This window comes from Cuculus canorus, chromosome 4 (assembly GCF_017976375.1).
Source record: "Cuculus canorus isolate bCucCan1 chromosome 4, bCucCan1.pri, whole genome shotgun sequence".
Taxonomy (NCBI): domain Eukaryota; kingdom Metazoa; phylum Chordata; class Aves; order Cuculiformes; family Cuculidae; genus Cuculus; species Cuculus canorus.
In genome coordinates this window covers 25,639,016-25,769,898 of record NC_071404.1, presented here as the reverse complement: position 1 = coordinate 25,769,898, position 130,883 = coordinate 25,639,016, and the positions used below count along the sequence as shown (strand labels likewise).

The window sequence follows — 130,883 nt, the reverse complement described above, 5'->3', positions numbered from 1 at the left end:
AGGTGCTACTCCTAAGCATTATGGACATAATCTTCCATTTTTCTCATATATCAATAATAAGAATGGTGAGTTTCACTTTTAATTTTCTATGTTGTCTCATTTTTAGAACAATGACGGAAGACAAATGTATGAGTACTTGAATGAAGCCCAGCTCCACCTCAGGCAGTCTTCATTCATAAAGGATTGGATATGCTGACAAAATATATGCTGTGATCTTCCTCATGCATTTCTTATTTGTAAGGTTTCTAGGGATGCCCTCTAAAGATACATATCTACTCTGTGCAAGGGTGTAGTTTGTACAAAGTTTGGCATCAGAGAACTGCACAGGGAGTGAAAGGTCAGGGACAGAGATAAGATTTACCGCTAAAACATGTAATGCATGCAAAGCAAAGCAATGCTCAGGAGCAATTCTGGTGGGGATTTCATGGTCCACTCCCAGGCAGGACCTAGTGCAACCCCTAGATCCTGGCTCTCTCGCTCATCCCCAGCTGCACCCTCTGGCCTGGCAGCATGATCTGACAGCTGGGGGTTTCTGAGTGGGCTAAGGGTGCTAAAAGAGTAACATCTCCAGAAGAATATGGTGGGATGATTCACAGATACACAGTTCCAGTACATCATCAGTTGTGTCAGGCGACACTCACATCTCCTACATTTAGCGTGGGAGTTTATGCTTTTTCGCCCCCTCCAAATAGGGGTCACAAAATGAATCAGCTCTTTAATTACTTCTGGAAAGCCAGAGTCCTCCTCTGACACTTTAAAATTTTAGCTCCTGATGTGTCCTGGCATATTTCCTCTGTACTCATTTGCCTAAGTCTTCTCTGAGCATGTTTTCACCATTAGCTAAAGGTTGTCCTGTGGAGGAGCTGATGCATCATGCCACCGCAGCATCCCTTGTGTGATCTCCAGCGTTGTGTTTGCAGCTCAACAACCTCCTGTCTCCCCAACATTTGCACTCTTGGTCCCTGGGATGACTCCAGCTATATTTATCTCAGGAAATCAACACAAGTCTGTTTGCCGTCTAGGAGCTTTGCTTTTCCAAAGGTTACTCCTTTGGGAGTTTGTCCCAAAACATCTCTGTTCTTGCAACTGCCTTAGCCAGCATCTCTTTGAAATGCAGGCTCCAGGTGACTGACTTCCAAGTAAGAGGAGCTGAATGGGTTTAGACAGATTAACATTCTAGCAGTAAGTGGCAGTCATTCCAAGGAGCTAAATCAAATTCTCAAGTGCTCATTAGCACCGGGAGGGGGGCAGGGAAAAGACCTACTTTGAGAACATAAAAAAGAATCAGCACATAATGGAGAGATTTGGTGGAAGCTATTTTCTTCATTAAAGTTTTTCATTGATGGCCTTCTACCTAAAACACCAGGTCATGGGGTGCCTCTGGCTGGCATTTTTTTATAACACAAAGTACGAAGGTGCAGTTGACCCAGGTTCACTTCATGTTCAGAATCTGCCTGATAACATTGTTTGGCAAGACGTGCTAAAATACCGTACTGCAGTAGCAGGGTAAGAACTTCTGCAACTGCCATTTGCTGTCCTCTCTTGGAAGGGCTACTCTGCACCCCTGAAAAACAAAACACAAGTCTGTGGTGATGATTTCACTCAGGTCATCCAGGGCACTGAGTGTGCTCAGAATAATTTGTCTGTTTGGAGTGTCCCAATAGGACATAATTGCATAAATTGCTGTGTGGGGGAGGCAAAGAGGACGTTCACCACTTAGCAATCCGGACAAGTAGTATCACTCTGTCTTGGGGCATGCAGGGACAGTGGCTTCACCACTGGTTTGGAAAGGTGCAGCTTGTGTTTCCCACCAACCATGGTCATTTCCAAACAGCATGGTGAGGAGGAGGGCACAGGGTGACCATGCTGTCTTTCCCTCCTCTGGCAGTGTGAGTCCCTGCCCTGCAGTGCTCCCCTCTCCAGGGCACCCACCGCTCCTTCCACTCCCCGCACTCTCCTAGTTGATCATCTCAGGTTTAGGAACAAGGGTGAAACCTGAATCTTACTAGTGAGTGGGGTAGTTTACATTAATTAAAAATATTTACAGTTTTTTCTTAAGCTTGTTTTCCTGGAATTCTACAAATCATGCAAACAGATTTTTGCAGTTTAGGCAACCGAGCTGCAGAACTGCAGAACTTCACCTGTTCTCACTAAAAACATAATAAAAGGCATAAATAGGAAAGACTTGAAATCATTAACAGCTAGTCCCATCAAAGTAAAATCAGCTCTAACAGGGTGAGATGCAGAGTGAAATCCCCATTTATCTCTTACATTCAGAAACACCAGAGGAAATCGTGCCCCAGGTCCCTCTTGCTGCTTGATTTACTCCTAGAAATATTTTCTCTGCCGTTTCATGCAGAGCTAATGAGTTTAAAACCCAGTCACTTCACAGCAGCTGAGCAGTGGTAAGAGCATAACTCTGAGCTCTACCCAGCTACAGGCTTGCCTGGAGGAGACGGGGAAAACCTAAAAACACCTTGAAGGTTGAAATGCTTGAAGGGACACTATTAGGGGTTTGGTTTACATCAGGCACCCACGACTGGTTTTCTGCAGGTCGATGCTCCTGCTGCCAGCCCTTCTGGGCTCTGCTTGGCTGCTGGTTTATGCTGCTTCATCCTGTGCGCTCTTCACCTGCTCTGTGCAAAGGTGCTTTGTGTAAGTGAAATTCACCCCCGGCACAGGAGCATCACTGATGGAAAGTGCCTAGGTGTTCTGGTAACAGATTCATCATGAAGCCCAGAGCCAGACAGGACCAGCATCCACATTTTTTCAATGCCTTTTCGAAAGCTGCTTTCACTGAAAGAAAAAAAAAAAAAAAAAAAAAAAAAAAACAGTGAAGAGATTAAGATATCAGGAAATGCTTTTGCTGACTTGGTGCAAAGAAAATATTTTTCTTATCCAAAGCAGCAGAAGAAGCTGAATAAGCCACTTCACCTTCCTTCCTTTCCTCTCCTCCCCCTATAGGCCTTCTGCCTCTGCAAAGGACACGTCTTCACCCATTTTATATCCCATCTAGCATTTTTATTTATTATTTATTCTTGCACATGGTGAGTCTCTGCAACTATTCAAAGCAGTGGATGCCTCTTGGTTTGTCTACTGCCTTGTACAAATGGGCATGGCAAAGCCTTCTGCTTGGATGCATCACACACACGGTGGTTATAGTTATTTTCAGTGCCACAGAAGCAGAAGCTGGAATGATAGCAAGTGAATTTCTTTCCTGGGATTCCAAATCTTTCTGTTACAGTCTTGATTGTTTACAAGCTGTAAATTTGTGGATCTAACCACATTATGCTTTAAATCACTGCATACTGCAAAAATTCTTGCAGGAATTTGAGTGCTTTCTGCTAGGAAGTGTCATGCATTGCTCCCATGATCACTATTACAAAATATGATCCTAATTAAAAAAAAAAAGACAGAAAGTGCTTTTGTGTTCTGAATTCTGGCTCTTTGCTAGCATCAATGATTATTTCCTTCCCCTCTCCTTTAGATTTCTTTGTTCATCTAAGCCACCACAGGTAAGGAACAGGCAGTTGGATCATTTTCCTACAATACTGTACATCAGCAGGAGCTTAATAAATCCTAATTCCAGTTCACCTGTACATCTTCCACTACTAGCACTGTGGGCAAAATGTGGTGAGGAGGATCATTATTAGCAGTGATGATTAATGGACAAATATCTGTCAGAAACAGCATGGGAATAACTGATTTTTCCTCCAGACAGGGGGAGGCACAGAATGACCTCTTGAAGTTTTTTCCAGCATTGTGACTCTGTGATAAGGAGAGGACCCCAGCTTGATTTTTCAAGTAGTCAGTCGTTTGCAGGGCTGCAACTACTAGCTGGGGGGGGGAGGAGAGAAGGGGGCGGAAATATCCTTCTGTCTGCAAGCAGAGTTCATTGATACTTGTGCAAAATTCTCCTGCCGTGTAAAATTTTCAGGAAAAACTGACTTTTTTCTTCGAAGTATTACCATACTTCACTTGTACTATGATGCTACCTGCTAATAGCAGGCTGCCTGTTGAAAATGATGCTTTTTGTGATACCAGTAATGTACAAGCCTGGAAGCAAAGCCTATACTGCAGTAGGTGTCCCACTGCCATGTCAGTTTAGAGAATCGAACCCAATGGTCTTTCTTAGAATTCAACAAAATGATGCATAGTAAAGCTATCATTTTCTTATCTGCTTCAGTGGGAACAGATTTATGTTATAAAAGAATGAATGAATGAAAACACCATATATTAGAGATTTAGGTTTTTGTAAAGCCATTGACAGCATTGCTTTCCTTTCTATCTTCCACAAGAAAACGGAGAACACACTTTAAAGAAAATTTCATCTTTTAACATAGATCCTCACTTGAAGGGGGGAAAATATTTCACTTTCTTTCACATTAAGAAACTTTTCTTGATGACGATGATAATGTGAACAGAATTGTGATGGCATGAAGCTAGTACCACTGCAGTAGCTCATGTGTATGATCAGGTTTGTTCCCAGGCAGTAGGTGTTCCTCAATAGCAGGGAAGGCGCTACCTTCCCTGCTGTCCCCAGTAGCACCTCACTGGTAGCTCAGAGGCTATTTATGCTGGGTTAAATTACTTGACCTGAATTACATTTGGGAGTGCTTACATGATTTTTCTTTGCTGGCCTAACTTCAACTTGTACTAAAGTAGTTTTAGCAGATTGGAGGGATTAAGTAGTTCTCAGAGCCCTCTAGGTTTTTGTGTGGTGTCTGTCTGCAAATGTTCCACGAGTGATCAAAACCTAATTCTAGTCTCCTCCACCTGCTCCTGCAGATTGCCTGTTATTCATCTCACTGGATAGGATCTATGATTTTTGCTACTAGCAAGTTAATCTCGTGAAGTTTGAGATAAATCGAGGCTGGATGGGTAAGATGGAAAGAAATTAAGTGTAATAAAGATCATGTAAGAAGAAAACAAAAGAATTAGAAGGAATTAGAGAACTACTCAGGAGTAAACAAAAAAAATAAAATAAAACCCAAAAAGCACCTTGACTATCACAGTAGAAAGTGCTGCTGGCAACACAGTTGTATCAGCGTTGGCTAGAAAGAAGGTGCTTCTGACTAATGCACTGCATTCCTCTCTGTCTCTCCTGACTAAAACAATTCTGTCTTTAATGCCAGTAGATATTTTGGCTTTGTCAAAGTTGTTATTAACAAACCACTAATTACTAAGCTAATAGTATTTTTTTCAAAAAAGGCAATTAAGGTCTATAAAATTCATATAAACTCTCTTCTTTTGTAGAAGCAGTCTACCAGGGATGGTGAAGCGCATTACACAGCACTGAAGGTAAATCCCGGCTGGCTTCCAGGCAGCGTAAGTCATCAGGTCTGCAATAACTCATACTTCTCAGCAGAGGTGGGAGGGGATCTGGAAAACTACTTATTGCAAGATAATAAAAGCTAGTTTTGAATTTGTGTTTAATTTCCTAGGTGAAGAAATGTTCGACTATTGATTAATTTGATTAGAAATAGCTCTGCAGTAATTAAGCTGAAGCAATTCCTTCTCATTTAGGTTTCTTTCCATTTAATATATTTAACAAAGACAAATGCTAACCTAGCGAATCAACAGATGAGTCAGTACTGATTTCTCTTTGAACTTCTAGGTTAATTGTAAACCCCTTGGCCTCATCATCTTCTCAATGTCTGCTTCCTGTCACCACCCTTTACTCTGTCCTGCTCCAGGTTAACTATCTCCTTTGCCTTCTCAGGTGGGCAGGATGCATCTTCACTGTCCGTTTGCACCAAGTGTTTCTTGCTTTCTTCTTTTCTACCTTCCTGTTTAAAGCTTTAGTTTCGGCAAAGAAGTACCCTCAGTGGAGGTAGCACTGAAACTCTGCTAGCATCACCTCCCATGGCTTCCAACAACTGCTGCTCTTGATGCCCTCTAGTGTGACCAGGATCTGGAGAGTAATGTATGAAACAACACTGCCATCAAAGCAGCACTGTGTTTGTAAGAGACTATTTTAGGGCACATAGATTTATCTGGCCTTCTTTTATGAAGACTAGACTAAGTTTTTCTTCTAGTGAATCCTATTAATCAACCTGTCAAATATTTCATCAGGGTTCCTGATGGGATAACCTCCAGAGGTGCTAATGTTTATTAAGATCACTAATACAGCTTGCTTTACTGTAGGGCTGGAGGGGCTTGGTCATGAGTTTGGACCTTGTTATGCGAAGTGCTGCTAAATGCAGATCACATCCCGTGTGTTTTTCCCCACAGAAATTATCATCTGAATAGACTTTGTCAACAGATTTTCCTCAGGACAGGGTACACCTGAGCTGGAAACATCATTCAAAAGAATTGTCTTTTTTGTTATTATTTATATTTATCCAAAAATCAAAATAACTCTATCCATGACCCTTTGATCCCATCCTTACTCTGTATGAATTGATATATGCGATCCTAAACATTGCTTCTAGGTTAATTTGTCAAAGAACAGTGAATTGCTTAGAAAACTTCAACTAAGTCTAGTATGATTCATGAATATTGATGTGCCATGTCTTTTATTAGTGTATATACAGTCCGCATTTTTAAAGTAGGCTGGGTGAATTTCACCTTTATACTATGTATTTTCAATAAATTTTCAGCTAGGGATTGAATTCCTCTTTCAAAACGTCATGTTTGAACGCTCAGATTAAGCTGAAAAGATGCTGTGAAATACTGAAAAAGAGAAAAAAATCCCAGAAACATGGAGATGTTCATCATTAGCTATCTGCAGGATGCTACAAGTAAGTGAATTAAGCTGATAAAGATTTTTCTGTATAAGATCAGAAATCTGTGTTGTACTGTTCATCTTGCTGCCATGAATATACATGGACTGGTAGGGGTAGGGATGCTCTTCAAATACTGGAACAAGACACGCTTGTTGCTGTTATATGTCCAGCATTGTCCCACATGCTCAGATATAAAATAATTGTCAAAACTGAACTTCAGTGCTCCTCAGAGTGTTCCTGCCTGAGCTGGTCACTCTCTCTAGGTTTCAGTCTGGTTTTACAAGCAAGCAGAGTGTTTTAAAATTTCCTCTACCTGATTTGAGACTGCATACTTATTCCGTGCAAATCCAACCCTCATAATGGCTTCTGGTGCAATCTCCTCTTCAATGTGATATGTATTCTTTTTGTGGTTCTTGGACTTCTTTTAAAAAAAATTAAAAAATAGAAGACCACATAGAGAATATCGTGACCTTGAAGACTTCCCTGTAACTTAGCCTTCTGCCCCTATTTTCTAGCAGGGTGTGTGCATATTTTGTAATGTTTAATTACTTCTTTCATCCCCATTGTCGATACTTGGTTCTCCTAGTAGTCTGCATCTTCTTTTTCCCCTGTGCATCACCAGTTATTGATTTCTGTGTCCTCTTTAGAGGGTGAGAGACACACAGCCAAACACTGGTGTTTGCCCAGCCTCTGTGTTCAGGATTTCCTCACCAGTGTGGGCGGGCAGCATCTCTCCAAGGCCTGGAATGAGGAAACATGAATTGTATTTGAGCAAAGGTGGTTGAGAATCCAATCTTACTTTTCTGTTTGCCATGTCTTGGCCCCACGGGAATATTTTAGGGAGTTACTTAAAAAATTAATTAGATCTTGTGGAAGTTGGTGTGTGACATCTGCCACCAATTATGGTAGGTAGTTGTCAGAGAACAACAAAAAAGAACAGTTTCCAAATTTGAGTATTGGCACAGAGCTTTGCTGAAAGCCAAGTCAAACAATTTCATGCTGAAATTTGGTTTTGGGCATATGTCTTTCTATGATTGGAAGGTCAAGAGCATTAATCTTGAGTGGGTGGACGAGTAGACTGGAGACAACTCAGGACTCAGAAGCTGTGAGCTAATGCACAGAACAGGGATAAAGCTGGATAGCATACAGTAATGCAGGTGGACAGTCCTACCAAAAGCCATCAGAGGGTCCCTCTGGTTTAGGGTCATCTATTGCTCCAAATAAACTATTTTATGATTATTTGTTTTCTCCTGTGTCCAAGAAATCATACACTTAAATATTTTTGTGAGTAGTCTGAATTGCAATAAATGTTCCTGGTTTTGTTGCAAGTCACTGCTTTAAAAAAAAAAAAAAAAAAAAAAAAAAAAAGTAACTTTGCACTTACCTAGCTATTTAGGTCAAAAAGAACATCAATGTTTGTTAATATAATGCTTATGTGGGACAGAGACCACTCGTATCTGGGTGATCTTCCTGTTTGATGGGTTCCTTTTTCTGCCTTACAGTCCCACAGCCGGCGTCCTGTGTCCTGCTGGAGTACTTCTGTCTACTGGAGGAAGGGGGGGCTGTTTCAGCTTTCACCATTATTGCTGAGTCATTAAGTCATTTCAGTACATTTTTTTCGGCTAACCACCCATGACTATTATGGGATATGTGTGAACAACCCCTTCCTCCCACAGACACAAGCTTTCCTAGTTGTTCCCCTGACCTCTGCACAAGCTCACACCCAGCTAAGCACGCAAGTGTCTACTTGTGCTGCAGTGGTATCTGATGTTGTCTCAGGGGCCTCTCAGACATTGCCTCTTCTGTATGTTGAGAGACAGAAATTGTGAATTTAAGCCATTTCTTTTGTTTTCTTTTCCCCTTTTACTAGGATTAATAAATAACCGAATTCTTGCTGGCTTGGGTTTTGTTCTGTTCTTAGAGTTTGTTTCAGTACATAACGATTATTTCCTGCTGAACTGCTTCTGCTGCATTTTGCCTGTTTCACTTCCCTTCCAAAAGAAGTAACTTCAGAGTAAATACCAGACCAGCACCCAGTGTGTCTTCTAGCCAGGGTTAAATCTGAACACACAGCCTTGTGATTTCACTCAGCTTCTGATTCCACCAGTGACACCTTCCAGTACAGCACTAAAGAAATGTATGTTTGCTATGAAGAGAGTGCCCAAGTTTTCACGTTTGAATTCTAACCCATCCACAAGGCAGAAAACAACTCCAAGATTCCCTGTGCAAACTAGCCACTCTTCTGAGCTGAAAAACTGAGAAAGAAGAGCAATGCTACATTCAGAAGGTTTTACCTTAGCATGTTCATGTCCTCATTTTATTATGAGGATTGGAAAATTACTTGGCATATGTGGATAACCCAGCATAATAGTAACAGAAATGACATTGTTCTTATTATTTCTGTGCTGGAGGAGTTGCTGCCTGTGGCTATGTGAAATGCGGAATGCAGAGAGTTCTTCTCTCCAGAGCTTTAATAAAATCAAGAGGGAAGAAGAGCAGCAGCTTGTTGCAGCCCTCTGCCAGTTGTGGCTTTGGTTGGAGGTGCAGCAGGTGTTGTCTAAAGGCATGTTTACATGCAGCCAAGGTGCATTGTGCAAACGCTCCTGCACTAAAGCACCCCAATGTGCTCCTCTGGCTGCAGGAGCCCCCAGAGTTTATTTTCTGGCTTAACACAGTAGGAGTACATGGCATACCAACCATGTCTGCTCCCCTGAGTAAAGAGCTTATATCAAAGGCAAAACAAAGCCACTGCTATCAAAGACAGGCATTGCTGTAACATCCCCACACCAGGGCTTGCTGAGAGGCAGAGCCCCTGGCAGCTCACAGGCCCCATGGAGCTGCTGTGGCTGCACCTCTGTGGCTCTGGGTCCTGCCCACAGTGAATGCAAACCTCAAAATCAAGACTGCTTCATACTTGGCTCTCACAGGTGTAACTGGCTACACAGGGTGTGCTGTGATGGACAACTAGGACTGAGAGGGCAAGGAGAATTATTGCAGTGAGATGAAGGGCAAAATGAGGACAGCGAGTTACAGCCCAGCCAGGCAGGCTGCACAGCTTCTGCCAGTGCCAGGTGAGGGCATGTCACCTCCTGGCATGTCATCTCCCTCCCATAACATAACATTGGGAATCTCTCACTGCTGTCACAACAGACGTCTGCCTTAATGCAAGGCTCAAGGAAAAGGCATTGGTGAGTTCACCTGCTTCTTTTAGTTTGGGAATTGTATTAGGTGTGAGGGCAGCATGGAAGAATACATGAGGTTACTCGTAGAAAAGCAAATATTAGTGCGACCTGGGCTGGCAGTGCTGGAGTCATGGCAAGGCACTGGCAAAGTGCTGAGGTGGAGAAAAGAATGAGGAGGGCGGAGATTTGAAGGATCTAAAAAGAAAATCTGAAGTTGAAAACATGTAGATGAAAATGAGGCTGTTGAGAGGGCTAGAATGGTCAAACCATCAAGTAAGAAAGCAAGATGTACAGTCTTGGAGGAAAATGTTGAGAAGGGAGTGAAGCCAGAGGGACAGATGTGGCAGTCAGCTTACAGTGAAGCATGAGACAGAAAACAGCAGAGGTGAGAAAATATGAGAGGACAAGAAGATGGGGGAAATTATGTCAGCTGATACAATTTCTTGATAATTCATATTATAATCCTTATAATTTGCATTATGGAGAATAATTTGAGCTATTCCATTAAACTTTTGCATTCAATATCATGAGATGTTTACATGACCACAGAGGAAAAGAGACAAGATCTTTTTCCTACCCATAAAATATTCCTGAGCAAATTGTTTTGTACAAGTCTGTGATGCTTTTCATGAAGATATGTGTCTGGATTTGATCTTTGAAAGGGAATTAATTCTCTTATGTTACACTCTTTTGGTCTTGGTGAAAACTGATCTCAAACCAAGCCAGTTTTGTTAGTAAAAGGCATTATATGAGTCATAGGATCTCTGTGTGCATCCCAGGTGATAGTAGCTTGTTTAATAATTCTCGATTGGTACAGGTAGCAAAAAATCTGTAAATATGTTCTGAGAAGAAGCTGAGTGTTTACGGTATGGGCATCCTTGTTGGTAAGAGGCATTCAAACCTATAGACTGAGCCAGCTCTGATACTTTCAGCTGTGCTGACAAAGGGCTGACTTTTCTGCCCTGGTGCTACACTAGCCTCAAGCAGCTCTCAGGACAGTGGATGGAACAGAAGACAGGGTGGTGCTGGAAAACCAAAGATCTGCAAAGATTTTGCTGGGCTCTCTCTTTTCTTCGGTTTACTTCCTCATTAGCTGTCCCTGTCAGTCACATCCCCTCTTCCGGAGAAATGGAGTCCCAGACCTGCTCCCTACAAGACCTCTCTGGAGGAGAAGGTGCTATGTCACAGACTAAGCATACCGAGATCTTTTACGTCAAACACAGCAAGATGACTGGCCTAATTGCAGACTGTCTTTGCTTACTGAATTATATCCAAATATTTAACCTGTACTAGGAAACATTCTGTGTTAGAAAGTTTAAACAAAAATTTAGAGTTGAAATAGAGGCCTTGTAACTTTTTCTTTTCACAGAAGTAATGAGTATTCAACTTCTCCAATTAGTTTTCTTTTATTTAGACACATTTCATTCCCAGTAACACACTTCCTGATGATTTCTCCATAATTTCCCAATTAGTAAAAAAAATAATTCATCATCTCCTGAATGAAATGCAGTCTCTAAACTTTCAACATGCAGTTTCTTGCTGCAGTAAAGTCAGCTCTTGGCAGTAGTGATAAAGTCTACAATCAGTATTACACAATTGACAACACAATAAGCTGTATTCAGAAGGAAGCATTACAAACTGGGAGACACACACCACCAAAAAAAACCCAGCTCCCCAACACTGAATGTTCACAGCCACACATTTTTTATTGCAATTTTAAGATCAGTTTTGGAGGATGCCTTCCTTAAGCAAATACTGTTGCCTTTAAACATTAGTGTTAACAGCCTAATCATGCTGCACTTAGCTTAATTTGCTTTGCTATGGACTCATTAAATTCTTTTCTTTTGGTCAGAAACCCTACCATGGCTTGGCAAAGGAACAGGAAATCTCTACTCGTGCTACAGAGTTGTGTTGCTCTTTCATTTTAACCCACAGACTGGACGGTGCTTCAGCAAATTGCAGCTGGGTCATTATTTCCTTCCTATGTAAAGAGCTTAAAACCCCTTAAAACACCTTGTTAGCTGAAGAGTTGGGACTTACAGAGGGAGAAAAATTCTTCTGATGTAAAAAATGTCTCAGATAGACATTAGATCAATTAGATCTACTGTCTCATTTTAGATAACTTGAACTCCCAATGGCAACAATCCCTACAACTGATCATGAAGTTTTGAGGATGCTTTCATCCCATCCTAGCTTGTGATAGATCTGGCATTTGGTTGTAAAGAAGAGACTTTCCTGAACTACTGATGTCGTCTAAATGGCTGCTGTACACTTTGAAAGGGAGGTGCACTTCAGGAGCAACCTGTCATCGTTTACCTGTCATTTTAACTGGAATCACGGTACAATAGTAAATACTCTATTTAGTACCACAAGCAATGAAAAGTGGAGGTTTTGCACTATTGTTTTGCTGGCAGATGTGTAGCGTAGAAATCACTGTCCACACCAAAGTCTGGAAATCCACTAAACAGCTGTCAGCAGCTGTGTCTTGGTCATCCCTGTAACTGCAGGAGTGTGCAGACAGATGTGGTACCTTGCAGTCTCACCTGGACCCATGGGAATTGTCTGTTACATAGAGACAAAAGTGAGCAGGAACAGGTATTTTAATTGTTGGAAGAGCTGTTGCCTGGTGTTCACTCTAACTAGACTCCCCGTGTGCCGTAACGCTCTTCACCTGTGGCTGAACTGCCCTAAGGAATATGTCAAACTCTTTCCTATCTTCAGTATCTTTCAAGCAAACCTATTTGAATCCTCCACCAGAATGGAAGGGATGAACTAGCTTTCAGAGAGGATGTCAAATGCAGTCTGACCTGCACTGGCAAGGATGTCTTGTGGTGGGATAAATGGTATGGTTGTTACAAATAAAAGGAAGTTTTTGGTTTTTGGAGATATGTCAGCCAGAGGTGAGACCCACAAACACGTGAGAAGAGGCAGTAAAACAGGCAGAGCTACACTTTGAGCAGCATATCTTAAAATATTTGGCGTTACCTTACTAGTGCAACCACAGGTCTTGCAAGTATAGCTGTACCTGTAGATGCAGGACAGTTTATTCATATATCTTTCCATTTTGTGTACTATTCATTGTATTACAGAGTTTTTAATTTCGAAGAAGTAATCTGTACATGTTGGCAAAGAAACACTTCTGCCAGTAATGCCTATTTTACTCCTGTAAACAGAGCAAATGGAGCATAAGCTCTCTCTACATGAGATGGATTTCCTGGGGACTTTATTGGCAAACTTATCAGATAAAGACACTATGGAAAAGTTCTGCTTTAGGACAAATGGTCCATGTTTTGAGGGAAGACAATGCTAGACTACTTAAGAGATTTTTGTACCACTAAGATCCTCATTATTTACTTTTCTGGAATGTTTTTCCTTAAAGAATTTAACCACATAAAACGTTTGCAGCTAATGTTGAATTCTCACTTTAATTCATGCATTTGCTGAAAATTTTCTCCATAATTATTTGCTCATTAATACTGCTAAGTTCTGAAAGATTTTTTTACGCTTGATGCATTTGCCAAAAACTGAAATCACACCCCTTTACCAATTTTTTAGTTAGGATAGTTTGGAAAGAACATCCTGCTAACTTGAACTTTGCAATATTTGGCTGTGTGGCATTACGTGTTATCCCAATAGCAGTTTGATTCATCAGTTTCTGCCTGAAGCAAAACTCTCTTATGAAGTCACAGTGGACTTGATAGGTAAAACCTGCAGGATTTTACTCTACTGGAAAATCCATACAATTAAATAAATGCATGTTTAGAAGGACTTCTTGCAGAAAGCACAGGTAATATAACATTAGCAAAACAGAATGGTGTGTACTGAACTTTGAATATTTGTTTAAGAAAATAAGAATTAAGAATAATTATGAATTCCTAAGAATTAATCAAGAATAAAAATAATTCCTTTTAAAATTGTGAGGAATTATGAAGAATTAATTTTTGTCACTAGATTTAAACTCCAATATTATTTATTCTTTAAAGACTAAACTTTCAGGACTCTGTTTCAGATTCATTTTGTCCAGCTGTCCTAGATGAAGATCCTCCCTCTAGTCATCAGTTAATCATGGTGGGGAACAGCTAATCAGTTAAGTATTTACATACACATGATAAAACATGGCCTATATTAAGTTTTACAACAAAAAAACCCACAAACAAACAAACAACCCCTCTCATAACTGCATTTGAACAAAAGCGACTGAAAGGATAAGCTTCTTTTTTTTTATTTTTTTTTTTTCTGTTGCATGACAATGCAAGCAGGAATTACTACTTGAAAAAAAAATCTGCTAGTGTGTGCTTCCTGTTCCAGTTTGTTTAGTCACAGGTCTGAATTAGATCTCTGTTAGTTGGTTTCATTTACTATAAACAAGCCTTGTGCTTTGTTTCAATACATCAAAGCCCATAGCCAGGCACAGGCAGGTAAGGTAAAAAAGGGTGATAAAGTTTACAGTCTTGCTTCATTGTTTCTTTAAGCCTTCCAGACAACGGTCGGGGGGAGTCACCCGAAGGTTAAAAGAAGATTTGACGTGTTTGTTTGTTGTTTGGGTTTTTTAAAATAAACTAGTTTCTCTTTTGTTCCTTTTCTAGAAACCGCATGTAACTTTAAGTCAGAAAAAGGTAAAATGTGGCACTTCTTTAACCGGCATTACCGCTGCCTCGGGGTCACTGGATCAGGCAAAGATGTAGGCTCCTCTCCCTGCTATGCTAACGCCAGCGATGCTCTCCTTCAGGTGAGTACCAGCATCTTTTCTTCTCAAATCTGCGTCCACCCGAAGGCTGTAGAAGGTATTTTCTCATGACTGACACTGTCAAAAAAATCACTGGTTTAGCCCTTTAAAGATAAAAGGAAATCACTCCTTCCCACAGCACATTTAGTAAAGCTGCTCGAAAGGCTTCCTTCCTTCCAGCCTTTACATCTCTCCAGGTTTCCGTCTCTTTTTTTTCTTCCTTTCTTTATCTTTCCTTTTTTTTTTTTTTGTTATTATTAATTTTTTTTTTTTTTAATCTGCCCTCTTAAAACAACAGGAATGCTGCACTGGCCCTCAGCCAGCCAAGGCTCAGCGAGCAGGGTAAAATTTCAGTTCAGATTTACGGGAAGGTGTTGGGAGTAAAAATCTGGTTTGGTGAGTTTAAGGCAGGGAGTAGTCAAAAGACAACCTTGCTACTGTGAGTGCGGAGAGAAAGGGGCGGGGGGGGATAAAAAAAACACATCCAGGCTGGGGATGAGAGACCAATTTTTCTTCTGTCCGAGCTCCAGTGTGTGTTTCTGAGCTCCTGCAGCCTTATCAAGTCTGTAAGCAGAAAGCCGGGGCTGGGAGTGGAAGAGCTACTCGGGGACTGCGAGGAGCTCAGCGTCCCGGTCGGCGCCCTGGAATGTGCGGCTTAGGGCAGGGGCGAGCAGGGGCTTTAGCTTAGCTGGGACTAATTGCAAGTTTTAGAGCTCAAAAACTCTGTTAAAAAAAAAAAAAAAAAAAAAGCAAAGAGCCAAGAGAGGGAGCTGAGGTTGGGAGAGCTGTTGCTCCAAGCAGCAGTGCGAGGAGTTGCTCAACTCTCTTTTAGCAGTGCGGTAGAAAGGAAAATGCATTAGGTTGCCGGCCCGAAACGTTGCTGTTGCTGTGAATGGTGCTGGGCGCTGAGAAGGGCTCCAGGTAGGTACTGTCGCTTCCCGGTTTGCTCCGCTCTTCCTCTGTCCCTCCCTGAGGGTTTGCTCTCCTGCGGTGGGGTGGATAATGGAAGAGGACAGAAGTTCGCTCAGAAAATACGTTTAAAAAATATTTTTAGGAGGGAAAGGCAAATGGAGAGGACGGCAGAGATTCTCAGAGTGAAGTTTTGGTGGCTCTTCCCAAGTGAAAGGTTTCTGGTGTTTCTGAGGAAGACAGACGAGAGGCAGAAGCGAGTGTTAAACAAGGACAGAGCGAAATGTGATCTGCAGGTCTGAGAATTTTAAGTTAAAAGATAGATGTTTCTCCACACCAAAGAAAAAACACAGCTTGACATGTCTAATGTCTTTGGAGTAGATTTTGGGAAGAATATTGTGTTTGTATGGCTGTTTGTTCTTTTTCGACTTTGAAAATACTGTAGTTTGTGCAGAACAGGGAGCGGTGGCACAAGTGACAGGGAGGTGACGAGAGGGCTCTGAGATAGGCTGCTGTCTGCCAGTTTGTTATAGACATTAGCATAAGAATGGGATCTTATCTAAGAAAAGTTTCTGATGACCGTTTAAAATAGGTGTAACGATCAGGAGGTCAAGTATCTCCTGCGCTCTGAGGTATGTGTGATTAGATGCGAAATACCAGGAACTCCTCATTCACGTTAAAAGAAACAGCTGATTTTATTTTTTTATTATTATTATTTTAAATAGGAGCTACACAGCTTATTTCTCAGGAATTTGAAATAAAACTTTGAGCTAAAGCCAAAGTGTTACGGTGGTTGAAGATGGGCTGGGACATAGCAGATCACAAAATCCCACCCGAATTTTATCAGCTCAGCTGGGCTGGCGAGAGGGCAGGAGTGTGAGACTAGGCTGAAAGGAGCTGCCGGAGGCTAACGTAGATTGAACATTGGTGCCTTTCTGTGCCTCCTAGACTTTGCAAATGATAATTTGGACAAGCCTGCAATTATTCTTTTCCAGCCGAGCCGAGTTCACATGACGTGAGAGGGGGAACTCGGCGTCTTTCGCAACAGGGGAGTGATGGGGTGCGGGCAGGCGGCCAGCGGGGTGGCCAGTGGGCTGCTCGCCCAGCCCACCGGGGCTGCCAGCCTGCGGGGTCAAGGGGTCACCCACAGTGCAAAGCAGAGGCTGGTATACTGCTGGAAAACTGGACAGCAATGCCCGCCCTTGGAAACGAAACGGAGATAACTCCGGGACTACACCACTGCTGGTGTCCAGCAGACTCGTAGCCAAGTGCTAAAGGCTAACAAACTCCTGTCTGGGAGATAAATTAAGAGACAAACATTTCTCTTGAGCATTCCCTCTACTCCCCTGCATCCCAGGGTAGGTTTTTCTCCCAACTTGTTTTAAAGCCATGGATCCCGCTGGGAGCTGAGGGCAGGTGCTCCCACCTCGGCGGACCTCAGCTCCCTCCCCTGCTTTCAGGTATCAACCTCTTTTGAAACACTGGCTCCAGGCCCTAGCTGTTGTTAGGGGAATATTTAGAGTTGGATGGCGTGTGAATACGGTTGCTAATAATTTCTGTGCACCCCTGCGGCGGCCCCCGATGAGAAATCTCTTTTTTAAGTTCTAGAAAATAAAGGAATGTGCTGCCTTCAATACACCAGACTGAAAAAACTTTGAACCTTGGAATAAAAGTATTTAATGTAAGCAGAGGAGATAGCAAAGCCTTCGGGAAATACTGTTTCAATGGCAGTTTGGTCTGAATCCTTGACCTTCTGTGGTCTGCACCCAGCTGGCTTTGGCAGGGCTCTCCCTGGTGTTGGGATCTCCTTCTGAGGCTGCCCAGGTTTTGGGGTCTTGGCTTCCTCCACATGGCTGAGTTCCCTCGCTCTGCTACTAACACACTATAAAATGCTACACATTGTTCTGCAAAAGCTGTGAAAGCAACTGACAGAAGGTAGAGGGATTTGCTTTTGCTTATTAGGATGTATTTTTTCCACTGTCAGCTATTTACTCCTGTGAAAATTAAAACTGCTTGATGCTTTTTTAGTAACTGATAAAAATATTTAATCCCAACAACACAGATAGCGATTCTTACTTGTGCCATCATAGATTTAGTGAAATTGATTTTTATGGTTTTAAGTACTTTACTGAAGTCCTCTTCGTTCGATTGGCAATGATATGTTAAATATTCATTAATGTCCTGCAGCTAGAGAAGAAGATCCAGGGATTACTCTGGAGTGGGTATGCAAGCATCTGTTGGTTTACCATTATTTACTGTTAGAGTGACAAACTCCAGAAGATATTATACTATACTTATAGGTGAAGCAATAACATAATCTTGGCTTTTTCATTCAAACCACTGGTTTGACTGATTGTCTGTGCATGATTTTCCAAATCAACATCGCTCTGATGTATTGGGAAATTTAATAGGGGAAAATATGTGCGTTTTGTGAAAAAATGTTGCCAGATGCTATTCCAGTTGAAAATAAGAAATCAGTTACCTGGACAAAGGTAAAGATCGTGTTTACTTTGTAACAAGGAAGCAAACCTGACAGACTGACTATGAAGGGAGACTATCTCCATGTGTATGGGTGTATGTAGTTGTCTCTTCTGTCAGGAAGTTAAGATCTCCAAATTATCAATGACCTAAGCCCACAAATCCTTCCTTATGTTGTAGTTTTGTCACTTTCAAATTCATTTCATATGGGAATTTTTAGGTGCAGTTTTCAAGGTTTTAAAGTGGGTCCTGTGAACAGGACATTTTTGTGTGCTGCTTTAGCAGAAGGAGGGACCCTGACCCTTATCTATCCAGTAAGAGGCCTAAAATAATATTTATTTCTGCTGTTGTAATATTTTTTTTCAATAAAATGCTTCTTGGTACACCTAGCTCTTGCCAAGATTGGGAATATCTCAGTAGCCTTGATGAGACAATGAAGGCTTTGTATGGCTATGGCTGGTAGGGTTTTGGTGACAAAATAAACTCAACAGAGCAAAGCAACTTATTAGTAACTGCAAAGCTGACTACCAGGTATTTGAGGGCATTATTGTCCTTTCCAGTCTTTCATTTGCCACGATCTCAAGCAAAATTTCATTTGAAAATAAGAGAAGTTTTTGATAATTTTTGAGTGTGTTTTACAAAATTTACCTAGAGTCTGGATGTTATCTTCTACCTAGCTGGGCCAAAAAGCCGAGACTTAATTAGCACGGATGGGTTTATTTGGCATGAGATGGAAAGAAACTATAAATACATGAGAATCCTCAACCAAGAATCATGAGACAACAGTAACTTTCAACTCTTTCCAAAGCGGGTACGGCTTAACCAACCACTAACAAACAAACTGCTCTCTGTCCTATTTGCCAATGTGAAGGCCATAGGGAGATTTATTCTGGAGAAGACCACTTCGAATGGTGTAGCTCAGGGTTTGCATTTGTGTTTTGGCCTTTTGAGTACCCAACGGATGTACTTGAGTTCTACCTTTGACATAAACTGCAATATGCCTCTGCATTTCTCTCTTTTATCAGATTAATTTAGTAAGCTCCACAAGTCAGGGTGTAGGTTCAGCTTCAGCAATTCAAGTTGTCATTAACATTGAAGATGCCGTTAATTTTTGCACTGTCATAGACCTGGGATTCCTGACCTGGGTGTTGCTGCTGCGCGTGTACCTGCTCTGCAGGCAGAGTGGAAGGATTGTCACCACCATGTGAGGTTTATGCATGAAATACCTGGTGAGAGGCAAGAGATGTGTTAGCAAGGTGGAGCACAAGGAAACAGTGAGAGGGGTCAGCTGGGTACAGAGCAGGCACAGCAGGAAGGCAGAGATTTTAGAAGGAATTCAAGAGAGATGAGCAAAGTTTCTCTGCAGTTGTGACCAGGGAGGTAATCCCAGGGAGGAATTACAAAAGAAAACAGAAAATGTACTTGATGAGAAGTATAAATGTATTCAAAAGCTGCAAAAGACACTCGTTTTTTGCTCAGCTCCTCCTGTCTGTACAAGTGCTGTGTGTAAGGATGCCTCATATTTTGTTTGTTAGGGAATGGAGAGCTAATCAACAGAAGCACAAAAATGAGTGTCACTTGAAGCATCAGGCTGTGAAAATGACCCTTGTAATAGCAATTAGAAGATGAAACAGTGGATTGAGATTGCAGTTACTAAAATAGAGAAAAAGATGTTCCCATTACTGAGATAATGCAAGGGGGAGACCTCAGAGAAGTGTTTTAGCTGTCAGGGCAGATAGAATAGGCAATATTTTGGACATGTAAGCAGAAGGCATCAGTGGATCTTTGCTGTACCTTGAGAGCAAGGCTGCCCAAATGAAAACTCTGCCCTGCCTGCAAACAGAGCAGTAATTGTCACTGAGGAGAGAAAAGAGATTTTTGGGCATCTCTTGAGTGTGGAGGTATTGAGGACTCTGTTTTATCCACATTGAGCTGGGAGCAATGGCTAGGCTTTCAGCAGACAGTCTTTCAGAAGACAGCAGAAAAAGTGAGTGTGGGGCATCATCTGGGCTGGATATTGATGGGCAAGCCAATTGAAGGAAATTGAAGTATAGAGAGAATTTGCAATTGAATTTGGTAGAAAGAAGAAGGTTAAAAGCAAAAAAGAAGTCATCAGGGTTGATGGAGTGGAAATCACAGTCAGGCTGAATGGTAGGACATAATGGGGGAGGCTAATGGACAGTGCTGAATGGGACCACTTGAAGGTTAGTGCAGGGGAAATTCGGCAGTAGAGGGCCTGAAGTCTGAGCAGTGCATGCCAAATAAGTGATCTCTTTTTTTTTTTTTTTTTTTTTTTTTTATGAGTAAAAGAAAAGGATGAGGACAGCAGAGGAAATGAATAGGTGAGATGGACACAGCATGATGAGGGGGTGATATGGGTTATCAGTATAGATCAGCAACATTGAGAAGAGGGAAATGAAGTATCAAAACTAGAAGAGGACGGTGGTGCACTTTGGTGAAGCAGAACTGTCTGCAGGGCAGAAAATGAATGAGAAGTGAGGGACCCTTGTAAAGAGCAGGAAGAGAGAGAAAGGTGGAAAACATCAGCTTGCTGAGTATAGTCTCATCCCAGTTAGGGAAAACTTGAGATGCTTCCTTAGGGTTTGAAAGCCTTGCGAGGACTGGGCAGACAGCACGCAAGGCATAACTGTGGGAGCTTTCAGGGCTGGGGAGGGAGGAAGAGCCAGAGGTGGGGAAAAAAGAGACCAAAGGCAAGGAGAGAAATAGAGTCAAACTTGAACATACTCACAGAGAGAAATGTTCTCAAGAAGTTTTTGCAGCAAAGGAGCAAGTTCAGCTCACCTTAATAAAGTATTAGCATTAATAACATGTCTTTAGGCCATGGCCATGTCGTGTGCATGCTTTCAGCAGTAGAATTTCTGTTGGCTGTGAATGCTGCAATTTCACCACAGTTCATGCACTGAAGCTCCTAATGTGAGTGCTACTCCTCACGGGCAGTATTTCACTGTCATTAGTATTTGCAGTAAAGATAATACTAATAAGGTGCCCAAAGCTCACAAGAGCATTGTCACATGTAAAGCTGCAAGCAGAGACAGACTTCAGCAATGGTTTTATTAAAACTCTTGGGACTGCAGTGCATTCTGTGGCTCTTGAAGACTGACTCTGACTTCTTGGACTCATGAAGACTGATTACATTATCTGGCTTGCTGAATGCACACGTTCAATGGATGGGTAGATGCAGGTACCTCAGGTTGGATCTGTGAGATCTGAACCTGTCTATTGTTGATGCTGTGTGTAGTGTCTTACTCAGCATTTATGAATTAAACAGGGCAAGGAGATGCTGCTAACAAGGTTGTCTGCTCACCCTAAGCACCAGACCTAGGAATGCTGCAGACATACCCAACAGTTCTTTACAACCGCAGGGTTCAGATGCAAGCTTCAACCTGGGCATAGGCCAAACAGGCCACCTTTGTCCTGCAAGGAAGTTAAAAAAAAAAAATTTCATAGAAGCTACTGAACAATAATAAACAAAAGGCATCTGCAACCTTCTTCCACGTACTGAAGCCCCAAGTCTCATTTTCCCTGTGTGAGTCACACAGGTCAAACTGAATGTGTGCAGAACAAATCTTCCCCAGCCCCACAGGGGTGTTGAGCGGTGTCTGGTATGCTGTGAGGGTGCTCTGCCTCCTGGAGCATGTGATTAATGGGAAGGTGGCCTGAGACAGGCAGCGGGTCCCGAACACATCTGTGGCTGCTCTGCTCCTCACTGCCTTGCAATATGCCATCTTGTAGCCCCTGGAGCCCTTGGTGATACTAGAAGGTCTTTTCTCTGACCTATATTTTACCACGGATGTTTGCAGGTCCTTATTTGAGGTTCTGAGAAGATCAAAGACCGTGACTTCCCATGTGCTGTTTTTATTTCTCTTGAAAATTCTGTTTTTCTGCAGGTATTCTTCTGCAGACTTACATTCCTGGTAATCATTGAGACAGACCGACAAACAATTTTAGGTTTTACTGTCTGCTGACCTTATGAGTCTTAAGAAAATTCCTGTTGAAATTCCTGTGCAAATTCCTGGCCATTCCCATGGCCACCTGCCTTAGGAAAGTTTATCAGCTTACTGTCTGGTTGATATATGGGGCACTGCATAAAACCTACAGCTCTGGAGGATGTGGAATGACCTGCCAGAAGCCCTGAGTAAGTGCAGTTAAGTATTGCTGAACTGGAGACACTGGTGGCCATGACTGGTGGCTTTCACGTCAGAATGAGAAAAGTCCAGGGCAAGCAGCTGTTTTGCTCACAGAGCAGTTCCAGGGCTTTACCCCCTCTCTATCTACAGCATTATCTGGAGTTTTAACTGTGGCCTTTTGATTCTTGTCATCTCCCAAAGATGGGTTTGTAGTGGTCTGCTAGCAGGAAGAGAGGCCCCATTGAAACACTACAGGGATTTGAGAGGTGTATTACCTGTGATCCTGTTCGACCCTGGGCTGTGGTGTTACTGTGAGCAAGCTGTTGACACTGTTGTGGTGTCCATCCCATTGGTAAAATAACACAGCTGAGCACTGAGCCTGTTCGACCAGTCATAACTTGTGGCTTTACTGAATAGGTTGAAATCTGAGCCGGATCCTGGCATTTCAATCTGTAAATCACAAAGCTTTTTTTTTTTGTTTATTTATTTATGTGAGTTTTTGGTTTTATATTGACATATACATACATAAATATATATTTACACTTTTTTTTAGATATTTATACATTATGGCTCTCCTTGTGCAAATGATGGCCTTTCTTTTACACTGGTATCAATGAACACTGATTTCAATGAAGTCAGCAAAAGTGCTTTAGTAATTTCTATAGGTGAAGAGAACAAGGCTTTAGTAAGTTTAACTTTGCAGCAGTTTGGGGAGTGTCTCACTGTTTCTACAGAGATGTATATGCTTCTATGTATATGCATAGCAAATGTCAACACACATCAGTCCCAGTGCTGGGTTTTTAATTTCCAGAGCACTGTCCTTCAGCTATCAGTGTTTAGTTACCAGCTTTGTCTCTTGTTTAGAGGAATGATCTTGATAGTATCATTTTCTCTCATTGTGCCATACTTTCCCCACCAATAGGTAGGAAATAGTTTTTTTTCTCTCCTTTTGTGAAACACTAGGAATGCACTCTTGAGAAGTATCGTAGGAGGTAGTCTGCTAAAGAACATAAGAAATGATAGGGATGCACCTGCTTCTAGCATGAAGCATGTCTCTTTATATTTTCCAACAGACACAATAGATTTTTTCTAAACAAGTAAGTTTTGTAAAAAATACAGCATTTCCAAAGAAAATGAAAGCAAAATTGCTTACTTTAAATAACCTTTCTATGGGCAATTTAATAAGCTTAGTTTTATGAAAAATGCTGCGTATCTGTAAGCCTCGAAGGTTAGACTTGCAATAAAGCTTCATATTTGTAATAGTGAAAACCAGTTAAAGACCATGTCTCTCCCTGAATGCTCTGGGTATCCAAGGCACAGACTGCACAGGGAAGTTGTGAACTGGGCTATGTAGTACCTTTGGACAGACCTTCATGTTTTAAATACGTAGGTAATCATATGTTCTTTTTTTCTTGTACTCAAGTAATCAGCAGGGATCCTGCTGTAGCTTGGGAGCTATAATTTTGCTACCACAAGGTGGAAACAAGGCTGTCTGTCCCAGTGCATGTCCTTGTGCCCTAAGAACCCACAATGGGTGGGACAAACCCTTTCCAGAGCTAAGGCTGGTGAGAAGAGGATTAGATAAGCCTGTTAATAGTTTTGCAAGTTTCTTTCTGAGTTCAAAGCAAAACTCATCCAAGACCACAGGTTCGAAACTCCTCAGTGGCCAGACTCCATCCATACGGTGCAATACAGCAGTCGACGTGCAGCACTTCCCCATCCTACAACGTCTGCCTTTGCTTCTGGCATGAGTGCCACTTTCTGAGGCCTCCATGCTCTCCACTTCCTCTCCCTGTGTCCATCAGTGAGTTTGGGTTCATGGCTGGGGATCCTAGAGCAGGATGCATGTTTGCAAGGATACAAAGTTCGGAGTGGCTAGGCAAGGGGTCTGTGAAGCACTGGGACATATACAAGCTTGTTCAGAGCACTACATAGCTGGATACAGATGTACTGGTATCTTGGAAAAACAGAAGGGATGACACCATCAACCTCAGGACCTCTTGAATGATATGCAAGGTGAAAGAACCAGGCTTTCATTTTTCACTGCATTTCTACATTGTTGAAGTCTAGTTTCCAGACACGATGCCAAAACAAGGGAAGAGCTTAGCTTCTGCCTTATCTCTGATGAGGGGGCACCACCTCTGTGTCTCTTGAAAAAAGCAGTGTAACACAAGGTGAGATGAATAGCATTTTATTGCTCTTTCTATAGATCCATACCATTTAGATCACATTTCCTCTTTGACTAATCTTATCTGATTCATGTTGCAATCCTTGTTGTACTTCCCTTTTTCCAAACCAAAGCATACTGTTTCTGGAAAAAAATCTGAAAGCTGCCTCCATTTTGAAACGCAGCCTGTTTTAAACAAAGAACATCAGTTGATTGTTAACTCATCAGTTTGTTAATCCTTACCTGGAAAGTAATAGATGCCAAAATCATTGCATTCTTAAAGCTCTTGCAAATGTCAATCTCTATCAAATAGAAGTTTCTTCTGAGTTCACCCATGCTATTGTATGTATATGCGCAATAGGGTGTAGAACAAGCTGGGCAAGAAGCAAAAAGTATACAAATGACTGGTTTTGCAGGAAAGACACCAGCAGAATTCTTAGGGAACCTGGGTTCATGTCTCTGCCTCTCCACATAGATGTGTTAACAACAGTATGGTCAAGTGGGTTGTTTCTGGTTGCTGTGGATATCCATTCTGCAGTTACTGGTTTCTGCTGGTATAGCTGAACATCCCATCAGGTTGTAGGATCCTGCAGCAGGATCTGCTGTGGCTGATCTTTGCGGAGCTATGGCAAATCTCTGGGGGGTTTCTGTGTGTTTGGTTTATAACTCCATTTCAATAGGGTTAGGCATGTGCATGAGCAGTTGTGCTGTGAGAGCCCCACGGAGCATGGAAGGTGCTGATCAGTTGGACACCTAACCCAAACCTCTGGCAGCCTCTGGGCTTTCTGCTTAGCTCCTCTTCCTACACTGTCCTCAGTAGCCCCACAGCCCTGGGGTGAGGAGGACTTTGGCAAGTGCTGCTGCTGCAATGTAGGTCTTTGTAATCACTAATGGCGCAAGCTATTGGGGGAGGGTAGGGAGCTGCCCAGCAGGTTGAGTTTCATGCTCCAGCTGTGCCCCTGTGAAGCAAGAGCAGTCTTGCTGCCAGAGAGGATGAGCAGCACCTGCTGTGAAATCCCAGGGCCAGGGGACATCCGGGAGTCCCCACATGCTGATTGTGGCAAGTCCAAGTCCCAGATTTCTACTTTAGATCACTGCTTTTGGAAAAGCAGTTTGAAATGTACTGCTAAAGGGCCTGCAGGTTTGGTATTAATAAATAGAAATAACTGTTGTAGCCCACTCCAGAAAAAGCTGTGCATGCAATATAATTCACAGAGATCTGGGAGTGTAACTACTCTAGGTGCGTCCGATTTTGTTCCCATTGTTTGAGGTGTAAAAGAAAGAAGACAGCAGATATGTTTAATACGGATGCCCTGCGTTTTCTAGTAGGAGGTTATTTTCACTTGTTCATAATTTTGCAGAGCTTTAAATCCCTGGCTTGAAAGATTGCATGGCAAAACGTCCGCCCGAGGCACGTGAGTTGTTCTGCATTTACCTGGACAGAAGCCTAAGAGTTGCTTAACCTAAAATGATCCAACTGTTTCTGAAAATATCAAAGTTTCTCAAAGTTAAAGAATTTGCTCTTTTCAAATTTTCGCAGCCCTCTTCCTTGAGCAGTGACATTTAACAGGGAAGTGGTTCTTAACAGGAAAGAGGTACTCAGGTTTAAGCAGGATATAAGCTTTTGAAAAATCAGTTTCCATTTAGTGGAACCTTCAACTTTTAACATCCATCTCCAGAAACGACTATTCACACCCGGTGTGCTTCAGTGTGAGCAAGACTTCAGTTGTAGGTTTGGTGTGAGGCTGCTAGATTCTCTGTCTCTGAGTTCAAAGCAGTGTATAGGGCACCTAAAGGTAAAGGGAGCAAAGAAACGGGCAATGGGGCTTGGGTCTGAGAAGAGCAGGATGGATCTAGGAGTAAGATAAGGAAAGAGAGAGAAGGGCAAGGGGGTAGGAGAAGGAAGACAATTATCTACCTGAAAAAGATGATGGGAAGTCAGAAGGCTGATGGAAAGAGGGATTTGAGAGGATAACCCAAATGGAAGGAACCTCCGCTAACTGGTGGCTGGGTGGGACACAGCACATTTGGGAGCAGGGTCAGCATGAAGGGCAGCAAATGTTGACAGCAAGGCAGAGGGACTGGGGAGAGAGCTAACAACTGGAGGAGGAGGTGGGGGCAGGGAGCTAGTACTGGTGTGAGCCCAGGGCACTGGTATCAGACAGGGGCGGGAGAGGGAGCTGGAGCAGGTCATCCAAGGAGCCTGGATGGACCCTGAGCTGGACTGCTTGGGGATGTGAATCCAGGGCTTTGCCTGGCGCTATCATTCCCTTGGGAATCTGGAAAGAGCACCTCACTCCTGCCTCTTCACTCTCCTGTTGCTGCTGCCAGCAAAGGCCAGCCTGGGCTGCCGCCCTGCCTCTGTGATTTATTCAGTTACTTCATGAAGCAGAAGTCTGGGTGGTAAATCTCATGTGCTACCCCTCCGGGTGACACACGCATCAGTAGGATGCCACATGATGGAATTTGGGATTGGGATTCAAAAAAAGAAAAACAAACCATAAAAGCTTAGGAAACAATGCACAGACTCAGAAAAAATATGAAGTGTGTAATGTAGATAATGCTAGATTTGTAGTCTGCACAATCCTAATTTGCCTTCTAGTATATATAATTACAGCACGATCCTGAGTTTTGACATGGTTAGTACTGTTGATTTTTTTTTTTTAGAGTGCTTCCCTCATGGTGTGATAACATGTTTGAAAAGAAAGGTGGTCACTGAGCATGTACTTTAGGTACTTATTTTTTTTCTCCTGCTGTTCAGGATGTGAATGGCTCATACTCTTAAACTGCTTTGTTCTGAAGAGAGATTTACTGCTCTTTGCCTTTTTAAAGATGTTCATCTATAGCATTTAAATAGTTCGCAAACATTAATGAGATAATCTGCACAACAACAATTTGATATATATTTACTGAAAAATAGGCACACATAATGTAAATTAAGAAGTTTACCATAGTTTTGAGTGTACGATTTAGTATGTGAGGGCCAGGCACAGGTCAACTTTTTTAGTCAAAATTTTCTTCATGGAAGAAGGTTCTTTAGAATGAGGCTTTAGCCATAAATTTATGTCAAGCTTGGCAGGTTATTTTGAATGAACAGAAATAGACATGTTCAAATAAATTCAGGTGTTATTTCCACAATTTCCAAATAATGCAACCACAATATTTTTGTTTTAAAATGGCATTTAATTTAAAAACATGACTAAATTGAAGAATAAAAATGGGGTAGAGAATCCAGAATTGAAATGTTTGCTGTGGGACAAAATTATTTTTTTTTACACTTCAGCTACCAGTAAGTCAGTCGTACTGCTTGCCTTATGACTTTGTTTTCAAAAAACCTTAGTTTTGACTAAGATCCACGTCTTCAAAGTGCATTTCCCAGTAAGTTCATTTGTAGCTTTAAGTGATCTTTGCTTCTGCAAGCAAATTGTGGACCAGAAAATGTTCCCACCCCAAAATAAGGAACATGCAGTTGGTGATCATCTGTACAAAGCTTGGTTCAAATGACTTGGCTAGTGATGCACATGATCCATGTGCAGGGCAAGGACAGAAAGCAGTAATCCAGAGCCTGTTTATCTGCCTTAGCTATGAGTTCCTCTTTCTTGCAGTGCATCAGGCGCTGTGTCACGTCCAAAGTCTTCTCTGGAAGAGTGGTGGGGACAGTGACCACCCTCAGTGCCTGAACACAGTTTCTCTGCTGGAGTAGTTACACCTCCTGCACTGCAGGGTGAGTGGAGGAGACCAACATATTCTGTGAGGGTCTAAGGCAGTGTGGGATCCAATTTGCAGCACCCAGCTTCCAAATACTGGGTGCTCCATGGAACTTCTGGCACTTCTCAGGGGGCACAGCATATTGCAGCATTTGCTTTCCCATGCATGGATCTGCAACATTTTTCCAGACCTAAGCTGGCGCGTTCACCTTGTGAAAACAGGGTTTAGGGCAGTGATAGTTCTTGCCTTCTCTCTGTTTTATACACATCCCTGCCTGTCATTTGGGTGAAAGAGGTAGGAGTGAATGCTGGGTTCTGGGGGGAGGCAGCCATGCCAAGGGGCTGCTTCCTCTTCCCTAGGGTCATCCAAAAAGCCTCAATGACTTGAAAGGTGCAGGACTAAAGCCTAAATATGTTAAATACCCCAGCCAGTGTGAACTGGTAAAGATTTATTTCTTTTAATACATTGCTCCGAAGCAGCAGCGGCTGAATGAAAGAAGCCCATTGCACTGGCTACTGCAGACACTGGAAGAAACGGTATCCCCTGCTCAACCAGGTTGAAATCCAGAGTCAGAAATAAAGCACATAGGGCAACCTCCCTCACATGTTGCAAATGGCTGAAGATGAGGATGAAATCTGTCCCAAGTGGACTGAAATGTGGCAGATCATGTTGCAGCCTTCATTGAGCAAGCTCATACTGGGAATGTACTTATGAAAACTAGTGGGTGGATGATTCACAAACAGAGAAAAGGACCAAGAAAACTCAGAGGAAGATTTTGCACTCCTCTAATAGAAAATGCAGTATTTAAACTCTTCTCCTAACCAGGTGTGGTAGCTGTATGCTCCCTTTCGTGCATTCGTGCCCATGCTCGTCGGCTCTTTCTCTGTTCTTCTCTAAGGTCACCAGCTTTGAGGAGGACCTTCAATGTATGATGATAGTTTTATAGCACATTATGGTAACTTTTCAAAAAGTGGAGACTGTCATTATTGTTTCACATCTGTCCATCCTTCAGTTCAATTAATGGGACAACCATAGAGAATGCAAACTGCCCTCTCCATCTGTAGTGCAAGCTTTGGCTGGCCCAGCTTTATCAGCTAGATCATATTTAATTCCTTCTTCTCCTGATGCTTCCCGCCTTCTTTCCTACACCTACAAAACTAGGGGTCATACCTGACTACCTTACCAGGAAAAGCTCATCTGCTGGCCAGATTTTGCCTGTAAAGACTGTATGTACAGCGTGCTGGTACAACATACAGGGAAAATACAGCCTGAATTTTGTGTGAACCATGGCAGCTTGCAGTAATGACCACGCAGCAGCAGTTCGCAGCTGCCTTAGCTGTCTAATGGTGGCAAGGAGAGCTTGTGTCTGCACTAGTTATCCTTAATTACTTGAAATTAGTGAAAATCAGCTCATGGTTTTCTGGCTTTCAAAGCTAAATTGGGATCAACCTCCTTGGAGATAACATGCATTATTATTGTTGTACTTGAGCAGGTTTTTTTTTTACTTTGTATTTTCTCTGTTCAGACTTCAATTTAATATTTCTTCTCTCCCTCTGTTTTAGTTCCTCTGTGTCTTAGTGCTTAGAAATTTCCTGCCTGTATATTGAAAAAAAATTTAATGAAGAATTTCAGCAATGCTCAGGGTTAGAAGTAAAAGCTCTCTGCAGATTTTGACAGAAGAAGGAGTTACATGAAATTACTTCTAATCTCTTTATCCTTGTCACACCGCTCTGCTATGCAGTAATACACCAAAGAATTTCCAGAAAGCAACGGTTGGGAACTTACAATATCTACCAACTTGGTTGAAAAAATAAATAATAAATAATTACAAGGTGAATTCAATCTGCTGCTGTATTAGCTGGGGGACAAAGGAAGGAAAAAGTAGAGAGAGAATGCTGGAAAAAGTAAATGCTTTCTCAGTTTAATTTTTAAAAAAAAAATAAAACCTTGCGGCCAAGCAAGTCATTCACCTCAAAAGTTTTGATCATGTTCTGAAAGTTAAAAAATGAGGCATTTTTGTTGACTTTATCATGGCAGCTATCAATGGCACATTGTTAATCCCTGTTAGAGTGGCAAAGCTGCAAAACAAATAACAGTATGTCCTTGAGTGCACCAGTTTTGTGCCTGGCAGGTTTTCATTTTTCACCTCGTTGCATAATACTCACATGCACATATGACACGTAGCGTACGAAACTTTCTGGGTAGGGCTTGATTCTGCCTCCATTCAAGTCAAGGGCAATACTCTTTTCAGCTCTCAAAAGAGGCAAGGTCAGAGTGCATGCTGAAGCCAGCTGCAGATTGACTGGGAAGCCAGGCAGCAGTATTTTAGAGGAGGTCAGCTGTCTCCCACTCCAGTACAATCTCACATGCACTTGTGCAAGGACTTACCTTTTGAAATCCCATGGCAACTAATGGTTTTCACCACTTGCCTGCTATTTTCTCGGATTTATTTCCTTTAAAGAAGAATAAAAAAAAAAAAATGGGGGCGTGAGGGAAGAAGAACACCCAGCTATTATTTCCTCCTGAGATATACATACATAGAAAACAATATATTGATTTTCTTGTACTCCGTGTTTGTTAGCTTTAGCCAAATGTTGTGTGTAGGTGTTATGTGATTTAAAAAAATACTGTGAAATGTGGGCAGGACTGAAAATGCAGTAGCTATTATTCATCTATTTATGCCATCATACATGTGTGATCAGGCTGCAGTCTTGTGCAGCAGTGTAAGAACCTACGGATCGCTTGAATCATCCTTCTGTAAAAGGGCCAGGAGATGTGTTATTTAATCCGTCTACTAGATCAGCAAGACTTGTATATACTAAATTCATATTTCATATCTACAGCCAGCATCAACCCACACATGTGATGAAACATCAGCATAGAAATCCATACCTGTACCTTTTTCCTTACAATACACAAGCTCATCAGGATTCCAGCTGGGGAAAGAAATGGTGCAAACACCACACTTGCCAGAAAGTAAAGATCTTGTAAAAATAAAACTATTTGTAAGTTTGAGTCAAGTCTGCAAAACTATCTGATCTGTGTAAAAATAAAAATTCCAAGGAAAATATTTCCGCTTTTCAATTTGAATCACCTTATGTGGAAATTGTAGGAAATTTTATTGTAGGAATTTTTAAAGAAGCATTACAGGAAAAAATCAAACTAAAACTGATTTTTTTAATTGAGAAAAGCAAGGAAAAAGAATCTTTGTTATTGTTGTTTCCATGGTCATCCTGTAAAAGAAAGAAAAATGTTGTTTGCACGCCTTGAATCTTGATACTTACATCTTCCCAGGAGTAAAGATGGGGCACTGGCACTTGATGGCCAAGCTATTCTCAACTTGTTTGAGCAGTGAGTTTTTGCATGGGAGTTCAATCCTGATGCTCTTTCAGCTCTGTGAAAACTTACCTGTGACATATATGGATCATCCAAAAATATTAGGTATAGATCCCTTATCGCATTTTTTGCAGGCTCAACCACATTCTTCCTTTTATAGAGAGCAGTTTTTCTAGCTGCAGGCAGTACAAACTTGTTGCGGTGCTAATTATTTGATCATCTGCCTCAATATTTCCAGATGTAAAAGATTTCTTTATTTTGGATGTTAAAGAAGGGGTTTGGTTTTCTGTCTTTCTTCCCCATTAGATACATCTCTGGTAATAAATTAAACATGTCCAGAATTGCTCCTTGGCACGAGGGCTGATTGCCTCCAGAGGGGGCTGCTGTTTTCCCCATCAAAACCAAATGGCTGCATGCAAACCGTGTGCTAAGAATGACCCAGAGCCCATCATAACCCCCCAGCCTGTGACTGGGACAGCTGTGTCTGCACTCTGGCTTGGGCAACTATTATTTAAATTACGAGGGTTAAAGGCAGTTCTGGCCTTTAAAGGGTGTGATTGGTTTGCAGAGTCCAGGAACACTTGCTGATGTGATTTAACTTAATTGACTTCTGTAGAGGTTGTTCTTACCTCTCCCCTTTCCTTATTGGCACTGATCAGCACAACAGCCTTCTTTCAGAGGCTCCAAAATCAGGTGTATACTTATGTCCCCAAGCAAAGTATTTATGTTCAAATAAAAGCATAATTAGTGCTACCAGCATTAGCAAATGTTCTAGAATGAGGGTGGTAGGGGAGAATGGAACCATCAAGATAAAATCCTGGCATCCGTGGAATGTCTGCCAAGGAAGAAGCAGTGAAATAAGGCAAAATGACAGGTAGCAGCAGATGCTGCTGGCTGCTACCGAATTGAACAATCTTGCTGGGAATAAAGTCAAGAATTTCTGAGCGGCATAAGACAAGAGTTTGTTTTCAGAGGTGAAGGAGGAGTTCTGGAGACTATAATGGCCTGATTTTGGTGGGATTTTTGGTAGGGAGAAAACATTTGTCCAGCATAAATACACTGTGGATCTAAATTCCATTTTCCCTAATCTGTCCCTACTGGGGATGCTGTTGGAAGCAGTTACTTACTGACTTCTGATTCCCATGAAAATGCAAAAGAAGCTGAATCTTTATAATCGAGAACCTCCCCTGGAAAGACAGAGTGGAAAGTCACTGTGGGCCACTGAGTTCCCAGCTGGTCAGTACAATAGGAATGAAACTTGGCTGCTTTCTCAGTTTAGTAGAAGACAATCCTTTAAATGAAAGTTCGGAGTTACATTGTCCTTAGCCACCTTTTGGCACTATTTGAATACACCTGTATAGCCAAAGAGCTACAGTAGTAAACCTACAGCATAAGAGAAAATACTTATGTTTCCTTTACTAGAAGAATAGTGGAGGTCAAAGAATTTTAATTAAAGTTGGGTTTGCCTCCTGTATGTAGAACAAAGTCTTCACCTGTTACGTGGCAATATTGAATTCAAAGGAGACACATTTTTCAGAGTATACTTGATTTAAATGTCATCTGAGACTTTCGTTTCACAGATTAATTCTGTTACCCACTCCTTTCACCCGCACGCACTAGGGTAGCATTTTTAAGAATTAACAGCATCAACTTTGTTGCTCAGTTATGTCTAGTTTAACTAACATCTAATCCTCTTAGTTTTTATACCTTCACAAACAGGGATTTGTTTGGCTAAAAACTTTTAATTAGCCCAGTCACATGGAGCAGGTATTTAACAACCCCAAGGCAAACCCGTTTCAGACATCGGAGGTGTCTCACCACCAGATTGAGAGAGCTAATTCTAGGAGACCTTTGCTGTAGGCTGCAGAACTTGAATAACAGGGTCGGTAAGCGGCTGGCACCCAGTTTTTCCACATAAGTGGGCAGCATTCTTTAATGGTAATTTGCTGGCTCCAAACTGTTTTCTGATACTCCACTAGCCCTCCACCTCATCTCAGCTATCCCTCCAAAACAGCCCCTTGGTTTGTGCTTGCAGAAGTCAAGCCAGCTTTAAAGAGAGCTAAGGATCTTCTCACATGTTTTGTAGGACTGCTGCAGACCTGGCAGGTCACAGGAACAAATAAATACGTTAGCAGATCAAGCAAGGATTGAACCTGCTGAACTTTCGATCTTAATAATTTGAATCCAGAGGAAAGGCTGCTCAAGCAGCATACAGGTCCTAACACAAGAAGCGCGGGGTCACTGCTGTGGGTCAGGGGAGGCTGGGGAGGGAATACTGATGCCCATGGGACTTATGCTCCTGTGGTGTGTGAAATCAAATGAGGAAAGGAGTGGCTAACACAAAGCGGAAGAATTGGCACGAGTGAAAAACCAGAAGTGAATGCTTGTGTAATATGTTAAACACGTAATTATTAACTTGAGACAAGCTCTGCTGCAGTACCAGGGCCACGGCCGTGCAAAGTGTACATGTTAAGTGTACATAAGCGATTCTCTGGGCCTGTTTCTCCAGAAAACTTTCTCAGCAGAGATCCTGTGGAGCTATGTGGAGCACTTAGAACTTCCTCTCAGGCAGACCTCTTGGGGAAACAAGATCAATATTGTGATCATCTGAGACGGGGGAGAAAGACTATTGCTTCATTGCCCTTGTCCAGCTGTACAATCTTCCTCTGTTGTGCCTATCACCGTAAAGTTTTCAAAACAACCATGTCAGTTGCAGTGACACTGAGCAAGCCACCCCCATCAAGGGTGCTGCCACGGAGTTATTTTTGGCCTCTGTTCTCATCTTAAACTTGCTTTGGAACATCTCAAAACGTAGCAGAAATAAATAAGTAAATAACTGAGAAATAACATCAGCATCTTCTCTTTAACTTTAAAGTTGCAGAGAAGTGAAACCTCAGCATCTACCACTTTCCACTCTGACTTTACAACACACTCAGAGCTTGCCAAGACATCAGCTTTAACTGATTGCTAATTAACAAGAGTTATTTGATACATTTGTCCCCAGGTTCTCCACTTATTCATTCCTGGCTCCAGCTGCTCCTCTTTAGGACGCCAGTGCTAAATTTCAGAGCTGGGTGGCCCTGCCTCAGCAGGAGAACAGATTCATGGAAGGGCTGTCTGGTGAGCAGGGCACAATGTACTCTTGACATGCCTCAGCACACACAGACCTGCAAGGAATAGAGCTGATGTGGTTATGATGAGCTGCCCCTGCTGTAAACCATTAAGAATATCCTCTCATTCTACTACAGAAGAAAGACTAGGTAGCTATAAGGTTTACATGCATGTTTTAGCTAGCTGTAAGATCAGTTTTTAAATCGTCCTGATGAATAGATGTAAAAACAATTGAAAGTGTGTTGCCTGAACAAGACCGGCATGATCAGGCAGTGTTTCTATTACAGACCACTTACTGAGAGAAGTTAAAAGAGCAAAACCACAAAGTATTGGAAGTTATTCCCTAGGAAGCCAGCTTTCAAAAAAATCCACTGGAAAAGCTCAGAGTCCAGTCAGTTGGGTTATTTGTTGCAGTAGTATCAAACGCAGACATTTGCAGATAGCAATAAGTATATTAGTGTTCACAGTGTTGTTGATGTTCATATGATTAAAAAAGTCCACTTTCTGGCTGACTCTTACAGCTAACTGAAAACAGAACACAAGCTAAAAGAAAATCTGGCAGAATGATGTAATGGAAGGGAGATGTGATGTCAGGTAGTGTATATAAAAGCCAGTAAGTGCATTTAAATAATGAAGGGATCTTAGATTTAATCACCCAAGGTTAGTACACAGTAAAGCAAAATCTTTGCTACTTCACAAAGTACCAAGATGGAGCCAGTTGTGGTAATTCAGTGCTGACATACTGGCAATTAAATATTTGGGATCATTGGCTTACACCAAGCTTTGTATGACCGCTACATTCCGTACGTCCAATGGCCAGCCAGTGAGTATTGGGTGAGGTATTGCAATGAGGATGTGCAGGAACCTTGGGCAACAAGAACATTTTAGTGAGTTCCCTAATCCCTTGGAAACGAGCACCTAAAACATATATATGATATTAACCTTTTAGCTGAGTAGGCTTAGGCAGAAAGATCACTGTGGGGTTCTCTTTGATGTAGTGTGGAGAGGAAGGTGGGCTGCTCACTGTCTCTTCCAATGCAAGATGTAGCAACTGTTAGACAAAGCTGCAGAAGCCATTTTCAGAATGAAAGGAGATATTTCTTCATGCTGCAAATACCAGATCTGTGAAGTTCTTTGCCAAAGGGTGTGATGATTGCAGAAGTTTTTTCAGGCATTCAAGGGAAGTGTGGGCGAGTACTTGGAAGAGAGGCCCACCACTAGGCAAACTACACCAGATTCAAGGAGTCCCCTGAGCTGAAAGTGGTTGAAGGCTGGAAGAGGACCTGCAGGAAAGAGGACCTGCAGGAAAGATCACGTATGCTTGTCCTGCTCTTGCTCTTCTGTAGGGGTCAGTTTGTGGCTACTACTGCAGACAGGTTACTGTGCTGCATGTGTTCCAAAATCTGAAATAATAACGATGTTGTTAGTATTTTTATTTGGATGGTAAACAAATTTTGTGCAGACTTTCTGACATGTAGATTAATTCAAGATGCTCTGTCTTCCCACCTGCACCTGAGCTGGAGGGGAGCACGCTGCAAAGAGCAGTGGTATCACAGTACCTATAGGGAACTAGGTTGCTCCTTCATTTATACCATAGCTATAGGTACCAGATGCAGAGGAAGAGAGTAGGACTCAGTGGCAGGAGCATTGCATGATGGTGTATGTTGGCTGAGGGTCCACTAAGATGCAGGCTAATCTCTGAGATCATGCTACCCACATGCCCTGTAGTGGTCCCAGTTATTTACGCTGGGAAGGTTTTTTAACCCTGTTAAACCAGCCCCACAAGATTTACTTAAGCAAGAGTACCTTCTTCTCTGTTTGCCCCTACCCCCTTTTATCCCTGTTTCTGTGCATGGGAAGACTCAGAATTGAGCTCCGTACTTTCTTTTTTGAAAATAAAATAATTATTGCAAAGTTTCTGGATTAACAAATGACCCCAAGTTTTTCCTTTATCCTCTAAATAAGTGAAACACTCATCACAGCAATACAGCAAAACTTGTATTGCCCTTGTGCTTGAGAACATACAGCAGGAACCATTATACTCAGTAGTTTAAATTAACTTGCTTATCTTCAGACTGCCAGGAAAAAACCTATTATTTATACTTTTATACTGCAGCAATGATGAGCACTCTGCTAAAGCATATTACATCAGTGTAATTCCAGAGCCTCGAAGGCTGAAGCTGTGAGGAGAGGAGACTGACCAGCTAATTCTGGCCCACTGTCTTCTGTAGGTTTAAAATCTGAGTGTGATGTGGCACAGTACAAGCAATATATGTTCTGAAATTAGAAAAAAATATTTCTGATATTCCTATTGCTTAGGAATTTAAAAAAAATATGTTTTAATAGTTACAAATATCTAAAATAATTTAATAATATTTTTAAAAGGCAAAAAAAGTGACTGCAGATTTTGTGCACTCATGCATTCACAAAAGCATGAGAATTGAGGCAAATGTGTGTGCAAATGCATGTCATTGTAAGCTGAGAGTTTCCTTTCTGTGGCTGCAGGGAATTAGGGCATGTTTACATGTGGACTTTTGTTGATATCTGTACATATCTGTACTGCCTGGCATACAGGCTTTTCTAAAAATTTTTATAAGTGGTGTCTGAATTTTTTAAGCTGTATTAACTGCTATAGCATTTTTAAATTTTGTCTCAGAGAGGATAAAGTGACTTATTTCTGATAAAGCTCTGCTGTAAAGCCCTCAGGTGATAAGCACAGTATAAAGCCGTATCTGAAATAGTACAACTACCTTGACTGCAGTGGACTTATGCTAATTTGCTTTAACAAAGAATGCAGACTCATTAGGTTAAAAGAAGTTGTTTCAAATCATAATCTGATATCCTAGACAACTGGGTTGAGTCTGAGTGATACGTTCATTTGCATGACTGAGCACTGTATCGTTTTTCTTTAGGTTAGAAATGTGGGCATTTAAGTTGCATATTGCTTCTGCGTCTTAGTTACAAGGCAGAAAAGACCTTGGAGATACAGGTTTCTAAAAGAATGTCACCTATAATAGGAAATGGGTGATACCTCTTTTTGAATGACTGCCATCTTCCCACCATTTCCTTCTTCGCTCAACTGGAATGAAATCAGTACAAAATTTAATTTCTAGAAATCTGTTTCCCAGGGATATGTGTTTTTAGTGTGGCTGTGCAGAATTCTTTTAACCTTGCCTGGAACATCATTTCTCACCTTTTCTTCCTTGCATACAGTACTTCATCTGGGCCTACAGACATCAAGGAAGGGATCTTAGGCAGTGTGACCACATTGCCTCCATTTCCTGTTGCACTGTGGAAGGAACTGAGCCTGCCTTCTGAACTGAACAAATATGTGTTGGCTTGTTCTGTATAGTACTCCGGTGATGCTAACACAGGGCATAGGACATGTCAGACTATCTGCTCACCAGAAACAAATTCCCTCAGGACACTCACCACCAGCTCCGCTCGCTGCAGGAGCCCAGAAGCTTGCAGACAACCAGCAGCCTCACAAGTAGCACAGGGATGGCGAGATCTTTGTTTAAACAGTGATAATTCCTTGGTACAGCTCTGGGATTTTGAATCTGTCTCTGCAGGAGTTCCACTTTCTTTTCTGTTGCTTAACAAATAATGCAATCATCAAGATGATAACACCCAAAATATTGACTAATACACTGATGAAAATGAAGGTTAAGTTTTAATCCAGGTGCCATTTTTTGCAAAAGATCACTGCAGGCTCTGCCCCACAGTCTGCAGACTGATTCATAGCCTGGAATTTCAGACTCATACATGGTGTGATCACATAGGTTTATATTCACCACTGCTGTGCCTGTTGCATGTGCTTTGTGGGCTTAGCCCTGTAAGAAAATGTTGATTGACACTGACGATTTACTTAACTGCAGCAAATGAAATTGTTTTCACTCTATCAATAAACTGGCATCACCCAAGAACTGAAAATGGGCTCAGTAACTGGGATTTAATCAATAAATGAAGTAACATCCATCACAATAACATCCAAATGCCAAATACAAACGTGAAGAAGAATAGCAGTGGATCCAAATGGTGCAATTTTTCTTCTCTCTGTGCTTCTATTTGTTTACTTTACTGGCTGTGTTGCCCTCACTTGTTTGTATCTAGGAGTGACATTGTTCCAACACGCCATTGCCTTCCTTCCTGAGAGAAGCCTGGCATGAAGAAACACCTCACCTTTCCCCTAAATGTGCTGGGGTTATGGCTCAGTCCGGCTGGGGCAACGGGATATTCCCCGCCTGCCTGCCGCTCCCCTGACAGCCTCCCCACCATGCTAGAAGTGAACTCCAGGGCAGGGGAAGGACCACAGGAGATCCACCCTTGTGATAGTCTCTCAAGCCTGGCTCTTGAATAGGTGCCCCAACCCAAAAATGAGCTTGCAGAGAGGAATGAGGCTGGTTGGAGGTGGTGCTGGCTGGTAGATCAGGCTCTCACGAGATGCATGCTGTAGGTCTGCCTAAGACACTGCAATAACACTTCTCACCTAGGCTCAGACAGACACGATGTCTAGCAGGAGATAATTCATTATTTTTAGTGAATCAAATGTAAATGACAAATAGGAAATTTGCAGGCACAGCTTTGTCTGGCCCCAATCCAGAGAGAGATGTTGCTCTTTTTGTGTTTATCCCATTCTTATCCTCCGCAGTTCTTCACTTTCAAGCAGTCACATGTCACTACTTCCCATCTGAGCAACAGGTGAGGCTATGGCAACACTATTTATGATCTAGAACTGGTTTTATTTAATAACAAAATAGATGAGAGCTTTCTCACTTTTCCTAGAATGAATGGTGCTTGCTGCCAGTACTCTTGGGGATAGTATTGTACTTTAGTAAGGAAAAAAAATCTTTAGAAGTGGCTAAGATGCTCAGTTTCCCAAATGTAGCCATCCCTACATTTTTAACGAATAGCCAGATAAGGCGTGAGATCAGAAAAATGTGTTCTATCTCTCAAAATGCTCCCGGTAACATTAGCAAAATCAAGTACTTTTTAAAAATTTCTAACTTTAATCACTTCACATTGTGTTCTCCCTCAGAGCTGACTGCATAACAAAGGAAAAGAAAACACTACACGAAAATAATTCAGGAAGCGAGCCAGGATCCCTTCAAGGGAAAGGCTGTGCAAGTGTAAGCCATTAATAGCATTTAAAAACCCACAAGTATGTAACAGTAATATGAAATGTTGACTAGCCCTGCACAGTTGTTCCAATTTTGGGTTTAGATTCAGGTGATAAGCTGCAAAAGAAAAAGCAGAGTACAATCAATCATGAAAAAAATCCTGGTTTTGGGTTTGCAATACCATTCTCACGCTTCTCAACATTGCCATATTTGTAATGATTTGTTGGGTTTCAGAATCTGGTATTTCATTAGTGTTGAGGGACTCTTAGATAGTCACATAATAATCTCTCTTAAGGCATCTTTCAAGGCCTTTCTTATAATCCAGTGATGCTTAGGGTGTTGGCAATAATTCAAACATTATTTGTCACCTCTCTTCACAATGGCATGTAACATCCACTTAGTTCTTTGAGTGTATGTTATTTCAGAACAAAGGTTTCCAGACATCTATTCCCCTATGTTTACAAAACAAAAATCTAGCTGTTCATGACTAATGTACAACATTGTAAAAATGATCCAACCAGGAGTTCACTATACAGGCAAAACTTCAGTGCTCTTTAATATCCACATGGAATAAATGGGGCTGTGTTGAATCAAATGTGTCCTTTCATATCAGGTGTTTAAATCTCCACTGATTGGGAGACCATGTTGAATCTACGAAGCCAAAGATCTGGCTTTAGTATAGATGTAACTCATATGCCAACTGTTATTCTCAGAGAAGTTTTGTTCTAAGCAGAAGTCTTGCAAGAACAAGCTAGTCCAGAGAGTCCCTCTTTCTTGTGCAAAGGTTAGTGAGAGCAAACTGTAGTTCCAGTTTTAATATAAATGAAGTCCAAGCCTCAAATCTGAAGTCTAGACTGCAGGTAAGCCAGACTAAGACCCAGCTAACCACAAAGAGCAGCACTTATGTTTGAAAATAGACAGCATATTTTTTTTTGCTGAAAAAAAGTGTATCCAACAGCTCCTGATTTCACAGTAGTGAGCAAAGCAGGGTTCTGTACATCAGCTATCAAAATATAGTGTTTGCCTCAGTAGAAAGGTTACAATGTGAATTTTGTGGAATCTGGTGAAAGGTTTTTAATTTTTAAAAACAGGTGCAGGAGCGTAATGGATGTTGTAACTTCTGAGTTTGAATCAGGATTTTCCCACTAGCCATGCTGTGATCCTCAGGACAGCTGGATTGCAGATCTACTTGCCACGTATCTCAGAAAATATATCGGAGTTCTTTCCGGAGTAGGCATTACAGATTTTTTATTAAATCATTCATGGAAAACAGATACATTTTGAGCATTAATGAAAGATCTGAAAAAATAGAAATACCATAAAGCTATTCTGGGAAACTGATACACTCGCTAAATGCTGCAGTTTTCTGGTACAGAACATTGTGTTATTCGGTTCTCCAGATTTCATACAATGGGTGGGAACACTACAAGCACAAAGTATTACTGGTTTTGTGTGTATGGAGGTAAAAGATATCTTGGTTTAGTCCTTATATAGGAAAAAAAACCCAAAAGTTTAGCAATGTATTTTATATGCACATGTGATTCAGCTGTTGTAGAGAGGGTACTGTCAGTTCTCCTAGTCTCCTTTTATGTGAAGATTTTTATAAGTATGAACTGCTACCCCTCCAGTTGCCACTTCTCCTCTTCATCTCTGCCCCAGGACCAGCTTCACCACACAGGTAATTCTGGCCCTAACCTCCCTTTTTTTCTGTAGTCAGGCCCTTTTGCACTCTCACCTCTGGTTCCTTACCTCTTTTCTCCTAAGGTGGACCCATCTCTTTCGCCTTTCTGCCAGTGTAGCTTCCAGCACCCAGTATGGGGCTGCCATATGCCTGGGTTGAAGGCAGATGGCCCACCAATTCTTCATCAGCCAGGGACTAGCTGTCCTTTTGGTTATGTTCTTTCAGTACACTATTATTTTTCCTGATTCCTTTGCATTTCTTTAGAGCCAGCATCTGTAAATTCTATATTTACTGCTTCCTCTTTCCAATTCAATCCAGGTGTTCTCCTTGTAGGTCATACAGTTTCTCCCTTCTCACAAATGTTACTATGTCTCATTAGTTCTTCCTCCAAAACACCTTACCTCACTCCGGCAGCTGGGTTGCCCCATCCTATTTTTACTTCCATAAATTATGGATTTCCTCTCATCTCTTCCATGTGCAAGATGCTTTATGCTTTCCAGCTCTGTTCCACCTTTCTTTCCAGCTATTACCTGCCCTGGAAGTAGGTTTCAACTCCTGTTCCTCCTGAATCACACCTGTTAATGGCTGAAATTCTCTGTTAACTTCCTTCAGACAATTATCAAGTCCCTGAGTCCATCCTAAACACCCTCAATCTTCCTCACATTTTTGGGGTTGCCCATCTAGCTCCAGCCATGTCTTAGCTGCACTGCTACCTCCAGGCATCCTTCTCTCTTGGAGCTGTTTCTGCTTCAGTAAGCCTCCTTCCATCTTGGCATTGCTGCAAAACAGAGGAGCAAAAGTCAGCTGGACATTTATCACGGGCAGATGATAGGAAAACTGCAATACACGAGGTCCACTGTGTGGATCAGCTCTTCAGACCTTCATCCCACTCATCTACAAATGTCATTTCCTTGTGCCTTGAATTTAGTGATGAAGTGGATGTGCTGTAAAAGGCATTGTGTACTGAAGCTGAGGGATGGTTTTCATTGCATGGAGTTAATTAAGGAGTAAATAATAGTTTCCAAATATTTAAATACAGTCCTCAGTAACTGGCCTCACAGAGATCTGTATCAATACCTCTTCAGAGATTTTCAACAAAGCAAATCGGAACAAGAAATAGTCCATTCATCTGCTTGCAATATCTGCTGGAAAGGCTGATTCAGTCCCAGATTTCCATTCAGCTATAAAACCTCTGTATGTACTATCTTCTTAAGCATAATTTTTAAATAGAAATGTTATTTATCTCTTGGGGTTCATTCAAAGTAACTAGACTTGCAGTGACTGACAAAAAAGTTTTGTGTCATCAAAGGTTACTGAGTTAGACAGTAAATATTTTCCTGAATTTAACATAAGGTGGTAAGAACAGTGCTAAGAAGACTGCTCATTACTAAAATGGCTACAGGCTAGTTTTAGTTTCAATGTTAAAGCCCAAGAAAGTAGAATCAAGGCATTGTTAGTGACACATTTATTCTCTTTTATTAGAAATTCTTACTTTAATTAGGAATTCTCACTTTTTCCAGCTCCACATACCCTGTTGGATCTCCCACAACATTTGAAAATGTAATATGTCTTGACAGAAGTACTCTACTGTACAAAATACATAGTTTTATTCTTATCTTGAAGGAACTGCAGAGGAAAAAGAGGTTATGTACCAAGCTGTGGCTTATAGTTAGTTAATACATATCCATCATACATGTAGATAACTAAATAATTAAAAATATCTCTTAACTGATATGTAAGTGGAAGAAATCTCTCTTCATAGTACTACCCCTTTAAAGGAGAAATTAGTAAAAACACTGTACTGACATTAGGGTTGTTTAGTTTTACAAACTGCTAGATTTTGTAAGCAAGTCAGAGAAACCTATAAATACTTAAGCTCAGAACCACTTTTTTCTACCTATCCTGGCAGCATGTTTGCTTGACAAGTGGCACCGGCTGCAAGGGACTTCTTGCAGACCCTGCCTGGCTGCTGCAGATTCCTTAGTGCCTGGGAAGCCAAATGCCCTGGGCTGGTGTTTGCAGTGCTTGAACACGGTCTGAGAGGTAGCAGCTGCCACATTAACCTTCCTGTGAAAGGGACTGATTTATAAAATTGTTCCACTCTTTGCAACTCTTGTGACACCTGTGCTCGGGTTATCTAAGGGCCTCCATTTCAGTCTTATTTTGGTGCTTAAGTAAGAGGTGGGTTCTTCTAAAAATATGGATCTTGACTAAACCAACACTATCAAAGCCCAAGCCTGAGATTCTCTCTGCTCAGTAATCCCAGAAGCAGATCAGCTGAGGGACTTTTGCACTAAAATCAAACCCATGGGGAATGCACGTCTGTGATTTTAAACCATCGATTTCCAACACTGTTCTTTCCTGAGTGCAACTGTGGGTGGCATCATGCAATGCAGCAATACATGTAAAAGTGGTTGAACAGCTATGAAGAAGGGGTTATTTTGAAATATTTGTCTGCAGTGTGAAGTTGCTAAATCGCCAGCATAGTATGGTCGTACAAAGCACAGATAAAGCCAAAATAGGCAGTTCTCAAGAAAGCTTTAGATGATAAGGTTTTGAAATACTATTTTTGCAGAAGAAAGATGCAAATAAGAGCACGAACAAGAAAGACGGGATGGGGTCATTTGGGGTTTTTTGAAGAAAATCTCTTGTCTTAGGGAGCTTATAGCCTGGCATTATATGAATTTCTACCAGCATTGCCCATTCTTTGCTAGGCAGGGGTTTAACAAAACAACTCTACAGAAACTGCTTGCAAATATTCTTTGCCATCAACATTCATTGTCTCTGGGAATTGTGAACAAGTTGTCTTATGCATCTCATGTATTTTGTGAGGTCTGTTCCATCCAAAGGAACGGTGTTGACCAAAACACTGCTCAACGAAACCACTAGCAAAATAGCTCTGGAACCAGCTAGAAGAGGTGGTTTGTAAATAGTTCCCTTCCTATCGCTTTCCTTTTATCTGTCAGAGGAGCACTTTATCTGTCCAGTGCTGAGCACTCATTTTGCAGTAGATGAAGATCTACAGGGCATTTTTCTCTGAAACTCAGCACAAGACACTAAATAATGGACTGAAGGGAAGAATAGGTATGGCAAGGTAGCTCTTGTACTGCTGGCATGGCCAAGTACATTTTCCGAGAGCCTAGACACGCAGCAGGAGCCACAGCTGGAGAGGTGGCCCCATGTGTGCCACCTTCAGGTCACTGCTGAGCCCTCTCAATTGACATTTCACCTCTCTGATATTTTCCTGTACGATAACAATCTTCCACAACTCACAGCGATTACTTTCCCCTTCCCACCTGTTTCTTTTGCAGCAGGTAGTTGCTAGTCCTGCTTCACAGGAGGGGACATAGCTCCCATCTGAGGCAATCCATGCTGTTCCAGTATTTCCTGGGGAGATGGTTTCGACACACTTCTTAGGAATGGGTCTGAATATATTCCTGACAGTGCCATGTCCTCAGATACAGGAGGTTCTTTACTGAGAATATGAAGTCTTCAAAGCCTCCACAGCAGCCCTTCTGGATCTGTCTGTATGGTTTTCTAAAGCAAGTGTTGCCATGCAGGATGGAATACAAACGCACCTGTTGAAAGAGAACTGGAACAAAATTGAACCCCACTTAAGAAATTTCCCCATGAATGAACCCCATTCACAGAAATTTCCCCTTCTGTAAACTGATCCCCGGGTTTTAGCTCTGTTGTTTGATCTACTTATTGCTAGGTCTGCTAACACTTTGTAAATAAATTGGTGTTTCATTGAAAGTGCTTTGCCCAAAACCCTTCAAATTTTAGGTGCTTTTTCACTTTTAATATCCAGATCTTTTACTTCAATTGCTCCCAAGCCATCCTGAGTTATACAGCGCCTGTACTATACTAATGTTTGACTTTATGTACTGTACAACCCAGCACCTCCTCCATTTGCAGTAAGTAAATACACAAGTGTTACTTTGCCCTTGAAACCTGTGCTCTGTGGCAAAGGTTGAAGAGACTAAGAAGAGACTGAAACACCAAGTTCCCTGGGTCACAGTCCCTCTTGTCAGCAGTGCACTAATCAGAAACCCACACCTAGTTATCTGCAAAAGCCAGGAGCAGGGAACTTTGGACCAGGTGACACGGGCAGTACTTGGCCTCCTGAGACGCATCCACCTCTCTCTGGGCGCTCAGATGTGAAAACCTTATCTCTGAGAGCAGAAAATAAGGTGAAGCATGTTAAATTTGGGTTGGCCAGAAGCTGAATGCACTTGTTTCAGGAACACAAGCAGTACTACCTGTAGAACTGACTGCAGGTGTAGTACTGTCCTGCTGCACAGTATTTGGGAAATTCTCTAAGCCTGCCCCAGCCTGCTGAAGAGCCAAAGGCATCAGCACTTCAGGGAAATGCCCCACAATTGTTCTTATTCCAGTTGTTTGTGTTCACAACTTGCTTTCAGATGTAACACCATATGAAAATTACAACTGCTATCACTTTCTTACAATGAGATATCTTCAGTGGAGTTCTTATGCAAGCAGGAGAGAGAAACAGCATGGCTGGACCTCCCCCCTCACCCAGCTAGTCAGTCTCTCTGGGAACAGCTCTCGATACCAGGTGGAACAAGATCGTGGTTCCTGCTCCCCTGAACTGGTTAGGCAGGGTCTTAAGCGCAGATAAACTCTTTCAGATAAGACCCCTCTTTCTGCCTAGCGGTCTCATAGGTGATAGCCACAGCTGAGAATCCAAGCAGCTCTGTGAAACAGCAGGTGGTTATTATTTCCAGCTACAGCTGGGGAATCAGCAAGGCTTCAAGAGGCTAACAGGATGTGGAAAGTGTCCTGCTGCAAGCCTGAGAAGCTGGCAGGAGAAGATGAGTCTCCCTCTCCTGTGCATTTGTCACTGCACACTTCCTCACAAGGTGGGAGCAGACACTGTAAAACAGCTATGAGGGTTTTTTCTCTAGAGGAAATACAAGCTAATGGTTGGGAATTAATAAGGCTTATACAAAAGACATTACCAGGTCTTGCAGATTGTTCTGCAGTAGCAGGATTGTGTCTAGCAGCTGTAAGGAAGTCCATATGCCTCCTCTGCTTGTGCCAATAGCCTGTCCTATGAGGGAGTCATGGTCTGCTGCCATGGTGGCCTTAAATACAAAAGGGGAGGGGAGTGCAGGCCAGTAGAAGGGAAAACCACACCTAAAAGCATCCACAGCAAATAATGGCACCATAGAGAGCTGAGCAGGCTTGTGTGCTTTGGGTGGACTGGGCATGCAGCATGGGCTGTCACTTGTGCGTGCTGGTTGGTAAGCTGGACACAGCTGTGTCCCTGACCACCGGTAAGTACACTGGGGTGTGCACAGCGGGCAGAGAAAGCCTCTCCAACCTGACCAGACTCATCTGGAGTCCCTCAGCCCAGCATCATTGCAAGTGAGTGACCCCATCCCGGTGTGAGGCCGTACAAGATCCAGATCAACAGCAAACCCAGCACACGGACATGCTACTTGTTGCACTGCGTGGCAGGTTTTAGTAGTTAATCTGACTAGCTAGAGGAGCTTGTGATGTAGAATTTGTCCTTAAACACACACATTGAAATGTGTACTGCTCAATTCAGGGATCCTAGATTAGACAAAACTAATCACACTTCCCCAAACCAGGACTGAAAGGCCATTACAGACAAGGCAGTATCACAAAACCAGGACACAAAACATTGCCTAGATTTTCCTGTTGCTCCTCTGTGAGCACATATTCGTGTACCAGGTCCAGCAAGGGTCTCCAGGTTAGGAGCAGCCACCGATTCCCAGCCTCCAATTCTTTTCCAAGCTCAGCAGCTGTCCTCTCCTCCTTGGGGAGTGGCAGTGGCACCTTCTCAGTGCTGTGCTTGGTTGCCAGTCTATTTTGGCTGCCCTCTGCTTGTAATTGTTAACTCGCTTGGAATGAGAAAGCTCTGGTTAGCACAAGTAGAGCTTTAACTGTGAGGCATTCCTGAGAAGGCAGGAGCAGAGCCTTTACCTGCAAGGTTAACCGTCACATGTTGCCTAAGCCATTTCTTTCCTGCGTCTTCATGTTTAGGCTCCCTTTGCATTATTTTATTATGCTGCTTCAGGTCTTTTTGTTGTCATTTTGGTTTGAAATTTTAGCTGTCATTTGAATGACTGCTCTCTAACGCCGATGATTTATTTGGAAATTTATGTACTCCCATAAATTAAGCGTTCCCTCTCAGCTTTCAGCCAAGCACGCCTAGGCTTGCACACAGCCTTAGAACAATACAGAGAAAGGTTATCATGACTTACCTGCCACAAATTATCTATTAATAGCACCTTTTATGTACCAGGTTTTTCTTCCCCTTCATGGCATATTTTCCCTATGTCCCTCACTCTTAGCACATTTCCCTTCTTTTGTGCTTTGTTTTCCCTGTGGAGGACAGAGTGGGTAGAAGAGAGGAGACCTTTTCAGCACTGGTTCTGCTCCTGTGGCCCCAGCGTTGCCTTCACCACGGGGTGTTTGCAGGGAGGGTGGGACAGCAAACCGCTCACTACCTGGTAAAACATTGACCCGCGCAGGCAGCCGTGGCAGCAGAGGCTCTAGGCTGCCTAGGGAGGCAGGCAGTGGGAACCCAGCACCAGCCAGCACCCACGGGAACACCCCAGCTTCTCCCCAGGTACCGTTTTCTGCTTCATTTTCTAGCTCTGAGAGGCCGAAAGGCAATGGCGCTGTTATTAGGTTTGCCAAAGATTCACTCCCCAGAAGTCAGAAGAGGAGTTAATGTTGCTGTTTTGCAGTTTACTTGCATCAACTGTAGTTGACTACATGGTGTCACCTAAAGCATGGGTTATTGATTACATAGTTATTTTGATTTTGTTGCATCTTCAAGCAAGCAAACAAAATTATTGCACAGTTGCATTTGAAAGCGTCATGGTTTTCTAATAAAATTCAAAACAACTGGCTTTGTTCGTCTTCTGAGAGTAGGAACAGGAGTCAGAGTTTCTAATGAAAATGTATAATCCAATTATTGTAACAGGGATGTGGGTAGTGACTCATGCTGAAAAATACTTGCTGATTTTTGAACGAGCTTTGCAAAAATAGGCAAAGTGAGTAATTTTTTCAAGTTTTTTCCATATTCTAAGCAGTAGGCAGAAAAAAATTATCAAGATTAAGTTTCTAGTATTGCCGCTAAGAGGCAAAGCTGAATGAATTCAAATAATTGTTTTAAGTTTGCTGAGTGACTTAAAATTTCTGCCACATGGTGGAAGCTGACTCCTTCACATAGCAACCATCTTCCATGTGTGCTTTGCTGGTCTGGTTGTGTCTTTATGTAAGTACATATGGTGACTCCCCAAAAATGACTCTCTTGAATCCCACGCAGCTGTCAAGTAATCCAGAAAGGGCAGTTTTCACAGAGAGCTCAGTGTGGAGTGACTGATGTGTAGCCAGTACTCACGATTTATTTACAGGATGTTTTGTGTGCAAAACCAAATGCAAGAAAAGAGATTTTTTCATTATTATTTGTTGCTTCTAGTTTATCAGTGTCAGGCCCTAGCTGTTCTCGCTCCTTGTTTTGATCCTCCCTGATGTGACAGAGATATTCTTCGTGTGTTTGCTCAGTACACTTGCACATGACATACTATTTATGCTCAATAAATGCTTGGTGATGCTAGGCAGTACTGTAGTGTATTAATGTATTGACTTTATTAAACATAGTGTAAGCGTGGCTTCAGTTCTTAGCAGTACTAAAACTCCTAAGGTAAAGTGCAGGGAAAATAATTACTAGAGAAAAAGTAACTAGTTTCCCACAAGCATCTGTTTAAAGAATTGAAGTATGATTCAAGAAAAAATTTGGTAGAGGCTGCACCGTAAATTCAGTCTGTGGGTGAATTCATAGACATAAAGCATGACTATCATTAAAGCCTGTGATTTTCATGTATGTCATAGCTGATGTGTGATTCCTGCCCTCTTCTCCCAGGAACAGTGGTTCCAGTATTTAACTGTAAATTAGGCTGATGCAGAAGTTTCTTTTGCAGTAATTAAAGAAAGAGGTCAAATCTTATCTCAGAGTTCACAGAGACTGTATTTTAAAAAATAAATATCTTAAACAAAAGACAGCGATGACAATGTTATCTTGTCTGTTTTCATACAAAGACAGAGTTCTACCTAGTGACTATAAGGGAGATTATGTGGCTTAAAATGAAGGAATAGGACTGTTGACAAAATCTGTCCAGTCTCCAAATCATGTTTGCACTACAAAGGACTTCTGTCAGAGCTAAGCCAACCCCTTCCCAGCTTTGAGTCAAGGAGTCAAGGAGAAACATCATTAGAGAGAGAGAGGTCTCAGGGAAAGGGGGTCATAATTATCGGTAAATTATGAGAAACTTCATTTGTTTCAGTAAATAATAACATATTAGTGCATGCTAAAATGAAGTGATCAGGCTTCATTCCATAGGGTTGCCTTTCAGCACAGCTGTTTACCAAGTTTCAGTTGGTTAAACCTGTGTACATACACTGCAAGAAGTCACGAGGACAGCCTGGTCTGCAAAATGTTTTTCTGTGTGTACGAGGTGGAAAAGACTGAGAATAATGCTTGTTAAATCACTTGTTAAAAAGAAGTCTCTCTTCACCCTTAAAGGCACTCCCTGTGATGCAGGCATTATTTCTAGACCTATGCAAAAAAAAAAAAAAAAAAAAAAAAAAAAAAAAAGAAAAAATATATATACATATAAATATCATGGACCCTACAAAGATCTCACAATGACACTTTTCCAAATTTCCAATTTATATTTGAACCAGAAATTACCATATTAAAGGAATTTATTAAAATGAGAATAATCTTTTCAGATACTTTGGAAAGAAATGACACTCTCAGTAGAGATGCTGAATATTTGGATGGCAAAAAAAAAAACATTGCAGAACAAAAAACCCTATGCAACCAGGATTACAGAAGAGTAACAGAGACAAAGCAAAACTCTGCTCCTCCCTGGAAAGTGTCAGGGTTTCCTGGGTTGCCCCAATGTGCCAGATCCTGCGTGCTGAGCAGTGCTCTTGCAGAGGCAGAAGCAGCCTTGGTCCATGCTCTCAGCAGTCATGGGATGAGCTCACCAGGAGCATGCCAGGAGGAGTGTCAAGGCTGTATGCTCAGCGACCTCTTGCACTCAGGTGCTTTTTCCAGAGGCGCTCATTTGTTTATTGTACTTGTTTGTGTAGCAGCCATCACGCCATGGGTGAGATTGCAATTGCTTTCCTTGATTCCCCATTACAACGATGTTGACAACAAGTCACCTGTATTAGACAGGTTACTTGAGGTCTCCTGTGCTGGACCACTTTGTTCAAGAATTTACTGCAAGTGAAGACCTTTGTAGTCATTATTCTTTTCCCATGGCACAGTAGCCATATGGCACCTAGGTAAGGCCATTGCAGATGCTTTGGGCTTGAGACAAAAGAGCAAGTGGTCTGCATTCTCTGGCAGGAGTCTCTTTCCTTCTATGAAGATGCAGCTCCCTGCTTTTCTCTCTCTGAGTACTGGAAAATCTTTTCTACAGCTATCCACTTGTATACACCTATGTGACCAGAATAGTTCCGTTGCGTTACTCTGGAAGCAATTTAAAACATTAACATTTAATTAGTTTATTACCTTAAGGAAGAAGAGTGAATTTTCCTGGGGATTTTTGCCTTTCATAGGAGTAAGATTTTTCTGAGGGAAACTATTTACCTTTTCAGAGCCAGTTGCAGAAGTGTATTTTTGTGACAATAATCTGGTTTTCTTCTTTCTGTTGCAGTAAATGAAATGATCAGGTAAAATGCAAACCTTAAAGGACAGCAATTAGAGACAAGGAAATTTACCCTTGTGTATTCCCAGCTGAGCACAAGTATTAGTGATGCATTGAAACCTAACCTTTTCAGATTTGCTAAAATAACGCAAAGTGTTAACCCATGAATTGCAGCTGAACATGAAATACAATTTCTGTGAAACTAAGTACCTTTAATTATTTTAATTACCAAAATTATTTTGTGCTGGATGCATGGATATGCAGTTCCCAATCATGTCAATGAGCAATGAATGTTTAGAACTTGATCTAGCTTTTTCTTCTTTGCAATATGTACTTTCAGTGAGACTATTTCTTTATTTAATTTCTTGCGTTCAGTAATAACTTTCAGAGATGAACTTCTGTTCTCATCAGAAGTCAAATGTTGCTCAGATCATAGTGCAGTATATAATTAAACGTATCTATCCAAATGAATGGCAGCCCTGCCTTCCCCTCTTCAGTGCTGGGTCACAATGCTTCCCTTTTCTTCCAATATATAACAAGAGCTGTCAATAGCAAGCAGTATTTGCTTACATGCTGGAAGGCAAAAGTAGAAAGAATAATCAATAATTTTAGCAGAAGTATTTTTGTAATAGCTGACTAAATGAAAGCTTACTTCTCATACTGTTCTATCCTGACCTGTGGATTTACTGATCTTCTTCCCTGCATCTCCCAGGACATGACAGTGATAAACAAAAGGCACTGAGAAATGCTTACCATTTAAAATTCATATTTGGAAGAATCAAGTTTGAGAGGTCATCATATTGCCTCTCTTGTATCTAATGAGTATTTGTCTTAAAACCAAAAATGAATTGTTCAAACCAAAGCCATTTGGTTGTTGAGTGAAGGAAGTCATGATTTGCAGACCGCTACTGACCTTTCATTCTTTCTGAAGAGCTGCAAAAAACAGATATTAATCCAGACCTTTCCACCTCCTGCAAAGATATTATCAGACAAATGCTATGGCACTGCAGCAGTGATGTATTTTTTTAATAGTCTCCAGAAAAAATATGCGTCTTGGTTGGATCTTCTTTCCTCTGGGCAGTTTATATAATTGCAACTGAAAGTAGCTCCAGACAGTATCCCTTAGACAGACTGTCAACTGGGATAATGCTAAGCTTTATGGAATTGAATACTTTCACATGAAAACCTAGGGATGCTTTGAGGGGGAAATTGCTATGTAGACATGCTGTAATGCACAGAAACAGCTTTTTCTGACCTGGGTTTTGGCACTTTTGTTAATGCTTCATCAAGTAATACTCGGGGCAGCCTCTATGATGAAGGTCTTCCACTTGAACAGCTCCCGGAGATGCTCAAACTGCATTTGTAATTAGCTCTATGTGGGCAGACAACTTTATAAATAAAGCTGAAACTAAGGACTTGGCAGCAAAAAATTCATGGATAGGCAGCTACAGGTTGAATTTAGTGGGATTACTCAATCTGTTGGTGCTGGATGGTGGGATTGATAGCTAAAAATTTGATTCTGCAAGCCCTTCTCAACCTGGCATCATGTTTATTCCTGCTTACATTATCCTTGGGAACTACGTTGCCATTACATACTGTATACCGAAGAGGCTTTAGCAGTGCTTATGAGTAAATGTTATAAGTATAGGTGCGTACAGGTAGGGCTATACCTGCCTGGACCCTTAAGCAGACATAATAACAAGGATGGCTCTGAATGAAGTTCCAGGAGAAAACAATCTGCAGTACTAAAAATTTATGGACCTCCACAAGTCTCTTCAGGCACCACATCTGCATGAAAACACAGGAAGAATGCCTGGGATTACTGTGTGGAAAGTTTGTTTGGCTTTGTGGTGGGTACCATCAGCACAGATGGCAGGGACTGGGTACTGTAGAGGTTATTGGAGGTAGTATCACAACTTCATTTTCACTTAAAACTTCTTGTCAATCAGTATTGAAGCACAAAGCTTAGCTCTGCATCAGGAATCAGGTGGGAATCCCTTAGCAAGGGTGACATCATTTGAAACTGTGCAATGCCCTAAGAACAGGCATGATAACAGTGGCTGCAAAACCAGTACTGTAGGCAGGAGCATGAGATATTCAAGCACATCTACCCAAATGAGTACCACCACTCCCAGGGCTTTCTGCAGAAAGGGCATGAAATGGGGGTGGGCATGGAGGAGCCCTGCTGTCCCCTGCCAAGGGGAGGGCTGGAAGGGGCTCTGGGCACTAGGTTTCTCAAGACAATACTGTGCAAAAAATCCAATGGAGAGAAGCAATATCACAGAAAAAAAATGGGGGGGAGCAGTGAGTGAAGGGAGTGGGAGAGCCACAGGAATGGCCAATGTCCAGTCATCTGAACATCAGAGGAGCTGCCTGTTTCACACCACATAGCAGAGCGGAATCATCCAAGTGTAAAAGTGCTGAAGAGCAAAAAGAAGGGCCTAAACAAGCCTGTCTTCTTGATTTATCTCTTTTCTTCATCTTTCTGCTTCTGAAAGACCTTATGCTTCAGTGTCCTGTGATATCCTCTGCACATCAAAATACCAGCTGTACCACACCCGAGGGGGAAGGATTTCCAGGGGCTTACAGGTGATACACTCCCTCCTTTTCACAATCTGGAGATAAGGGGAATATTTTGACAGGCTCATCAGGCTACAGTCCTCTTCGACAAAGCTCTAGTGGGGTTTCACCCTGGAGTAAAGTCGACAAAGACCTTCCTGGTCCAATTTGTGCTGCACAGTTTATCCAGTCGGGCAGAATGGAAGAATTTCTTTCTGAACAGCCAAGGTGAAATCTATCATTGTGATTCCAAACTACCACCATATTTACAGATAGACCACATTGAAACTAAAGTCCTGCACAGTTGTTCAATACAATGCTGTTCTATGTGCTAGGGTTTTTTTTTGCTCTAAGTAATAATCTGTTTTCTGCTGCAGAATGTTTTGATGTAAATGATTGGTGAGTTAATGCTGGTGTTGGATACAAATATCATGACTACGTATAACAAGTATTGTACACATCTGTAACTGAGTGCTTTTCAAAGTGACTGCTTTTGCAAAGATGTAAAGGACTTTTTTAGAAGATGATGTTTCATTTTAGTTACTTTGAAAAAAAGGAATTGACATATGAACAGTCTTTCGCAAGCAGAAGCAGGATATGTAAAGACCTTTCTTTTAAACTTCATGACACATTTCCCCTGTAGAAGAGAGGGAAGGCATGGAAATGAAATCTGGTTAAGGCATTTCAGTTTATGTTCATTCAACACTGTAGGCTGAGCTCTGTTCTTCATTTGCATTTATACAAGGAAGTTTCAATAAAGAAATTGTTGAATTACTTGGGAGTGACTTCAAGGCAGCGTGGAAACTCTGCAGTGCATTAACTGTAGTGGTAGGGCGGTTACCGAGACCTCTGGCTATATTTTGGGAGAGGCAGGTAGGGTCCACCCCAGCCAGCACGTGTGTAGTTTTAAACATTTGGTAGTAGTGTTAATGTAATGAACTTTAAAGTATTTTCACCTGCTTAGATGCTTTACAGGATTTGGACTCTAATTAGAAATTAGTTTTTTGGAAAATTGAAAGCAACTTTTTAACTGGGTTAAAAAGAAGTCAAGAAGGAATTATCTCAAAAATATGCATGATAATAATTCTTAGTGAAATCTTAGAATATGTGGTGGACACTAACCTAACTGTCAAACTTATGCTTTCATGAGTTCTTCCCTCATGAATGTGAGCTGCCTCCTGAAACTCCTGCCTGATGAAGGGAAAGAGCTCTGTGTTAGCACGTCATAACGGCATTTCGTGGTGCAAATTTCTGCAAGCCCTGGATATGTAGTGTTCTCCCACAACCTCACTAGACTTTGTGTCCAGAATCCATGTCTGTGCAGCTTGGCAAGTTATTAACTGGCACTTAACTTTATCATAGTGCTGAACTTTGAGGCCTGATGTTGTTTTTTTTTTTTTCTTGAACATATTGGAGATTTATGTGGATAAAAAAGGGGAAAACAGATTGTTTCAAAGAAGTCAAATTTTGACAGTGTTTTAGGAACTCAGATTTTGATAGTGTTTTCAGAGTAGAGTTGTGCTAACATGCCAGGCTATGGAAGATAGGATCAGTGTCTTCTCTTTTGTTTTTCTGCTTGTCCAATCCAGTTCTAGGGAGTTTGCTGTTTTGTTTTCAAAACTTAGGTTTTGAAACTCAAGTTTTCCAGAGTTGTAATTATGTAAATTACTTATAGTTGTTACGTTTTTGCGAGTGAAGACCAAGTAATTAAATAAAGGGTTATTCTAGTTTCTGTTTAAAGATGGCAGGCGCTTCTTAAGGGAAGTGAAAAACTGAAAACATCTCTAGTTTGTGACCTTCAGACTGTTAGCATGCGAGATATGTGAGTTTGTGTAAGGGCAAACATCTGCAAGGATCTGACAGACAGATTTGCAAGCAAGCCAATAAGTGCAACCTTCTTCTGCTTCTCCTCTTTAATCCAGGTGACCACCTTGCTTCTGCAAGACAGTTAATGTTCAGTACTCCAATATCTGCAGGTAGAGTTTTGATATTGGAGATGATGGCAGTTTTCTGAGCTCACAGTTCAGCAACTGACACTTGGCCATTCCAGATCTAACTTTCATCTGATCAAAAAAACCCCAAACAAGACCACATTTTTAATTAAGCAACTTTATTAATGTTATATGTTCTTGCTGTGCAGGCAGCTTTTTGAGACCTCAGAGCAGCATATTACATTGGTGGTATTTTTATGCGCAATTGATTTTCCTATTTTCTTATAAAACTATTTGGAAGTAGCAATCTTTATTCACACAGCTAATTCATAGTATGGATAAGTCTCTTGTCAGGTCTGGCAGTACGAGAGAGATAGGGTCTAATGTTCAGGAGATTTTTAGAAAGTTAATATGCGTTGAGTAAAGAGGCTGGGAGGTTGGATTTTTTTAAGAAAACCATCGCCAGAACAAATGTACCCATCTGGATCAAGTCAGCTTTCAAACAGGATTTATTTCTGATTCATGAGCGTGCTCTATTTCTCATTTATTCCTCTGACTGCTCATGTGAAAAAGAACAGACAGAAATACCAGGAAGATGTGACCCTTCCCCAGGCTTAAAAGAAAGGAAAACTCACAGCAAAGGGCAGGAGAGCTGCAGATCCACCCCCAGTCTCAGCTGTTTGGAGGCTATGAGCATAGTGACTCCACATCCAAGTCCATCATCAGATAGTTCTGGTGGAGAGACAGCAGTTTTGTCTTGCTGAGGAGGGACACAACACAAAACATGACTGGTGTTGATCGGGCTAGTACTGATGAGGGGAAGCATTCAATCCTTTGCAGCTTCTCTGATTATTATATGGCAATTAAAATAACTCCTACCATGTGAAAAACTGTGATCAGATAACAGGACACTGACTCATTAAATACACCCTTGCAAAAATTGTTTCTTGGGGTGTTCCAGTTTCTTGCCTAGGTCACGGTGTTAAATCATTACTTGCACTCAAAATCTGTGACCCAGCTACTCACTGGTTGAATAGACCCATAAACACAGCTGTGCTGGCAGCTACGTTTTAGAAGGTTTTCTTAAAGCATTTGGCTTGACTTTTAAAAACACCTTTTTTTTTTGCACAGCCTCTCATCTCTAAAGCATGACCCCCTTGAAATCTGATTGTGAAATATGACTTTCCTATTCACCTGCTACCAGTGGGACGTTTTCTGTACAAGCGGAATGTAATAGCACAGTACTTCATCCGTGTTGATTGGTCATTTGATGCTCTCAGTGGTGGACTGTGCCATGAAGTGTCTCTGTCTCCTCTGCTTACTTGACTGTTGGCAGTGGAAGGCTCCATTTTCATTTGTTTAGAGTTTTTTTAACTATTTGCACTGCAAATGCCCATGTGAGGGGGCAGGCATGGGGACCTGTATATCAATGTTAACATTTCTCTCAAAATGCTGCAGTGCTACTTGCAAATTTCTTCACATTTACAAATTAAATTACCTTTTAGCTGTAGGGGGACATTTCATGTAACTACTCCTCTTCCAGGCAACCAGAAGGAAAACTAGGTTTGCCTCACCTGAGTACAGAGTAGGTATTTCCTGGCAGTCTTCAATAGAACCACACAAAGTCTTATGGAGGTGTGATACAAAATATTTGCGGCTTGCACCTCAAATTTCCCAATTTAATTAGCCTAAAGAACATTATTTTTGTTTAGAGTAACTTTCGCCACCAGCAGTTTTCACCTAAAGTTACTAACTATGTGGTATTGCTTAGGGGAAAACAAAAAGTAGGTAGTTTATGAATTTAAATCAGTTTATGAATTTAAATCAATCTAAATTTATTATTTATATCAGAAGTTCTGGTGCTCTGTTAACCCCTCCAAAGCAGGCTGCTTCATCCACACAACATGTGTCCTGGGTCTTCTCTAGCGCCTGTGATGACCCTCCTAGTCCTAGGGCATAATTACCTTTTCTTATATGCTTTTTGTTAGCTCTCAGCTTCAGAAGTGTAGCAGAGCGGTGTGATGAAACAGTGTCTGAGCTTGGCCACAGCATGGAGTCACACAGGGTCACCTATGGGTGCAGGGATCCTCTTGGAAGACTGTGCTGCCTCTACGCAGGCAACCATGCCTGGCACAGGCTAATCCATTTTGTCTGTCCCTGGAGCCACATCTGGGCTTTGCTCCAAAATAGCTGGTTGAGTATATCCAAAAGGGGACCCAAAAGCAAATATTGATGCAGTGTGGATGCTCAACAGACAGAGGATGATCTGAAGGAGGAGAACTGAGCTATCAAATGGTGCAGATGTGCAGAGAGCATAGGTCTGCCCTGAGCTGCTCCAGGGATCAAAGCGGACAGAGTTTTTCACTGGCTGGGGCAATGGAAAGGACGCATGCACCCTCCTCTGCTCTCTCACAGGTCGAATGGAGGTGCAGCACAGGCAGCAGTCCAGCCCTTCCCCCACTGGGAATATCCTCCTCCTTCCTTTGTGGGAATAAATGTGACCCTCCTTCAGAAGGGAGTATCTGCAACTCTTCCACAGGAGACAAGAGCTAAGTAGGGGTTATGTGCTTATGTTATGGCTTGTTGAGATATTTTTTTAAACAAAACACAGTTTTGATGGAGAGCATACGTGATTAGAACCGAAAGTGTCCAGAAACCCTCACAACTTCAATTAAACTTTCATGTCCAGGATGTAATTTCTGGGCCAAACCAAGAGAAAGAACTGCTTTGAAGTGGCCAGGAGGGCAGAGAACCCACCTGAGTTGTGAGAACGCCAGCAGCAACCTGCGCCCTGGCTACATCAGGTGGGGCTCTTGCACCCCACTCCACCACCTTACTGCAACACATTCATTTTTCCACAGGCCACATCTCGAGCTGCTAGTCCTTCTTTCTGAGATAAGAACTGACACTGCATTTTGTAAACATAGTGCTCTCAGCTTGACAGGCACTTAGAGAAACTCCAGGTAGTGATAGGTTCCCTTTACTCCTATTATAAATTTTCCCCGCTTTCAAGCTGTTCCCTCTTTTCTTTAATAAGGCCAGTCCAAATGTATAGCTATATTCATTCTGGCTGTGCAGTTGAGCAAACGGTTTCTCTGTTCTGATGAGAAACAAGAACATTGTTTGATATTAAACAATACATTGTTTTGGTGATTTGCGCCTTTTGAGAGTAAGGACATCAGAAACAAAGCCCTATAATGAATGGCATAATAAATAAACTGGGTTTCCCTTTGCCAAAATAAATTCCCAGTAGTGTGCAGCATGTTAGCTGTCAGGGGTTCCCACACCACCAGGCAGACAACTCTTGGGATTTTTCCCTTAAACATCCTTATTAAAGGGCATTGTTGACTCTACAGATTTCTACCTGTCCTGAGTGTTTCTTGCTCGTTTCACTAGAAGGTCAGCTTCTCCTGAATTTATCTTCTGTGCTACTACTGCCTTAAAATTAAGCACTGTTATAAAGAGCAACTGAAAGATGGACAAAGATAACACTAAAAATAATTTCTCCTTCAAATCATTCCTTCTGTGCATTGTTCTCTTTCCAGAGAAGGAGAGAAGGAAGGAAAGCAGCTCTCTCTGGAGACAGCGCTTCTACTAATGAACTGAAAATGGCAAAACTAGCATCCAGGATTTTCCATACATGTCCACTTCCCGTTTCACTAGTGCAAAAATCCATTTTTTTCTCTCTCTGCTGTAGGCCACACTTTTAGATGTTTTCATTACTTCTTCTGTGACATTCCAGTAACTTTGCATTTCCATTTGCAGTATATAGCTTCTAAGGAAGCTTAAATTTAGTGGTTTTGAAAACAGAATAATCATTTTAGGGTCTAGTTTAATAAAAAAAATGTTATAAGCTTGATGAAATGAAAGTCTAGCATAGTCTCGGAAATTTGATTTTTACTCAGGGTTAGAATGTAAGCTGGATACTTTTTGCAGAATTTTGATAAGGTTTCTGCAAATTGGGCAATATAATGATTAAAGTTTGTGTCTGAAATATGGAACTGTTCTTTTATGTGTTGTCATTTTAAGACATGGGTATTTAAAGTCAGACCTCCTCAGGCCAATACTTAGTCTCTTATACAGGCTTCAAAGGGTCTTGAGGATGTTTAGTTCCTACTTATCTCAGTCTGAATCTGACAAACAGGGACTAATGGATTAAACATCATTATAACTGACTAATCTATGAATAGCAGAACTAATTAAATTTGGTTTTATACAGTATCACTGTAGGAATGCAGAGTAATTCCAGCTCCATCCCATATCCCCAGCTCCACCTATCATCCTACCCTTTGCATTCCTTCCTTGCTCTCTTCCGCTCCCCGTTCCTGAAGGTAGAGTGGAGGTCATGGGTACCCTCACCTACAGGTCATACAGCCCTGCAGGTCACTGCTTCTCAGAACAGGGGAAAAGGTCAGCTCTCTGAGTTCGCCCTGAATTTCCTAAAGCTGTATGAGCTCTGAAACTTCTCAGCATACACGTGCTGCTCGGCTGCAGCTGGCCAGGAGGTTTGCAAGAGGTGAATGGTGGGGAATGGGGCTGGCAGACACTCTGCAATTTCGTACGCCAAGGTAGGGTGGGGCCATTTTTAGGAAACCAGACTGAGAACACCACACATTCAGCAAAACCAGGAAGAGTGTGCAAATGCCAGGATGTGCAAACAGGGAAATTAACTCCCAGGCAAAGACAACCAGTCTATTTATTGCCTGTTTGCTCAGTTACAATGGCAAATGCTGTTTGTCTTCTGTGCTGAAATGCACTCTCTCCCCTACCAAATTTTCAGTAGTTTATACCCTAAGCTTTGAGTGTTATAGCAGTTTTACTTCTGGAGCGCTTGTGGCAAGCTGGAGTGCCTTTAGCTGCTTAACCATGAGCTACCTCTGGACTTTGTTCAAATCAATGTGCTGACCTTTGGCTGGAGGAGGTTGGAGAAAGGCTGGTTGCTCTTGGTGAAACATGATCACAGTGTACCCAGGGAGGAACCTTTTGTAAAGCGCCCTTTAATCAGCTCTGGTCATCATTAGGGATTGTAATGATTTAGGTTCCCTTGATAGTTTAGGTAAAAGAGCATCTGAAAGCACAAGGTCTGTCCTGCTGTTTCTCTGTGACCTACGAAGTTGCCAGCTGAAGACTCGAAGTAGCAGGTTGTTGGGTGTCAGGGAAACGACAGTAAGCGTGGCACCAGGCTCACGGCAGCTTACCGGAGCACAAGTCTACTGCTGCCAACGAACTGAGGAGCGACCTGTAGGTTAGTAACTGTACCCTGCATCAGTATTACAGCCATGGTTTACATTTCCTATGGTATGTAGCAGGGATGTAAGCTGTGTCGGAGGGATCCTGGTCAGTGAGGCACTCGTTTCAGCCTCCTGGGCAGTAGTAGATACCCTAAAACACAATGTAAATGTTCATCGAGGAGGTGGTGATGGAAAATCCTGGTGTCAGAGAAATCTGTCTATCTAGCCACTGAATGCAAGAGACAATCTTATGTCTTAGATGTAAAGGTTGTTTCTTTCATGATGTTGGTGGGCTACTGAGGATTTCTGTTGTAAACTGGCAGTTGTGGAGGCTTCTGTTCTTCAAAGTCACAAGTGTGCTGTGGAGGTAAACACGGCATGCACAGCAACTGTCACACTGTACTCTGTAATCACTCTTTTAAGGTTATGTTTAATCTTCTAAGGTGATCAATAACAGACCAAGGGTAACCTTTTCTCATATATAAAATAGTCTTTTCAGGAATAAATGCATGAATGCTAAATATTTTTTTCCTCTCTGAAATGACGTAGTTCAGTGACTGCATAAGGAAATTACTTTTGCTTTGTTGGCTTCATTAATATGCTTAGGAAATTATGTACATAGCAATTTTAATCTGCTTAGATTTCTTTATTAACAGTAATTTTTCCCCAAAAGAATTGCAAGTTTTGAAAGAAAAGCAGTATAGCTTTACTACCCTTAATCAGCCTTGTGGCACATCTTCAGAAAAAGATTTTGCTTCATTTTACAAAGGCCAAAGATCAAAACAAGAGAAACTTTGCCATTTGATGATTTTATTTGTATTTTCTGGGATGCTCTGTCTTGTACATACCACCAGTTTCATACAATGAAACCTACGAGAGGTCAAATTAAATCCCTGGTGTAACACTGTTCATGTCAAACATGATGACGTGGCACCAAGAGTGAATTGGCTTAGTTCAGATAAACACCAAAGAAATTTCAATCATTGCTTTACATACACCCCTAAATATAAACAAAGCAAAGAATTCCTTTTACAGATAGAAAATTCAAACCTCAAGGGTGATGTAGAAAACAAAGTATTTGGATAGGTGAAGGACAGGTGACTATTTGGTTGTTGCCACATTGATCTGTGTACTAGACAACGATATATTACATGTACATATTCAGGAATTCTCTGCTAAGTCCTGTACGGGTGAATCAAATGGGATAAGACTGGGACAGATTGCACAAAAATTACTTCCATATTCTTTTGGAATAATCTCCAGCAATGTAGCAGGAAGGGCAATGTCCTCAAACATAGCTCTCTGCTCACTTCCCATGGTGCTCTGAAGGCAGCACATGACCCCAGAAAGGTCAGATTTCAACCATTTTAGCTGCAGGGAGACTGTAGCAGCTTTCTCTGGGTATTTGGTAACACACTTACCTGTAAAATACAATCTATATGCATTTTACCAATTAAGTGTTCTTCCTTTTGGAGTTCACTGCGTGTGATTCTGAAAAGAGTGAAAAGTTGGGAAAAGTTTTTAAATTCCTGAGATTTTAACCATTGGTTTGAGTTGGGTTGTTTTCAAAAAAAAGTTGGGAGTGTGACTGTGGGATTACAGTTATTTGTCACTTGCATAGCCCCCTGCCAAGCTGCAATTTGCTGTTTGATTGCAGATGCCTCCTTGCAAACAGCAAACATCTCAGGTGCATGAAGAGCATTATTTATGCCCAGTGGTTGAGGACAGTAGTTCCAATTGCTTACACCTCTGCTAATAGATAAAATATGCCAAGGTCTCTTCCATGGACCCAAAGGCAGAACACCACACAGTCTTAGCTGAAGTCTTCTCTTTCCCCCCAAAGCAGAGTGGATTTGCCCGCAATGCCTACCCTGAGCAATCCCAGACTGCAGAAGAGAATATGAGAGATAAGTAGGGCAGAGCTGAGAGTATGGATGTTGCTCAGAAGAGCTCATTTTTTGTCTCCAATCCCTCCTTCAGCCAAAGGAAAGGGATCTTCCTGTCTCAGGACCTTTTCATGCAGCTTCTGAGGCTAAACTCAAGGGTTTAGTTATTGCCAGTTTGGAAATATTCTCTTGAAAATACAAACCTCCCCCTAGAGATAGGAAGTGTGAGGCTTAAGTGTGTCCTTAATGAGATATATCTCTCACTTAGGTTTTGTGAGTGGCTCAAGAGTGGCAGATCCGAGGTCACTACTGAAATATTTTCTTTCCTGGGGAAGGGAAAGAGCAATTTAACTAATGGATTTAATAATTACAATCATTCAGACCATTCTTCTCATTCCTAAACATTTCAACTAATATGGTCCTTGGAATCACACACACTTTGCCTGTTTTATCTTATCAGATATAAAATCATAGAATAATAGAATGCCAGGTCGGAAGGGACCTCAAGGATCCTCAAGGAGGTAAGTTATGTCAGCAGTAGTCTGAGGTCTTTCATAGACAAAGAAGTGTTTTATAGCAGAAATGTAGCCCTGTAAAAAAAGTCACCTTCCTGTGATTACTGAGAGCTGCTCTTTAACACAGCCTTTGAGCATTTTCAAGTTTAATTAGGCTGGCTCTGCCTCGCAAGCTGCCCTGGGACAGCTCTGGCAGTCAGGGGGATGATGCCTGAGAACCCAGCACCAGCCGTGGGCCCCAGCCGAGGTGCAACCATGGAAATGGAAGTGCCCTTTTACTATTTAAGTGTGTTTGGTTACGCTGGGTGGTTTTACCACAAGCCTACAAAGTTCATACTAGGAGCAGTTAAGGTTACACTTGTGTTTCTGCATCATGCAAGTGGCTCAGTGTAGACACAGCTCTAGGGCTTGCCTATACTGTAGATAACACATTCCGTGAAACAAGAGGCAAACCCATCCTGTTTCCCCACTCTAGAAGCACGTCTTAGGCTGGCAGCATTGCTTAAATCAGCCCCAAACCAGAGCAAGCTGCAGTGGCTCAGGAGCAGCATGCCTGCAGCTGGTTTCTGGTACAACATGGGTCACTGAGACGAAAGCTCAGCTGACGGCAGGTTTGCAGCCCATATCCTACCTGTCTGTAGTGAAGGTCAGCAGTGGAGAAGCACAGACAGGGTGCAAACACTGGCAAAGGAGGAGCTGGGGTACTGTGGTGAAGTTAGTTAAGGTGAGAGCATGTGATAGCTTGGGTGAATCTGTGCTGAGCCATGAAGAAAAAGTGTGTTGTACCAAGGCAGGGCAATGGGCCAAGAGGTGTAACCCCGCTCCCGGCTTACAGCAGCACACATCACCAATGGGTGACTCAGTCGCAGCAGCTTTTCACCATGTACAGTCCCGTCTCAGGAATTCTGGCAGCATAGGACTGTTACAAAGCTTAGTCTGCCTAACACAGACATCTTTGGTAATGGCGCCTTTTCTGTGGATGGCAGTTCAGACTCTGCTGGCACCATGAAATGCTGCATTTTCTAATTCTGTCAATAAATCAGTGCTCTGAGACACGGAAGTTGTGAACATGTAATAAAATGTAATGTAAGAGATGCTGAAGTTAATAGATGTGGTAAACCTCCCTGTAGCTCATTCAGTGTCCTCTAGTCTAAATTTTTCCTTCATGTTACTGGGAGGCAGAAAAATAAATTTGTCTTCCTAAAGGAAGCTGTCAGTTCCCTTACCTGATAACCTCTTTTTACAACTTCCAAGTGACCCATATTGTCTTTTTTTTTCAAGTCTTTTATTCTTATTACTAGTTTAAGAAATAAAATAGAAAATCTTATGCCCTAAGTAGAGATGGTGCCTGTTAGCTGGAGGGAAAGCTCTTTTGCTCAATATTCTTATAGTCTACTATGACCTGTAAAAGGGCAGAGCAATTGCTGGAAGAGAGGAAACAAGGATTACGTGTGCTAACCACGCTTATTTTCATACCTGAGTTCTGAAAGTAAATATAAGGTTGGAAGTCTTTATCCTCCTTCATGTGACAATATATTACAAAGCCCTGTGATGCTTCCCTTTGCTGAAGACCCCAGAGGGAACCTGAGAGAATGTTATTTGCTAGGAACCTTTTAATTACGAAAATTGGATGGCACATTGTTGGCTTGTGCTGGCTGGATATCCCTGCTAGCTGCAGGAGGTGGCCACTGTGTGCCTTTCAGTGACCCGTGGAACTCGCACCTCCACGCTGCACCTCCTTGATTCCTTCAGCTCCTGCAGCACTAAAATTCACTACCTGCATCCAAACTTTAAAGAGTAAACATTTTTTTATTCTACTCTCTGATCTCTCTGCATGGTTCAGTGACTTCCTTGGTGTTACAGACTCTCATCTACCCCCTGTGAAACCTCATTGGCTTCTCCAGAGCAGAAGCTGTGCTGTGAAACTAGGTTCAGCAGGCTTCAAAATAAATATTTTCCCTCTTTTCCCATGAATTTGCTCAACATTGGTGATTCAACAAATGCTTTAAGCCATTTAAATGCTGGCAGAAGGTCCCGTCCCACCTCCTTCTTCCCTTCTGCCAGCACAGGTGTTCAGGTATCTCGTGTGACTGCATGGGGTCGCTGCACAGTGTGACTGTGGGAAGGATGGAGTGGAACCTTACATTGGCAGCACCAGCTTAACATGTTTGTGAGACAGTGGTATGAAACATGGGTCTTGAGCAACAACTTGAGGCTGGTGAGGGCTAAACCTTTTCCCCACCAAGTGTTTTACTGACCCAGAAATCATTGTATTAACCTCACTTATAGATATGTCTATCCAGAACCCACCTTGTATATATTTTAATGGAAAGCAAACATGTTCCAGAAATGTAATAGTTGTGACTATATAAAAAAACTTTGGGTTTCACTGGTCTCCTTTTTTTATGTGCTAATTAAAATGGGATTATTCATTATCTATCTTCTTATGTTTTGGAACCTAAAGCCTGCTTTCATGTTTAAATGAAAACACAAAATTGCATATGGGGAAACCTGACTCTATCTTCCAGGGTGATCCTCTGTGCTGACTCTCATTGCAGAATGACAATTACAGTGTTTGCTAAAAATAAAACAAAAACTTTGTCTAGTGACCAATAAGGTTATCAGGGCAACTCTCACTGCCCATGAACTAGAGAAGTCCAAGATTAAAAAACAACGGGGGAAAGCCCAAGGTGTCCTTGGCCAAATCTTCCCCTGGTGGGACTTCACCTTCAGGGCTGTGACTTTGTCCTCTCCATGCTGGGGTGGGGGATATGGCTGTGGCTGGAACAGCAGAAGGTTAGTCCACCTTTGCAAAGGTGTTTACTGGGAATCCTCTGTGATGTGGCAAGAAAAATGTCGAAGCACTGACATAGGTTACATAGGGAACAAGGGCTTCGTTGTGAGAGAACTTGGAAAGCTGTTGTGTCCAAGTGTCTACCTGGGTGCCTGAATACCTCTGAAAATTTCTTGAGACTAATTATATGTGCATTTGTTGTACACTACCCATCCATAAAAAAACAAGAGTCTTTTGGTACAGACTGTATGTTCTCTGAAGGATCCCCCCAGTTTTTTGCCTGCAGTAACTTATGAGATTCAGGAAATGATGAATTGTGCTGTATTAACTCACATTGTGTAAGAACAGGTGTAAAATAGCATGTTATTTATTTAAATAAAGCGGTGTTGTCTCTTTAAACTTTCAAACAGGCAATAAAAGGGTTCTACAAACATGTGAGGACCTGTTCCACCAAAGATAAAGTGTTTTTTTTAAAAAAAGAGAAGGTAAAGAAAGAATAGGGAAAGAAAAGGCTGCCTGTTACGTTATGAGATCCTAATTTTTGTGGCTGACGACCAGCTTATGTGTGAATATACTGATAAACTGTACAGGTTTTCCGAGATCAAGATGGGAGACCTTGCAGGTTGCTTTTAAATTCATGTGTCCTCTTGCTGAAATATTTTACTTGGCATATTCCCTCCACTACAGTCTCTCAGCATTTTTTAAGACAAATATAAACAAAAAAGCCAACCCACAGCTCACTCCTTACTCTCCCTTCTCCTTCCCCTTGCTCATGTGTCTGTGCTCTCACACAGTGCCAAGCTGCCACCCTGAAATACCTCCTGAAAGCCAATTTCCTGCTATAATAATCAAAATACTCATTCTCATACAGATAATAACCCCACCCCAATTAAGTGATGAGCTTGTGATCAGCCTCTGGATCTCCCAAATCTTTTGGGTTTGAACTTTATGAAAATCTCAGAGAGCAGAACCAATGCTTTATTAGTCCTTGCCACCAAATGGAGAAGCCCAGCGCGCTCAGACAACAGGGGCCAGATTGTGTGAATGCTTATAGCAGAAAGTCAGTCTAGGGGAATAACAGCATCTCCTTGAAAGCCTTTTCTGTGGCAGGGAGCAGGTCCCAATCTGACAGGCATTAGCACATTTCAGTGAATCTCTTTTCTTTCTTCAAATGTCCAGCATTTTCTATCACCATATTCAGAAGAACAATTATTTACGAAATACTTTTCATGTGTAATCCTGTTACAGGAAAGAATGAAAGCAAATGGAAGGTCTGTGGGGAAGATAGATATGGACTGGTCTGAATAGACTCTGCACTGTTGTCTTTCACATCTCTTAGATTTTGTCCCCTCCTTAGCTATCAGTCATCAAAAAGAGGAAACAGCTAAATATTTATGGTGATATTGTAACAGAAAGTGGCACGTAATTGTCAGGCTGTACGTTAGGAGAGAAAATGTGTTTATGTCTTTACCACTGGCACAGTGGATGCTGTATAAGGAGAGAAGTATGTGTGCATGTACAGAATCCGTCCTCCCTCTTGTTTGGGTGGCTCTGCTCTTAATGCTTTTCCACTCTACCTTAAGTGTATCCTTATCATGATGCCAGAGTCATCATAAAGAGGCATATAAAAAGTCATGTAATCATTATGAACATAGTGTGCTTGAAGCCAAAGCAGAGCAGGTGCCTGCCAACCAGGGAAAGCTGGGGAACACACTTGCAGAAGTCTGTTCAGCTTCCTTCAGTTCCATATCAAAGCACAGCCTGCAGGACAAATTTATAGACTTTCAGATTCTACCATTGGGGATGTCAACACTTCAGAACACCTTGCAGCAGCTTCACCTGCTGATGTTCATTGCTTTAAACAAGAACGGGAGCATAACTCGGAAATTAACGAGCTGGAGCTAAAAGTGGAAGTATAGAATGAAAGTCAAGAGTTTGAGCAGCCTCTCTACATAGTCTTAAATGACATGCTACATTGAAAAGCCTTCTAAAAATTAGCCCATTTACTCACTAGTGTTGGTGCTTTATAAAATATTCTTTCCTGTGCATTCAGGTGCATGCGTGATTGTAGCTGGTAGGACTCACTTTACAGTGTTTATGGTCAAAAAATTATATTGTTCTCCAACAGAAAAATGCAAAGTAAAGAATGCTGACTTCAAAAAATCAGTTAATCAGGTGGCGGGGATTTTGGTGAGCTTATACGAGCTGAATGTTTCATACTCAATTCCCTATATAGTTCAGTGGGATTGAGACATGAATCTGATTTTGACAGAATCTCCAGAATTTTATTTCCAGATTTGAGACTAACTCCTTCCATAGTCTTGGGCAAACCACTTAATTTCCATATTGTAGTTTCTCTGCCTGCGGATCTGTACCTGCTTCTCTGAAATTCTTGTAGCGAATGAGTTAACATTTGCAGAGAGAAATTCTGAAGATGAAAGAAAGGCTGGTACAGTAGACTTGGGCTGTAGGCATTTTGGGACCAAGATCTGGACTGCAGGTGTGTGTATACAGTCCCTAACACACCAGGCTACAGTACTGTGGATAAACAAGTGTAAAAGGCCAGAACAGAGTGAATGCAATTGCACTTTGGGTTTGCAGTATAAGTAGAAAAGCTATACTTCCTGTTGGCTGCCAGAAACAGCCACAAAGATGCTTCTTTTGCTTCTTTTGCCAGTCTTTGCCATCCTCTACATTTCCCTCTCCAGCCCGGAGCCTTCTAATTTTAGACTTCCACACCTGCTGATTCCCTTACTTCTCTTTTCTATTGACCAGCCTCTGGTTCTACATTACAAAAATGTTTCTAAGTTTTATTTGACCAGATTAAACCACTCAGAAGGCAAGGACGAATGATTGTGTAGCACCATCTGACGCAAACAGACAGTGCTTCCTCTGCAGAACGCACCCCTGTGCATGGTTTGTCACTGAGAGGTTAAGACACTTCTCCTTCCACACTACAGTGCCCTGAGGTTGCTGCCTGTGTGCTGTTTGGCTGGAGATTCGGACCAAGCTTTACTTTTTGGAAAAAAAAGAATATAGGAATGCCTATGTTAGTGAAAAAAAAACAAAAAACCAAAAACGAACAGCTGTGAAAAGACTGAAAGCTGCAGCTCTTTTGCTCCTGCAATATGCTGTTTGCTTTTCACCTTCTCCAGGCAAGGTCCTTTCCCAGAAATTAGTCGTCCCCCAAGGCATGTCCTGCTCCCTCTTCTCCTGCCGGCTGGTTGTGCACACTGCTTGCTGACTGGGCAAGTTCATCATCCAAAGAGTGTTTTGGTGCGGTTCCTCCTCTTGGCTGCTTGAGAAGGTGTGTTGTTTGCTTTGCCTAAGTGCTCCCGGGCCCTAATGCTCCGTTGTTATGTACAGACCATTTCTGCTGTCATGAATCATATTTTACCACCCCTGTGCTTTTACTTCTGAACCAGACTTTTTTTTTGTTGTTGTTGTTTTCTTTCAAGCAAACACGTTGTGAGTTTCCGTGTTTGCTGCTGAAAATGTGCACCCCAGGTAAGTGGCACAGGCTGAGTTATTCCTACAATCTCACAGCTGGTAGTGAGAGATGTACTGATCACCGAAATCAGTAAACCTACCTCTCCCTCTGGGAGATGCAGATCTTTTTTTTATTACAACCAAAGTTAAATTGATTCAGTGCAGCCTGAAATAATTTTGTCAGATGTGTATAAAGGAAAAAAAAAAAAGTATTTCACTGAAAACAACTCATGCCATGAAGTAAAATATGCCCTTTTCTTATCTTATCTGTTGTGAGTAACTCAAGCTATTTGCACAACGCCTTGTGCTAGGAGGGAGTTGTTTGTACATGTTTCACTCCTTTTTTTTCCAAGTTTTGAATTTTGAATGAAATCTTTCTCTTCAAATTCCTTCTCCCCTAGAAAAAGCATGATTTCTGTTCCCTACGCTTCCCTGAAGTTTGGACACAGCTCTCCCTCCAAAAATCCCTTCATTGCAGATGATTTTCTATTAATCTTCAAACCGCTTTGGAGAGCTCTCCGCATCTGGCAGCGCTAACATCCCTTTTCCCTTCTGTCCCACCCACTTAGCCTCAGCTTAAGAGCCCTTAACAAATGACTCCCAAGGAATTTAAATGGCTAACGCTCGCTGGCCAATAAACAGATGCATAAACTGTATAACCAGGTTACACAGTTCTTGCCATTAGGAAGAAAGGTTGCTCGGGCAAAGGCGTGAGTCCTCTTAACCGGTCGCACTTCGATCACAGGACCGGAGAGGTAAGGGAAATCTTGTTTGCCTTGTAGGGCTTTTTATCTGGTTTTCACTTATCAGGGAGTTGAGACCAAAAGTATGTCATTGTCAAGGTATCAGGTTTGGGTTTTGCTTTCCTTTGGAGGGTCCTAAAGGGTTGGTTGAAAAGGAACTACTTCTAAGCTTGAACTATGAGCTCGACCTGTGAATATCTAGGAGGATTTGTGTAGCAAATAGAAAAGCGAATGTCAGAACAGTGAAAACTAAACCACTGATATTTTAGACAGAGGAAAGCAAACAAAATCATCTCAGAGGTATTTTTTCTGTCTTAAATTAATGAAGTGAAAGGTAGCCATTTACAACCACATGACATTGTGCTTTCAATTGGTCTGTCTGCCATTTTCTGCCTGTGCTGACTGGTGTTTTGTTCCACTTTTTCAAGACACTGACATAAAAATCACATTTTAAAAGTAGGTTATCACCTTTAGGTACAGAATTTGAGGCTTGTGGATTGAAGGTGACTAGGAAGGTTGAGCAAGCAGGGTGTATATACAAGTATTATTAATAAAAATCTATATAGCTCGTTCTACATACTGAAAATTTTATAGCATTTTAAGAAAATAACAGCAAAATGTTACTGCCACCCCTTGCAGTGCTCCATGGCCTGACAGGCTGGGTTGCAGGAAGGGCATAACTTTCAGTTGTATTATCGCAACTGATCTCTGAAGGCCTTTGCACCCAACACGGTCCGCGGTGGTGCATGTTGGTATTACCTGATGATGTTGCACCAAAGACCTTGCCAGTGTCTGAGAGAGTTGAGGGAAATTTTTTAGTTAAATTAAAAAAGTTAATCTAACAAAATTGCAAAACATGTCCTTTTTGCTCATCCAGACAAAGCCATGTGACTGTCTATCAAGAGCTTATTGTAATGTTGTTGGTTTGATTATTTTTCCATGGGTTTGTCATAGAGCTCTGCACTGTATAGCTGAGATTAGATAATGTACTGTCTAAAATTAAATAAAGTTAAACAAGAAGGAACCATTTTGTTACTCTTTTAAATAATTTCTATTCAATTCTGCATTCCAGCTCCATTCTTTGCTGAAGAAATTCTATTGAATCAAACATTGCTTGTCTTCTTTCCTCAGCTTTTAATTTAAAAAAAATAATCGCAATTGAGTTCAGCAAAAGGTGAATTTTGAATGACGTCTGTCTCAAATCGTTCTCGTTTTCTGAAGCGCACAGAAATTTTATTTCCAAACCGTAGATATTTCCAAATGAGCTGCAATTTCGGTTGTCTTAAATTGTCTTGAATTAATGCTGCCTCCTGAAAGAGTCCCTGCCTTGGTTAAACACTTTTTTTTTTATTTATAATATTAACCCTGGCCATAGGTACTGAGCGCTGGAAATCTCTTCCTTGTACTTGTAAACCTTGTTTCTCAATTTTAATTTGAGGTTCAAAGGTTTGTACAAACTTCTTAGATCAGAGGTCAGGTACAAATTGCTGCACTTTGCAGCTCCTTTCTGCCGATACGACAGAATTTTGAAGCAAAGATGACTGCCTTTCATCCCCCTCTCCTCTGTGCACAGGCAATGCCAGGCAGTTAAAAGCGTGATATGTACAAGTCAGCCATTGGTACCTCAGTTTAATAAATAACTAACTGGGTTTCAGTGGTACAAGGTGCATATTATAAAAGGGGTCAAATGTCAGTGCACAAAGGAAAAAAAAAACCCACCCAGCCACGGATTATGCCAAATGCTTTGAGTTTAATGTACTCTCAGCAGTGAACATTCACATCCCAACTGCAGTTTACTTTATACTGATTTTCATTTCTGTGACCTGAGGGGGAGGGAACACGTTGAGCCACTCTCAGTTTTCCCTGAAATCTCTGCCTCCTGCTGAAAGCAGGGTTGCAGGTTGGCCCCACCGTTGTTCATGTGGTGAACACAAAGCTGAGAACGTTGCAATAAAATAGTGCATAAGATTAGGGTGAACTTAGAAGTCTGAAGCTATTTTTATTGTTATAAAATTGACTAAGTGAGTAGACTTTGTATGGACAAGCAGGGTGTGTTACGTTTCACTCTGGAATCTCCTGAAGAGTTAATTGAAAAAGTTAGATCAGAAAGGCTGGAAAGGCAACTGTAGGTTATGAACTTTTTTAGATTCTCTTGGTCGCACTGTAGCATGGAGTATGTTACTGTAATGTTTACATAGACAGACAGTGTTCTGCATTATATTGACAAAGAAACATCACAAATGCATCCATGCATATCCCTACTCCAGAGTTCACCAAAGCCTTCCACAGACATTTTCTGTGATCAGGTTAAATCCCTGTGTTCATATATAAGATTTAACTTTGAAGAGGCCAGAAGTGAAACAGGTGAATATCTTATCTCTCCTGTGTAATAATTAACATGTGAGCCTAGTTGTGGTTTTGTTTTTCAGTTGCAGAAGATCAATTTTCCTGTTTTCTTATGGCAAAACTTATGAGCTCCTAGTCCACATTGAATGAAACGCTGCTTCCTTTCCTAGAAAGAATGCTTTTTAAAGCAGACAGTTAATGACAAGGACACACTTATCTGTACCAGCATCTCTGCAGAGAACACTATTTAATTGCATTTGTGGTAAACAAATGGTACAAAAAGTTTCCCATCAAGTACAGCTCTTCCAGAATAGGAAAGACTTTTACATACCGAGTGACTACATTGCATATGTCACACGTTTTTCTGTCTGACCATGGTAATAATAGACTTCATTGACTAGAATGGGACATGGGAATTTGGGGAGAAGGGAAAGCTGATAAGAATGATTACACAACCCATCTCTCATCTTCTCAGCTTTCCTCAACATGTGGCTCCAATATCTTGCAGGATAATAACTTAAGCCTCAGTCAGGAACCTGTCCTATCAAAATAGCTGAGAGTTATAGAATTATTTTAAGTTGGACTGGGTAAAAGATAGGGTTCAAGCAAACAGTGCAACACACATGTTACACAACTTGTTGGGACAAAGTTCTGAATAACTTGCAGCAAAGTGCATTATAAAATAAGGGAGGAGACTGGGCTTCCTTTAGCCAAACTTCCTTTACCCAAACTTCCTTTAGAAGTAGTTTAAGCCAAGATGGCCGGTTTGGCACTTCAGTAGGTAAAAAAAAACACTCAAGAAACACACATTGACAGAATTCACATTGTGGGAAAAATAATAACCATGTTGATAGGATGCTCTAGGTGTTGGTGGTATCTTGGCACATCAATTACCTTTTCATCAGCTTTGCTTCATTCTTAACAGGGGAAAACCATATATGCATGAACAGAATTTTCACTTGTGATCATCAAAAAGCAATAGCAAGAAGTAAACTGTCAGACTCAGAAAGTTTTCTCACTTTATAATTTGAGTTATCATTGTTTATATGTCATTGAATACTATTTTTGCAGTTTCTAGGCCAGGAGGTCAGGTCATTGATGGACCTCCATCCTGGGAATGTTCACTGCTGGGCACTGATAATGCCATGAATAACGTAAGTGGAACCTTTGACAGCCTTTGCAGGATCGCATTTTAAACTAAATATGCCTTACAAGGATGCAGAGAATGTGGATAACAGAACAGGCAGGAAGTTTGCAAAATACAAAGTGACTTTATTTTGTAGGGGAATTACAATTTCAGGTCCATTTTTTAAATTGTAAATTTGATTGCTCTGAGGTGAGATTAATACAGCCAAGGGAACTGGTATAATAAAGCTAAGAGTTAGATCTGCGGTTGTTATTATGTTTAATGATAGCGATGAAAATAAGTACAACCTTCAAATCCTTGTCTGAAGTTCTAGCCAATGGACTGTACAAATTCATTCTTCAATTATCTGATTAGCATTCAAGTTTTAACCTGGGAAATCCCAGGATGTTGATGAATGGATCAATTCCAGGTGTTTTCCTCCTAAAAAGGAGGAGAAGTAAAAGAACAGATTTACAGTAATTTTGTTACAGGTTTTATTGCTTTTGATTGGTGGCTGGAGGTTAACCAGTTTCTGCAAGACTTTTAAGGCAGGATTCTGAGCAGTGCTCATCACTGTCTTAAACACATCCCTATAGAATCCATCAGAGTGTTAAAACTGATGTCAAGGATGTAGTGGGAGATGCTGAGTACTGTTGGAAATAGCACGCTTACTTTTCGTTTTCTTTATGTTCCGTCTTTGAAGAGAACATAGTCAAAAGATGCAGCCAACAGGTTTTGGCATGTTTTAGATGGAACCAAAGATTTTTATTGTGCTTAGGCCACTTAGGATGTATTTAAGAAACTGAGAATTGTGCACAGGCCTCCACTGCAGTACCTCCACCCTGAAAACTACTTTTCAGGCCCGAAAGATTAACTTGCCCCATACAAGTGGAACATGACTAACTGACCAGAATAAAATAAAAGTTTAAGCTCAGGCTTCAAATATGAATTCTTCCACTCAAATCAGTGGCCAGACCCCAGATGCCAGGCCCTAGGTTAGCACGCTGAGTGTCGCTGTTAGTAGAAGTGGGATTTTTAGCAGCTAGCCTGGAGATACTTTACGCTGTTTCTTTCTGCGTTTAAATATAGTACTTCTAGTGGGCAAAGAATCACTGCTGTACATGCTCATGCCTGAACATACATTGGAAATTACATGGTCCAGCAAGTGCTGCTGCATATGCATCTCTTTGCATCTCATACATCACCTGAGCCAAAAGGTTTCTCCCTAGTGACCCTAGCTGGAGGTGGGCAAGTCTGATTATCTTAATTTAGGTACGCACATGATGTTGAGAATATGTAGTGATTTAGTTGTGCTGGCTCCAGGATAACTTGCACAGCAGACAGACATGTCATTGTCAGTAACTAGTGCAGATCGGATCCATGAAATTACTCTTCTAAGCTGCTCACCACAAGCTACCCATCAAGAGTCTTGTCAGCCAGTGTTCAGGCCTGCTGACACAGTTCTCCACAGTTTTGCCAAAATGGTCCAGATTAGAAATCCACCTTTTCAAAGAATTTAACCTAACTTGAGACAACTTCTTCACACAGTTCAGCTGCAGTTAACGCAATGATGTGTCTGACACACTGCAGACATTCTCACTTCCTGTTGGTCTTAAGCATGGCTTCTTTTGTTATAAGCCTGAAGACATCATCCAACCCTATATCCTGCCTTTCCTCTACAGAAGACTTTCAAAAAAAGGTCTCTAGCCAAAAAGCCGTGCTGAAATGCTGCACTCTCTCTTGCACTAACCCAGCATAAGATTCAACTTCAGACATTTGCATCAGTAGTTATAGCAGATATGGAACCAAGATGTGGTCCAGCTTCTGCTGAAAGCTGTAGCAAGGGCTAGCCTTTGACCCTTGAAATTTAAATTAATATGGAGTCGGGCAAAGTCTTTGCACAGATTTTTCACCAAAGATCAAATCCTTTTTTCACCACACCCCCTGCCTGCCTGTCCTCTGCACTCTGCATGAAGAGGAGCCAAGGGCACTGCTTCCAGCAGGATGTCTCCTAAGCTGATTGCAAACACAGAGCGAAGCCTTCTGCCAGGAAGCACATGGAATGGTAGAGAGTGTTTGCAGAGCCAATGGCTACATTAGGCTCATACATAAAAGAAGTAGAACTTTCTGTTCTACCATTAGTTTGGAGAGGAGCACCTTGTGTGCAGCTCCCAGCCATAGTTGCGGCTGCAGGACTGCTAGGCTGGGCCCTGCAGCCGGGCACAGCTCAGCTTAAGTAAACAGCCCCAAAGACACTGGCTTTGGTCAGCTCATTTATGCAAATATATTGTAAGAAAGGAGTGACAGTCTTGCCAAGAAAAAGAAAACTGGTGTATAATGATACTGTAGTTATCTTTAAAGGGGGAGGTTACTTGAACATTACACCTCAAGCAATTCTCCAGCCACTACCTTATTTCAAGTTGACGGGGCCCCTGCATCTGTTCAGCTCATAAACCTGCAAACAGGCAAAGTGAGTTTTCAGCTAGATCCTTTCTGTGAATATCTGCTGTTCCTGATAAAGGCATACAGTTGTTATTGGTAAGCTGCTGCCATTGTTACATACATTTCATGTATCTAAGGTTGCCATGAGAAAAGAGTCGGCTTTTAAATATAAAGAGTTCTAATGGCAGCCATGCTTCAAGAGCTGCTGTTCAACATCACCAGCAGGATTACCATTGGCCCTTATTATTTCAACTATAAAACTAGGAAGGACACATTTAAACCAGTGGTTGCTATTTTCCTTTGTCAGCAGTGTGTATTTAGCTAAAATTTCAGTGACTAACCCTCCCTATGCAGCATCTGTGGCTCAAAATGCAAAACTGTGGCAATTTCTTGAAGCAAGCAGGAAGCCATGTGGTGTCCATGAGGGTGCACCATGTAAGCTCAGCAGGAGTTTTTACGGTCCAGGCTTTGCAGCTGGGGCGTGGGTGTCCTAATCCCCTCCTCCCTCGGATTATCACTGAGCCAATGGGTCTCCCTGGCCTCTCCTTCTGCCTGCCATGGTGCCAGCACCTACCTCTATCCTATGTGACTGCTGTGTCCCCTGCAGAGGGACACATGATGCCACTAAGTCTATGTAACACAAAACTGGAGGGATGAATAGAACACAAATATAAACAAACCCATTTTATAGGAGCATGTGAGTGGAGTGGACATGCGGCTGCTGCCACAAGGACACTGGCTATGACCCTATGTCTGTAAATGCCTGTTTTACCACAGCAGGATCAACAGAGAAGCAGGTGGCTGCATGACTTTATAGGACACTGCCCAGTGCTGGGCAGACTCAGAGATAACATGCTATAATGGACTGCAGGCATCTCTCTCTTACCAGGGCCCCGAGCTGCCTTTGCCCTGGCAACAAGGGACATCGGTGTTTGGCCCCACATTGCTGTTAATCAAGGTGTGGTACTTCTATTTAATAAAAGGTCTGCCTCAGTTAATCAACCTGCTTACAGTATGCTTTAGATCAGTCACTGCCAACACTGTACATTTCCTATTTAATATTCTGAGCTGCGATACAAAAAATGATAGTTTAAAAAGGTGATTCATGTATAGGGAAAGAACTATTTACAACTGCCCAGATGGCAGCAGGGAAGGGGTTTATGAAGGAGTTTCATAAGCAAGGGGAAGTGAAATTTTAATAGATTCAGCAAAACGTGTACATCTGAGAGTTCACTTGCACGATGGAGTGTCCTTAAAGCAAAGACACTGCTGCCCAGGGAGGTGGTTGAGTCACCTTCCCTGGAGGTGTTTAAGGGACAGGTGGATGAGGTGCTGAGGGGTATGGTTTAGGGAGTGTTAGGAATGGTTGGACTCGATGACCCAGTGGGTCCCTTCCAACCTAGTGATTCTATGATTCTATGAAGGGCTAGCAAGCCTGGCTTCTAGTGGGCTGGCAGCTATTAGCATCCATCTAACACGGCACTGAAAAATCAAGCAGGCTTTACCTTTTTCTGAAAAGAAAAGAATACAGTCTTGTTTCAGTGCTGGTAATTAGTCATTCAAAACTTAGTTGTCTCCAAAGCACAACCTTTCTCCATTTCTCTTTTATGAATCTGTGTCATCAAGATCAGGTGAATGTACTGAAATTGTCTTGCTTTTTTAAGGCCACTAAACCCACAGTATTTGCTCACACCCTACAATGCATGGCAGCAATTTTTCACAACCAGTTTACTGTGGGCTAAAAAATAACGCACCAACAGGATTAAACATTTTGGAAACAGGTAATTTTGAAAACAATTTTCTTGATAGGGTTGATTTTTGACATTAATAGATTAGGTTGTGCTGGCATCCCATTTTGTAATGCAGTAACAACAGGAGAAGAGAGCTCTTAAACCAGTCACAAATATGGGGGTTTTTTTAATCAAGGTAGATGATATCTGAACTTGGTGAAGGCGTTGATAGTATTATGTGGCAATGAATGTTGTTAACTGTGTATTTAGCTGCATCAAGTATAGTTTCTATAATTTTCTTAAGTAGCATGTACTTACGAAACCCACATCAATGAGGCTGCACAGAAAAAAATAAATACATTTGATCATTGATCTTGATTCCTAGTAAATCACATAGGGATAAAATACATCTTAGGTTCACAAAGAATTTCTATTGGTCACCATGTATGGCAGTGTTTGCAGCAAAAATGGCCATCAGCACTTAGCAGCAGCTTCAAGTACAACTTCCGATACTAGAAATCATCCTGCTGGTGCAATGCAAAGTGCTGGAGAACATGATAATTCCTGGACAGCTACTGAATTACCAGCTGGTTTCTGGTAGGCAGGGGAGGCTTTGTTCCATCTCTCCTCTCTCCATAGTCCTGGTTCCCATCTGTAGCTTTCTAGACTATAGCCTCAGCAACTGAGCTTTGCAGATAACAGAATACAGAGACCTTTATTTTGTAAGTAAGTTGACCTAAAACTGATGGTGATGACTCATTTCTAAGCTTATCCAAACCTGAGACGATAAGCAATTCATTTGCCAACAGGTGGCCCATGTAAAGGTAGTGATTATTCCCCAGTAAAGTTTAATGAGTTTGCTTTCATTCAAGGAAAGGTGAAGTCACATTTCTAAGCAAAGTGAAAGATAAAAATGTTTTCCTCTGCCTTATTTTTTTTAATTATGTCAAATAATTCCAAGCAGTAAAATGAAAATGTCTGACTGTGACACGTTAAAAAGAGGGAACACTGAAATCTGGGAGAAATGTGTTTCAACAACATTTTAAAGCAAGAAGCTATCAAAACTGATGCAGTTCCATGAAAGACCTGGCTTCAAAGAAATTATGGTTTTTAAAGTATTGCTTGGGCATCAGCGTCACTATTAATGCCCTCTCTACTCTCCATATTGTTAAATGAAAATGGCTCAGAAGCATTTGCATGTAACACCCATGGCCCAAACACATCTGCAGGATCAGGCTCTGTCACAGGCCAAGGATCAGAGGTCTGTTTTCCCAGTCCCAAATGCATTTAGGAGCTGAACCAGGTACAGTGTGTTTGCCCTGGGTGATGCAGAGGCACGTCTGGATACAGACCAGCACAATTCTGGAGCTGCAGAGCTCCACAGAAAGAAAATCTGAGGTGCTAAGTCTACTAGGATTTAAACGGATTTTGTGGACCATACAAATCAGACTTTGATGGCTGAATTTTGCAGACATATTTCTGTGGACTTGGGCCTACTGTACTAGTGAAAGACCTGCCTGCATAGTAACCAATGCAGTGAAAAGGGCCAAATTGTTTTAATGAAGGATATGTATCAGAGTCATTGTGGGACAGAGAGGAACTTGTGTCCCACTGAATAATGCAGCTATGTAGAATAAATAAATATGGCTGAAGCTTTGTCCTTTTTTTTGCAAAATAATCCTGTCAAATCCAGGTTGAGAGTATTTCTTGCGGTGGTTGGAAGAGTTTCGTACAAGGGCTAGTGGTTTTTTTGACAATTCCATCCACAAACTGATCATGAATGTAAATCATGGCATGTAAATCAGTGGATGATACAAAGACTGATGGAGTTCTAAAAAACGAGGAGCAGTTAATGGCGTTACACTTAGTTGATGGGATCTTCTCAGAAGGCAGTTGGGATAGGGCTGAACACAAGGTTGTGACATTTAGGAGTAACAACCACAAGGCATGCCTGCCCCGTGGGACATAACCCCAGCAAGTGGTGCTTCTGGAAAGGGTTTGGGGTTAGAACTGACAAATAGATGTCCATGTGGTTTGCTAGTGAGAAGGTGTGGAGAAACAGGCTTTGGTGATATAAAGATGTGGGGATAAGAAAGTGGGATGATATTCGTTCCTGTATATAGCAAGCATGAAGAAAGGCTGGAACTCTAAAGAACTGTTGAAAGAGCAACAAAAACAATTTTAGGTGAAAAAAAGACTTCTTGTGAAGGAATTCAGGGGTTCACCCTGCAAGATTTCTTAAAAAGAATCAGTTGTGGCTTGATTACACAACTTAAGTACCATCATATGGCAAAGGCAGACATCTTGAAAGACTCTTTAATCTATCAGAGATAGATTATTTAATTAATAATTTATCTATTAAATTTTACTATTTAATCAATAATCCCACCTAGAAGCAAAAACCAAGCAAATTCTCATGAGAAATACAGCACACTTGCCTGTCTGAGGGAGTGATTAGCAACAAGACATAAAAGGAAGTGGTAGAGTCTACAGGTCTTTGATACCTTCAAATGAAGATCTTTCTGGAATATATGATTTACTCAGATAAATATTACGGGAGTCAGTGTACCAATAATGATAAAATGTAATGGTCCATGTCATATGCAATCACTCATATTAAATGGTCTGATGGGCCTTTCTAGTTTTAAAAGTGAATGAATTAACTACTCTTAGAGTTTCAGTGTTTTATTTAACTGTGTTCAGAGAGGAAGCCCACTCTTTTGCAGTTGTGGTTATTAGCATGGTCATACCCTCCCATACGTCTGCATTTCCCGCTCTCTGCCTATGGTCAAAGACAGAACAAGATTTCAGAGATTTACCTTCATCTTGTTGGCTTGCAGGATTGTGCTAGCCAATTGCTCTAAAGCAAGTTGCCTGTCATGAGGGAGTGATTCTCAAATTTTCTGAAGTCCTGTTGTAATAATGGAAGAAACAAACATGTCAGGCATTGTACCACAAGCAGCAGGCAACTCAGAAGCTTGTCAGATCACCCTTTGAATGGGAGAACAAGAACTGGTCTCCGAGTGCTGAAGTGGATTTGTTATTTCCTACTCAACTGCTCTTGTGAAGGCTTAGAGGAGGAAGGGGTTCTTATCAAATGGGAACTACGCCTGGAACTTTTCATGCATTAGCCATCTTCCACTGTGAAGTATGGCAACTGACACCTGGGTTGTTCAGAAGCAGATGGATTAATAAGCAGTGACTGAGACGGAGGAGAGGGCTCTGAAAGTGGGAACTACTGACTGCACAGCAGTATCTTCCCTTTCCCAATCCCATGCCAGCTCCTTCCTACACATTCAGAGAGGAGATAAACCTCCCTAGGGTCTCCTGGTTTTGAGGTGCAGGGTGGCATCCCTTTATGTGACTTCAGCCTCCTGTGGCAGCAGCTTTTGATGCTGGGATAGTATGGGCAGGTGACCCTCACACTCCTCTCAAAGGTGAGCTCTGCCTACATCCAGGATGCACTGCCCCTGCAATATAAACGCTTAGGCTGGTGTGGTTCCTTCATCTGCTTTTTATAGCCTTAGTCCCAGTTTGAAAAACAAACTTGCAGAACAACTGCAGGAAAATAAAAGAGGGGTGCAATTCTGGTGGTAGCTAAAAGCTTCTAATGAGTGTCCTTCTTCCTTTGCCCAGGATTTATCAAGCTGTGAATGAGTTTGTCACCATGACTGCTGAGGACTCCACTGCAAGGATGAACAACGATTCCTCCAATGTGACTACCACAAAAGTGCCTGAAGGCGTTGCCGGCGCACCCAATGAGGCAGCACTGCTGGCCCTCATGGAGCGCACTGGATATAACATGATCCAAGAGAATGGGCAACGCAAGTATGGTGGCCCTCCACCTGGCTGGGAGGGCCTGCACCCTCCTCGTGGCTGTGAAGTCTTTGTAGGCAAAATCCCTCGCGATGTCTATGAAGATGAGCTCGTCCCTGTGTTTGAGTCCGTTGGCCGCATCTATGAAATGCGTCTGATGATGGACTTCGATGGGAAAAACCGTGGCTACGCCTTTGTGATGTACACACAGAAGCATGAGGCAAAGCGTGCTGTAAGGGAGCTGAACAACTATGAAATTCGACCTGGCAGGCTGCTAGGTGTATGCTGCAGCGTGGATAACTGCCGACTCTTCATTGGAGGCATTCCCAAGATGAAGAAGAGAGAGGAGATCCTGGAAGAGATCGCCAAGGTGACAGAAGGCGTGCTTGATGTCATTGTGTATGCCAGTGCCGCAGACAAGATGAAGAACAGAGGCTTTGCCTTTGTTGAGTATGAGAGTCATCGAGCAGCAGCAATGGCCAGGAGGAAACTCATGCCGGGAAGGATCCAGCTGTGGGGACACCAAATTGCTGTTGATTGGGCAGAACCAGAGATAGATGTGGATGAAGATGTCATGGAGACTGTTAAAATCCTCTATGTGAGGAATTTAATGATTGAGACCACAGAGGACACAATTAAAAAGGTCTTTGGGCAGTTTAACCCTGGCTGTGTAGAGCGGGTGAAAAAAATACGTGATTATGCTTTTGTGCACTTTACAAACAGGGAAGATGCCATTCACGCCATGAACAACCTTAATGGTGTTGAACTGGAAGGCTCGTGCCTGGAGGTTACTTTGGCCAAGCCAGTAGACAAGGAGCAATACACTCGCTACCAGAAAGCAGCAAAAGGAGGGGCTGCAGCAACGCCTGAAATAACTCAGCAACCTAATTATGTTTACTCTTGTGATCCATACACACTAGCATATTATGGATATCCATACAATGCCTTGATTGGGCCCAACAGAGATTACTTTGTGAAAGGTTAGTAAGCACAATTAGGGAATGTGATGGGCAGGTTTGGTTTCAGGCAGGTGCAATCCAAGGTGGGCCTGGGCTAAAGGACAGCTGATACTTTACACTTTTTTCTTAGATGCTATTTTATAGGTTTTTTTCCATATTTCTGGTCAGCCTTATTTAAATTTATGACTATGCAGAGTGTATTTATCTATAAAAAACTGCTAACGTACAGGCTTGTATGAGGGAGGCATCAAAACTATCGTTAAGAATAAGCTAATGGACCAAACATGAGATGGGAAAGAGGAGGATCTGTTTTTTCCGAGTGCTGTACTGAGAAAGTCCAACTACTCCAGCTTCTGTTGCCTCTTTCCAAAGAGCTGGATGCTAAGTATTAGAGATTGTGACAGAGTGCTCCCTTTGCCTTCTCCTGGAGGTGTGGGTATGGTGACCTTGTCATCCGAAGGAATGTGCAGGCTTACATTCAGTAAAGGAAGTGTTACGGAAAGCCTCAGCTCTACCGGTATCATTTGCCCTCTGCATTAAAGTGACGGTAGTGCTGTGTCCTTTATAAAGTCATTTAAGAACTATGAGCAGAAGCAGTCACATGCGTGCAAAATAGTTCTTTTATTATGTATACTTCAATTTGTTATCAGTTACAATCATTAAAAATTAACCAAAAATCAGTTATTCATAAAAAACCTGGCAGCTATAACTAGTGTTATAATTACAACTATCATGTAGTTATAGATATTATAGTTTCCTGAAATTTAATGTGTATTTCAATATAACAGGAAGTTTAGCATGAATATATTCTTAAAGCGCCTGTGTAAGTCAAGAAATACTTTTAACTCTAGCCAATCAAGAATTTCCTCTTCTTCTCAATTTCCAGGTTTGTATTTGCAATGAACTACAAAGGAGACAACTGACAGACTAAATATTCAATCAGGCCATCACAGAGGGCATTAATAACACAGTATCTGAAGTACTGTCATAATGTGCATGTAGTTACTAAGAAAAACAAAGGCAATATTTTGGAATTGAAGTAATACTGACATTACTAATAAAATATCAGAGAAAATGAAAGACACTAGTAAAAATATAAGCAATGGTGGGACAAAGTCGGTTAAAGGCTAGATACTACTTAAGGCTGTCTCTTCAGGTTCCCATTGTGGCAGCTGAGAGGCTGGGTCTCCTCTGGAGGAGAGCTGAGAGCAGAAGCTGGGTTTTTTCTGTATAGAAATCACCCTGGAGGAGCCCTTCTCTCTCTGCTGAGTGCATTATACCAATAACACTGGCCACAGGAGTTGCATCAGTATGAATAAGCAGTCAATGTATGGTCAGAAATATCAAGCCTACATCGTGTAGTCTTACTGGGTGCTTCTGAGGCCAAACTCTCCTGTTTTCCTAAGCAAGGTCACTAAGACTTAGATCAAGCTAACTTCAGCAGCCTCATTTCTAAGCCCATACCTCCTCATCTCAGCATGGGGTCACTTGTGCTCCACAAAGGGCAATCACTCTCCGTTATTCACCATGATCTTCTATGTTGTTATCATAAGCAGGCAGCATACGAGGCAGAGGGCGAGGTGCAGCTGGCAACAGAGCTCCGGGCCCCAGGGGCTCCTACCTGGGGGGATACTCCGCTGGCCGTGGCATCTACAGCAGGTACCATGAAGGCAAAGGAAAACAGCAGGAGAAAGGCTACGAGCTGGTACCCAACTTGGAGTTACCTACGGTCAATCCGGTGGCCATTAAGCCTGGTGCAGGTTAGTATGTGCAATGAAGGGAGGAAAGCAGAGGTCATGGGCAAGCCCCTACTCTGAGCCCCATGTCAGGTGCACAGGCACCTCTCCATCCCACAGCTGTGGCAGTGGAGAGAGCCCCAGGGCTGGGGCTCAGCGCTCCCCCATGCCAGATGCCTACTGGCCCTGGCCAGGCTTTCTGCAAACAACAGCAATGCAGCAGAGCAGGGGACATTAATGTCTGGGAGCTCTTCAGACCAAAAGAAAAAGGGCTGAAGCTGTGCCCAACCCTCCTGTCCCCTTTTGCATCTCCCTGGGAAGACACAGGCTTCCCTCTCCATCTAGTCATGTACGCTAGAGCATGGTCATTAAGAGCAATTTAATTAATTCATTTAATTTCTTCACTGCTAATTTCACCCTGGGTGATTCCCATCCCAACTTTCCATCTGGGTCAGAGGTCTCCCCTTCTCAGTTCATGTGTCTCCTGTGCTATAAGGCTGGGAAAGGATCTGGGGATTTTGCATTACTGGGAAGTCCCTGTCTGAGGCAGGCTCCTCTGTCACCATCAGCAGCATGGAGAAGGAATGATGCAGGGACATACGGCTCATGGGCACACAGCAGTGCGCAGGAGAGCTCTCATCAGTGCTAGGTTGCAGGGAGCCAGCCCAAGGGCTGAGGCAGAGATCACCTCTTTCTGCCACACCCTCAGCTGAGTATCCAGCCTTTGCCCCTTCCAGGTGAACGGAATGAAGGCTGAAGCCCTGCACTTCCTCTAAATCTTTTTTCGAGAGACCTTTATTTGGAAAAGCAGACTGAAGAAGAAAGTCCTTGCAGATGATGGGGCCAGACCCTCTTGCAGAAACCCTCAGGTTTTCTCCACATTTCTCTCTCCAAGTAAATTTTTACTGCAGATCCTAAGTGGTGTTTAATAATAGAGCTGCAATGGTTTCCCAAAACATGCTCCATACTATCCGTGGAAACTACAGCTTGCATCTAATGAAGGCTGGAAAGAGTTCTTCAAAACAGCTGGATGAGACAATGTGATTCAAAGCCTAGAGACAAAGGAAGGCTGTTAAGATTAGAGCTCTTTCTAAAGGAAGATCAGGAGGAAACTACCCACTCATAATCAAAAAATATTACTGTTATGCATGTTTGTAAAGATACTTCAGGAATGCTTGGTATTACTAAAGGATGTTTGAAAAGTGGGCTTTGAAATGCATGCCTATTAATGGTATCTAATTCATTTGACTGCCAAACAAAAGCCTGAAGTCTGTTTCTATGCTTGAAGCATGCTGAGATTCAAATTTCTGTATCAGGTCTTCCCATCTTGTATGGTTCCAGCACAGCCTCTGAGCACGGAAACACCTGGTCTATTTTCCCCAGCCAGATCAGATGATGTAGTAAGACACACCACATGAAAGATTTAACTCTCTTGGTAAAAAAGTATGACTCTGCCAAGTTTCCTACCATTAAGGACAACCTTAAAGCTCATTTCTTTGCAAATGCTTAGAAAGCTCCTGAGAGGTGCCTGTTACTGCTTTTCTGCTGGAGGTTACTGCAGAATGGAGCATGTGAGCTCTCTGCCTTTGCTTCAGTGAGAAATTATCCAGGTTATTTAAACCAATGATAAAACTGATCCGAGTTGGCTAGGTCGACTTGGTTTAGAACTGGAAAAGCTCATGGGTGGAGGTCTGTGAGGAAACTGTGGTAGTCCACTGGCAGTGGAAACATCTCTGCCTGAAAGGTATCTGATCAAATCCCTTATTGCAGTCTCCAGGATCAAAATAAGAACACTGCTTGCTGGCACCTGTCCTTCCCACAGGCAGAATTGCACACCTCCATATTGCAAGGTTTCATCCCAGTGAAAGAAACCTGTGTGCACATTTGGATTCATTTCTGACTTACTAGCTGCACCTCCCATAGATGCAAACATCACCTCAGTTCATCGTTTATTAATTACTGTTTTCCTTGTGAATAATGTGCTCACAAGCTGAATGCTGAAGTGCGCACTATGAGGCAGTGATGGAAATCATAGCATCGTAGAATTGTTTAGGTTGAAAGGGACCTTTGAAAATCATCTAGTCCAAGCACCCTGTCATGGGCAGGGACATCTTTCACTAGGTCAGGGTGCTTAAAGTCCCATCCAGCCTGATAGTGAACACGTCCAATGACAGGACATCCACAACTTGTCTGGGCAACCTGTTTCACTGACTCATCACCCTCATCATGTGGTCTGCCTTCTTTCAGTCCAGTCTAAATCTACCCTCTTTCAGTTTAAAAATGCTACTCCTTGTCCTGTTGCTACAGGTCCTGCTAAAAAATCTGCCCCCATCTTTCTTATAAGCCCTCTTTAAGTACTTGAAAATGTGCAATGTCACTCCAGAGCCTTATCTTCTCCAGGCTGAACAACCCCAACTCCTTCAGCCTTTCTTCATAGAGAAAGTGTTCCATCCCTCTGATCCTTTTTGTGGCTCTCCTCTGGACCCACATCAGCAGATCTGTGCCTTTCCTGTGCTGAATACTCCAGATGGGGCCTCACCAGAGTGGAGTAGAGGAGCAGAATCACTTTCCTCAGCCTGCTGCCCATGCTTCTTTTAATGGAGCTTAGGATGGCTTTCTGGGCTGCGAGTGTACATTGACAGCTCATGGCCAATTATCATGCTTATTGGGAATGTTCAGCAAAGCACATTTCTTCCATAGGCAGTGTCACAAAGCTTCATTTTGGAACTTGTACAAAATCATTGTATATGAATGTCATTCTGACCACAGCATTCTCCCTTTGTCTGAAAGACTATAGTTCTAATTATTTTGTGTTGTTCAATTTTGGCATGAGGGGGAATTGTCTAAAGAGCAGTTTCTTTTTTTTGGTGTCATTAAATCCATTGATCCTGTAGCAGAGATAGGATTAAACATATTTAGCCAAATTAGTCCTGGGAAATGCATAATAGTACATGAGCTGATAGTTCACAGCGCTGGCCAAAGGACAGCATATGGACCGGGCCAGTTGCTGTCTGCAGCTTCTGCAGTACAGAAAACACTTTTCTTTCCTGGAGCAGTTCTGCCTGTGGCAGCTACATGTCCCGTGGTCTCAATAACTGGAGCAAGGACCCCACTGGGGCAGCTTGTGCTCTCATCCGTCCTTATGCTCAGGCCACACTCTTGGCCAGGAGGAGGACAGTGGTGGTCATAAAGTGCTTTGGAAATCCGGGTCACAGCTCCCAGTCCCCAGCAGAGCTCTTCCACTGGGACAATGGTGCCAGGAACATGAGGAGAAATGCAGTGTAGAGCCAGTAGTACCAAACCCATCACTGTGCAGCAGCCACAGTGCACCTACCTGTGGGGAGGGTAGAGGTGTCTCAGGTAACCCACCAGCACATGAGACTACCTGCCCTGGTGAGACAAGTGCAGGACTGCTGTGGGAGAGCTGGCACATCCAGGAGGGACAGCTCTTTGAGATGAGGTCCTGAAAACCCACTCCCAACATACCTGATGTGTCTGGTCTCTCCTAGTGGCCATCCCTGCCATTGGTGCCCAGTACTCCATGTTTCAAGCTGCACCACCAGCCAAGATGATGGAAGATGGCAAAATACACACTGTCGAGCACATCATCAACCCTATAGCCGTCCAGCAGGACCCAGCTAGTGCAGCAGCTGCTGCAGCAGCTGCAGCTGCAGCTGTAATACCAGCCGTCTCAACACCTCCCCCTTTCCAGGTGAGTTCAATATGTAAGTCCTTCTACCTATACATCCTGCTCCCCATATGTCCTGCTCTGCATACCCAGAGTGGGGGGAAAGCCTGACCTCTTGCCCTGCCACCGTTCAGGAGATGCTGTTGAGGTTGTTACAGTGCCCAACAGCCCTGCAGTTTATCTGACAGGTCTTAAACATCGGCACTTTGGCAAGCTTCTCTCCCACTGTGGGGGACCCAAATCTGGGAAGGAGGGAACAGACTCCCATAGTGACATAACTCTCATTCAACAGAGCACAGGCTGCCTACCCTCCCATTATTGCCTCCCCTTTTTCAAGTCAGGAGATGGAAACAAGATATTACAGCATTTTAAGCACTTTTGTTGATTTTTTAATCTGATATTTTCCTTTCAGGGCCGCCCCATCACACCAGTATACACCATGGCTCCCAATGTGCAGCGGATCCCTGCTGCTGGGATTTATGGGACAAGTTATGTGCCATTTGCGGCACCCGCTGCAGCGACAGCAACGATAGCCACACTACAGAAGAACGCTGCAGCTGCTGCTGCCGCCGCTGCCGCTGCCTACGGAGGATACACTGGCTATATTCCCCCAGCATTCCCAGCTGCAACCATCCAGGTCCCCATCCACGACGTCTACCAGACGTATTGAGACTATAGGCAGAGGAGGAAAGTGGAGAAATACATACTGAAGGAACACTTTACTATTTATGAAGAAAGAATCAGCTGCGAAAAAGTAAACGGTTGGGCTCAGTAAACTGATGCAGAAAGTGAAGCATGTCAGAGAAAAACGTGTTTGAAATATTTTCTACGCTTGAAGTTTTCACTAACTTTTTTTAGGCTATTTTTAAAATTTAACACGTCTGTATTCATACATTTCTAAAGGACCTCGTTGCATCCAGCCCACTGCTGACATGCATTTATACGCATCCTAGTGGGGTTGCATAGGGTCTTTATTTTTTTTTTTAGCAGTTATATTTTCAATATATTTGTGGTATGAAGGTTATTTTTTAGTAACTTCTGCACTCCAGAGATGTCTATTTTGTAGTGCCTTTAATAATGTATCAACTATATATTAAAAAGCACACCTGAGCAGCTAGGGAAAGTTTTAGCAATATATTTTGAAGAATATATTCAATATTTAAAGAGTACATACCATAGATTTTTTTTTTTTAAGAAAAAGAAAACAACATGTATCTTATTTAAAAAAATTATACTGGAAAGTGCAATTTGAAAAACGTGCAAGACCTCTGCATTTTTTTGTGCTGGCATTAATACAATCTGCTCGTTCTTATTTGAAATCAGAAGTAACTAATATTGCCTGCTTGGGAGAAAAAGAAAATAAAGAAAGACTCCTCACACAAACCTCTTCACAGTGTGATGTGCAGGCTTACATTCAGTAAAGGAAAAGCTCTGAGTTTTCCTTAACAACTGGATTTGCTATTTATTGAAGCTACTCATAGTCAGAGCACGTGCAGAAAGGAGTAGCAAATATTTTGCACGAGGTGTCTTGACTTAGATCTTCATCCAGTATAAGGCCTAAGCTCTTTTTCAATGACTTTTATTTTATTCTTTGAAGTATATGTTGTAGTGACTGAGAATGTATGCTGTTGTCGGTGAGAGCAGGTGCGCTCTTGCCGAGAGGATGAGCAGCGTTACTTACCGATTGCTCCATCATGTTCCACGAGAAATTTCCGAGTCACTAGGGGTGGTAGTGGTACTGGAATTAGTGAAACAGAGCTAGCCTCCCTCCCAGCCTCCCTTCCACGCTTATTTCCCCTTTTCCACAACTGGAGTTTTACATGCACATCAAGGGGTGGGAGCAATTAGACCTGGTGATTTTAAGACATAGAGCTTGTAAATATCTTTTAATATACATTTTTAAAGTCATTTTATGTTTCAAATTTACATGGTATGTGGTTTGCCACAAAACAAAAACCTTTTATTGCGATGTTATAAAAAAGTTTGTTTTATTAAGAAGTAAATATATTATTGCAGTGTTTTGTGGCCTGTTTAAAGGCTTTTGTTTAGTAGTGCAGTGAATGTAAAATATAGTAAAATGGTAAAGAAATATCTTGCCCATAGTATGAATTGCATCAGCCCTGCAAACATGCAAACACAGCTTTGGTGAAATGAGGTGCAAAGCAGGGAGTGAATAAACAATGTTCTTTTTGTGGTACAAATACAATTAAAAGGGTTGCATACAGAGCATACTTTGGTAACTGAACTACTTCCAGACCACATCCAGCTCAGTAAAGTGACCTTTAAATACGCTTTTTCTCTTGCATCAAATTGAGCGGTTGTTTTTTAGGTGCTCTTGCTCAGCCAACCTGACCTCTCCTTAACTTTGTCAACCTATTAGCGAAAGCACTGCAAAGAGGTTAACCATTAGATTGGACTCTGACCCTCTGTGCCTCTTCCTGGGAGACTTTTATGGTCTGTCCCTGCACCTCTGACAATGCACCCAGACCTTAGCACTGAGGCCCTCCTGTGAGGAAGTGATTTGGGCAAAGAAGACCCCAACAGGGAGGCCAGCGCTGCCTCTTCCAGACAAGGATTTGCACGGCTCAACACTAAATGCTGATGTGGGTCCGTAGGCTCTGCTCAACACCCCCAGAGTTGAGAAAAGGCAGTCTAGTGCTTTGGGACTCTGCTTGCCCCTTTTCAGCCCCTGCCAAGGCAAATCCACAGAGGAGGGATCGAAAGGTGGTGGCTCCTTACGCACCCATCCTCCCCTCACCAGCAGGATGAGGGTCCTACTGCTTGCAGAGGTAGCAGAGAGAGAAAGGAGCCAACAAAAGCAAAGCCGTAGGCTTTCCAGGCCACCAGAAGGTGCTGCCTGTGCCAGGGCAGGAGCAGGTAGAACCTGGGGATGCAGGAAGGATGCAGGGATGCAAGCAGCCAGGTCGTGCTGAGCCTCCCATCCATGCCTGTCTTTTTTGCTTTCTTCTAAGCCATTTCGTGTACACTACTACTGAGGTAAGCCTGATAACTTGAAATGTGAACATCTTTAGTTTAAGAACAAACTATTAAAAAAGATATATATATGTTAAAAAAAAAAAACAAAAAACAAAAAACCAACAAACTAGTGTGCCTTATTCTCAAAAGAGCTGATGTTTTAGGTGCTTTATTGTATCTCTGTTCTCTGTACTGTCGGAAGCCTCTGAGTTTATTTAGTTCTTGTTCCATTTGCGGTACACTTCTAGAATGTAGTGAATAAAGCATTCTTTAAAAATGGAGACTGTTATTTCATTGCAACATCCCACCATCACTCCACTGAGTGGGTGTGTTTAGCCACTCTACCGAGGCTGTGCTCTTCTGTGAGCTGGGGAGAGGGTGTTTGGGGCAGGAGGGGAGTGGGATGCCGTAGCCAGCATCCTTACAGGCTCCCGCAAGGATGGGAGATGTACTGTCCCAGCAGCTGCAGAGAATCATCCCCTTCCCAGCAGGCATACTAAGCATCTCTGTTTTTCCAGCATCTCCCCAGTCAGACTACGTCTTTTCACATCAGTTTAGAGTCAGTGCCTGGATGTGGATGAACCTGAAGCTCCTCATGGTTTCCATCCACCCAGCAAGCAAAACCCTTGTAACTCTGTTGCATGTCCTCACTGCAGGGCAGAAGCACTGTGGACTGGCATGTTGTTTTCTTCTCACCATGCTCTGCTCTGCAAATGCACAGAAAGCTAAGCTGTACTTCTTGGCAGTATTTGCAGTCCTCCAGAGTCTTTGGCTGTTTCCTTAGTGTAAGCCCACTCAGAGAAAATTTGCTGCAAATAGCAAGCCTGAGGAGAAGAGCAGTGTGAAGGAGCAGAGCTGTAAACTAAGGCAGAGCAGAAGGAAGGTGTCGGTCACCAAGGCAGGGACTAGCGCTAGTGAATAATCCAAAAAAGGAGACCACAATAAATGTTCCATGAGCTGCTATGTCCCTTATAAGAAAGCAGAAGTGTCTGTATCTTCCTACCTCTAGCAACATTTCTCGTAAATAGGACAAAGTACTTCATGCCAACATGCCTTGGTTTTCCCAAAGGATAAAAATTATGGGAGGTTTCACTAATCTCTTTTTTGTACAAGGCAATGGAAAGAAAATACATTTTTTATTATTTTTGTAGGATTTGGGATGGACAAAAAGTCACATAATTTTGCCTGTTTTCCCATGGTTTAGGAGTCTGTGTGTCCTAGCAATTATTTCCATTACCAACTCAATCTATCTTGCTTAGGGAATGGATAATCAATATGATGCTAAAAGCAGCCTTCAAGGAGATACAGCCACATTAAGACTTCACCTGTCAGACAACTCAAGTCACACATGAAGACTAATGTCTTCCTGCAATTCATTGCTGACCTTTCCACTCACTAGAGGTCCACCTGTGTTCACTCGGATGAGAAAGTAACCATCAGCAAGCCACGGCCCTTTACAGGTGCTCAGAGGTGAGGCATGCCCTTCAAAAAAAAAAAAAAAAAAAAAAAAAAAAAAAGCAACAATTTCCAAATGAGTTGAAGAACTATTTCTACACTGAAAGGTGTTTCTGGCTTTTTCCTCTTTCCCTTTACCCAAACTACCCAAGGTTAAAATGAATCTATGCAGCTTTTTCTAAACAGATACTTTACAAGATTTTTTTTATTCTATTTTCCTAGACTGCTGGTTTCTGACTTCGGTTTTGTAAGATTTTAATTAATGATTAACCCATCATAAGGTTGAAATATGCAAGTCATTCTCAGGATATTAACATAAACAATGCCAGAGAAATGCAATTGTGCTTTCAAGATGACCTTCCTGCCTTGGGAATGTCAGGAGCTCTGCTGAGGCCTTGGGCAATGTGACAACTCAACACACTGCCAAGTCGACACCATTCCCTTTTTGAACATCTTGATGATCTTGAAGAGTGGATGATGTGCATTTTTCTAACTAGTATAGCCAAAAAACAGACTAATTTTTTTCCGGAAACACCACCTGTTAACACAACTGTGATACAGCTACTATATAAACAGATCAACAAGAAATTCAATTGGATTAACACCACTCTGATATTGCAACATCTCATTTATATAAGCACAAGAACTCAGTGTATGCAAAATGCATTTCTGATACATCTGAAAAGGTATATACAGTACCCCCTCTCCTTCTTTGTGTCTGGTGTTGCACTTCTAATGTCCCTGATCTGGCTGAATCTTGAGCACCTACTGAGCCCTCTGCTCCCTATATACCTGTCAGCCACAAAGCTGACCCATCGTACTGACCTGTAAAACAAACAAAGTCCAGATCTACCACATAACAGAAGAAACCAGCACTGCTGTGCATCTAAAAGCCAGCAAAGTTGGGTTTTATGCTCCAGTGTGTCAATTAAATGCTGAATCATGCTTGACTGACCTTCAGGGCCAAGTCCTGCCTGCTAACAAAAGAGTCCGAGGGTGCTGCAGGAAGAAGATGCAAGTTAGGGAATAAAAAAGGCAGATTTGGGGCACCGAGTCCTTCCCTGTTGGCACAAAGGCAGGCTGCACGACGCAATTATGGTTGATCAAGATGCCGAAGAGCAGAGACTATGGAAATTTTTAAAAATTATGTACTGTAGAGGTACTTCCATGGAAAGTATTTCCTGTCATGCTGTTGAATTAGATTTGATTTTTTTTCCTCCAGCCAGAAGGGCAGGACTGGAGTTCACTGGATTCCTAATTAAAGAAGACAGAAGCACTGGCTCACAATCCTCACTTGGGCAAAACTGTGGATCCTGCATGTGGGAGGTGAGCAGTCAAGGACTATGTCTTCACTTGAAAATTTTCTGGGGAATAATGCTCACATAAGCTCAGGTTTGTCCCATGTGCACCAAATGACCATGTCTTCCGAACATGGTGACAGGCATCTTCATCTAAACAGGCTGTGCCAGGGAATGCTCTGCCCCACAGTGGTCCCCAGGGCTTTGCCTCCGTTGGCCCGGGACTCACTGTAGTCTCCTTCCCCCGGGCATTTGGAGTGGCAAGATCACGAACTCTGCTTGGGCTCTGGGCTTGTGTTCACCCTGACTGTTCCTGCAGTTCTGCGTGCAGCAGGGTTGTAAGGTAGTCACTACACTGAAGCCATGGTGTATTTCATGGTCTGGTTGCCTGTGGTTGTAGTTGTACTTTGAAGCACTATATGCTTTTGTTCGGTTTTTTCACCTGTTTCCAAACGCACACATGTAATTTTTTCCAGGTAAGCTGCACTTTGAGCCTGTCCTTGCCTGTTTTTGCATTGTCACAGAAGATCTGCATTTGCTCAGCCACTGCCTGCAATCCATGTGCTGCTGGGAAGCAGGAAGCCACAAGTAAGCCAGAAGATCTTACTGAAGCATGAAAAGGACCCTGCAAACAGCCTACACAAGCCCAGGAGTGACATCAAGCTAGCCAACATAGAGATGCACTTAAATGGGTCTGAGACAGACCAGCCTACACTTAGAGCCATTACTTTGTTCCAAAGCTTTGAAGCAATATCTACAATGAGCAATTCTCAGCCCTGCAACGAACGTGTAGGATATGGATCAGCGAGTCTTGCAGTCACTCAACAGGGCATGCAACGACAAGAGATTACTTATTAAACTTGTTATGTATGCAGTGGCTGTACCCAGTTGCATCCTTAGTTTCTCTAGTCTCTAACTGTTTCTCACAGGAGGGATTTCTAGCGGCATAGATAAGCTAAGGATTCCCTCAAGACTTTGTTTTGCTCCAGGCAGGCAGATTCCTTTGATCACTAGCCTTTGTGCAGGATGCAGAGAAACACAATTCTAGTCAGTAGTTGCAACACTGGCATACAAGTAGTGCCATCCATTCCCTAACTCTAACAGTGCTGTGGCAGGCCCTGGAACACATCCAAAGGCTTTCATGTCGCAGATGAGCCTCAAAAAGTATGATGTGAAGTACAAAAGGCTTGGCATGTGTGTCAAAAAGGAAAGATGGGGAAGAGCATTATGTCTGGCTTGGACCTGCAGCCTGACTCATGAGGTGGTTGATGACGTACTGGTGGAGATGTACCTCAAGAAAGCACTGCAGACATCATCCAGACAGATTGGGAAACTGTGACGGTAGGGTGGCATCTGAGGTCCTGGCCTGTGGGAAAGCCGGTCAGGTGAAGGGTGTCAGCCTGTGGCAGGGAATAAATTGTTCTTTCTCCTTAATTTGGATGGATATTTTCCCCAGTGGAGGTCCTCTCATGAAGTTGTGCAGAGCAGGTCTCCCCCACTGATGCACCCGGCCACGTTCAGGGTTTTTCCCGAGTACCGGCTGACCAAAGTGAGTTGGGTAAGTCCCCCATTGACTGGGTAAGTTAGGCAACATCCACAAAAGGCAGAAAACAATATCCATATCTGTCTTGTGTGCTTTTCTCTCTTGCGCAGTGAGAAGGGCAGTGGTACGAGTTTCTTGGCTACACATCCCCCCTCTCTTCCTAGCAGAAGGAAAAAAGCAGCTCTGAAGGGAGGTGCACAGAGGGGCTGATCTGGCTTTTGCTGACAAGTACTGAATTCACCTTGTAGCAGGCCTTGCCCAGAGCACACACAGGGGAAGAGAGTGGGCTGGAAATGGAAACAAGAACTGAACCCCCACCCCTGTGCCTGCTGTCACACAGATGGTGAGGACAGTAAGCAGAGCTGACCTCGGTGAGACCTCCCACTCCATCCCAATTGGGACTTTTTTTCTCAGGATTCTACAAAACCAAAATAAATAGAAGAAATAATTCTGTCAGTCTGTTTGGGTCCAACAGCTTATTACACTTCTGCCAGGGCATATACTAAATATGACACACAGCAAATAAAAGATCCTCTCCAAGAGACTGGAATAGCCAAAACCATATGGAAATCATATTGCAGATGACACTAAGCTGGGAGGAAGTGCAGATGACACTAAGCTGGGAGGAAGTGTCGATCTGCTGGAGGGTAGGGAGGCTCTGCAAAGGGATCTGAACAGGCTGGACTGCTGGGCCGAGACCAATGGGATGAGGTTTAACAAGGCCAAATGCCGGGTCCTGCACTTGGGGCACAACAACCCTATGCAGCGCTACAGACTGGGGGAAGAATGGCTGGAGAGCTGCACGGAAGAGAAGGACCTGGGGGTGCTGGTTGACAGCCGACTGAATATGAGCCAGCAGTGTGCCCAGGTGGCCAAGAAGGCCAATGGCATCTTGGCTTGTATCAGAAATGGGGTCACCAGCAGGTCCAGGGAGGTGATTCTCCCTCTGTACTCAGCACTGGTGAGACCACACCTTGAATACTGTGTTCAGTTCTGGACCCCTCACCACAAGAAGGATGTTGAGGCTCTGGAGTGTGTCCAGAGAAAAGCAACAAAGCTGGTGAGGGGGCTGGAGAACAAGTCTTACAAGGAGCGGCTGAGAGAGCTGGGGTTGTTTAGCCTGGAGAAGAGGAGGCTGAGGGGAGACCTTATTACTCTCTACAACTACCTGAAAGGAGGTTGTGGACAGGAGGGAGCTGGCCTCTTCTCCCAAGTGACAGAGGACAGGACAAGAGGGAATGGCCTCAAGCTCCGTCAGGGGATGTTCAGCTTGGATATCAGAAAAAAATTCTTCACAGTAAGAGTCATTGTCTACTGGAACAGGCTGCCCAGGGAGGTGGTCGAGTCACCTTCCCTGGAGGTGTTTAAGGAACGGGTGGATGAAGTGCTTAGGGACACGGTTTAGGGAGTGTTAGGAATGGTTGGACTCGATGATCCAATGGGTCCTTTCCAACCTTGTGATTCTGTGATTCTGTGAAAGTAACTGAAAATTCAATCATGGGCTTGTATTCAATTTTGAAGTGAAAGGGATGCTGTTTAAATGCCTCTCATGCTGAGCAGTCCTGTAACAGCAAGGTGGTCACTATCATTGCACCAATAGGATTACAGACTTGGTTACCGTAGCTATCAAAGATGCAATATTAAGTGCCTCTCACTTAGAAAAAAGGTTTCTTCCCCATCGGTAGTATTGGAGGTTCATTGAGAACTTGTCACTTGTTTTTCCTAAAACCAGACAGCATCCATATTCTAATTAGTTATGTGTTTTTCCTGTTGTTTCACTCTTTACTCACATGAGGCAGAACATTTCAGACCTAAGGCTGGTTCCCACATAGGATTGAGTTTCATCCATGGATAAGTGCTTTAGCTTAAGATTTACTGGTAACAAAGACTTCTGCTGAGCAAGGTATCAGCATGCCTTCAGCATTCACAAGCATTGCCACAGCCCAGAAGCAGTGGATGGGCACTTGCCAGGGTCAGCTCCAGCCAGAGCTCTAAAGCAGGCAAAAGCCAGAAGCTGCTTCAAGCTCAACCAACATGAGCCCACTGTTCAGAGGAAAATAAATCACGTAAACCTGCTATAATTTGTAGTTGGGAAGAAAAATCATGTCCTGTTTGGCACCGTACTGTCTCAGAGTCCCAAACTTCCTCATGCCTATCATCCCTTACTCAGGAGACAATTTCCCAGACGCCAATCCCCGCGTGACAACCTCCTCCCTGGAGTTGGCTGGTGGGTTTTCACCAGTCTCAGCCACTTCACCTTTGCCTGAGTCCCCAGCCCGGCTCCAAGGGGTGCAAGAACCCCAAAACCACAGGGAACTGGTGCTATTTGCATGAAAGGCTATGTGCTGCATTTCTTAATTTCACCAAGGTGACTGAAACCCGGACCATATCCCTGCAGTGAGCATGTTTTTTTGAGACAGTCTCTGATTGTTTTGTCATAAGTGAACTTGTCCTACATTTTGGCTTTTGTATGAGTTTTCTTTAGGCTGTTCCTTTTGGGGTTGGGACTACAACAGCACTGAGGTCTTAAAGGATTAGGTTTAAGAATAATAAGCACTGCTTTAAATTTATTAAAAAAAAAAAAAAAGAAAATCCACTCCCTGAGAAAGTAAACTTCCTTGTCTTTCTGTGGTGTCTTTGTGAGCAATAGGAGGGGAGGGAGAATACGGAAATGTACAGTACTTGGCACTGGATACACCTTAAACTCGTTTTTCAAGATTTTACAACCAGCTCTGGCCATGTGATCCAAGTGGAAAGATAAACTGAGACATTTAATCTTTTTTTTGAAAAAAAAAAAAAAACCACAAGGAAGTGAATTTTGTGTAGTTGTGATCATTGCATTACAGTAAATGATTTGCCTATAAGGGAAAAAAAAAGAAAAAGTGGTTTAACATGGAGAAGGCTGGGACAGGGCAGCCATTCATGACCCTTCCGTAGTTTGAAAACTCAGTGAATTTTACTGTTTCTCCCAGGCTGTGGCATTTACGGACAGGTCAGTTCACTGCAGATCAGGATTGCCCACCATTTGCTTTTACAGCCAGAGTATGAATAACAACTTTTCAAAAGCCAACGGCTCTTTGAGTTAAAGCAGCAGCAATTACCCACACGTAAGTTGATAGGAGGTTATTTAACTTCATATCACCCTGGAAAGCAGCAAGCTTTACAATTTCTGCTTCACCTCCAAAATGCCATCAGCTTTTGAAATGAAAACTGGGTGTCCAGTGAGCTGGGCATTCCAACATACCAGTATAGGAAGGTCATTTCAGCCCAACCAGTGGCACAGGGCCACCACCACCACCCCAGACCAGGAACACAGTCCAACAGTTTTATAGACAGAGTGAACCACCTCCCTGACACAGAGAGGCCAGAGTGAACTCAGCACCTTCACCCCACCAGAGCATCCCCAGGGACTGCAGTTTGTCCCTGGGGACTGGCATGTAGCCCTGCCATGACAAGGCCAGCCCACAGATTTTTAGCACCAGGTCATAAGCAGAGGAGCATCGTTGATGAGGTGATCATTAGTCAGCATTGTGAGCTAAGATTAGGACACAGGCTGGGAAAATGTTAACAAAATCGGAGATGTGCAACAAACTTTGCAGACTGTGCCTATGAGTCGCCCTCGGTGTGGTCAGTCCTGCCCATGAGGACACACATCACAATTTTCCTGTTAGCGCAGAGAATCACTCCACAAATGACTGAAGGGTGCGATAACAGTTGTCAGGGTGCTGATCACCAGAGGTTGTCTTCTCCAGCAGTAGGGGCAGCATGCCCGCTGATTTCTGAGAACTGTGGCTTTTTGCTTTTGATTTTTTTCTCTGTAGCTGCACTCCCACATGCTAACATACCAATATTTTCTTTTAGTTAGTCTGACTATTTAAACAGCTTTTTGCTACAGTCTGCTCAATTCAGGAAAACCTTGGTCTAAGCAAGATAACAGATAAATTTGAAAGTACCTCTGTAAAGGTACAGTTGCTGTCCCGTGGGATATGCCAGCTGTGCATTCACACAGGCTAAGCAGAGTTTCTTGTTTCAGGCACTACAAAAGCTTGACAGGCATGTTTCCAGATCAGGCTGGCTCATCTTTGACCATCCCAGAGCAAAACCAGGCAAGCCACACAATCCAAGCACCTGTGGATGAACACCACCATGAACATCTTCAGAGAACCACTGCTGCGAGCCGTGGTGCTGGTTCCACCATCACTTGCCAGCCAGGATGGGCTGAAGGAGAGGAGTGAGGACTTGTGTTTAACCAGGCTCAGCTTCCTGATGCGGTTTGCCACTTCGCTACATGAATCATTGCACCGGCACAGGGAGGAGGCAGAGAGGAGAGTCCATGCAGCCCAACAGAGCTACCCAGGAGCAGCCTATCATCTGCTCCCGTCTCAGCTTGCCTCCATCCAGAGAGTGATGGCAAGGGCACAGTGGCAAAAGTGCGTGGAAAACATGCAGCAAGCAGTGCTGTGAGCACAACTGAGCAATGTGGCTGTGCCACCTGAGGAACAGAAAACATCTTGTATATAAAATTCAGCCATGTCACTTGTTATAACTGCACCATGACTCTTCCTGTGAGGCTGCTGACATGTGGTCCAAATATTTCCCCCTATGAGCCACTTTTATTGACTGGCAGCCCTGCTATACGTCCATTTATTCTTGTAAGGTTTTTCCTAAAGACAATGGCACAGCCCCACATTCCTTGCCAGCTTCCCAGCTATGTTTCCCCAGGGGACTGCTCCACCAGCCTCTACTCATCTGCTCTCCCACCTCTCCTGCTGCTTGTGTAGTGGCATTACACATCTCCTTAAGGCTTAGGAAAGACACAGGGCCAGCAGCAAGCACCAACAGCAAAGGAAGGATTGAGCACCGATAGCTCTTTCTCATGTCAGGGCAGCAAATAAAATTATTCTGCCTCTTTCCCTTCCTCAGAAAGCTCCAGCATTGCCCCCACTGTCATCCCCCTAGCTTCCATTTGCCATCATCTGAGGATCCTACTGATGGCAGTGCTCCCACGGACACTGCAATCACCCCCTGAATTTTCAAGAGGCTTAACCCCAGTTAACTCAATAAATGCGTTTTCAGGTTTGCAAACGGGGAAAGCTGCAAGAAGAGCTGACCTGGCCATTGTGAACCACAGAGGGTACATTGCCTTTAAATACTGAATGGACAAATAAACCAATGAAAGGTGCACAAGTTTCCTGTGGCATTGCTCTTCTATGTGTCAAATCCAGGTCTGATTTGACTAGTGTAACTCAGACTTCACTTGCGCAGAGATATTTTCTTCTCATTTTACCACGAACATGGAAAATTCCTACAAGGAAACATTTTAAAATTTGACTTGAACAAAACTTAGGAACACTGAAATTTCTGTATAAAATGAGCAATTGAATATAATAAATACTCAAAACTCAATGACTTTGGATATTTCAAGACAAGTCTTTAATGAAAAACTACTAAAATATGCTGACGCCACATACTATGCTGGGGGGGAAAAAGAGAAAATGCTTGCCAGAAAGATATTTCAATATAGGCTTCTGATAGTTCATTACAAACTTAAAAACATTATTGTAAATTATGCTTGACAAGTTTCCTAGACCCTCTGTGTATTTTCCCATTGCTGATTCATCTTACTTACAGACTGTTTAAAAAAAAATAATTAATTGCTACCCATCTAATTCTCAATTGGGTCAATGCAGAAGCCCAAAAGCTATAAAGGAGTAGGGGGTAGGGAGGGGTGTATGTGATCATTACCTGACAAAATTGTATCTATGCGCACTTCTAGAATGTTTTTCCTTGGAGTCTGACTTTATGATACCAGTGTGATAAGCAGGACAATTTCATGGGGTCCAACAGGGCTTAGAGGTTTCAGGTCTTCTTCTCTGCAAGTTTTCCACCTCAGTTGTGTTTGACACGAAAGCAGGATAAAAGGGCCAGCACATAAGCACACATGAGAACACACACCTCCTGGGACAAAAGATAAAAGCTGCTCTTTTAATGAAACCAGAAGAGAGAAGAAAAAAAGTGAAGGTAGAGTGGGTAAACTGCAAGAGGTCAACAAGGGAAACAAAGGGCAGCTTTATGCAAGCAACAATTTTTCTCTAGAAATGGCAGGGCTGGCTAAGGCACTGCTGCCAGTGGTTTTAATATAGCAATTCAGTGTAATTAGGGCTTTGCTTGTACCAAGAAGATAATCGCAGTTCGTAAGATAAGATTTAATAGTAGATGAGGCCTGGGAGGGTAGAGAAGAGAGAACAGAGAAGGAACAGATCTCTCCTAAGAAAAAGTCTGCTAAGGAAAATGGAGGTGACTCTCTGCATTTTAATTTTCTGCTTTGATCAGACAGAACAGAAGCTTTTTATGACTATTATAGGATCTATTGATCAAAAATGAGAGCCAGGTCCAAATAAGCTAATGTCTCTAATTAAAAGGTAAATAAAGAAGATTACAGTTTTCTAGTAAGAAAGCAACTTTTGGACAGCCAGTAACTGGCATAAGAAAGCACATTTTTTCAGAAACATGAAGCTCAAACTGATGAAAGCTAGAAATAGATACATTTAAACAGACATAAAAGGATCAGTGTCAAGGATGAACTGACACGGGAAACAGAAAATGATAAAGCTGGGCAAACCATTATAAAATTTCTGCCAAAAAGCTGTTCGGAGGCATCCACTTGAGCTGCATCCCAAGCAGAACAAACACACACACATTGAGCAAGCAGTGCAGTGCTGGGCAGCTGTAGCATCAGCCCCTATGCCGTAGCCCTGACCCCTCACTTCTGCTCCTGCAGGATGAGTCTTGCAAATTTAAGCTGCCAACACCTCCCCTCTTGGTAGGAAGACTTACCCTGGCAGAGTGCTGGATGACAGCTTGTTAGCAGTCTGTTGCCAAAGAGACTGCCTACATGAAATTGTGATTTTTGGTTGGACATTCCCACTATAAGGAGCCTCAAGTGATGGCTGTTCTGGTCCAACATAGTATGCGGGGGCGGGGGGGGGGGGGGGGGGGGGTGGTGTTGCCAGAAAACACACAACTATGCCTACTTTAAGCGCTTTCATTTCTATACTTATGCTGTCTAAACTGCAAAGTAGTTTGAATTTACCTAACTTGCTTACTGCTACAAGGAATTCTGAGATAAAAGACGGTGTTTCGAAGTAGACCGAGATAAATGGTGTGGAAGAAGCAGAGTGATGGTATTTATTTTCTTCCACACCATTCACAGCCTAACAGAGAGTTCATGAATTCCCCAGGAAGATATTCCCACCACTTTAGCTGCTGCAGTTAGACCATATGTGCAGCTGAGCTGCACCTGATACAGGATCTATTTAGCCCAAGATTTAGTGTGCAGCAATGGTAGAAGTCAGTAGCCAGGAAAGAAAATGAACAGGGCAAGTTTCTCTAGTGTGCCCAAGCACTCCTTCAGGCTCTTCCAGCCAGGGGGATTTCTGCAAGTGAATGTTTCTGTTTATTTAGTAACTGTCAGACATCTCTGTCAAGCACTCTCTCTCAGCTGTCCTTCCTTTTTGTTTTGCATTGGTACTTTGTACAAACCCCCTACTTCCTTTCACACAGTTGCTTCCATTTCAACAACGTGTGACTTTCCTGGGCCTGAAATGTAGGAGAGCAATGTCTTGTTTTGGGGAAGGTGGGAAGCAGCATTCACCTTTGGAGATAGTGTGGTAGAAGATCAGTGTTTGACATGCTGACCTGTCCTGCAGCAGCTGCTCCACAATCCTGAAGATTCAGCCCTCATTCTGATGCTTTAGCAAAAGTATTTTTGAGTCACTAAACTCTTTTAGAGCGATGTGCCCTTGAAAATCTCATCTTGATCACTTTCAAAATGTTAGTATTTGTTGCCATTGAATTTAAGGAAGGGGTTATGGACGACACTGAGCTGGGACTACTTGAGGATAGGGAGGGTCTACAGAAGGATCTGAACAGGCTGAACTGATGGGCTGAGACCAATGGTTTAAGGCTCAACAAGACCAAGTACCAAGTCCTGCACCTGGAACACCACAACCTCATGCAGGACTACCTATCTGGAAAAGAGTGGCTTGAAAGCTGCCTGGCAGAGAAGGACCAGGGGGTGTTGGTTGACAGCCGGCTGAATATGAGTCAACAGTGTGCCCAGGTGGCCAAGAAGGTCCATGACATCTTGGCTCGTATCAGAAACGGCCTGGCCAGCAGGACCAGAGAAGTGATTGTACACCTGTACTCAGCATTGATGAGGCCATATCTGGAATCTTGTGTTCAGTTTTGGGTTCCTCACTACAAGAAACACATTGACGTGCTGAAGCGTTTCTGGAGAAGGGCAACAAAGCTGGTGAAGGGGCTGTAGAACAAGTCTTATGAGGAGCAGCTGAGGGAACTGGGGTTGTTTAGCCTACAGAAAAGGAGGCTGAAGGGAGACCTTATCACTGTCTACAACTACTTGAAAGGAGGTTGTAACAAGGTGGGTGTGGATCTCCTCTCCCAAGTGATAGGATGAGAGGAAATGGCCTCAAGTTGCACCAGGGGAGGTTCAGATTAGACATCAGGAAAAATTTCTTCACCAAAAGGCTTGTTGGGCACTGGAACAGGCTGCCCAGGGAAGTGGTTGAGTCACCATCCCTGGTGACTCATTTAAAAGATAAGTAGATTAAATGTTCAGGGATATGATTTGGTAGTGGACAGGTACGGTTGGACTCAATGATCTCAAAGTTTTTTTCCAACCAAGTGATTCTATGAGAGATTTTTTTTCCACAAGTCAATTCAAGATTAGCATATGGAGAAACAGCAGCCATGCTCTGCCCACAAGAACAACTAAAGCTTACAACATACCCACTATTGCAGAAAGTGATTTATATTGGCAGGTAGATGACGGCTTCAATGCCAGGGGTTGCTACATGTGTTCAGGACACTCAGATCATGCCTGAACACTGTACTAGTTAGAAATATAGCCTGACAGCTGCCAGAAATGGAGCATGTAATGGACATACTGTGGAGAGTACTGCTCATACATCCAGCATGTTCTGTGCACAAGGGGAAACAAAGATTAGGTTCAGTGGAGAATCTCATCTATCTGAGATCAAGTACAAAGGACAAGATGCAAATGATTTCCAAATTGAGAAATGATGGAGTAAAGGAGTTGTGATATCAGGCTTTGGAAAAACAATTTGCAGTGAGTGAGGAAAAATAGAAGACCTGAGGTTTGGATATTCTGGAAAGAGAAGGTAGGTAAATGCACTTTTTAAAAACTCATTTTGAATGTTGCCTTTAGATCATGTTTGGACATCATTTTTTTTTAAAGCTGTCCTACCTTCTACCACATGCTGCCTGAAAATCTGCTTTAAACTACCTTTGGTCATTGCACTCACATTCTGTCCTAAAACATAATCCAGAAAAGAGGTGGGCAATAGCTGAAATCAGCTTTTCCCCAGTATAACATGACATGCATGTTGCAGTGTATGTTCCTCTTCCATACGCTCTTCATAATCCTGGACCTGCAGGAAGGAGAGGGGCCGGGGGGCAGGAGGGGTCAGGCCCTGGGCTGCCATCACAGCAGCCTGGCAAAGCACATCCAGAGGTGCTGGCCCTGCTGACCGAGCTGGGCTACAGTAGTGGGATACAGATTGGCGTCTAGCTGATTTACTAGGGCAAGTACATAAGTACCAACAAGGTGTATTGAAGGTGAAAAAATTCACATTGTTACTTATTTTCGATAACCCTTCATAAGCACTTCAGGATTCTCCCATTTACTATAGGGGATTGCATCTTGCCTCGTGATTCATAGAGCCATTAAGTGTATTTTAACACCGGATTTTAAACTCATAAGCTACATTTTCCATGTAGCACAGTGGCTTTGCTGCAGCTGCCTCAGAGATGCTCCTGGCAGGAAAGGAAAGGCTGCAAATGACAGTCCATAGGGACCCTGGAGCACAAAGAAGAGATAAGGCTCTGCAGGTAGTTGTCTTCTCTGCTACAGCTGCTCTGGAGTGCTTTCTAAACTTCAGCAAGTCTCTAGCACACCACCATAACCAGCTATCCTGCAAGACCTCCAGAAAAGCTGCGATGTCACCTTTGTGATGTTGTCCCCAGTGATAAAACATACTGGAACCATTTCAGCAAAGATAAACTGAAGGGGACAGCATGCAGAAAGAACAGAGGCATCATCTTCTGCACATCCTCCCCTCAGACATGCTCCCAACAGCCCACATGAAGGACCATTCTGCAGGGATTAATTCAGCTCTACCTGCCCTGCTGGACTCTGCCAGTGTGACTTCCAGGAAGAGCAACAGAGACCGCCCCATGCATTTCAGCGCAAGGGAGCAAATGCTAACGAGATGGAGGAAGCAGGGCAACTCCAGGTTTCTACAAAGACAACCTGATGCTAACTGTTCCCATTTCTCTCAAACAGGAACAAGTTGGTTTGAGGCACTAGATCCCCATTTGTGCACAGGTGGGACTTTGGAAAGAAAATCTGACCCTTGCAAACAGATTTCACTTATGAGTTGTCTACACGAGCTAGAGCAAACACCAAATGCTAGCTGGTACACCTTTAAACACCAAAACACTATTGTCTTACTCTTAAGCTTTGCTCTAGGTTTTATCACCCTGGAGATGTTCCTAACAAAGACGAAAAATTTAGAGGGAAAACAAAAGCAAGAGCATTGTTTCTAATCTAGTGAGGCAGGAGAAGGTGCCTGTGCAATAGACAGTTCAGGATCAGGTTCATGTCTGACGAAGCTGTTTCTACCATCTGATTGTGCTCCAGTAAAATTAGAGGTTCCTAATCCAGTTCTGAGACGCCATGTAAAAAATAGGATGGAGGTGAACTACAAAGGCAAAGTAGTCTTTCTTTGTGATGAAACCTCAGAAAAGCAATTAATTTAATCAGCAAACTTCAATACCATGTCTCATAACCTGAGATGTCCCAGGAGGTTAAGCTATAGAGGCCAAGTTATCTTTGTGACCTTTAACACCAGGAAAATTTACAAACAGCAATTAGTAGAATTGAAGGCTGAAAAAAACAACCCAGATAGAAAGCACGTAATAAATCTCTGGCATTTAACTTAGAGAAGCTGAAGCAGAAAAGCCATGACAGAAGCTAGTCTATGCTATAGACACTGACTACAGCAAAAGAAATTAACACCAATCTTCTCACTGGAAGAGGTTTGCAAAACATCACAAGTTGTTATATACTGAGGTCATAAAAGTGAAACCACTTATTTCACATGGGATCTAGAGCTGTTGGGCAGTATATAAGGGAACAAGAGCAAATTACAAGTGACTGTACAGATCCCTGATAAGATACTTTTTCACCCAGTTTCGCAGTGAACCTTGGAACTTTTAGCTCAGTACCAGAATAAACCCCTTTTCTTTCAATAGCATGCAATTAGGTGAATTACTTAGTATAGATAAAGTTGCTCTTTGGATCAATATTGCTTACAGTGAGACAACATAATCCACAGGAGCGATAAAAAGATGGGAGGTTCACATAGGAGGTAAAGAGCAACACAATTCTAACAAAGTTGGGGTTTGTTGGGCACACCTTCCCCCCTGCAGTTCTTCCTGGGCTAAATTCTCTATTCACTTTCTCTCCAGATATAATCCATTTTAAGAGAAATCTTTATATCTGTAATACAAATTACCTGTTTGTTTATTCAGCAGTAACACCTGAGTGCACCTGAAGGGTCAACATGTGAGAACTGCAGTGCTGTAGGTAAGACCAACACACCTTTTGGACACCTCCAAAACAGTGGTCCTGCTCCTTGCAATTTTAGGTCCCACTGCGTCCCTGCAAGTCACCTTTCTTTTGAATTCACCACTTGTAACTTTTCAGACATTCTGTATGGACAGGAATTTCTGAGATCAGTAATTGTCCCATGCTCCTTCGCTACAGACAGAGCTTTATGTATTCAATTTATTTAAGCCAATACTCATACAAATCTGATTAATAATTACCCTCTTATTCTGACTAGGTTTTGCACTTGTTATTTTTTTTTTTTAAAGAAAATGCATGCTACGAAAGAGCAAAGTAACAGTCACAGCTGCGGCACAATGGAAATGAGCAACAACTTCTGTTTTGCTGCTGCACAAAGACTGAGTCCTGCTCCGCAGCCTGACCATATCACCTCAAGTAAATACACACAGACTGATGACAGAGTCTGGTAATGTCTGCAACCATTCTGCCTGTGCAGCAACATTGCCTCCATGTGCAGACAGAGTTTTGGATGCGAGTTCCTCTGGAATGGAGAGGGAAGGGGAAGGAGTCACCTGCCTAACTGGGCTCAAGAGGACCACCTCCAAGCAATAGAAGCAGGTGCAATGGAAACAGTGCCCTGGGGGCAGGTTACAGTATAGACAAGGACCAGGCTGCAATTTAAGCATTGTGGGTCACTCGAAGTGGACTGAATAACCTCCAACACAGTCTTATTACATCTGCTACCTCATATGAGTTGCACAGCTTTCACACTTAAAGAATCCTCCAGAGGATTGCAATCTGATGTGACAGTGGAAGTTTGAGTTGGCATTTTGAGAACCACCATTCTTCAGGAGCAAGTGCAGGCTTGGATTACAACAGTGAACCAGGCTGAACACTGTTTCTTCTGCCTTCTTAGGAAGTGTTACTGTCCATCTTTTGAAGTGAAAGTCATCTATGGAACTGCCTTGATGATTTCAATTTCTTCGGTCTGTCCGGCTGTAGAGACTCAGATATAGACAGGACCTCTTTCACACTAATGTTATGCATTTGCAGTGAGCAGGGCATGAGATTAGTTGTAAAGTAGTTGTGAGATCAAATGATCCCTCTTTCTTTCTTTCTTTCTTGTCAGGGATTTTGTCCTGTCTAATCAACATCTGTGGCTCCCAAGCTCAAAGAAACATTTACGGGGCACAGGGAACAGTACCATGATGCTAAAGTTGTTTCTTGTAGTGGGTATGGCCATAATCTAGGGCATAACAGGATTCTTTCTACTCTCAGAAAAGGAATACATGAACTAGAAGAGCAGAAAAGGGCTGAAGAACACAGAAGTAACTCAAAGAGGAGCAAGATGAATGAAAGAAAGCCATTTGCACTAAGCCTCTCTTTTTCCAAGCTACCTGGAGTCAGTCAGAAAGCCTAAATAGCCACATGTGTGCTGATATGGCCAAGGGCTCAAGTTCCTTCTGCCACAGTCCCCAATACAGTCAGCAGGCTTTTCCTTTTCGTCTTAGCAATATGCCAGACTGTCATGACCAGGTATAGGACCAATCTCCACTGCTCATGAAATCTTCAATCTGCTGTACTTCAAGGACTAACAGACTACCTCAAATCAATTCTGTTGGTAAGACAATTACAGTATAAATCAAATCATACCTTCTAAGGAAGCTGTGAAGTGGCCTTTAAGAATAGCAGTCTGCACTTGCTCATGGGATATAATCCTTCATTTACTTAGATCTTAATAAAAGGTTAGCAGGAACTACCATGCTAACAGGGCACCAAGTCTACAGCACTTGCTGCATCTTGGAGAAAACAGAACATTTAGGGTTAGAAGCAGAGTCTTCTTTTTTTTTAATCATTACAAAATTGCCTACAAACACTGCCTTGAAACACCCCAGCAACTAGAACAACAGCACTTGTATGACCCCTAGAGGTCTCAGGATTTAGGTGAGGAGCTTTTTGCAAAGTGCTGACTCACAGCAGAGACACACTTGGGTCATGGACTCATTCTCACCACCCTTCACCTCTCCTCATCTCCACTAAGTGCAGCGCCTCCAGGCTGGTTTGCTGCTGATGCTTCAAGAACCAAGAATTGTAATGTAATGCTCCTAGTGACAGGAAACCTAGTAGCTTGAAGCTTGAGAATTCCTGCAGCTCATGGGTGCTATACCAAAGAAGCACTTGTCCAGCCCACTCCATTTTGAACCATGGTGTTGAGAAATGCTCTTTAATGTAGCTCAAACAACCTCTGCAGGTCAGCAAATGTGGCATTCAAAAGCAGAACTAAGCAGCATATCTGAAGGCGACTAAGTTTTGCCCATATCTGAAGACCAAAGCCTGAGCTCACTTGCACTACACTACTGTTTCAGGACAAGGGGGTGAGGAGCCAGTTTACCCTTGGCTTTGTGATGTAATTTTTAAGTCTTTATGAAAATTTCCTGTCCTTTAGGTATGAGGAAATATCTTATCTCATGATCACCATTCTGTTTCCAGCTGTGCTACGAACATCAGATAAAAGCAACAAGTTTCATTCACCACAGTTATCTTATTGGCAGTCACCTAGAACATTAACATGCTAAACAAAAATGGACACAACCTGCAGGACATAACAATACATATAAACAGCTCTGAACCATGTCAGGCCTCCTGTGAAGGAAGCACATCTATCAGCTTTCTTTGAGAAAGTGGGCAAGCTGGACAGAAACTAATTTGAATGTGTATACGTTCCAGCGGGAACTTAGGGCCATGAAGTGGCCCAGAGGAAGCCAGCCTTCCAGATTATATAAATAATAGTCTTCATGCTGAGGAAGACTAGACACTTATCTTTGGGAACTGAGCAGAGGGATGAAGTGAGACTAGTTTACCAGCAGGTGATGACAGTGTGTCCTCAGGGTCCCACCTTCCCATGAGGATGGTGCAGGCTTGGACACATCACAGTGACTCTGAGCAAGGTGACACCCTTGTCCCTGACTGAGCCAGTAAGCCCTACCCCAGAACAAACCCGCTGCTGTGATATGGTCTCAGAGAGGAGCTGTGTTTGACTTGCTGGTAGTCTACCTTTGGGCGCAGGCTAGCCAGTAAACGGGATTTGAAGTGGAAGTAGCTATGCCACAGCAAGAACATGCTCTAGTGAAGTCACAGGCACTGAACAATCATCTCATTAATTTCACATTTTCACCTCATTTTTAGTTATGTTTTCCCCTCTCTTTCCTCATCTTCATTCTGCAAATACCATGTAACATTATTTTGCAGTGTAGCTGTGTCTGCTGCCATCATCCAACCAACTTTGGCCCTATAGAGGTTACACCATCACTTCTGTCACCACTAAACATGGACACCACATTCCAGACAAATGCTTTACCTGTGAAGGATTTCTCTAACTTCTGGAGACTACTCCAGATGACTAACATTTAACTTCAGTTTTAGAGCCTATTTTGTCTACAGTGTCATACAAATGTCATAAGGCAGAGAACCTGGTAAAGATAAATGATCAGAATGGCAGAGGAAGAAAAGAGCAATACCTGTTCATCACAAAAATCTGTAATTCTAGGTGGGTTACTTAGCAGGTAATACTAAATCACTTTCTAAATAAATGTTTTCAGGAACTAGAATGAAAGAATCTCTTTAAAACTGTAGCATTTTAAATCTCAATTTGTGCCCTTTTGACTATATTCACTATATTGCCATCTACTCTGAAGCAGGAGTGCCCAAGGCATGACAGTTTTGTGCGAAAACTGTGTCTGGAACTAAACACAGACCACATCCTTCACAGTGTTATGCTGCCCTATCAACTGACATCCTTCCCTCAACGGTTTGATTTGGATTATCCTTTGCAGAGGTGCCCCTGTGGCAAATCCACCCCTGGATTGCCTTCTGAAACACAATGGCTAGAACTGCACCAGGAGATGCAGCAGATGTGGCATGGCCAGACAAAGCACAGGACCCCACATGACCAAGAACAGACATGACTTAGTTCAGCACTAACCTGCTGCAAGGTCATTCCTTGCACCCCAGGTAATCAGAAGGCAGCCTATGCTGACAGTGAGGCTCGCTCTTGTTTTGTTGTAGGCAGACAGATGAGAACACCCTGTGTTCCTGACAGGTCCCAAGAGTTAAAATATGGCTTGCAAGATCCAAAGGAGTACTAGCACAATAAATGCTTTGATAACTGCACTGCCCTTGTTGTCCATCCAATCATCTCAATTGGACAACTCTTGTTTGATCTCACAGTCTCACAAATACCCACATGTAGCTACATGGAAGGAGGGGTTAGACCAGTACAACTTAATGGAAAAATTGCAGATCGTACCTCCTTTGTGTTGCACAAAGTCCTCTTGTACTGCTTGTCCCTTCCACACAGCTGGACTCATCTTTAACGAAGAAGGAATATTTCTCCATTCTAGTGAACTTCAGAAACAGTAAGAAAAGATGTTCAGCTTGGTCACCTACTTTAACTGAGCTCTAGGTTACTCACTCTGCCTGTGAGTAAAAAGTCGGTTGAACACAAACTCCAGAGGCCACCTTTGGTCCTATATCCTGTCACTCATGAAAAGACGTTAAGAATGAAAACAGGAGTCAACATATTCTTTTCTTTATCAAGTTATAGAAGTTTGTAAGACGAAAAGATGGGTTCTTCTGAATTTTATAAACAGAATGAAAGGAACTCCCTCTAACTCCAGACTCCTTTTGTGATCTCCTAAACAACCACATTACAGGTCTTCCTTTTCTTAAATTTGAATAGAGATGCACAATCAAGAGCTCCTGCCACACTCCCACACTTCTTGAAAAACAACTCAGACACTTCCCATACTTCTGCTGGTGTCAGAGAAGAAAACTAAGCTAAACAGAGGATGAAACATGCAGATAGCTTACTATGTAACATCTGAATTACTGAAACATGGGGAAACCCACTTCTCTATTTCAAAATATCTTTTACTGTCCAGAATCACCCTTTTGGGTTTAGCCTAAATCCTCGGGCTGCAGTTTTCACAAAGAGAAACCTGTTTCCTGGGGTAGCTTAGGGCATGTCCAACCTTTCTGCGCTGTTGGAAAGTCAAGACCTCAACATCCCCTCACACCTCATCCTTAATTCTGTTAGTGGAAGAGAGCACAGTGAAGGCATCAAAGGAGATGAAATGAGGAGAAATGCAAACTAACACTGCAGTGAGTCAATACATGAGGGGAGAGGTGATTTCTCTGTCAAGAGATGGTACAACAAAAAAATGTCAACTCATTCCTCAAAGGCCTCTGCAGCACACAGACCTCAAGCAGTATTTTTACAGCATCATTGTCCTCAGTAAATATAGTCACCCCTCTGTCTTCATGTTAAGCCTGCAGAGTTACTCAGACAAGTGCACAAGTAGTTGTTTTTCTGTTACTGTAATGAGTAATTCACTATCTCTGGATTTAATCTTCCTCAAAGATTATTGGATCTAAGCATGAGACACACAAAGGAAAGAGGAATAGATCAAGACAGACGGAATTAGATTAAACATTCCTGTCTTCACTCTGCACTAGAATTGTCACATACCATTCTGACTGCTAACACCTGGGGTTTTTTTCTTACTGAAATAGCTAAATACAGAGATATGCAAACTGACCATAAGACCTTGGAGGGACACTTAAACTACAGCTTAGTTAAAACAGTTTAGTTAAAAACTCCTGAGCAAGGTTGAAACCAGCTAGCACCTGCGTGGCTGCAACAGCATGGACGTGGGATCAGTCTTGTCACCAGAAGCATCACGTTGCTTTTTTACCCTGGAAAACTATCATGTCTAAAGATGTGAATCTGAGCATAAGTCAAGTATGTAAGTCAATGACAACTTGAGTACCAACTTCTACCGATTCCCATCAACTGCCACTTTATTGGATCTGCATCTTATGAACTAAAAGATTTACCACACGTAAAGGAAGAGAAACACTTCAGAATGTCTGGTGAGCCAAAGAAATAACAGAAAATAATAAAAAAAGAAAATGTAATAGTTAATAAATTCAAATAGCTGGGAATAGCTTGTAAGGAAGATAATTAATTCTTTAGTACTATCACACTTTCACATCTAACATGCTAAGGAAGTGTTTTCAACAGCCTCATTCAAGCATGCAGCATACTGAAAAGAACTGGCATGGTAAAAAGGCCCATCTAAACCTGGAAGCTGTACCGAATGCCACCAATAAGAGGAAGAGCACAGAAGAAAGTATAGTCAACCCTAAGTATCACTCCATCTTTCAGCACTTCATGACTGTATTTAGCAGTATACTGGTAGGTGTTTCTTCCTTGTTTTTTCCCCAAACTCTTTAAATTCATATAATCTTTCAGCATTCACAAATCATTTTGCAAGGAGTTCCTCAGCCTTCTCACACACTGAACAGACTCCTCCACTGTCACACACTATATATATTTAACATACCCTGTGCCTATATTGGAAGAGACAGTGAACAGTAACTGTCTCCTTTCTTTATGCCACCAGCTGCCTTGGACAAACACTTGCTCATCTTGCTCATGCTGAGGACTCATGTTCTGAATGTTTTACCCTTATCTCCAAATACTTTGCTCCCTAGGCTTTTTGGGACAATATTATTTTCCAGAATAAAGAATAAATCAGTTTCCTCAAACAGGCAGTGTAAGTGCCAAATCATGAACTCCATGGCAAATGGGTGCAACCATTTTTCTGCATAGTGAAAGTGAACAGCTTGTCTAAAGGCCCTATTCAAAGTTACCCGATTGACTGGGAACTGATAATATACAGGGAACACACTTGAGACTTTTTCCACTTACTGAGTTTATTCTTGGCTAGCCACCCAGTTTAGCTTTACATTAGAACCTGGACTTTAAGGCTTGCATTATGCATGAGAATCCAGATAAGCTTACAGCATTAATTATTCCACACAAAAGAAAAACTGCCATTAGCAATTCAATGTATCATTTACATCATCATAATAAAAATTTCAACTCCCTTTCTTCTAATAAATTCAAGCATAACAACTGCATCCCTTTGCCATTTTGGTTCCTCATTCTTAAGTTACAACTTCACAGGTATGATCTTATTAACTGCAACAATTACAAAAACGAGTTTTATCACATGAACTTTTGACTGAGATCCATTACAGTGGCATTCTGCCTCTCCCACTGCATCTAGAATGACGTGGTTTCAAAGTTCAAGGTGCTTTGTAAGAGCAATTTATGTGCTGTGGGCATGCCTGAGGTACTAGCTTCTCATTTTACTGTGTGAGATATCTTCCAGAGCTCTGTTAAATCTGAGAGGGTTAACAGAAAATAAACACAGAGGAGGGGTTCTTAGTTTTGTCAGAGACAAACACATTCACATGCTTATAAGTATTAAGGTGTTGAACAAGGAGTATTTATTATTGGAGCTATGTTGACAATATGGTAATATTCAGCAGCAGGAAATGACAAAGGAAGATCAAGGCAACCATCATATGGCTCAGTGCTATTAGGACTGAAAGGCACAGCAGATAGACATGTAGAACCCCCTGAAATGATAGGAACAGTGATCAGAAAGAGACATAACTAAAAGCTATGTTATAATGACTAGCTAAAAAAAAAAAGAGAAAAAAACCAATGCCATGAAGGGATGATTTCCAAGAACTGTACTGTCACCGTGTCAGAAATACTTTCTTTTTGGGGAGTTGGGCTCTAGGAAGAAAGGGCTGGTCAAGTTACAAGGTGCAGGGATGCAGTCCTGTAAATACAGCCTCCCTGCTAGGCTGCCTGCTCCATTCCTGCAATGCTCCATCCAATTCAGCCTGAAGCAGTAGCCCCCTCCATCGAGATGGAACAAAGTGCTTACCCAGCCACCTCACCAGGGCTACACTCCCTAACTAAAAGGCAAGGACATTGACTAACAAAGCCCTCTGTTGACAATTTCTCAACATACTGTCACTGCTTACAGAATCAATTTGTTTATTCTTACAGAATGCCAGAAAAAGATCTCAAAATCACCCCTGACCTAGAGAGCTCCACCAAAACAAGCTAACCCAATATATTCAGGTATACAAAAGGAATGTGTTCATCTTCAGTTAAGCTGCTTTTCCAATGATCAGCACACTCATAAAAAACACCATGACAAAGAAAATCCACATGAAAAATCTGTCCATCACTTTCGCAACTTTTTTCCACTCAATTCCTTTGGCCCGGTTTGCTTTGTGGTCTCGAACACAATTAGCAATATACTCAATATTTTTAATTAGCATTTTGTAACAGGAACAACAATTAACAGTCTCCCTAACATTTTCACCATGAACTCCATAGCTTTTATTCAAATTTCTATTGAGTTTCTCCTTGAGATCACAGTCATCATCCCTCTTGGAAAGGTGACTCCTTCCCTCTTTGTGCCTCCTCTGATACCCATAATCCCCCTCTAATTTATGTTCTTCTTCCTTCTCTCTTTTCGGACTTGTGCAATTTTCACCCACATCATAAACAAAAAAGATTTTTGACATGTAGTCCAAAATAATCACCTTTGCCCATTGTGGAACAGGCTTTGCCTCTGAGCCGCAGTGATGGAGATTCATTATAATAATTGTCAGTGCTGTGGAAGCTGTGATCATGGTCATAGTTGCTATGTAATACTTTCCTGGAACACAGAATAAAATTATAGTAAAGATTCTACCCTAATAAAAATATTCAATGCAAAAATAACAATGTGACAACATAGTGCTAACTATAAGCACAAGTAAAATCAGGTTTTAATGACTGATATTCTACACTTAGATCATACTTAATTTACCATTTAAAAACAAAGATTAAAACCATTAAGGTAGAACCTTGTATTCATTACTGCCATGAGTTTATCAGATGAGTAAGGGACAATTGTATTAGCACAGTAAATATTCACAAGCCAAAACCTCTGATTTCTTGAAATACGTCCATTCCAAAAACATCTTAATGTTTATTGGGAGTCTTGCTCTTTTCCTGGTGTCTATAAAATCCCAGTGTTGGTGGCTTCACATGGAACATTAGAAATCCCACTTCCTGATGTATTAACAAAAGTGGTGATATGTTTTGTTGGAGCTGTTGACACACCCCACACCAGGAGGTGCATTCCTTTGCGTTCACACAGACCAGGCAATATCCAGACCTTGCTGGTGTCCACAGCTAGTGCACTGACGGCTAAGAGGCCTGGCACACAGAGGAAGGGTGGCTCTGTTGCAACCCTTGAGATCTGCTGTCTGGATTTAGTTCTGACTGTACTAATTTAGCATGGCTAGCCCAAACAGGCACAGAGCTCATTCTGGCCAGGAACAGATAGCAACTACAGTGAATGCAAGCTGTGCCCCTCAGCCACTGCTTTTCACACACATAGCTGACGAGCTAACCTACTGTGTCTTGTGCCAATGCAGAGAGGTAGCTCCCGGCCCTGCTCTGCTACTGTGCAGCCTCTGGCCTTGTTTTTCCTGCATTGATGACACACGCTACACAGAGAAGCATGATGTGATCCCAGTTTTCAAGGGGCTAGAAAAGGATGGGGAGAGAGAATGGAGGAATAGAGAAAGCAGGCCGACGTTAGGTCCTTGCTCCTAAATTTACACAGCGTGATAGGAGAGTAGGGAAGGTGTGCCACTACAGCAAACCCACACACTAGGCAGGAATAGTTGCTGCTAGTGTGGGAAATACGTTCAACTTTCCTGTTCATTGACCAGCATTTTGTCTCAGTTAAGCCATGCAATTTTTCATGTGAACAGGGATAATGAGAACAAAAATAATGAGATCTGCGTTATCTTAATGAAGCTGAAAGCCAGTGTACCGGTAACTGCGTTCCTAGTCCAGGGCAGGCAGGCAGCCTCCTGCCTCAAGGGGAGGATCAGACAGGGGCAGGAGGGTCTTGCCAGAAGGCAGACAGGACAGTGCTGAACATCATCCTTCTTGGTACATTTCTGAACTCTCAGACGTAGATTAAAATTTAGCATAATGTCTTACCAGCCATTACAATTCAATGTAACAACTGGCAGATACTAAGTCAACCCTGAGTGTCTCAGCCAGGCAATCCACCACCTGGAGCTGACAGAAACATATCTTGAAACAGTCTGACCTTGTGTGTAAAGCTCTTGCTTACACATTGTACACTGGTTATAAAAGAATTTTCCATTACTAGCTTTATTACAATGTGATAAAATAATTCTAAATGTCTAATTGCATTTAATAAATACAAATAAATAGCTAATGTAAATTAAAACAAACACAAAATAGCTCTGAAGATATTCAGCATACCTGTACAAACTCCACCCACATTTTAATTTCACTAGGTTTTCACTAGGTTTTAAAAAAGCAACAATTTTATATACCCGGAAGCTGCAGATTGCATATGGTCTTCCTGCTATAAGTTATGCTTAAAGACAAAGTGTGTAAAGCTTACCTATCAAAGGTATGTTTTCAGAGGGAGGCATGATCTCAGCAACCATCAGTTGGAACACGGTCAGAGCAAGAAGAACAGTAATGCCCAGAGACACTTTTTCGCCAGAGTCTGCAGGGAGATAGAATCCTAGTGGGGCCAGGAAAGAGATCAAAATGCAAGGCAGCAACAGATTAAATATGTAGAATGAAGACTTCCTTTTCAAAATCAGTGTGAAGGTCACATCTGGGTAAGGCTCAGAGCAGCAGCCATAAGTGATGACATTCTTAACCGCTGGCATACCATGAATCTCCCATTCCACATCTTCTACAAAGTCAGAGAGGTCACCACTATCAAGAGAATTTATGATGTCTACCTGATTACCATTATAGGTCCAGGACCCAAATGTAAGGTTGCACTGCTGGCTGTCAAAAGGGAAATAAGATACATCCACTACACATGAGCTCTTTGTGATGGCAGGTGCATCCCAAGTGATTTTTCCATCATATCTCAACACAACATTAGTATTCACTGGTTCTGAAAAGTCATCATCAGCCCTAAAAGACAGAAAAGGGACAGACAAGATTAACAGGCAGCAATTTAATGTGTGGGCTAGGGAAGGGGGGAGGGGGAATACTCTCACTTCATATTATTATGTGAAAGTATGCTTCTGAAATAATTTATACTGAATTTTATTAGGAACTTACTATCAACTATTATTTACAGGTACCATTGCCCATTAAAGCTAAATGTCAGTGTTGCTAAATTATGTTATATTTGTTGGCAATAGCTGTTTCAAACTTGATCGCACACAGGATACAGTAGGACTAGAATTCATTTAAAGATGAAAATAATCTGCCAGTCACTACTGATCTAGGAGAGCAGACAAGGAGTGCAGCCTTTGTGTACCACCTTTTGGTGGACAGGCATCGTGTCTATGGCTTTATTGCAAAATATTTACATTATCAACAACAAATGTTAAGACAACAAACAAATCCCTTGCTAAGATAAGTTGAAGTGGTGAAAGTTCAGACTCTATGGGTCAATTTCTCCTTCAGCCCCCTCCTTCCCTCAAAAATACTCAAACTTATTTTCTCCAGCCACTCACTTGTTATATAGGACAATATCTGGTCTCCAAACCAAATTGCTTGGAATCCTGATAGAATCCAACCCATCATATTTATCTTTGTCCCATTTTAGGTATGCATCATACCAGCTTTGTCGAATCCATAAGTAAGTTGACAAAATTTGGTTCCTTTCATCCTGCATAAAAAAGAAGATTTCTAGCTGAAGGTGACAAAATCACATCTTAGATGCAGACAGTATTTGTTGTATAGCTTCAAGGCAGTGACCAAAGTAAGCCAGAAAGTTGACAGGCCAGGAGAGTACTTCTTAGACAGGTACGTATTTCCACACACATCCAGAGAGCGTACTTACTTGGACCTTCTTCTGTTCAAACCTTCTTCCTGTGCACCTTCACTAGCTTTAATCATAGTTGTCTAAGGCTCCCAGTACCTTAAGAACTTCTTTTTGCAAGCTTCAGAATACTGAACAGCTAACAGATTCAGTCTAACAGATTCTCTGAAGGCTTGGTGAGGCCTTGAAGTTGTAATTCAGAAGTCACAGAATCATAGAAGCGTAACATGGTTTGAGTTGGAAGGGACCTTAAAGGTCATCTATTTCCAACCCTTCTGCCATGGGCAGGGACATCCCACTAGGTCAGGCTGCTCAAGGCCCCATCCAACCTGACCCTGAACACTTCCAGGGAGGAAGCAACCACACCTTCCCTGGGCAACTTGTGCCAGTGCCTCACCACCCTTGTCGTGAAGAATTTCTTCCTAATGTCTAATCTAAATCTTTCCCCTTCAAATTTAAAGCCATTACCCCTTGCCCTATCACTACATGCCCTTGTGAAAAGTCCCTCCCCAGCTCTCTTGTAACCCCCTTCAGTTACTGCAAGGCTGCTCTAAGGTCTCAGAGCCTGCTCTTCTCCAGGCAGAACAACCCCAAATCTCTCAGCCTGTCCTCACAGGGGAGGTGCTCCAGATATCTGATCATCTTCATGGCCCTCCTCTGGACCCGTTCCAACAGTTTCATATCTTTCTTATGTTGTGGATTCCAGGAAGTCCTGTTCTCTTTCAGACACACTTTGTTTTGCCTTAGAAATACATTTTAACCAAATTTATTTAAAAAAAAAAAACTTTCTGGAGGAAAAAAAAAAAAGGGAGTTTATTGAGAAAATAATTGCATCTCAGAAGAAGCAATTTTTTTCTATCTAAAAGTCAACAAAAGTTGCCTGGAATGTGTTATGCTGATGCCTAACTGCAAAAGGAGTCTTAATTCAGCAGCCCTAAGTTTGCAGACTAATAATGGAAGTTGTAGTGCTGCAATCAGATAAGACTCTGTGAAGAATTAGAGAACATGACTCTCTCCAGGAAGCATTACTGAAATTGACACAACAAAATGCAAGCTGTTTTTCCTACTCTAAGCAAAATGTTTACAGCTTATATATTTCTGCACATCTTTAGGCATACAGACCTGTACTCTTACTCACCATGTCTTTAATTTGGGACAATGTGATCTGAAGGGTGACATTCAGCACTTTATCTGTGTCTTCTACCGGTCTTAGAGCATTTGAGTAGTCTTCGAATAGTTCGTTAAACAGCATGTGAGCATATATTCCTTTGGCTGATTCTACAGCTAGATAACATAGTTTTGTTCAGTACATCAGATTAAACATTGAGTACTATAAGAAGATATCCTCTTTGTACAGCTTTAAGCAGTGTTTGCTAGAACTATATTTTTTATCATTCATATACTGTAAAATACCATTTAGTGCAGAAACAGAAGTATATCTGATGAAGCTATTCAAATAAGACCAGCATTCACCTCTAGAAATGAATAGCTAACTCCAGCTTTTCACACCCACTGAAAAAAAACCCTCTGCATCCAGAGATTCCTGCCTGTTTCAAAGGTAAATATCATTACCTTTATTTTACTGATGTCTTTCATAGGCACAGAGATTATTGATTTACAGTCACACATCTGCCAAGCTAAAATTAGAAGCAAAGTCTGAAGTCAAACCTGCTCCTAGGCTAACTAACGCCTTGTGATATCGCCCTAAATGCTGCACTGAGATTCAAGCTACTTTCAGAATTTACTCCTTTTTTTAACTGCCACCTGAAAAAAAAAATCTGAACTCCTTTTCATCACAAATTGGCTATTGCATGATGTATGAACACATCCTTGCCCTAACACCTTTGCCAAACCATGTACTTGGTGATGCTTCTTGCTACACTAAGGATAATTTACTGAAACTTTAGTTTTAAAATGACACTTTTGCTCTTCCACCATTTTGTGCATCACAGTTTCTGTATTATCTTTAAATAGATTCACAAAATTCTGCAAGCAAGAAGAAGGGACAGTAACACTCACACCACTTGTGCAAATGCTGGCTAGCACTTTGTAGGAAGCAATTGCTTTGGAGTACATCATTCTGGTGACTCACAATGACTTCACGGACTAACAAGAGTTCAAAGCAAACCTTCCTCGTCAAAAAGAAATCCTATCAAATCAAAGCTTCACAAAGAGCATTTAAGTTCTGGCTGTACATCAACATTCATTTTGTCTATGCATCAGCATAGAGACAAAGTAAAATGAAGCAGATGAAGACTTCTGGAGCTCAACCGTTTAAGACACATCAGGACACCATCTCCTATCTGAGTAAAACAAATCTCAATGCAACATATAACATCAAGCGGTATTCTCACCTTGAAGCGTCACTGCTGTAAACAGCAAACAGAGAGAGATGGAAAAGGAGGACAGGCTATATCTCTTCATTTCAGGACCTTAAATAAAATTGTTCACTTAAGTGCACAAAAACATTTATCACCAGTCAAAACTAACAACAACAAAAATGAAAAAAGATGCACAGCAACATCGAGATGCTGAGGCACTGATAAGCTGCTAAAGGCAACTCAGTCCTCCCTCAAGATAGAGTCCTAAAGTAATTGATGGTCTTTGTGCCTGCCACCGCCTGGGGCTCTGACGAACCCTCCTTCTCTCAGTAACCTGAGAGCTGCCTGCTCTGAATCTAGTGCTGAGGGAGAAGACACGGATGGGATAACAGTAGGAAAACTCTGTTCCATTGCATTTTTCACTACAAATGTAAGATTTTGACAAGTTTATGAAGAATTCTTTCAAATTTCATTGGTAGGCCAAGTTTTACTACACCTACATTCAGCAACAGCTTGCTCAGAAACAGTTTTGTGGAACCTGTGGACCCTAACAAAAACAAGTAATCTGCCTCAGTGCTTTAATTCCTCTGGTCACACTGTGCAGCAGACATCCAATATGGCACACAGTAAAAAAATCCTACAACCTACCTACTCCCATGCTGACAAAACAATTTTTTCACCTACCGAAGTAGTGCCACATGTGAGAGGTGCAGCTACACCAAAGTCAGGTAACACAAGCAATGTTTGCAGTACACCGATACTGCTGTGCAAATGAGAACTTACACTGGTGCAGACAGCTCAGGATGGTAAATGAGGAGCAAAATTGGACTCTGCAGATAAAATGCCATTTCCCAATACAGTACAATTTTTCCCAAGTAAACTTGACAAGACTTTACAAAGACTTGCAAAGTTACTGGGGAGCTTACGCATTTAGCCAAAAGACTTAACAGGAGAGAAATATGGAGATGAAACACTACTACACCTGGTCTCCCATCTACCCACAATGGTCAGAACTTAATTAACTGAGCCCTTCATACGCATCATTTCTATATAGTAGCACTCCTCTCACTTACTTGCTAATGTTTATGCTTTCGTGAGGTCTGTGAATTGATGACATTTATAGCCAGGTTTAATAGGTAAGCAATAGTCAAAGCACATGTAATGAGATCATCTCATCTGTCACTTCATTTGCTGAATTGTCAAAGGCAGAAAAGGTGGAAAAACAGTTTAGAAGTTAAAAATGTCAGAGCAGCCCATAGGCAGTACGTGATAACCTGCTTTTTCTGTGGGAAGAAGGTATGTGCTGTCAGAGACAACAAAAGTCAGAAAGATGAAAGGTTTTTGGATGCAGTCAGATCAGTGCATTCTCAGGGGATGCCTTTGGTCTACTGTACATTGCTGTGATGTCAGCAAACAGCTGCTGCTTCACTTCTCTTACTGTAATTACAAGTGACCAGGGGTCACTGCTTTGAGAGTGCCGCCCTAGACACTACTGGAACTAAGGCTAAGCCTGCTTTGCAACAGACTCGAGACAATCTTGTGACCAGTTACACCGGCAATATGTATCTTGCAGTAGTGCAAACTGATTCACTTTAATATATGTGATGTTCTGTAAACTGAAGAACCCTGCACCTTTATTGTAATCACATCTTAAAGGGAAACTTGAAAGTTCTGAAAAGACAAAAGCAAGAAGCATACTTACACATGTTTACCTAATTTATTCTTAGACATAATATATTCCATCTTATTCACTATAAACTTGCAAAGGGATAGATCTATCATAGTTATGTTCCATCATATTTCCAGACATCAGACACATCCAATAGTTGCCACATATAGACAGGCAAACATGAACATGCATATACAAAACCAGGCTTGTTATGTTTGAGAGGCTGTGCTGACTACACAGTGCTTGTAAAATTGAAACTAAAATACAGCCAAAAGCCTTCTCACTGTTAAAGACAAAAGAACTTTAACAGTTGTAGTATGCCAGACCATTTGGCTTCTTCACATTTGTTCACACAAAATCTGATCTGTAATTGTAATCAGAGTCCTTAATGCAGACATTTTGCCTGAAGAATAAGTATAGCATCAGTCATTGTTCATTGATCTGAGAGAGTCACCTACAAACTCATGAACAGAACATAGGTTTAAATTGTGGCAGAATGTATAGCAATACTACTCCCAGATCAAACATCGCATTTAACATTTGAATGGAACTAAAATTTACAGTTAAGTGGTTCTCTGCTTTTATGGTAAGCAATTCTGCTATGAAGTCAGGAATTGATCTAAATTATGAAGCAGCTCAGAGATAATTTAAGAAAAGTCATGGCTGTCTGGAAATTAGAATCAAGCCACCAACCTCTCTCAGAACTATACTCCAAATTCAATTTTCGGTCAAATTCAAATTTACCTTGCTAGAATACATTTGCCAGCAGATGGCCCTGTTAGCCAGCCTACTGATCTACCCAGCTAGTCAAGAGGATTTTTGTTTATCACACAAAAATCACATAAAATTTTAATCTACTTCAATTATTTTCACCTATTATTTGCCTTACATTTTATATAAGATAGGCAGAGACAAGATGTTCTCTTAAAGAAAAAAGATAAGCAGAAGGAAGAATACCACTTAGCAGCTGAATCCAACTCTCAGGTCTGACAACCACCGACGAGACCATGAGAGGGTTTCAGGGCAAGGAAATATATATCACAGTCAACAACTGTATGATATGAAACCTTATTTAGAGAGCAGGCTGTTTCTGCTGAAGCAGAGAGTGGTTAAGGCCCATGGCACAATATCCAACCCTGTTTCCACATATTTTGTTTAACGTTTGACTTTGTGAGAATGTGTGTGGGCTATTAACAGAGCAGAACATTGTGTTCATGCTTATGTTCAGTGGGATAAGAGTGTAATATTCACTGGTGCACTGAGCTTGTTAGCACACGTGACTTTTTATGGTTCTAGACAAACACACATGCTGTTATCAAGACAACATCAAAAAATATGAATTCACCGCACTGCCACACAAGGAGGTTTGACTTTACACAGACAGAGTGAAACGCAGATGACATGGGAGGGATCTCTTTCGTGTCAAAACTTTCAACTTCAGGTACTTACATTAGCCAAACTATAGGCAAAGCAGGAAAAGAGGTGTAAAAACATCTATTTTAAATTTTGCTCTTTCAATTAAACAAATATTTCCTCTCCTGTCTAAAATAGTAATTTCTCCTGAGGCTGAGGGTTTGACATGTATATTTTCTGAAAAGAAAAAAAAAATTAATGGCTTCTTATCCTTTTTTGCATAGAAAGCAGTAAGAGTTTTTAAGCCTCCAACTGGAAAAGCTACATTATCACAGGCTTCAAGGCCGTCTGTACCATTTATAATCCATCCCTTCATCAGAGAACAATAAAGAAGAACAGATTGGTTCCTAAGCACAGTTTGTAAGGAGTGTCTCACAGTCTGCTTCTACTTGCCTTCCTGCCAATTTTTCTCCCCCAAAGCTGTTGCATTCACATTCTTCACAGCATTTGCTACAGTATATTATCTTGTGATAGGGTCAAGCAGCACACTAACCCTTCAGAATCAGACTTCTCTCCTTAGGCTAACTGAAGTCTTAACAGCACGAGTAACAACAGCTCTTCTTGCCGGAAGAATAGCCTCACTGTGCTTGCTCTGAAGGAGAATACAGCATTTCATTTAGATGCAGCGTGTTTCTCTCTGCCTCATTTTTTCTCACACCTACTGCCTCCTCCTTTCTTCTCTCGAAAAATCCCCTACCACCCCACACCAGCATACTCATTCATATTTTCTTCCACCCTGTTGTACACATGGAAGACAGGAAATACATTAGGAAGCATTCACAATGTCAAGCCATGGAGTAATGTAGACTATTAGCCACATTTTCCAGAGATAGGAAATCCTAATTTGCACGTTACAGTTGTAAGTGTTTCCGAATACAAATTTTGCTTAGGTTCATTTAATCAGGCAGCTCTGCTGACCACCTCCCAGCACCTGAAGTAGAAAAACTATATCTAAAATGCATCACGGTCATCCTTTTTCACCAGGATTGTTGCAAGCTGACTAGTATTTGTCCATCCATGAGAAGCATTCAGTATCTGGCAGGGCTAAGAACAAAGTTATTTTGTAATTTAAGCTATCAGAAAGCTATTTTATATACAGCTCACTCTTTCTCGTTGGGATCATTTCCAGCTTTGTACCATGCCTTTGAATGGCTGATAACAGGATCTATACTCTACACAAAAACAACCTCTGGGCCCAGACACTGTTCCAGGTCACACGTTTGCTCTGACAGGCAGCCTGATGCTCCAAAACAAATCAGAGAAATAGTTCTACCCCACTGCAAGGGTGCAGACAGACTCAAGTGTCTTTCTCTTGATGATCACTTCTAAGCCACGGAAGACAGCACACTACCTCAGCTATTGGAAGCAAAGGGAAGCCCCCTGGTTGTCCCTGCAGGCTGAAGACAACTCTAGGTTCCCCAGGAATCAATTTCTTCAGTTTGTGTGCGGATCACCAAAAAAATGAGATTAAACTCATATAAAAGAAAAAAAACGAGATTAAACCTATATCAGAAGCAGCAAGACTGAACGGCAACAGTTTAGACACTAACTGAAAACCAAAGTTTCGCTCCCTACAAAATTCAAAGAGGGGTGGGAACATCCCTTTAAAACACTACTAATACTCGTTATGATCACAAGAGCATCTGCATAGAGAGCCTACAGTGCGCTAAAAATGTGTTTTCCTGATAAGCTTGCATCCACCTTGCAACACAGAATATTGTAGACCTAAACTTCTGTGTTCTTATCAATTCCTTACAAAGAGCTAAGACTAATGCTGTCCACTAATACAGTGCAGCTGGCTGAAAAGGCAGGGTGCCAAAAGATAATGAAGACAAGAAAAAAAAATGTCAACCATGATGTATCAACCTAAACTTTTAACTGTGTTCAAGGAATTCACAGAACTCAAATTACAAGATGACTGCTAAAACAATATTCATACATGCTACTTTGGTGTTGTATACAATTTTACTTACATTGTAATACAAATCTCAATGAAAAATACTTTAAGCAAATAATTATATTGCAAAATTTGTCATTATCTACTTGTTTCTGTTCCATCTTATCATACATCCATCTACCCAGGTGATTTCTCCATGTTCCCAGAATTTAGAGGAAGAAAAAAATACCACTTTTGTCAGAGTGCAAAATACTCACCCTGAAAAACCACTCCAAGAGCAATTTTTTTCTAAACCAAATAAACTAGATTCCAAGCTTACAAATACTGCAGAGCTGCCCACTTTAAAAATATCAGAGTAGCTACGTGGGGGAGGACACAACTCTAAATTATCTCAATGCATTTATGCCTGAACGAAACTCCCTGTAGGATAAGACAAGCAACAACTACTCAGCTCTGAGGGAAAACAGCTTTTGATAAACCATGGTTTTAGCTACTGAAATATCTTATGGTACATGGGTACTGACTCTCTTGAGAATGTCCCAGCACGAGCACAGCTACATTATGCTATGGACTGAGCAGAACAAAAAATTTCCTCTTGAGCAAAACATAGTAGTAAACCTGTGGTTTTATTCAAACTCTGCAACTACACTCATTCTGGCACAATGGAATCATTTAGATCTTGGGGACAAAGCACCACTGTCTCACCTGAAGATAGTATCCCTTGTCTTAAGTATCTCTGAGCAGTGTCTGTAGATCAGTTGAGGGAGGTTGTATTCATACCACGGGTTTTCATCTGGCAAATTCTAAGCTATTGTCCAATGCCAAGATCCTGGCTCCTTCTTTTCAACCCACAAATGCATGGAAATGAAGGCCCAGTACTTCCAAGTGAAAAAAAAGTTCAAGTGTTAATATTGGGTGATACCACCAAGAAATATTATTTTGCTAAATGGGCTGAAAAAAAAAAACCTGAATTTGCCCATAAGGACAAAGGATTTGCCCTCTTGAAATGTTAGCCTACAACACTGATCCAAATCTTACAGGATTAATAACCTAATTTTAAAGTTCTGTGGAATGTATTATGGGGTACAAAAGCTGTTAAGGACAAAAAAAATGTGCTCCAACATTAATATGCAACTATGACCACATATTACACCTCATTGCTTTGTGTGCTTTGGCAAACATTTGTTGCTTGCCTGCCAACAATTGGTAGGGGGCTTTGAGGTATCTTTGCCAATTGCTCAGCTCCCTCTAGCTTAGGGAAGGGCATTTTATTGTGAAACAGAACCAAGATGTTGGGGAAAAGGCAAGAGGGATTAGTGCACAGCTTACAGTTATAGCAGAGCTATGAGGAGATGTACTATCCTGCAATCATAAATATCTTTTGGGAAATGTTTATAAAAGTACCAAAGCCAATTCCTCAAGCAAGTATAAGAACATTGCTAGAACTTGGAACGATTTTAGCAACACATTCCATATCAGCTTTAGTTCCGTGCTTTAGTAAAAGCAGCATATTACATTGTCATTTCAGAGAGCCACTCCTAATCCAATGGTATTAATGACTGAGGTGTGTCCAGGTCTGGTCTGTGATGAATGATTTTTTTTTTTTCATGATGGGAAGATATGCATAAAGAAAAAAGCATGGGATTTGTGGTACATGTGGTTCTCTTTCCCTTTTGCCAGTACTTCAAATAGCAAATAAGACACTGGTATGGTCAAGCAACATGTTGCAGTGAACAGGCAGCTAGCCTCAAAGAATGAGGTGACAAAGCATTAGCACACCTCATTGGAAGAGACGGATGAATGAGCCAATGACAATTGTGCCTTCAGCACTGTATTAATGCTTTTAAGCCAGACTTGCATCACAACACATAAAACAGACTTCTTCACCTATCTTGATTGAAAAACATTGCTTTTCCTTTGATATCTTAAAATAAATATACTTTTAATGCCTATACCACTTCCAAGTTTGCAACATTAGCAATTACAAACTTTCTGAGGAGGTATGACTCAAGAATACGAAATGAAATATCTTGAACTGAAAGACAGAGCAGGGTAAACAACATGCTAGTATGTCGCACTCAGCATGCTGCTATTAAAGTTGCTGCGGAATGTCAGCTTCCTTGCTATGGAGTAGAATAATCAAGTCCCTCCAATGTACAAGTAAATATCACAACTGATAGATATATGTATATTAAAATGAGTAGAAAGAAGAAGTGAAGGTGACAAAAAAGACCCAAAAGGCACGATTGGGATCCCTCAGTCTTTAAGGTCTTCTTTTTATAGCTCCTTCCCATCCAGGTGCTGGTTGTGAAAAAGAGACAAAAGTATGGGACATGCAATTACTTGCCTTCATAGATTGTCCCAAAAAGTGTCCTCAGCACTTTTTATAGGATGAATAATTCTCTATGTGACCACTGAAAAGAAAACTCTAGGAGATTTAAAGGCATTTGCCTAGGTATTTACTCAATTCATTTTCAGTAGACATGGAAAGAAACCATTTCTTGCAAGTTCCATCCATTTCAGGAGTATGAACTGAGATACAATTTCAACAGTGAAAATTTTAGCTGTTTAAGGGCATACACTTTATGTTTGATTAATTAGTGTTGTCATAATTAATGGGTAACACTATTTCTGTCATTCTAAGGAATATGTGTTTGATACAAGCATTACAACCAGAACAGAATCAAATACATACCAATCAGGTATACAAAGAAAGCTTCACGGTTTTTTTTTTAATAAAGCTACAACTAATCACTTCTTTATTCTTGAAAAAGAGTACAATTACTGAAATGCAACAATTATAAATTGCAGAAATTGTTAAGAGTTCAAGCTTCCACATGAATAATGATTCACCAGTATCTCCACATAATTCAGTGAATTCCCACAGCAGACAGTGATCAGCGGCACAAAAGTAATTTAGCTCTTTCTGGAGTCAGTATGCTTAGCCTTTCACCCTTAACATGATAAAAATGCGTGAAAGCATTAATTAACACCGTATGAAAGAATTGTGAGTTGAAATAATTCCCCATTGTGCTTCTTAAAGTAAATACTCTTCTTAAAGTTCTGCTTCTATCCAGAGCCTCTAAAACAGTTACATGTGAAAATCTTACAAATATTAACTTGTTAGACATAACCATTTTAGGATTCTGAGCTGATGAGATGTGAAACTCCTAACATTCAGGAGAAAAAGGGTCTCATTAACTTACCAACTGTCTCAGTTTTATCTGCCATGTAAAAGGAGACCTATAGTTCCAAAAAGTAATTACAGATCAAGCACTGCATTTATAACCCTGTTATCTGAAAACATAGCAGCCTATCAGATCAGGGCTTTTTAAAAGAACTAATTGCCTCTATGATAGCTGTTCCTTAAAAAACAAATTTCTCCTCAGTGCTGGGAACAGAACTCAGGTTGATAATTATAGTTGAACATTCATCATCTCTGCAGCTACTTCTTAGAATTTACTTTCGCTTAGAGGACTACAATACCAAAATCTCTGTCTACAGCTACAGAATATAGGTAGAAATAAGAACACAGGTAATTCTCTCTTTTGCTTCTTGTATCACAGACAAGACGGACTTCCATTTTCTCAGTATCACAGAGCAACCATCATGGCATTTATTTGCCATGTTTCCTAGAAGATAGATTTACCTCTAATCTTTAAAATCAGCACATATATTAAAGGTTCTAGCCTTAATACAGCCATTCCCATCTTACTAGAACAACCATTTACACTCTAAAAATACTTGTAAGGCTTTCCTCGCTCCCCATTGGGGAAGCACAATTTATTGCTGAAATCAATTAAATGGGATTAATTATTAATTAATTAATTAATTAAATGGGAGTCCTATCAGGAAGTTAAATAGTCAGGCACGTCCATCAAGCTGGTTTTGTACTATATGCATTTTGGTATCCCCCAGGTCTAATGCTGGTGCAGCTACTTTGATCTGTTTGTGTGAAGGGGAGATCCGTTAATTACTATCACAGGTAAAACAAACTCAACTCAGGAAAAAAAAATTGTTGCCTATTAAAACATTTGGGCACTGGGAAAAAAAAAAAATGAACTGGCAGCCCCTTACTTCTTTCTACAAAGGCCACCTCTGCAGTTCCCCATGCCCCCACTTCTAAACCACATGTAGCCAACAGAGACCTTTCACAGCAAGGCAACAGACAGTACTAGAAGCTGGCATGCCTGGGTACAGCACAAGCCAGCAAATGGACACATCATGTACATAGGGAACAGCAAAAAATCCGTGAAACCTTAAAGAGCACAGAGCAGTTCCTTATTCAGTTCTAAGTGTCTGCTCCAGACAGTACCTAACCAGTACCAGCAGCTGGTGGGCACCTCAGGATAAGTTCCTGGGCAGATGCTACATTCACTTTACCTTAGCTTTATTTATGCTTAGATTTCATAAACAAAATCAGAAATTACTATAAAAAACAAGTATTTCTAGTGAGCAAACCCATGCAATGAAAAAGGCAGTTTTCAGCTGGGCTGCAGTAAAAACACACATCACAGATATGGTCATAACCACAGAAGTCTCTGCACTGTAGGGAACACAAACCCACTTTCCTAGTAAAGAGTAGAGGCTTGGTGTTGCCCTACATACAGTGCTAATTTCTACTCATTAAAGATGTCAGAAATCACAGGTAATTATCCACATAGAGATCAAGTCCACATTAAATTTCAGCTAGCTCTCACACTTCTACAACCCATAGTTTTGTGTAACAATAATTATGGCCCAGGTTTGGAACACTGATAGTGATAAGGATGATGATCAAAAGGCTTGCTTCACAGTTCTCAGCCAGAGGACTCTGACTCATCAACTCCCTTCCCAGTCCAGCCATATGGTGAAAAATATATTCCACC

The 130,883-nt window shown here is 42.0% G+C and overlaps 2 protein-coding genes and 2 long non-coding RNA genes across 10 annotated transcripts; 2 read left to right on the top strand and 2 right to left on the bottom strand.

Annotated features, from left to right (window-relative positions):
* Positions 1-14,198: 14,198 nt before the first annotated feature.
* Positions 14,199-90,188, top strand: RBM47 (RNA binding motif protein 47). Of its 7 annotated transcripts, none has more exons than XM_054065975.1 (6): positions 14,199-14,328; positions 14,497-14,639; positions 81,445-82,604; positions 84,140-84,343; positions 87,829-88,031; positions 88,420-90,188. In XM_054065975.1, the coding sequence occupies exons 2-6, from the start codon at positions 14,611-14,613 to the stop codon at positions 88,675-88,677; spliced, it is 1,854 nt and encodes a 617-aa protein (XP_053921950.1). In that variant the 5' UTR covers positions 14,199-14,328; positions 14,497-14,610; the 3' UTR covers positions 88,678-90,188. The 7 variants fall into 7 exon arrangements, with proteins under 7 accessions (XP_053921950.1, XP_053921948.1, XP_053921949.1 ...); XM_054065973.1 differs by having other exon boundaries at positions 84,137-84,343; XM_054065974.1 differs by lacking the exons at positions 14,199-14,328; positions 14,497-14,639 and adding an exon at positions 15,388-15,557 and having other exon boundaries at positions 84,137-84,343.
* Positions 41,144-47,725, bottom strand: LOC128852124 (uncharacterized). The gene is made up of 3 exons (XR_008449769.1): positions 47,549-47,725; positions 44,591-44,886; positions 41,144-42,072 (listed from the first exon to the last, which is right to left on the bottom strand). It is a non-coding gene; the product is annotated as an uncharacterized LOC128852124 (long non-coding RNA).
* A 14,174-nt stretch (positions 90,189-104,362) lies between the features above and the next one.
* Positions 104,363-107,483, top strand: LOC128852102 (uncharacterized). Its single transcript, XR_008449729.1, has 3 exons — positions 104,363-104,482; positions 106,917-106,971; positions 107,262-107,483. It is a non-coding gene; the product is annotated as an uncharacterized LOC128852102 (long non-coding RNA).
* A 7,441-nt stretch (positions 107,484-114,924) lies between these two features.
* CHRNA9 (cholinergic receptor nicotinic alpha 9 subunit) lies at positions 114,925-121,694 on the bottom strand. Its single transcript, XM_054065029.1, has 5 exons — positions 121,685-121,694; positions 119,854-119,999; positions 118,408-118,562; positions 117,324-117,856; positions 114,925-115,544 (listed from the first exon to the last, which is right to left on the bottom strand). Exons 1-5 carry the CDS (start codon positions 121,692-121,694, stop codon positions 114,988-114,990), a joined length of 1,401 nt encoding a protein of 466 aa, XP_053921004.1. The 3' UTR covers positions 114,925-114,987.
* Between the last annotated feature and the right edge of the window lie 9,189 nt (positions 121,695-130,883).

What these genes read in the sequence shown, in the direction of transcription:
- RBM47 (XM_054065973.1), top strand. Translation starts at nt 14,611, where the DNA reads ATGCTAACGCCAGCGATGCTCTCCTTCAG. An exon ending in CCAGCGATGCTCTCCTTCAG is followed by an intron (nt 14,640 to 81,444) that starts GTGAGTACCAGC and finishes TCCTTTGCCCAG; the next exon opens with GATTTATCAAGCTGTGAATG. An exon ending in GGCCATTAAGCCTGGTGCAG is followed by an intron (nt 84,344 to 87,828) that starts GTTAGTATGTGC and finishes GGTCTCTCCTAG; the next exon opens with TGGCCATCCCTGCCATTGGT.
- CHRNA9 (XM_054065029.1), bottom strand. An exon ending in TGTCCCAAATTAAAGACATG is followed by an intron (nt 118,563 to 119,853) that starts GTGAGTAAGAGT and finishes TTTTTTATGCAG; the next exon opens with GATGAAAGGAACCAAATTTT. An exon ending in GATATTGTCCTATATAACAA is followed by an intron (nt 117,857 to 118,407) that starts GTGAGTGGCTGG and finishes TCTGTCTTTTAG; the next exon opens with GGCTGATGATGACTTTTCAG.